The 144,179-nt window shown below is 34.0% G+C and overlaps 2 long non-coding RNA genes across 2 annotated transcripts; one reads left to right on the top strand and one right to left on the bottom strand.

Annotated features, from left to right (window-relative positions):
• Window positions 1-1,071: 1,071 nt before the first annotated feature.
• Window positions 1,072-53,513, bottom strand: LOC149567758 (uncharacterized). Its single transcript, XR_016362478.1, has 2 exons — window positions 53,263-53,513; window positions 1,072-1,505 (listed from the first exon to the last, which is right to left on the bottom strand). It is a non-coding gene; the product is annotated as an uncharacterized LOC149567758 (long non-coding RNA).
• On the top strand, window positions 48,746-53,263 carry LOC149567759 (uncharacterized). Its single transcript, XR_016362479.1, has 2 exons — window positions 48,746-49,003; window positions 52,990-53,263. It is a non-coding gene; the product is annotated as an uncharacterized LOC149567759 (long non-coding RNA).
• Window positions 53,514-144,179: the final 90,666 nt, after the last annotated feature.

Raw genomic sequence — 144,179 nt, forward strand, 5'->3', positions numbered from 1 at the left:
TTTCTTCTTTTGCCCTTTTCCTAATGATGTCTAGAGTCTTTTTGGCTTCTCTTATGATGGAAACTTCAGTATCCATAATATCCTTTCTAGGAAGATCTGCAATAATAAGTTGTTCAATCTACTTTGGTCTATTTTATATTCTTATATCCTCTGGCTAAATTGGAAATTTAGGAATAACAATGTATTTTAGGGAAAAGCTAGATTTCTTACTAAGTCTCAAAAGAGACTCATAATTATTGAATTATTTTTTTATAGGTAACAACAGTCTTCAAATTGAAAGAGGTTGATTTCTTGAAGATCCTACTAAAAGGTAAAGGGACTATGGCAAAAAAAAAGATCTGGCTCATGGCTATACTTCATTAAAAAAGGTTAAAGAAGTAAACATTCCCTTGGCGCAATTAGTAAATAAGATGGAGGAAGAAGGTAATTGGAAGCTAAAGAATCTAAATTCTTCATCACTTGGCTCCTCTCATCCCTTCTCCGATCAGATATGCCATTACAGATTTCAATAACAAGGAGGAGGATTAAACTATTATCTACTACTATTTGGATATATAATTTTATATGTAGTAGCTAAAACTCTTCGAAAGCATTTTATCTCTTGTAATTGGTTTTTTGGTTCTCTTTATTGGGGGCTAGAATTTGGATGTCATCCTAATAGCTATTGGGTGATAGAAAACTAATACTATTTTCGTTGTTCTTTTTTGTCTTTTTGATATGTAATATTCTAAATTAAATTAAACACATGTTTCACAACAAACACCATCATACACATGTACACTTGTACTCATAAATTACAAATTCTAGATCAAACATTTAATTTCATCATCTAAATATCACTTACATAGAACAAAATTAATCACATATGCATACATCAATCATCAAATATACATTTATATACTAAAACGTAATCCAACATAATCTAACATGTAAAAGAAATATCTAGAACATGTATATGTGTCTATTAATGATCGAATGTATATAAGCCCATGAACATAAACACATGTCGAACACCATTCTCAAGACCATAATATACATCAATCACGAGAACAAATAACAAAAACACATATCTACACAAATCTCAGAAGATAATATAAAATTATAAATAGTGTGCATGTATACATATGTATCTATATCAAATAAAATATAAATAACATGCATATAAAGTGTCTACCTAATCTATGAATGTCTCTCTAGACAAAACTGTAGATCAAATCATGTATAAAATAACCATATATCATCAGGTGCAGGAGTCTCATCGTAATGTCTCCTTACATCGCAGTCTAAAAAATTGACTATTAGGATGCTCTAAAGGATTTGTTGGACCCTATATATATTAAAGAGAAAGTGATATCAAGATACATAATAATATTAAATTAGATCTCTTAAATTTACAACTTGTGCAATTTATATCTATGTATGCATGTGTACATGTCTAATGAAACATTTAAAACGCACATGTCCACTCCTGATATCATCCAACGAGTCTCGACAACGTACACGACCTGGCATCAAAGATAGAAAAACAAGAGGCATGCCCCCTATAATACATGAGTGTGCAATAAAACAAATTCAAAAATGTATAATTACACATGCACGATATGTACATATACATAAATTATTAGTTTGAAATAATTGAAATTTTAATTAACAAAAAGAATAAGATTTACCTGTGTAAATGTTCGCATCTGATAATACTCAGATTGTCTAGCATTGATCATGTCTGCCAATATATACAGATTTTGTTGGGCCTCATCTAGCTCCATCTCTACATCTACGCTGCCATGACTAGTGACTAGCACACGTCCTAATAATTATGAGCCAAGTGGACTAACTAGATGAGATGACATAGAAGTAGAATCATCTTGTGTCAAGAAGTTCATTCATCCCGTGGTCGACAAGCTAAAGTCAACATCATCAAGGCCCACATCTAAACTCTAAGCATGCCTTATACTAGTTGAAGGGTTTGTAGTATGTATATGTCCCTCTACAGAAAAAGAGCGGTCAGTAGCTGGATCATGATGTGCACTACCACCATGACCACTACCTAAGCAATGAGAGGAATGTGGCTAGGGATGTGACCTAATACTACTCTGGACACAAGATTGAACATCAGATATGGGTATGCCAAGATAGTTTGATATGAATCTATATGAATCTCCTCAACCAGACCAGACATGGTATCTCGTGCCAACACTCCAGTGATGCCTTTTTAAGCTAGCCAGTGAAGGAATGCTTGTTGTATTGTACAAGTCTCTAGAAGATGAAGTAGCAGACGATGATCTAGAACGACAAAGAGACATAAAATACTAGCCAACCTCATCACTCTATATGGATTTTATAGCTATAGAAATCTATCCAACACCCTGAATCAATCCTGCAACTGGGTGCTACGTATGGCCTCATCAATCGAGGGACCTAATATAGGGGAAATGGCAGGTGCTCTCTCTGATAATCAACCTATGTGTCTGTGGTGGATGACCTGGTTGTGTCTATGGTGGATGACCTCGTAGCTTATCAACCATTCCACCATGCCCTATCCTAAATGCCTTGGTAAATCAGTGTAGTTCACTACCCTGCGTAAGCAAACCTCAACATAAATTTGTCATGCAAAATAGAGTATAATTTCATCGTTATTTGGATAACAACATTGAGCAGCAAGGAAGTGTGGGTATATCACTGCATCTGTTTGTGGATCTATAAACTTAAGGGGAGAATACCCCTTCACAAACTTATGTGGAACATAATGAGGGAAACATTCCCTCTTCAAGACATATTTGGGTACTAAGCCATGTGGTTGCTACAATGAAAGACCTAAAGAGGCCTCTCATCTCTTACTATCAAGGACAGTCTGTATAGTTTGTGTTGAATACAGAGCAGCACCATGAATCTCATCTTGAATATATCTCAGGCTACGTAAGATGCTCTGGCATGTACTATATACACTAGAGCATGTGCTACTAGCGAAGGATTCTTGGAGTCTCTGAATCTCCTAGTTAGTGTGACCATAGAGCTCATGAGGTGGGATAGGTTGTTGATCTAAGGGGATAGGTCAATGCTCGGGGGACAGGTTGTTGCTCTGGGGGTATAGGAAGTCATTGATATGGCATGTGTCAATGTATGTAGTATGTGTATGTGTAATTTGAAATAAAAATAAAAATATGACATTTAATAAAATTGAAATTTATCATACAATGACATTTAAGAAACTAGAAATCGTAAACATGAAATTATACATGTACACTACATGCGAAATGACTTCTGCGTACACATATATATGTGAGGTAAACATGAAATGAACATATAATACACATGTATCAAATTCACTTTTAATATATAAGTCCTAAAACATAAATGAACATACTCAGGTATGAAATTTACTTTTGAACATGAAATAAGCATGCATGCATGCCCTAAACATGAAACATGAACATATATATACACGTGTTTTATTTCATAAACTTCAAATTTGAACATGTACATGCATATATTTAAGTCATAAATATGTACATAGTACTCTTAAGTCCCAAACATAAATTGAACATGTACTAATATCATGTGTACATGCACATCATAAAGGGGTGCTAATGTGATGTCTTAAAAAAATAATCTAAGATGATGACTTACTTGGGGAAAATCTAAAATTAAACATATGAAATCTAGGATCTATCTTAAGAGGGTTATCTTTAAGTCAATATATATTGAGTGCGTTTAGCAACTTCATAATTGTTGATTAAGTCAATGTATCATGTGTGTGTGACAACTTCATAATTGTTGATTAAGTCAATATATCATGTGTGTGCGACGTTATAATTGTTGATTAAGTCTACTCTAGATCACATGGGTGGACTAAGACACATAATTAGGTTATATGGAACTAGACCTTAATACGATGACTTAAAAAGAGAGAATCTAATAGGATATATTTGAAGGGACCATAATGGAATAATTGAAGGGGTTTTAATTTAGGATGACTTAAAAAGAGAAAATCTAAAATTAAACATGTATCAAGCTAGATCATAATAAATTAAGGGGTCCTAATATATAAATGTCAAACTTGGGTCCTAGTTTAGGATGTTCATTTAAAGCCTAGAGAGGAGAATCTATAATCTAATGTATTGAATTCTCTATATATGAAAATATAGAAAGTGATCTTAAAATGATGGCTTAAGGGGAGTATATCAAAATCTATATGTATCACATGAATTTCCAAATTACAAACTTGTCATGATCTCTAGTTTATATATGCATACATTTAAAGGGGTCCTAGGGACCTAGGTACATGTTATTTGTTATGGTCTAACACAATGTTTTTAATGGGTTTTAAGTTATGTGCAAGTTGTGATATTGCTATCAGGATTTAACTATGTAGTTTTTGAGTCAAACTCATTGACTCATGTTTCATGAGTAGAGATTCACACATGAATCCATCTCTCATGAGAATAAATGGAACATTTATCTCTCATTAGATCTAGGTGATGCTCACAAAGGTGAACTTCATATTTCTAGGGAACTTTATCTAATTTTGTATTCACTTTGTTAATTCAGAGTTATCATACAAAGATTTTAGTTTAAGTCAAATGTAATTTAGGTGAAGTATTAAAACAAAAATTGTGTACATTAAATTTCAAATTTTCCAATGTATAATTTGAGTCTTGAGTATTAATAAGATATTTTTAATGTTGCATTAAACACACACACATATAATGCATAAATATAATATGTGAATATATTACAAACACATGCATACATATAATAGGTGTACATTAAAAATATTTATATACATGTAATACATTAAAAAAAATGCATTTAAACATTAAAAATTTAAAAGTATGTATATCCACAAAACACACACACACACACGTGAATGTACATAAATACATGCATAACTTTATATATATATACACGTGCATGTATATATGCATATACACACACATATATGTATATATATATACATGTATATGTATGTATATATATATGTGTGTGTATATATACACATCTATGTATATATACACACACACACACACGTATATATATATATATATATATGTATATATATTTATACATGTATATATATATATATACATGTGTATATACATATACATGTCTATATACACACACACATATATATGCATATGTATATGTATATGTATATACATATATGTATATATACACATGTATATGTATGTGTGTATAAACATATGATATGTATATATACATATATATAATATTACATATCACATGTGTGTATGTAAACACATGTATATATACATATATGTGCATATACACATGATATATATACATATATGAATATTCACACATATGTATGTATATATGTATATATACACATGATATGTATATATACATATATATACATATCATATATGTGTATATGCATATATACAAATAAATATATATAATTTAACTAAAAATATTAGAGGGTCAAAAAAAAAAATGCATACCTGTTTCGAAGTTTGATGAGTTAGATCCCTATCATCTTCCCACTTCTGATCGAAACTGTAGATTCCACTGTGGAAAATGACATATGGGGTCAAATGTTGGGTTTTTTTAACTCCACCCAACATTAAATAGTTTCGATTGAAACTCTGTAGGTAAGTTTCGATCAAAACTAATCAGCCTAGGAGCAGAGTTTAACCACCCCGCCAGGGCATTCAAGCTTTGATCTAAACTTTAAAGAAATTTTCGATTGAAACTTTCTATACAATAGTTTCTATCGAAACTAATGAAGTCGAAAATTGGTCCCTACGCTTTTTTAGAAGAATTCCTTCGTCCAAAAAAGTGTGACCCACTATTGTGGGTTCACCTCACACAAAATGATGGATAAACAATCTCGGTCAATAATACAAAAAAATTCAAGAACCATACTAGAAGAGTACAGAGATATTTCAAAGAAAGGATGGGTTTGGTGGATCTTCAATTTCTGTAAATTCTAAGAAATGGTAAAATAATTAGATATGCATAAAACATTAGTTTTTACACTTAATAAGTCTATGTCTTAAAAGGAGGCTATGAGCATCTTGTAGTGTGAATCAATAAGATGTGAGAAAGCACATCATTCTAATTACTAATATTTTTATCGCAAGGAAAAATATAATCTTAGAATGGAGAATTGCCTTAGACCATTGTTCTAGGTAACAATCCACAGTACATATATCTTATTTTTACTGAGAATGAACTGAATAGTATATGAAATGGAACATATTTTGTGTAAATTTCTTTATTTAAGTATAAAACTAATTTTTCTGTAATTTTTTTAATTTAAGTATAACTAACATTGTAGACCATAGAAATTTGATGATTGTAAGTAATGATAGTTAAGACACGGTAATATCGACAGATAATTGAGCATTTTAAATCCATACTATGAGAAAATAATTACATGCTCAGCCAAGACATGATCTTTTTCTTCTACTTGTGGAATAACAACGGATCTGCCAATTGGGCAGGTAGTTTGATGATAATCTATCCACTTATCCAAACATGGCCTCATGAACTGTGGTGAATTGCACAATAACTCTCTACAAATACTAAAATATTGTCACACGTAATTGAAGGAAACATGGGAGCAGCAGAAAGTAGAAATAATTGAAGGAAAAAATGAGAACTATATAAATCAGACTATAATATTACATCTTATGATTATTGAGGTTCAACTCTAACATTCAGAAACACCATTAATCAGCAGCGTTTAACATTTCACTTTCCCTTACAGCACAGAGCTGGACTCTGTGGAGAGAATGATTAGCAAAATATACTCAGCAATATATAGAAAACTTGTCAACTATGGAAGAGTATAACATAATATAAAATTATTTGCCATATTGTGCAGACAGTGTGAGAACATTCTAGATGGGACAGTGACAGGTTGAAGAATATGTTCAAAACTTAAGCAAGATCTTCCTACAAGACTTGTTATTAATGCTCGAGATGTGTTTACATTGCAAAGAATATGAGCAGGGATAGTTGGGAAGAGCATTTAATTGAAGAAGAGAAATAGTCACTTGGAACACAAAATCGATTGCCGAATTATGTTGTAAACACTAAGACCTCAATGCCAAACTTGGTAAATATTGAAACAAAGATGGCTAACAATATGTAAAATCCTAAAACATCGATTTCTAATACAAAAAGCAAGTTAAATAGAGAAACCAGAGATGAATGAGTAGAGAGAATCTTGGAGGAGAAAGGGGAGGAATTGTAGCCTCAAGATTTTGAAATGATTGGAGAATAGGAAGTCAAAGAATAAGATTGTTTTTCATCCATTGTGCATTGAAGCAAGTTCAAGATGGCAGAGAATAAAATGTTGAAGCCATTTCTTTATGGTAATATAGAAATAGAAACCCATATCCCCAATGTTGATAAAACATGGAAAAGCCACACAGGTAGATTGCGGAGAGTCCTAGAATTACACGTTGTGGTGCATTGCCACCAGTTGCCATGACTCACTGTGATGTTCTTTTTTCTGTAGATTTTTGGATAAAGAAAATGAAAAGACCACTAGGAAAAATAGGAGCATCCAATGAAAATCTCTAAAGCAACACATCTGCTCCTGCATAAGAAATGCATTATGGAACTGCGACGATTCATGAATACAAGGGAAGCCCTTTCACTGTGTATATCATTCAAATATGAAGAGCTATAGGGATTTTTTATGATTGCAAATTGCATACATAGAGTTGCCTATCTATTTATTTATAATCAGTTCCTGTGGCATCTAACAATCGTAGAAGCTTAAAAATATGAATGGGGTTGCACTCAACTTGTGTCATATTCTTTGCAGGGATGTTCTCCTTATGAAGATGAAAAAGAACATATTTTGTATCTCTGTAAAGGAGAAATGAAAAAGGGCGCAATAGAGTAGCAGGAATTTTAGTTGAAGCCAATACCATTAGCAAGAGAGTCTGAATGGGTGGTAAATGAGAATAAACCCTCACGAACAAGTAGATGAGTCACACTAGATAAATGAATCACCAGTCAGCGAATTTGAAGATGGATGAAAGAAGGCAAAGAAAGAGAGCCCTTAAGATTTCTTCACACACTACTAGAAGTAGACCGGTTTGTTAAGTATGGTACTTACATGGTTAATTCACCCCCATTAAAAAATAAACACAGGTTTCTCAAACTATCCGAACTAGATATATTCCATAAACTTCCTCATCTTTTGCTTTAGACACTATTCATTGATCTTCCATTGGCTAGGAGTCGTACAAGAGAACACAAAATCAATACAAGCTATAATTTTTCTAAGCAAAAAATTACAAGGAGATGATCAGTTTTGGGCGAGGGAAATCAAAATAAGATAATGGGTATGGAGCAGTCTAGGAAGAGTGTAAATATTTTAAACATGTGCATGCCCTCTTTGATCAAGCTGCTATTTGCACTCACGTAAAAGAATGCAAATCAACAACCCTATAATCCTTTAAAGCACCATTACTGAGAAAATGGCTACGGTATAGTCAGAATAGTCGCAGAACAAAACCAAATGTCATAGAATATATATGTCAACAAGAACTGTGTACAGAGGACAGAGAATGCTCCATTTTAGGAGCAGGAAAAACAAGTTTTATTACAGCGTATATGTCTCTATATATTTCAATACATATAAAATAAAGTACCATTAAAGGAGAAAGTTAAAGTGCCTACCTGATGATGTACAGCTGAAAGGAAGAGGAATTCTGTGCACTGCGAAAGAGAAGTCATCTGTCACAATAAAGCAACCCCATGAACAACACCCACTTCAAGCAAACAGGTAAAGACCACAAAAATAAGGAGACAAGTTGATACAGCATGAAAGAGACACCGTACTATGGCTATCCAGAGGACAAGTGGAATGCAGATTTTTTTTTTGATTGAATTTTTATGCCAAACAAAAATAAAAGACTAGAGGGAAAATGCACTCAGACCAATAGAAATGCAAGGAAATGTGAAGGAAAATTAACGATAAATCAAAATGAACAAAGGAGGTGTAATATGTGATGGAGCTCAAAAATTTGGGTCTCCATTCTTGATTATACAAAGAAACACATCCAATTATTGTGGAATTGTCCACTTAATTTAATTTCAATCAACACATACAGGATGTAGTAAGCAATGATGGAAGCATTTTGATTGCTTTATGGGCCTCTAGAATCTGTTATAAAGCAAGGATTGTTAAAATTGAAACAGGGTGAGATCTGCAGCTATATATATATATATATATATATACACACACTGCCAGAGGATGCTATCACTGTTACTATCACTGTTACTACCATGGACAGTAGAAGTATTGGAGATGGTCTATGGTTGACTCATTGTGCACTGCAAGTAAAATGGCACATAAGGCTTTGAAGGTTCAAACTTGTATTGTATTATCAGAAGTTGAGACTGCAATTCATGGGGATCATTGAGGTGAATTTGGACAGGCCTGCAGACATGAATATAGATAAAACTGAGAATTGCCATGAATGTTTCATAGAGTAAATGTTTTTACTTAGTTGAGCCATGGTGGTAGTGCCCTGTTACTCAAATTGGGTTATTGTTATGAATGCGCTTAATGTAGTCATGGATTTGAGGTTTTTCAGGGATAAGGAGACACTCTACAGCTATGGAAATCCAGATTACTAACAAAACCCAAAACGTTAATGAAATATCAAATGGTGTAAGTTTCATAGCAGATCCGACAATGAAGCTCTGTGATTTCTTAATGCCAGGACACATATGTCAAATGGTGAGATGTGTTTTAAATAGTGGGATCTGTACAGCAAATGAAACCAAGCAAAGAGACAGTGATGGTATACTGAAAGCCACCAAGACAAAGGCATCTTAGATTTCAACGATATCGTGCAGCAATAAAATTCTATGGAGAAGCACGTGAATATCATTCGTGGAGAAGTTAAATGCTGTGAGCAATTAAAAAGAATGAGCCTGTACGGCCATGGAGCACACGATGATGTGTCCTCATACCATGTTGATTAGATTGGAAGCCGCAGATGTAAGAAGATATGCTACACTACACCCAGTCTGGTCCCCTAATTTAGCGATCATCATATACAGACGCCCTGGATATGGATGCACGAATGATAATAGCTTCACCTATTATGGGATTGATCATTTGTTTAGAAATCCCGATACATAAGTCGAAGTATGTGAATGTTGAATCAGGATTGCTAGCAAGGAATTCTCAGAAATTATCATGTTTTAATTGTGCCCGGCCAATGAATCTTAGACAAACTTATGACAGTCATACGCCAAAACGTGAACAAACTTCAACCAATGGAATCGTTGCTTGCAAGAATAATTCACCCGGAACTATATTACTTGTATAGTATCGTTGAAATATTAATTTCAACTACAAAACCCATATGCCAACAAAAAAATAAAAGGCATAAGATGTCCTTCAATAATATTAAGTGATTAAACTTACTAAAGGTCTTTTATTAAGGATATCAAACATCAATTATTTTAAATGTAAAAAGGATTTAAATGAAGAGGTGTGATTGTAATTGAATTGAAAATATTATTTTTAAAGGGGAGGTACCCCTTCATATTTAAAAGTCATGTCTCTTTATATCTAAGATATAAATAAGGGACAACTTATTTGTAACAAATGATATTCCCACATTCACATCCATATTCTCAAGAGAAAGCATCTTATTATTGTATGGAGGGATAAGAAGCAACATTATGACTTTGTAATATAAATTCTATTATTTTATTTTTATAATAAAATAAAATGTTCTTTGTTTATTTTAAAGGCACGGAGATTTAAACTGCAGACGAATCGTCTTTTGTAATAATTTTTTGGAATTCTAGATACAAATTAAATATCAGATAGGTAGACACGATCATTTAGCATCTTGAATGTGATCATCATAGATATAGTGAAATATCGAATTGTGTCTGTATCTGTGTCCAATTTGTCTCCCAGCCAGAGAAGTTAAAATTCAATTTGGACTCATTTAAGATTGCATAATATTTGGTCTGTCGCATCTTGATTATTTAATTGTTGGCAATATAAGTGCATAAGAACTTTATGAAGTTGTACGTGAAAATTCACTGAAGTTGACTCTATTGCCCGAATGAGCAGAGGCACTGGTCTTTTTATTATTGAAGTCAAAAAATCTATAACTTCCTTCCTACAAGCATCAAATCCATTATTAACATACCTTATACAAAACATTGAAACACTCGACATCCAGTTTTCATTTTAATTGAGTTTGAGGACCTTGCTAGTCGGAGAACTCCTAAGTTTAATTTTGCTTTAGAAAACCTCTAAACTAGGTGATCAAGTTCGAGGAGAAGGTCTACCCGCCTAGGTGTAGCGGACCCTGAAGTGCGGAGAAATCAAGAAGTATTCCCGTTCGTTGGCCAGAACTGATTGAGAAGTCCTATCAAAAAAGTGGCAAGCTCTTGGATTTCCAATCTACGGTATTGCGAACCAACAATTTGATGGGATTGTTTTAACATTTTCTCAACTCCCAAGATACTTATTTATATAGAAGTTATGTGAAACCATTAGTTCCCGCCTATGGCAAAAGGGACTAACAATTAATATTTTAATGCCAAAAATGTAAAAGACTTCAAGAACAATAAAATAGACTTCAAACAAAATGAAAGAGTTAAAATGAATAGTAACCTTATATATAAGGTAATGCATGGACTAAATGATTGTAACAATTCTCAAAACATAACATCCACATTCATATTTTGTACATTGTATTAAGTAAAAAAATTGATGAATTTCCACTGTACCTACCAATTTTTCACCTAAGTTGATAGAGCAACATACCTATTGGAGAATCCGATCAATTTCTCTAAGTATTATCTAACTTGATACATTCAATCAAGCGGGGAAAGTATATATTGACTATTTTTGTTTCTATGGCCTCAATTTCCCTTGTCTTTTCTTATGGCCCATTGTAATACTTTTTTGAAAGTCTAACTATTTAATACTCCTATTGAGCAACAATAGACCCAATAAAATCATGTGTGGATGAATCATTTCCTTATAATAATCAAAGGGAAAATGTACTTCCTATCAAGCATGAATACAAGCCTGGTAAAAAGAATAAATTAAGATTCCATTTCAAATGCCACTAGTACTTTGGGGGTGAAGTGAACAAAATGCTTCGTACAAACACAAACAAATTAGATAAAAAAGGAGATTAAAATTTCTAGGCTATGGTCGCTACATTGAGATCCTCGCTCTATATTTGAGCTAGTCGAGGTTAATTTCTCAGGGTTTTCTCAAATAACAGTTTTACTCTGCCTTTTTTGCAAGATACCACATTTAATCATCTAGACACAAATTGATCATATGGATAACTATGTTCAAGATGTTTAGAAAATGTTTTATCCCACCTTCCACATTGCAAAATAAGGACAAAGCTTAATATTTCCACATTCTAGCACAATTTTTATTAGTACTGGATTTCTTGCCCTAGTGGAAAAAGATTTGATCAAAGGTAAAAATAGGAAAAGAAAGAGTTTAGCAGTGTCATTAGGATAGATCAAACTTATGTTCCATCTTCACAAACTTTTTGTATGTTCAGATACTCACAATATAGTGAATTGGTTGTTTGGACTTATAGATAAGAAATTTTCACAATATAGTGAATTTCTTGTTTAACCTCCTCTTTCTAAAACTTTACCTTTAAGTCCACCTAGATTAGGTGTTTTTTAATGTAAAGTGATAAAAAAATTTAAGATATTTTCAATTAAATAATAATAAACTCAAAAGAGTGCAGCGTGCTCTGGGGTTGTTTGCAGTCCACATTGGCTTTGTGAACTGCCCTATTTTAAGTAGTTTTTACCTGCATGTCCAACTAACTATTCCAATGGAAGAAGATAATAAAATTATTCAAGTGAAGAATGGGGAAAAAAGTTCAGATCGTTCAGTCCATTCGGTTGATGAATATACTCAGGATGGCTTAGTCCATTCAATTGATGAATATACTCAGATGGCTCTATGGATCTTCGTGAGTGCCCAAGACTAAAAAAAAAGAAACAAGAAAGTTTGCCTATTTATTTAGGGCAATGAAATGTGTGAAATATGGCATGCCATTGGATCAATGCAAATATGGTGAATTGTTTAATAAAGGGTTTCCATCAGGACAACTCTATTATAGCCAAAACTATCAATAATTGGGAATTTTCTTGCTGATTCATATTTGGCATCATAGAAGACCATTTCCATTTTATCTACCATCTATTTCATTGGAATGGTGTCTTTGACTCTATCTACATTTGTGCCTACCCTAAATCATCCCTTTATTAATTCAAAGGTTGACTGCCATGTATCAAATTCACAAACTGGTGTTTTCTTCTTGCACTTTACGTCAATGCATTAGGAATAGTGAAGTTCACTGAAAGTGCAAAGTGAAAGAACAGAACAATGAGAAAGAAGAAAAACACAAACACACAAATTTATTGTGGTTCACCACAAATTGTGGCTACGTCCACACTACAGGGAAGATCTCTTATTAATATTAAAGTCTGGTCTTTACATCACAACTGTAGCTTCAACTCTTCGAATACAATAATAAATAATTAGAATAAGCCCCCAATAACAAATATATAGAGAGACTCGAAAGAATTGAAAAGTCAATACAAGTTTGAGGGAAACAATAATAAAAGAAGAAAATAAATGGAAGACCATTAGGCTTCACATATACACCCAAAAGGCCCTTACTTGAAGTCCAACTACTATAATGTATGAGACTCCCCTGAATACTGTTATTTCTTTACAATGCTAAGAGAAGCTCAGCAAAACTTAAACTTCTCTCGTGGAACAACTTTTGTAAGTGCATTAGCTAGATTCTCCTTGGTGTTAATATTCATGACTTGAATTTTTCCCTCCTCAAGTGTGCTTCGAATGAAATGATAATAACTTCAATATGCTTAGTTTTGCTATGAAACACTACATTTTTGGCTAATTCAATGGCACTTTTACTATCACAATATAAGGTTGATCCTTGTTGAGGACAATCAAAATCACCACACAAACGTTGCAACCAAATCAACTCTTTTGCTCCTTCAGTGAGAGCAATGTATCCAGCCTCAGTAGTAGAAAGTGAGACCACTTGTTGCAACTTCAATGCCTAACTGATCATTGCTCCAACAAAAGTAAAAACATAACTAGTAGCAGATCTTCTATTATCTAAATTTTCAGCCATATCCGAATCAGTATAACCTCTAAGTGAGGTATCTTTGCCACCAAAAACAAATACAAAATCAAAAGTGCCCTTAAGATCCACTTAATCACCCCCCAATGTTGTTTACCTAGATTGCTCATAAATCTACTGGCAACCCCCACTACTTGGGCGATATCTAAACGAGTACAAACCATTGCATACATAAGACTACCCACTACTGAAGAATATGGGATGTTCTTCATGTAGTTTTGTTCTTCTTGTGTCTTAAGACACATGGCTGAAGATAATCACAAATTATCAGCAAGAGGAGTGTTGACCGGTTTTTCATGCACCATGCCAAATCTTTCTAATACCTTGAGAACATAGTGTTCTTGAGAAAGCTTTATTTCCTTCTTGTGTCTATTGCAGATAATGTTCATGCCAAGTATCTGTCTCACTGCCCCTAAGTCCTTCATAGAAAACCTTTGTGATAACTTCTCTTTCAATTCTAAAATCAGCTTCATAGATGAACTAATAACAAGCATGTCATCAACATAGAGCAATAAAATATCAAAGGAACCATTAGGTAACTTCTTTTAGTAGACACACAGATCAAATTCACACTAAATAAAGTTATTTTCGGTCATGAATCAATCAAAATTGAGGTACCATTGCCTCAGAGCTTGCTTGAGACCATAAAAACTCTTCTTCAATTTGCAATATAAGTTTTCCTTGCCATGTTTAATGAATCCCTCGAGCTACATCATGTAGATTTCTTCATTCAAGTCACCATGGAGGAATGTCATTTTGACATCTAGCTATTCATGTTCAAGATCATGAACAACTAAACCAAGAATGACCAAGATTGTAGTCATCTTGACTATAGGTGAGAAGATTCTATTGAAATCTATACCTTTTTGCTGATCGAAACCTATAACAACCAGCCTGGCTTTGTAATGCTTTTGACTTTTGCCTTCATCTTTCAACCAATAAATCCATCAAATTTTGAGTGCTTTCTGATTTGGTGGCAAAAGAACCAAATCCCAAGTTTTATTTTGCAATAGAGAATCCATCTCTTCCTACATCGCTACCTCCCATTTGTGAGAATCTGATGCTTTGCAAGCTTTTTCAAAGATTGTTGGTTCAAATTGGTCTTAAAGCAATAGTTTTGGCTCTGCTTCTTCATAATACAAGCGTTCATAGTCAAAGAATATAGCAAGAAGCCTTCTCTATCTTGTGGATTTTCTAAGTCCCTAAATATTATCCCCATTTTGTATATCTAGATTTATGTTGTTATCAGCATGTCCACTATTGGTATTTGCCTGAAAATTTATTTTTTGTAATTCATAAGGACTACCCCTTGGCAAAATGTGAATGTTAATTGTATTCCTATTTCTAATATCCATGTGAGAGTTTTGTAAATTTGAATTGAACTCTCTGTTTCCATTACCAAAATTCATTTGGCTATGCGTGACCACATCATGTTCTTGTACATGTTGAACAATGTTATCCCACCAAAGACACTCCCTCTACGATTTCTAGTATATAAATCAAGTTGCTTGTATTGATTACCGGGCTCTGCTATTTGATCCATGTCTTGGTTGCCCTTGGTGTATGAATTGATATGACCAAGCTAAGTGTGGTCAACGTTGTCAAATGTGTGCCTTGTATTATGCACTAAACCTAAGAGAAAAGTGTGAGAAGGAGATTTCGAGTTATGCAACTCACCTACGGGTCTGTTGGTATTGACAACAATATCACCCAATTTATGCCTAATTAGAGTTGTGTGGCAATAATGAACCTGCGACTGAGTATTAGAAGGACCTTGATTAAAGAGACCACAGTGTATGGAGCTGATACCATGGCATTCACCCTTGTCTCTATGTGAATCACATGAATTTGAATCACTATTTTGAGCACGCTGTGAATTGTGCGAGGAGTTTGGCATCCTATCTCCAAATGACACTGCTCTAATGTCTTGTCTGATGGTGTTGGGGTATTCAATACCATTTTGATCTCCTGTGTTTGAGTCTATAGAGAGGGACGGGTTGGAGAAGTTACCTTCCATAGGAGTATGAATATCCATATTATTATAGTTGCAAGCATGCTCTTCACCATGTGTAACAACTTGCCGAATGTGATTGGCAATTTGCATACTGTCATGCGTAGTTTCAAAAATCTATGTGCCTCCATACTAAAATAGAGAGTTATTATTTGTGCTCTTATTTAAATTTGAGATTGCAGTTTCATGACTATGATTACCTAATTCATCAATACTATGTTCACCATTAGTATTGGAGTAACTCCACATGCTGGTAGATGAAGATGGAGGAGTTGGTGCTAAGACAGAAGTAGGTGAAAGAATATTTGGAGAAGTATTGTTCTGAATTCTAATAGCATTAATATTGTTATTGTCAAAAATAGAGAAAGGGGCATATTCACATACTAGTTTTTCTTCCATATTAAAGGCTGGAAATACCTTTTCATTAAAGACTACATCTCTACTCCGGTTTATCTTCTTTTCAATCAAATCCCAAATTCTGAAACTGAATTGATCTTCTCCATAACCCATGAAGATCCCTCTTTTTTATTTTGGATCAAGCTTTTTTCTTTTCTCCTTCAAAACATGTGCATAAGCTTCCCACCCAAACACATGGATGTGAGAATATGAGATTCTCTTTCCAACCACTCTTCCTCTAGTATGCCAAAGTCCAACTGAGATGATGGACTTCAATTGATCAAATAGACTGTTGTGTTTCAAGCCTCTGCCCAAACCAGCATTAGAGAGCATACATTGAGCTCTCTCAAGGATTGTTCCATTCATCCTCTCCGTTGCTCCATTTTCTTGTGGGGTGAAAGGAACAATCTTGATTCTACGAATGCCATTATCCGCACAAAATGAATCAAATTCCAATGAGCAAAACTCTTAGCCATTATTTGTTTGCAAGCACTTTATTTTGTGGTCAATCTGATTCTCAACTAAAGCCTTAAAAACTTTAAACTTGCTGAAAACATCAGATTTCTTATGCAACATGTAAATCCATACCTTTCTTGTGCAATCATCAAGGAAAGTGAGAAAGTAGTTTGCTCCTCCAATGGATCTTTCCTCAGTGAGTCAAAACACATCGGAATAGACTAGTGCCAAAGGAGTGACTTTCTTTCATGTCCGGCCCTCAAGAAGCTGACCTGCTTCTATTTTCCATAGAGACAATGTTGACAAAATTGTAAGTCAACTAATTTCAGACCTAGTAATTGCTCCCTTTTATGCATAATAGCAAGGCCGTTTTTACTCATGTGGTTGAGCCTTTGATGCCACAATTCTGAATTACTATCTTCAACTGTCATGGCAGCCCCACTTCACCGATATTTTATACAATATATAAACTCCCAATCTTGTCTCCTTTTGCAACTAACATGGATCCTTTTGTGACTTTCCATGAATTGGTTAGAGAAGTGAGAAAACCTTGTGCATATAGCTGACTTATGGAAATCAAATTTCTCTTTAGTTGTGGAACATGACTCACATCTTTTAATAGCCATTTAACACCTCCTTTCAAGGATAATAAAATATCTCCTTTGCCTACTATTTCACATCATATTATCACCTAAATATTCTTCACCGAACTTACCCTATTGATAATTCGAGAAGTATTCCGCACATGGAGAGGCATGAAATGACATGCCAGTATCCAAAATCCATGAGGTTGAAGTAGTCTCGATTATAGATAAAATCAATACACCATCATCTTTGTCATAGACTATGTTGGCTTCACTTTCTTGCCCTCATTCTTGTGCTCTTTTATAACCTCTACAATCTTTCTTCATGTGGCCATTTTTGCCACAAAACCACCAGTCTCCTTCTTTCATTTCCTTTGACTTCAAGCGCCTAGCTGATTTTGATCTTCTATGATGGTTGTTTCTTCCCCTATTTTGGCTTCTTCCTCTAGTTTCAACACTGACCGCAGTCAAGGCTTCACCGGATGAGGATTCCTTGTTGCTTCTTTGCATATCCTCACTAAGTAGAGTGCCACTACTTCATCATAGACTAGCTTGCTCTTTCAGGAGATTGAAGTACTAACTGATATAACTACAGGATCCCAATTGTCAAGTAAGGAACACAACAAGATGATAGCTTTAGATTCGTCATCTTGAGTCGTGCCAACCGAGGTTGCTTGACATAATAAAGTGTTCAAATCATTTATATGATTTGACATCGCAGTCCCTTCCTTCATTTTCAGCTTGTAGAGCTTCTTCATAATGAATATCTTATTTGCAACCAATGTCATTTTGTACATACTTTGAAGTTTATCCCAAACTTCCTTGGTGGTTGATTTGTTCGATACATTGAACAAAATATTCTATGATAATGAAAGAAAGATTGTCACCATCGCCTTCTCATCAGTCTTTTCCCTGTCTTCATCCTTCTTAAGAAAAAAACATGCTATAAAATATATTTTCTTAAAGGACTTTTCAACATAATGGATTATTGTTTCTCTAAGCCCATTAAATCTTTCTTAAATATTCATCAACTTTTCATGTTGAAGTTTCCAGTGCTGCTTAATTATTAGATTAGACTTTAGTACATTGATAAAAATACACTAATAATAGTAAGATATACAAATGATCGGCAAATATGATTGTAAATATAATTTGATCAATGTATGTAATAAGAATAATTAGATTTCTACAATCCACGAAATAAATTTCTATTATTTATGGATTTGATTGTTTAACTTTTTATTTAATTAAAATCAAATCTAGAAATAACAACATTGTATGTAATACTTTCACATTAGTATTTTTATTTGCTTTAGAAATGACTATTATATCCATACATTGACTCAATAATGATAAAAGACAATAGGGATAATAGCTCACTCATATATAATTACTTTTCCTTATTTTTTCATGGGTTATACCTTAAGTAGTAATTATTCACTCTGAAATTTGCAGAGGGATTGTACTAGATATAATAGATATAATCTAAGTTACAGATTTGGCCTCCTATAGGCTGGATGTGGAAGCAGATAGGGATAGGTGCTAGAGGCGGATGGCTACACTAGTGCTTGTGAGTGGCATTCAGGTGGCACCCACAAGGCACCCAAGAGAATCCACTAGCTTCCTTGCCTAGAAAAGAAAGACAGACATTTTTAAATATTTTTTCACATGTGGCATAGTTTTATTAGGCTTAAATCATGAGTAAAATGAGTATGTAACGAAAGATAAGAGCGATACGATAGATTTGAACATCAATGAGACATTGCTGCCTCAGAGAAACTCTTTGTGGGTGAAAACTTCAACCAAATAAGACTATATGTTGAGTGCTTAAAATGGCTTACAAAACTGATTCCACAGCTCCTTTTGAATTGCAATAGGTTTCTTTGCAAGGGTTTCTTTTGGCCTACTGTCTAGTTGAGCTTATATGGAAACGCATTTTGCAAATCTTTCCAAGTTTGAGAGCATTTTTAACTTGTCATTTTTGTGACAAATAGTTATAGGAAATTCTCTCTTCAAATTGTAGGGCTGATTTTTTTTTTTAAAATTAATCTATGCCTAAAAACTGAAACATGTAAACAAATTGCAGATTATGTAACTTGTACAAATAACTATGTAGGGGTTTTGCATTTAAATAAAATACTTGAAAGTAATAATGTAGATCATCTTTTGATCTTGAAGGTAAGAATACAAGACTGAAATTTCTTATCTCATCTCTTTGCATATATATATATATATATATATATATATATATATATATATATATATCTGCTTTGGAATCCGCATCAAAATCGGTAAACTTAGGATATAATCAATAAGAAGTGAGTTTCAAGTACTTCACATATCCTTTTAATACCTTTTCTTACTTAGATCCCACTTGGATTGTAAAAATTCATTTTCCTCCAATTTCAATAGTGTCATGTATATCAAATAGGATATAACTTTTAATTATCCAAAAAACATATTCACCTCAACTACTAGCATTAGATGTCATGCGTCATGTTTAATAGTGGACTTATTGTTACATCCCAAATTTTGAGCTAGTTTTAAATTTTCTCATAGCCATTGGATTTAAAAGATTTTTCTTTCATGATCATGTGAAATAGGTAGTTATTTATATTCATTGTATTAACTGTTAATGAAGATGGTCGTTAACCATTATTGTTATATGATGTTTAGCAATTGCTTGATTTTGGAATTATGGTTAATAATTTAAAGTCTTTTAAATGTTTGAATGAAAATTATTATGGAACTATTATTATGGTGGAAGTGTTTCATGGGTGATTGCAGGAGAAGATGAAGGGGGGAAGCATTGCTAAATGGGATCAATAGAATGGGATACTTGCTTAGTCTAGTCAACAGGATTGACAGGTATGACCTTAAACTTCTTTGGTAAGGACCTAACGACTTGAACCCAAGATACATTTGTAGGACCTGCATGAGCTATTAAATAAATAATTCTAGAAACATAAAATAATTTAATTAAAATATAACACGTACCTCAAAGGATTTTAAATGATTTTTCACCATGTTATTATAATATATATCTATGTGCATACACATAGATATAAAAATGAAGTGACACCATCATATTATTCTCTTATAATAAAATGATGCCACCTTACCAATATATTTACATGTACGTATACAAATATGAACCATAATAATTTTTAAATTATAACCTTCAAATTTTTCCCATCCTTTTTATTTTTCTTTCTTGTTTGAAATCAATTTAACACTTGTCGTTTTTAATTGCCAAGATAATTCTTATGTTACAAAAGCCAAGGAGTCACGTCTTTTCCTTTTTAATGGAGTCGTGAGTGAGAAACAAAGACATCTCTTTTATTTTTGAAACTCCCGACTTCTATTTCCCAAGTATCCATCCTTGATATTATTTCCAGACACCCGACTTCTATCATACAAGCATCCAACTTCCATCCATTCCATAGAATCCCTACATTACCATCTGATATACCTCCATTCAATTTAGCATTGCCAATCTCTTTTCTGATCAAATACTATATACCTTTTCGACTGAGAAACGTGAATGAAAATCACCTTGTGGGTTTCGCCTGAAGATCGTTCAGGAAGAGAATTGAATAATTAGCACTTGGTAGGGCTCCAAACCTTTCCAAAAATATATCAAGTTAAGTGGTCGATCAACCTCAAGAAATTTATGAATTTATTTATCAACCACTCCTGTAAACCGAACTTCTTAGCAGTAGGCAATGGTAATATATCCATCATGTTTAAGTATCGTTATATGAATCACTTAAGGAGTTGTTATCGATTGACAATAATAATAAAGTATCCATGACATAGAATCATATTTCTTATGCCTTTGATAATCAAAACCAAATGTTATTTGCTACAAGATTTAAAGAACATGCTCTTCTAAATCACAAATTGTGATAAGCTGGAAAATATATATAATTCATGATTCAGTTGAGAATCGTCAATCAGAGTTGATTGCTCTAAGAATCTGAGCACCTAGGACTCACTGGCTGAATAGCCATGAAAAGGTGAGGAGGTGAGATGGTATCTGCAAAGACATGAAAAAGTCTAAGCTTTGATACAATAAAACTAAATACATTTACTTAATAGCTCATGCACGTCCTTATTAATGTTTTCCTATTGTCAAGTCAAGTGGTGGTGATCGGGTCATTGAACCCATTAGAAAAACTTGGCCAAGGTAGTTTAAAGGCATATTTTTCATCTTTTGATCACTTTTGATATCAATGGTACCAGTTATGTAGACATGTCCGTCCATAACTATGCGGACATTCTAAACACCAGAATGATCAAGTAGCTGGACTAAGAGTATCCTAAGCCCAATCCTCGGATAGGAAGGGTCTTTCTAAATCAATAGATTGGGTGGAGATAAATATGGTCCAAGGTTGGGAGGTTAAGCCTAAGTCAATGCTTCTCCTCTTATCGGAAGTTAAGGCTTGGACAACTAGCTAAAGACTCATCAGATGATACTCATATATTTTTTTTCTTCTTCCATGATAAGCATTTTACTTTACTTGCATATAGAAAAGATAGTTGATCATTAATCTAGTTATTTCAGTTGATCATTGATTCTGTTATTTTCAGTTAATCATTAATCTAGTTATTTCAGTTGATCATTAATATAGTTATTTTCAGTTAATCATTAATCTAGATATTTCGGATGATCATGGATACAATTATTTATAGTTAATCATTAAACTAATTATTTTCAGACGATCATTGATATGGTTATTTCAATTGAACATGGTTATTTCAGTTATTTGCTAATAGTTAAAACAATTAATGTCATATAAAAAGGATTTCAGTTATCTATTCAATGAATGTTGGAAAATCTCTCTATAAACTATCTTTGTTTTTGTTATAAAAAACCATTTGTTACATATGGTATCAAAGTGTTGGATTCAACAGTAAACCTAGGGCACACTACCTTCCATGTAAACCTGAAAATTTTTTAAAATAATTGTACAAAATGCAAGTACATAAAACACCCTGCAAGAAGGCTCCACATCCCATCTTCTCATATTTAATTAAAAACATGTCAAAACTCGACTACACTTGCTGCTCCATGCCCCAAGACAATGAAACCCTGAACTAGGCCTTGCAACGAATGAAGAAAGAAAGAGTCAAGTGGACTCCTACTAGTAAAGCAACATATAGGAATAAACTAATTCAAAATTGGAACACTCATCAGGGCAACTCTCTTCTGCATTTCCACAAATCCTGGATGGTGCGAGATATGTACAAATCTGAATGAGAATTGAATGCTGAAGAGAAAAATTAGATTCCATAATGTTTTGTAAATAAGGCTGCCATGAATAAAGCAGCAAAGTATTTAAGTTAATTAAATGAATTGGTTTATTAATGTGATATATGCACTCGCAAAACTCTTTTAACTCTTGTAGGTACACTTTATAATATATTTACAATAAATTGACACAAATTTTGTAAATTCACAGGTTAAACCAGTAAACAAACAAAATTAGCAGCAAGGAGAACGTTGCATATCATGACATGGTCTGTGAAAACACACAATCATCCATTGATTTGTTACTTCAGATTTGGCAAGAAACGCAATTCAAATTTTGCAAGAAATGTAATTGAAGTTGGATAATATGCAAAAGAGAATGAATGAGATGGCAGCCCAGATGGGGCATAACCATGAGGAAGCACAAACATCACCTCCTCTTAGAACAAAGACAAAATTCTCTGGATATAATAAGAAAACCTCTTCACCTACTCAAATTGAAAAACAAAAGAAACAAGAAATGGTCACTAATCTATCAGCCGATATTAAAAAAATCAAACCACCCAAATTTGTTGATTCTAAATCCAGAGAGGATGCAAAGGCTTGGTTAATTGAAATGGAATGGTATTTTGAAATTAGAAACTTTTTAGAAACCTCAAAGGCAGTTTGGGGAATATACCACTTTACTGGAGAAGCTGCTACATGGTGAGGAAACACCAAAGTTGAGCAAAACATTAAAACCACTAAAATTACCTGGAAAAAATTTGTAACCATTTTTAGGAATCGTTGGTTACCCCAAACCTTTTATGACCAAAAATTACTGGAATTCCAAAACTCGAAGCAAGGAATCATAACTGTACATAAGTACTAGGAGAAATTTATCTGACTACTAAAGTATGTACCACCATATCAGCAAGATAGAAAACTGAAGGTGAGGAAATTCATTGAGTCTGAATAACAGAATAGGAGGAGAAGTTGATGTTCTCACTCCTTGAATTATGGAAGAAGCTTTAGAGAAGGTTGTCCAACACGAATACAAAATAAAGAGGGATAACTCCATTCAAGATAATAAAAGGAAAACAAACTAGAATACGGAAGTTGCAAATACTTGATCTCAAAAAAAACAATTTAAATATTTCAAGTATAGCAAGCCAAAATCAAAAGGAAATGGAATCAAGGATTTTTAAAGTAATTTCAATACAAGTAAAAATAATAAGAGCAATAAAAAGAAGGGACCACCTTCAAGTTGTTACAATTGTGGGGGAGATCATTATGCTAGTAAATGCCCCATCAAACTCAACACCAATCAGCCACACCGACCACCTCTTCCACAACAGCAGCATGTTTATCAGCAAAGAATCCACACAACCCTAGACAATAGACAAGCAGAACAATAGATATGCCCCATTGAAACTCCGATTAAGATCTATGGGAACCCTGTCTTTATTTTAATTGATACTGGAGCTTTTGAATGTTTTATATTGCCTAAACTATTAAGTAGATTTCCAAAGAGATCTAGTTTTATAGCAAAACCATGGACAATTGAGTATGCAAACCAATCAAGGGCTAAGGTAGAGCACTGTCTGTTTGAAGCTCATGTTGATTTTCCAAAATTTTCCACTAAATTTAATTTGTATGTAGCACCTTTTGGGTTTTACGATATTATTATAGGTATTAATTGGCTCAATAAGCATAAGGCCAAGGTAGATTGTCTTGCCAAAATTGTAGATTGTTTGGATGACCAAGGAAAACCTACAAGCATTATAGGGATTAAACATGAAATTTAATCAAAATAGATATCTGCTATGCAACTTAAGAAATATGGAAGAAATGCTGTGAGATTTTTGCAATAAGAGTTGAAGACATGAGAGATCATATAAACACCACTTATGGAGATGACTACATTTTTTAAGATGGGGAAATCTGAGAAAAGTTAAAAGTATCTTTCAAAGAAAAATATCCCTATCTAAAGAATTATTAAGATGTGTTTACCGAACAACTTCCCAGTCTACCACTATCCTGAGTCTTTGATTTCACCATAGATTTGATACCAAGAGAAAAACCCATCTCTCGAGCACCATATCGAATGACTACCACAGAATTAATGAAGTTGCAAATACAATTACAGGATATGTTAAACAAGAAACTGATTCGGCCTAGTGTTTGACCACAGGGAGCCCTAGTATTGTTTGTTAGGAAGAAGGACAGAACAATGAGATTATGCATAGATTATAGAATGCTCAATAAGGTTACCATCAAGAACCAGTATCCACTTCCCAAAATTGATGACCTTTTTAATCAAATGAAAGGCACAACAGTATTTTCAAAAATTGATTTGAAGTCAGGATATCACCAATTTTGTATAAGGACAAAAATATTCACAAAATTGCATTTAGAACCAAGCATGGGCATTATGAATTCACAGTGTTACCTTTCATGTTAACCAATGCTCCAGCAACCTTTATGAACTTAATGAATAGAATATTCCAAGATTGCCTAGATAAGTTTATAATGGTCTTTATAGATGATATTCTAATCTATTCAAAGAACGAGAAAGAACATCAAAAACATCTGAAAAAAGTTTTACAAAGGTTAAGAGAATATTAATTATATGGAAAATTGTCTAAATGTGCTTTCTATCAAAAGGAAATTCAATATTTAGGGCACATTATATCAGCTCAAGGAATAGTTGTAGATCTATCAAAAATCAAAGCAATTAAAGAATGGCCTAGACCTAAAAATGTGATAGAAGTTAGAAGTTTCATGGGATTGGTAGGGTTCTATAGAAAGTTTATCACGAATTTCTCCAAAATAGCTTACCTAATTACATCACTTCAGAGAAAGGGAGGGAAATTTGTATGGATAGAAAAATGTCAGTCAACTTTTGAATACTTGAAAGAAAAGTTAACCACAGCACCCATACTAAGAGTACTTGACCCACAAAAGAAATTCGTTGTCATAACTGATGCATCGAGAGAAGTAGGAGGTGTGCTAATGCAGGATGAGCAAATAATTGCATATAAATGTAGAAAATTGACGAATTATGAGCAGAATTACACCCCTCATGATCTGAAATTAGCAACTATTGTTCATGCTCTTGAAATGTGGAGACATTACTTGATTGGAAAACCTTTTGATCTACGATCCAACCATCACGACCTAAAATATATTTTCACTCAACCAAATCTAAATGCTTGACAAAGAAGATGGCTGGAATTTTTAACAGACTATGAATTTGACATAAGCTACATCAAAGGCAAGGAAAACAAAATGGCAGATGCCTTAAGCAGGAGGAGACACATTTCTGCACTGGCTACTATAAATTTCAGATTAAAAGATTAGAAATTTTATGCAAAGATCAACCTAGCTCTCATTAGGGACCCACAGGGTCCCAAGTATTTAAAATTTAGGCTAGAAGAGGATGGATTGTTAAGATATCATAACAGGATTTATGTACCCAACAAAACTAAACTTTGAAGAATGATTCTGGAAGAATCTCATTCAGCTCCATATTCAAGACATCCTGGAGTAACTAAAAATGTTGTCAGATATAAAACCTCTATATTTTTGGAAAGGAATGAAAAGGGAGATAATATAATTTGTGGCAGGATGTTTAGAATGCCAAAGAGTAAAAGCAGAACATCGATACCCAGCAGGTCTTTTGCACCCAAATGAGGTACCAAAATGGAAATGACAGATAATTTCTATGGATTTTGTACAAGGATGTAATGACCCCTACCAATAGGCCACTAAAAACCTCTAATGTTGAACTGAGAAATTTTGTCAAACACTTCACATACAAGGGTCGTATGACTGATATAGTATTTCAGTTTGCTTTAATGACTCTTTCTTCAATGAGAATTTTTTGCAAGAAGACTCAAAATTGACTAAACAATGACCTAACATGAATATGCAACTTATTTTGACAATATTCAATGCAAATATGTAACTAAAACTACTTGCAACATGCTACTACAACAAATAGTAATTATGACAAACACTTTGGATGCAACCTATGATGGTGTTAATGCACTTATAACCAAATGGCAGTAATACAAACACTTGGTATGCAAAATTATAACAGTATTTATGCCAAAAAAAGAACCTAGAGCCAATTGACATTTTGTCAAACAATTGACATGCAAACTAATAAGCTGATCAAGAATGATAAATACATATTCACTTACAACTATATCAGACCAACAACTTATGTCTCCTTTATTGCATATATAATGTCAACTACAATGCTAGTATGAAATGGCCAAGACTCTTGCCTTACATCCACAAGAATAATGCTTAAATCTGATACAAACTTTCACCTACAGCCTTACCTTCTAATATGCATCTAAATGATAAGAAAAATGCATGAAATATCCAGAGGAACCTGATTGTAGATGGCTGTAATAATTTTTACTAATGTTGTCTTTTCACTTTGTTTTTTCGAATCTACTTTTTCGCTTTTCTTTTTCGGATCTGCTTTTCGCTTTGCTTTTTGGAATCTTCTTTTTCGGATCTGCTTTTTTTTCCTCTTGCAACCAAAAACTCAAACCCTCAAGTTTGAATATACAAATTAAGCTCAACTTGCAATGGTTGAGTGCCACTTCCAAAGGGCAACCCTTCAAAGGATCTTTCACCTCCTCAATTATGCAATCACTTGGGAGGTATCGTTCCCAATGATTAAGCTAAATCCTTGCAGGCCTTCAAGCTACACAATAGATCAAATAAACTTGGATGATAGATAATGAGCCCTCCATGCCTATATATTCTTTTTCTCCACTTTCTCCAGAAACTTCTAGAACATTATTTTATTTTATCTATTAAGTGACTTTATAAAATATTTTATAATTCAAGTCACTTTATTAAATTAATTAAATATAAAATTATCTTTTAATATTTATTTATTTGATAACTTTATAAATAATTAACTTAATACCACTTATTTATTTAATTAAAATAATTAATTAGTCATCCTCATAAAATATTCATTATTTTGGACAACTTAATTAATTAAATTAATTAAATCAAATTACCTCCAAAATGGGGACATGACAATCCGCCCTTCCTGAAATTGCTTGTCCCCAAGCAATGGCTGACAATAAACCAATCAATCCACCTGGATCCCAAATGTAGTCATGAACTATACTGTTGTCAATCAACGCAAGCTCCTGCAATATCCTCTACAATATAACCAAGAAGAATCCATGAATGAAGGGTGAATCACTGCTCAACTGAACTTCAAATCCACTACTGCCATAGTCAAGAACCCATGAGACACAAACTCCCAAAATATCAGAACCCAAGTAGAGTGGACATCCCAAATTGCCAACACAGTAAATACCATCAACGCATCCCACTGACCTATGCAGGATGTGCAATCCAACTCTGTCACAATGGTGAACACTCCCGAATGAAACTGCACCAAGTACGAAGAATCCACACTGTACACCTACTGCAATCAACACAACTCTGCAAATCATCGGCCACTGTCTCATAACCATAACTCCCATGCACCGCTAATGGTGAGTATATATCACAAGATAAACAGCAAGAAATAGAACCCAAACCAAGTTGGTCTGCCATCAACTCTTCAACACATGGATCAAATGCAAACTGGTGAACATAACCTGTAGTATAATGCTAATTAAAAGAACCAGCCTCAGGCGATAGCTCGCCATGCACAGGTGATGCAACCCACTGCAACTAATCACTAGCTAAGTCAGGAGATGACATAGCCAAAGGAGTAGAATCAATAAAAAATGCCGAAGCATCACTCCCAAACTCCTGCTCTAAGTCATGTACTATCAAGCTGTCAACCACTGAACCTATCGCCATGTCATGCCCATCACAACTCTCATCCCGTGGTGTCAAACCATCCCATGACTGATGACAAGCACTAGGAACCAAAGTACATCTCTATATCATCATCTCATCAAAATGGTCATCAAAGGTAAATTGATGAGCATACCTCACAGTGTAATGCTGATAGAATGTGCCAATCCCAATCAGTGGCTCAGACTACAATCCAGATGAAACTAGCTGCAACCGATCACTAACCAAGCCTGAACTGACTACTACCTCCGAAGACACCACCAAAGGAGAAGTATCACTAGCAGGAACCATGCCAACTGCTGGCTCACCAACATCACACATGATCTCTGATACAACATCACCAGTCTCCATGCCATCAATAGTAGAGACCACCACCATGTCAGGCATACCACAACAATCTGCTACAACACCCTATTCAATTGAACCTGAACCCTATGGAAGAGAACCTGACATGCCAATGCTAGTATTAAGGATGGATGCATCCCCATCTCCACTATCTCTGACAATCTCAACCATGGACATCCTCAAATCGCCAGACATCACAACTTGTGACTGTAAGGAATCTGGTAAAGATTGCAGTCGCTCTAACTCCATGGTCACCTCATCGAAATGAAACTGTGACTCCTCGAGAGCCAACTATGTACTCTTAAGAATATCAAAAGTCACGACGAGCTGCTAAGTAAGCTCGCTCACCTCATCTTCCTTGACCAACAATGCATCATATGCTGTACTGCCCCACTCCATAAGATAATCTTTGTCGGCTACCAACTGCATATAATTCTGTCTTAGAATCCGGATAGCCTCCCATAAAGAGTGGATCTCTGTCAAGAAAAGATAACTGCCTCCCTACTCATCACTAGTAGGAGAACCCCATCCATAAACTACTAACAATCGACAAGCAACATCGAAATATTGGCAAGCGATAGCAATGTCTCACTCACTAACTCTCAACTAACTAGACACATGATGGCGCTGGCTAGACTGTCTCCTACAATCCTCCTCTGTCGCATTGTCCAAAGGAGTATCCTCAAAGTTATTGGTCTCTAGAGTATTACCATCCATATCATGCGAATCAACTCCAAAGCTCATAGCAACATATGGAGTATCAAAAACTGTAGCACTGCTGTCCAACTCCTCTGTACCAAAAGAAATTGCCGAGAAAACTAAGTCCTCAAAACTGCCCACTGCATCCTCCTAGATGTCATCAATGCCAGTATAATCCTTGGACTCATCTGTACATACTGCCAAATATGAAAGATCATCAACACATTCCAACAAGAATGGTCAACTGAACAAAGCCCAACACCGGTGTATAAAAATTAATACCAACATCGGAGAAGCTGCTGGCACAAGAAAAAACAACACCGTGCAATCTGCTAATCAAATCCATGATAGCACCCAAACAATCACTGCTACCAAAAAGTGATAAAGATCTCCAGTCAACTGAATCCCAAACGCCAATATAACAATCTCGAGTCCATATTCATAAACTAGAATCAGATGGTAACTCAAGAAAACTCCTCACCTGAGTAATATGACTAATACCAACTAACTCCGCATACTGTCTGATACTGTCCTTGTATCCTGGATGTGAATGCAAGATGAACTCACAACATTATCAACGACTACATATGATCCATCCGCTGCAGAAAGCTGAGTATCAAGTGTGCAAGATGAAACTAAACTCAACTCCATGCCATGCTCATCACCATGCCTCTCCAAGTCCTGTAATGCCAATGGAGTATTCACCAAAGAAGCTCGAGTGTCCTCAAGCTCACGAGAAACCCTGTCAACTTCCTCCTCCTTCCTCCTCAAGGCATCTGAATAGTCTCCGGCAAGGCTAAGAAGATGGTCACGATCTGATAGAAGATGTAAATAACTCAACTTCATCATTCCCATTCCTTCCCTAATTGCCTGTAAGTCAACACAAAAAAACTCTTCCTGAACTCCCTTATGTCTGCCCTGTAACTAAATCACCCGGATGTGATCCTCTATCATATCTCGCATCTTGTCATGATGAGATAATGAAGTCACAATACTATCTTTGCTCACCTTCAGCTAGCTGGACAAATCATGTAAAGTACTACCAGTCTCAACCTCATGTGACAAAGCATCCAAATGTGCCTGGTACTCCCTCTCAGCAAAGTCATGAATACTCAATGTTTGCTCATCTCTACCAGGTATCTCACCATCCTGCACAACAACATCCTCAAAATCATCATATGAACCCTCTATGCTGTAGTCACTGCCTGTCATAACCAAACCATCTTGAGTACCTGTGACATCACCCTCTGGTGACCTGTATACAACTGTCTCTACTTGAGTATCAAGTTGACAATTATTATCAATTTGTGTAATATCCTTCACCACTTCCTCTTGTGGCGGAGTAGAATCTGAGACCTCAGCCTGGTTGTAAGCTAAATTCTCGAACTCCTCATGCAAGTTCCTAGTAATTGTGTCATCTGCCTTGTGAGAAGATCTACCAAATAGAAATCCAATCAACTTGTTGGTGACTTGTTGCAACTCATTGTGTCTATTTGCCTGCTTCTGCATGGCAGCTCTATAGTTCAGGTACCTATCAAATGTCCATCCATCCTGTACATATGTGGGTTATGAATTCCACTCTTTCCTCACTTGTCGGAGTTCAACTGCAATATCTGTTACCATAGCATCAGGTGTGAGTGTTGGAGTTTCTTCCCTGAATGTAGGACGTGTGGGTCTATCAGCTGTCCTAGACCATGTCCTTTGCCCATGTTGTGATCCTGCTATGCTCCTGTCATCTTGGTCATTATTATGAGTATTTCTCCTGTTTTCCCCAATCAAATGTTGCATCATAGCCATCATTGCCTATGTACTTGCCTCTATTGACTATAGAAGCCTATCCTGATATTGTAAAGCCTCATCATCTCTCATAGTTCTGGGTGAGCTTTTAGAATGTCTTTCAGCCATGTTCTCAGCTGTGTTGGTTCCTTGTGTAAATAGAGTCTTTTTGTTTTTGCTCTCGTTAACTAAATTGAATGGTGGCTACATAAACCCTGTCAGGCTGGCAAGAAAACCACTCTGATACCACTGTAATGACCCCTACCAATAGGCCACTAAAAATCTCTAATGCTAAACTGAGAAATTTTGTCAAACACTTCACATACAAGGGTCATATGACTGATATAGTATTTCAATTTGCTTTAATGACTCTTTCTTCAATGAGAATTGTTTGCAAGAAGACTCAAAATTGACTAAACAATGACCTAACATGAATGTGCAACTTATTTTGATAATATTCAATGCAAATATGTAACTAAAACTGCTTCCAATATGCTGCTACAACAAATAGTAATTATGACAAACACTTTGGATGCAACCTATGATGGCGTTAATGCACTTATAGCCAAGTGGCAGTAATACAAACACTTGGTATGCAAAATTATAACATTATTTATGCCAAAAAGAGAACTTAGAGCCAATTGACATTTTGTCAAACAATTGGCATGCAAACTAATAAGCTGATCATGAATGATAAATACATTTTCAATTACAACTATATTAGACCAGCAACTTATGTCTCTTTTATTGCACATATAATGTCAACTACAATGCTAGTATAAAATGGCCAAGACTCTCGACTTACATCCACAAGAATAATGCTTAAATCTGATACAAACTTTCAACTACAGCCTTACCTTCTAATATGCATCTAAATAATAAGAAAAATGCATAAAATATCCAAAGGAACCTGATTGTAGATGGTTGTAATAATTTTTACTAATGCTGTTTTTTCGCTTTGCTTTTTCGAATCTACTTTTTCGCTTTGTTTTTTCAGATCTGCTTTTTCGGATCTGCTTTTTCAGACTACTTTTTCGGATCTGCTTTTTCAGACTACTTTTTCGGATCTGCTTTTTTTTTTCTCTTGCAACCAAAAACTCAAACCCTTAAGTAAGTCTGAGTATACAAATTAAGCTCAACTTGCAATGGCTGAGTGCCACTTCCAAAGGGCAACACTTCAGAGGATGTAATAACCCCAATAGGTTATAACTTCGTCAATCACAAAAAATCCTTATACTTCAGTTGTTTGACATTTCGTCAAACACTTTGCAAGCAAGGGTCATCTGACTGATATAACTTTTCAGATTGCTGCAATGACTCTTGTTTCGATTTGCATCAAAGAGAATGCTTACAAAAAAAACTCTAGATTGTCTAAACAATGACCTAACATGAATGTGCATCTAATTTTGACAATATTCAATACAAATATGAGACTTAACTACTTGCAATATGCAGCTACAGCAACTAGTGGTTATGACAAATACTTTGGATGCAACCTAAGATGGCATTAATGCACTTACAACCAAGCGGCATTAATATAAACACTTAGTATGCAAAATTATAACATTATTTATGCCAAAAAAGAGAACTTACAGCTAATTGACATTTTGTCAAACAATTGGCATGCAAACTAATAAGTTGATCATCAAACTCTAGGTTTGCAATATAGATAGTCTAAAAATTACAATGCTCTTTCAATTGCAAAATCCTAGCCTTCCTTTGATACCAATAATGCCAAATGGCAAATAAAGACAAGTACAAGGTGAAATAATGAAGTGCTGAAGCTATATTTTGTACTCAGCTGAAAACCTATATTTCTCAGAAAATATGCCAAATGAGAAGTGAAGAACCTGATTGTGGATGGCTGTAATATTTTCCTTCAATGCTGCCCCTTTTGCTTGCTTTATTTTTCAGTTTTTCCTTTTCGGCCTGCTTTTTTCAGACTGCTTTTTTTTTGGTTTTTCTTTTTCGGCCTGCTTTTTTTGAACTGCTTTTTCAGCCTGCGGACCTACTAGAAATGACCTCCAATAAGTTCGGCCCTGCTAAAAAAAACCTCCTGAAATGCTGAAAATGGCCTTAGGCCCAATGATGCCCTAGCTAAAGTGACTGAAGTATCACCTCCAAATGTGCAACCCTTCAGAAGATATTTCACTTCCTCAGTTATGCAAATCCAATGGAGTTTTTGTTCCCAAAGATCAACTGACTATCTGAAACCACTTGGCTCCACAATAGACTATGTGACTAAATCACAATTTGATGTCAAGAGAGAAATAAACAACTGGATGATTAGAATGAAGCCCGGGGTGCCTATTTATTCTTTTTTCTCCACTTTCTCCAGAAACTTCTAGAACATTATTTTATTTTATCTATTAAGTGACTTTATAACATATTTTATAATTCAAGTCACTTTATTAAATTAATTAAATATAAAGTTACCTTTTAATATTTATTTATTTGATAACTTTATAAATAATTAACTTAATACCACTTATTTATTTAATTAAAATAATTAATTAGTCATCCTCATAAAATATTCATTATTTTGGACAACCTAATTAATTAAATTAATTAAATCAAATTGCCTCCAAAATGGGGACATGATAGAGGATCTTTCACCTCTTCAGTTATGCAATCACTTGGGAGGTATCGTTCCCAATGATTAAGCTAAATACTTGCAGGCCTTCAAGCTCCACAAATGCTCAAGTAGACACAATAGAGAAAATAAACTTGGATGATAGACAATGAGACCTCCATGCCTATATATTCTTTTTCTCCACTTTTTCTAGAAACTTCTAGAACATTATTTTATTTTATCTATTAAGTGACTTTATAAAATATTTTATAATTCAAGTCACTTTATTAAATTAATTAAATATAAAGTTATCTTTTAATATTTATTTATTTGATAACTTTATAAATAATTAACTTAATACCACTTATTTATTTAATTAAAATAATTAATTAGTCATCCTCATAAAATATTCATTATTTTGGACAACTTAATTAATTAAATTAATTAAATCAAATTAACTCCAAAATGGGGACATCACAAAGGATTACCCATGATACAAAATAAACACAATACCATTTTGGTAGTAATAGATAAATTGACAAAAGTTACTCATTTTATACTAGGAAATCTAACTAATGAAGCACTAGAAATTGCTCATAAATTCATAAAGAAATTTTCAGATTGCATGGAGTTCCAGAGAAAACTATTTTAGACAAGGATGCTAGGATAACTTCCAAATTTTGGCAAACATTATTTTCAGCACTAGGTACTAAACTCAACATCAGTTCAACTTATCAACCTAAGACAGATGGTCAAACAGAAAGAATAAACTAGGTATTAGAAAATCTTTTGAGAGTTTATTGTATGGATCAGCAATATAAGTGGGAAATATATTTACCTTTGATAGAAGTTGTTTATAACAATTCCTATCAATCCACCATTAAAATGGCCCCCTTTGAGGCTCTATATGGCCGCAAATGTAGAACTTTTGTGAGTTGAATCGATTAGAAGATAGAATTATTGTTCGACCTGAAATGTTTAAGGAAATGGAAGAACAGATAATCCAGAATCATCAAAGATTGAAGGAAGCTAATGACTAACAGAAAAGTTATGCAAATGCAAAAAGAACACCTAGGGAATTTTTGGTGGGAGAAAAAGTGTTATTAAGAGTAAAACCTCAGAAGAGTACTATCAAGTTTGGTGAGAATGCCAAGTTAGCCCCAAGATATGTGGGACCTTTTGAAATATTGGAAGTTGTGAACCTAGTAGCTTATAGAATTGCCTTACCACTAACCCTTGCAAGGATGCATGACATCTTCCATGTGTCATACCTTACGAAGTACATTATTCATCATGATTATATAATTGATTGGAACCTATTACAGATGTGAGAACCTGGGGTGGTGGAAATAAAACCACTCAAAATACTCAAGGTGCATAACCTACACTCACAAAATCAAGAGGTAACTCAATACAAGGTCCAGTGGAATCAGTATGCAGAGCATAATGCCACTTGGGAAGATTATTATGAAATCTTTCAAAAATACCCTCCTCTTTTCTACAAGGCTAGAACCTGAACATTTCTTTCTTGAAATAATCTGAATAGATATTGTTTAAAGTTTTGTCATGATATTCATCGGGGACGATGAAAAATTTAAAGGGGAGGGTATGTTACATCTCAAATTTTGACCTAGTTTTAAAATTGCTTATAGTCGTTGGATTTAATGGGTTTTTCTTTCATCATCATGTGAAGTAGCTAGTTATTTATATCCATTGTATTAATTGTTAATAAAGATGGTTGTTAACCATTATTGTTCTATAATGTTTAGCAGTTGCTTGATTTTGGAATTATGGTTTAATAATTTAAAGTCTTTTTAAATGTTTACATGATAATTATCATGGAACTGTTATTATGGTGGAAGTGTTTCACAGGTGATTGTAGGAGAAGATGCAAAGGGGAAGCATTGCTAAATGGGATCAACAAAATGGGATACTTGCTTAGTCTAGTCAACAGGATTAGCAGGTATGACCTTATTCTTCTTTGATAAGGACCTAACGACTTGAACTCAGGATACATCTGTAGGACCTACATAAGCTATTAAATAAATAATTCTAGAAACATAAAATAATTTAATAAAAATATAATACGTACCTCAAAAGATTTTAAATTAGTTTTCACCATATTATTATAATATATATCTATGTACGTACACATAAATATAAAAATGAAGTGACACCATCATATTATTCTCTTATAATAAAATGATGCCATCTCACCAATATATTTACATGTACGTATATAAATATAAATCATAATAATTTTCAAATTATAACCTCCAAACTTCCCATCCTTTTTATTTTTCTTTCTTGTTTGAAATCAATTTAACACTTGTCATTTTTAATTGCCAAGATAATTCTTATGTTACGGAAGCCAAGGAGTCACATCTTTTCCTTTCTAATGAGTCGTCAGTAAGAAACGGAGACATCTCTTTTATTTTTCAGACTCTACACTTCAATTTCCCAAGTATCCATCCTTGATATTATTTCCATACACCCAACTTCTATCATACAAGCATCCGACCTCCATCTATTCCACAGAATCCCTACATCACCATCTAATATACCTCCATTCAGTTTAGGCATTGCCAATCTTTTTTCTGATCGAGTACTATATACCTTTTCGACTGAGAAATGTGACTGAAAATCACCTTGTGGGTTTCAGCTAAGGATCGTTCAAGAAGAGAATTGAATCATTAGCACTTGGCAGGGCTCCAAACCTTTCCAGAAATATACCAAGTTAAGTGGTCCATCAACCTCAAGCAATTTATTTATCAGCTACTCTTGTAAACTGAACTTCTTAGCAGGAGGCAATGGTAATATATCCATCATGTTTAAGTATCATTAATTGACTCACTTAAGGAGTTGTTATCGATAGTAATAAAGTATCCATGACACAGAGTCGTATTATTTATGCCTTTGATAATCATAACCAAATGTTATTTGCTACAAGATTTAAAGAACGTGCTCTTCTAAATCACAGATTGTGATAAGTTGGAAAATATATAAAATTCATGATTCAGTTGAGAATCATCTATTAAAGTTGATTGCTCTAAGAATCTGAGCGCCTAGGACTCACCAACTGAATAGCCATGAAAAAGGTGAAGAGGTGAGCTGGTATCTGCAAAGACATGAAAAGAATCAGATATGATACAATAAAACTAAATATATTTACTTAATAGCTCATGCACGTCCTTATTAATGTTTTCTTGTTATCAAGTCAAGCAGTGGTGATCGAGTCATTGAAGCCATCAGAAAACCTTGGCCAAGGTAGTTTAAAGGCATGTTTGCCATCTTTTGATCACTTGATGCCAGTGGTGTTGTAATCACCTAAAAATGGTCATCTAGACTATTAGCCCCCTTCTCAACATTTTGGCTAAATTAATTTAATCACTTACCTAAGCCAAATTGTTAATAATCAATTTATTTGATTATAACCTATAGTTTGACTATGCTATCCTAAGTTCATTATTTGATTAAAAGAACATGTCCCCTTTTAATTAAATAAAACACCCCATTCTTCTAACCCAGTTAAAGTGCACACATAAAGTCTTTTTTCTATTTTACAATTAAAAGAAAAGGCTTGTGAGACTTTTGTCTTATGTGACAAGTCAACTTATATTCTATTGGTTGACTTGTGTGTGCACATGGATCACTCCTATTTTCGAATTCCACCGTTGATCATCCACCATCTTCATCTTGATCTCTACCGTCCGTACGAATTTAAAAGGGAGAGAGCTTTCCCCCTCAAAGCATCCAATCCCTCATTTGAATATTGTTATGCTGCAGGTTTTTCTAACAGGTTTCTTTGGAGCTTTGTGGAGAACTTCTATTTCTTGTCTACATTCTCTCATCCATGGCATCATAGCATTCTAGCTTATCTTAGCTTTCATTTTTACATGTAGTTTAATCTCACATAGCTTAATAATGGTATTGTAACACTCTCATACATGTTTTAGCATAGCTCCACTTTGCATCTCATTCTAGCTTAATCTTCATTTGCATTGCATTCTTGAGGAACTCTTTGGGACATTTGCATTCTTGCATCTTGTCTTTGGAACCTCCCATTGCATGGTTTACTAGCAAGAAGAGTATCTCTAAAGCTCATATGAGAGCCTTCTTATTCTTGAAATATATTCTCTTGCACTTCTTGGATAGGGAGCTCTAAGCCGGCATCCAAGCATTTCGAACTCATGGAATCGTTTGGATAGAAGGGTTTAGAGTGGGACACTTTCGAGTGTATATTTTTGGCGCCCACCGTGGGGCTTGAACTAAGTTTTTAGCTCCATTTGCTTTTATTTTTCATCTCTATTTTTTTATGGCAACATATTGGATCTAATCAAGTGCTTTTGTAGAATTATCACTTGGGTTTTAAGGCCAACCCATATGTAGATTGGTTTGAAGGCCAAAAATCTAGTTGGTTTAAAGATTTGATCATATCTTTTAAACCGCTTCGATTTTGGTTCTTAAATTTGTTTTACAAGTTGGTTATGTATTCAAAATGTCTCACTCCAATTTTCAGATCATTTTCATGTGATTTACAGGAGTTATGATTTTTTCTTTATTTTTTATAAAAAGCCATTTTTTATCGCAAATCAGTGAATTTTTTGAAAAAACTTATATTTTTAGAAATAATTTTGAATTTTAAGAGGGGTACTCTCTTTGTGTTTTTACTTTTGAGATCGTATTAGGGATCAAAAACTTAATTTGATAAATTTGGCCTGTTTTGACAAAATCGACCTCTAGAGCACAAATGAAGAGATTTTTTTAAATTTCTTGCATTTTTGGAAAGCTCTCTGATTTTTAATAGGGGTATCTTCTTTTCATTTTTATTTTTGGATACGAAATCATAGCAAACAAGTCCAATCTTATTGACTAGGTCAAAATCAAAGAGAAAATGAGAGCATTTGTGATTAACTTGCACTTTCTTTGCATGCACTTGGTTGGAAGATAAATTGAATTTTTGAGGCAAATAACTATTTTTTATTGCATATTTTTATGTTATTTCACACTAACTTTTGGTGCTAACAAGTTGTGATTATAGGTTTCCATCCTTATGAAAAAAATTGAAACATTGCATAAAATGAACGCATGTCAAAGCTTCAAATGCGCAAGGGCTACTAACATTGTTTGCAGGGCTGCCCAAAGCATAAAAACCCAAAATTTCTTGCTTTTTTATTTTTATGTGTGGCATTGACTAATTGTTCATTTTTTATAGGCACATAAAACTTGTGATTGGAGTCTTTTGGTAATAGGAGAGTATGCTCTTCACCCTTGTGGTGAATCAGAAATCTTGTCTTGCCATTTGGTTTCAAAAGCAAGGGGTAACTGAATCTTCTTGGCGTGTTTGGGAGAAAACGATTGGAATAGGAGAGTATGCTCTTCACCCTTGTGGTGAACCATAAATCTTGACTTCCAAAAGTTGATCCACTTTGTGTAGTTAGAATCTTTTAGAGGGTCTGCTCTCGGACAACCTGAGAGGAACGACCCAAGTGGGGACAAGTTGATTACTTGGCTCTTCCAACCCACTATAAACTCAAGGCTACCAAGGACACAAAACTTTGGTAGACGTAGTATTTATCTTTGCCTAGTGTGATCGCTTATGGGATTTCGACCATAGGGAGATCACTAGGAAAGAATGCTTAAGGTACTCTTGTGATCGCGAGATCGGTTACTCATCGCAAGGTGAGGTGTCCCGTAATTGGGAGCAAGAGGAACACTATGAACGGAAGCCCTATCCAAACACCCTAAGTTAGTAACTACCCTTTTTTAGCCGCTCAACTTCTTGGTGCAAGGATCGATCCTAGTGGACTACCCGAATCACCCCAAGATTTACACTCACCATATGTGTTCCCTTGGTTGTGCTTATGGAACTTCTATTACAGCCAATATCTCTTGTGGGTAACCACTTGGTGTGAGGAAAAGGAGCATCAAGCGTGGGCCAAGTTGTTGAGTAATGAACCATGTCCTTAAGGTAGATATTGCTTGATGTGTTCTCGAATGTGATATACCTGTAAAAATCTTTTGAACATACACATGCCGATAATTCTAGGAATTTCTTTTGAGACCTCAGATATGCTTGTATCATGCAAGGTTGCTTTGTCCCTTGGTTGATTGTTTGAAGACTACTCCATGTGTTACTATCTTGCTTGGAAAGAAATTTCTTTTGAACATCAAACTTGCTATGCTATCAACTATTGTGAAACTTTGTCAACCAAGTCAAAATGTCAAGTTTTAACATTTTTCTTGTGTTGCTTTCTAAGGGGAGTTTCATCATTTCGTTGTGATTTGTTATGTCTCTAGTGCTTAAACATGCTTAAAGTGGCTCGTTGGTCTTAGCGCTCTTGGTATTTCTATCTTCATGGTCTATGCATGCTTGCTAGTTATCCTTTTGCTAAAATGGTTACCTTGATTTCTTGACTACACTCTTGGGTTGGAAAAGTTGTTCACTTGTCACCCTACTTGCTCTATTTATTTGGCTATTTGGGCACCCTGCCTAGCTATTGACTTGAGTCATTCATGTCGTAAGTTTTTTGGACATATTGTTTGACAAGTCGCTTTAATCTCTCTCTACTATCTTGGCAAGTGAACATTCTACCTCCTATAGTTTCAGCATCAAGTTATCTTCTAGGCTCTTTTACGCTTGGCTTTGCATCTAAAACTATGGGATCTAAACCTTGTGCTACCAAAATTCAACCGAATCTAGATGATCATGATATCCTCCATGTCACTAAAGAGTTTCAAGATCTATATGCACAATACAAAGAACTAGAAGAGACAAATGATCTTTCTTACCTTCATCTCTCTAAGCGCATGATGGAAATGAAGTCTAAACTTGAGAAAAGGTTAGAGGAGAAGATTGCATCATTACATGAATCTTCCTTAAGGTCTTTACATGCATGTGAGTCACCTTCTTTAAGGTTATCCTCTTCTTCTAGGTCTGCATATTCTACTCCAAGCCATCAAATGTCTTCATCTTCTAGATCTAAAGACCTCTTTAGAGAACAAGCAAGTGATACCTCCTTTGAGCCTATGCTAAAATTTCATGATGGACCTATCTTTGACCAAGGTAATGATGAAGACATGAATGCATTCTATTCACTTGAGAAACAACAAGAAGATCCTAGACATAGTTCTAATAAGACTTTTGCTCCCTTGGAAGATTCTTATGATGACACTTTGCAAAAACTTCTTAGCAATAAGATCATCATGTTACCTAAGTCTAGCTCATATGGAAACCCATTCTTGGATATCTATTGTGCTTATCATCAACATAATGAGCATAGTACTTCAGATTGCATTGAGCTAAAACATAAAATCCAAGATCTTATTGATAATGGAATTATTGATACCTCTAATGATTCATGCGATGAGGATACTTCTCTTGAGCAAGATTACATTAATGAACCTATGTCTAGTAGCAGCTCTATTACATCTTCCACTTCTTCCAACACTCATGCATCTCCCAACACTTCAAATCTTTCCAACATGCCTCCATCAAATAAAGAACCTAATGCTTTCCACATTGACTATGTGTATCCTCAAGGGCTATCTCTAAAAGAAACTCAAGCTAACCTTCACTTGGTTGCAAACCTTTTCCATGCTACTAATCCTAAACATCCTCAACCTTCATGCACTACTATGCCTAATCCAAGCACTACTCCATTTGCTCTTCATTCTCCCTTGTCCTTAGAAGTGGCTCCATGTCAAGAGGACTCTCAAAAAGAAAAAGCTATAAATGTCAAGAAAGATCAAGATCAAGCACCCTTTCATCTCTTTCAAGATTTTTCCCCTCCATATCCTATATCTTGTCCACCTCCTAAGTATGACGAAGATACCACTTCCATTATCTCCCTTGAGCTTACTGAAAATTATGAGAAAAGTTCTCTTCATATGCTATCCAAAGCTACTTGTCAAGATCAAAGTCTCCCCTCATGTTCTACTTCTCCATATCCACTTCAAAATTGTGCTCAAGCTTCAAGTGCTCCTATTAAAAATGTTGTTCCTATCAAAGCTACTCATGAGTCTATTGATGGCTTTGACCATGTTACTCACTCTAAAGATGTTGATATCCCTTTCCAATATCCCTTTGCATCTTCTAAATCTATCATTGGTCCTTATCCATCTAAGCTAAAGCATTCAAACCTTCCATCCATTTTGGGGTCTTATGTTCCTCCATCTCCTACATTCACTCTGAGCTCATTCCCTAGCTCTCCCATCATACCTCAAGATCAACAAAGACACTCATCCTTGATGACTTTTCACCCATCTATACATCTAAACCAGTCATATCATCCTTATTCATCCACAAATCCCAAGTCCTTTGGAAGTGAGAATAAACATAAGAATCCATTGAAAAATGAAGATCACAATGTGAATGCTAAGAAGGAAAATGCACAAAAGAGACTACAAAGGTCCACTATTAAGAGAGCTAAATCAAAGAAAATGTGGGTTCCTAAATCCATCATTGAAGAAATGCAATCTCAAGCACCCAAAGAAAAAAGAAAATCTAAAGCTATATGGATTCCCAAGTCTCTTTTAAAAGACTTGAAGATTGAAAATACTTCAAAGTTGACATTCAAACATCCAAAGGCTTTCATTCCATCTTCTTCCAAAAATATTTTTAAAAATATTCCAAAGCCTTCCACTCCACTTTTTTCCAAATCTCTCCTACCACCTCATAAATCTAAACCTCAAGCTATTTCATCCACAATTCTTCCATCATTCCAATACCCTTCAAGGTGTGTGTCAATGTTGATCTTGTCCAATATTTCAGCTACCGTCATGAAATCCTCTAAAGCTTACACTTACTTTCTATACATGAACTATTATCCTCCATATACTCTTCCTACTACCATTTCTCTTTCATCACCTTATCAACATCTTTGAGCATACTTATCTATGGTCTTGGCTTATCATGACTTATCTTTTCTATCAGAGCACTATCTACATTCAAAAAGCTTGAGCTCTTCCTATTAAATTTTTTTTAAAAAATTTAAAAAAACAAATAAAAATAAAAATGAAAATGTGCCTTGGTGAAAACTACTTCTTGTGGCACCTTGGTAGCAAAAGTAAAGAGAAATAAATGCGTCCTATGGTGAAAATTACATCTTGTGGTACCTTGGATAAGTACCATGATGAAAACTTGGCAAACAGGCATCATGTGTAATTCTTCCACCATCCATCTATCCCCTCTTCTCTCTTTGATCTTGACAATGTTGAGCTATCTTTGCATATTGGCTATCTTATCCACCAGATTTTCTATTGTGCTCTCCCATTCACTCATAGCCTCTATCTTGAGCTTTATTCTTATTACTCTATCCCATCGCTATCCTATCTAGTTGAATCCTTGGTCTTGATCATAATAAATGAAAATGGTTCTCATAGGTCTCTTGACATGGCTACTCTTTTGGACTACACATTTCATGCTATCTCACTTGTTGGCTTCATTGCTTATCCTACACACCATCTTTCTCATTACTTTCATTGCTTATCCAAAACATGCTTCATATGACTATTTCACCTCTTTCCCTAGCTTGGGTACTCTTGAGGAGTCAGTTCTTGAGGATCACTTTCACTTGCTTCATACTCTTTTTTCATCCATCTTTGCTTATCCACTGGCTCGTTGCTCCATCATATCCTATACCTTGCTAGACATTGGGAGAAAATGATGTGATCTTGCTTGAGAACTAGTGATCTCTAAATTATTCTAAAAAATCCAAAAAATCATATATGATGCTGAAAAAATCCTTAAAATCAGAAAATGTCCTGAAAAAATGATCATCTTAGTGAAAACCTAGCAATAGGCACTTTGATGTATCACCAAAAAAATATAAAATACAAAAATATAAAAAAAATTGAAAAAAGTCCTAAAAAAATTTGTCAAGTGGTGAAAACCTAGAAACAGGCGCTACTTGAAACCCTCGCACCTATGTCTATCAGTCTCAATCATCCACTTCGCTACACATTTCCTGGCTTGGAATTGTTTCTTGTCCTCATCTCGAGGGCATAGCTACTTAGCCTATTGATGTATTCTTGTGCATTAGGGTTTCTTTGACAACTCACAAAACAATGTTTCTCAACACTTCCCCCACTTTGACATCAAGTGTTTTTCAACACTTTACAGATAGTTTACTTACGGTCTCCGATGTCGCGATACTTCTCACTATCAGAATCAAGTCTTAAAAAAATGGCCAAGTGACTTGCACACACGCACTTTAACACTTAAACAACTGAGCTATGTTGATCTTTATCTACTTTGTGTGATGTCTATGATGATTTATTTGCCATGTGTTCCCTCCCTAATAGTCTTTCGAGGATGTCATTGACTAGAAGACTGGGGGCATGGGACATATTTTCTTGATTTCTGCCTATGGGTATACTTTTTTTTTTCTATAGTGTTGTAAGCATTTATGTTGGTCCTATTCAACACGTTGACTTACAAATGTATCATCCTTGACTATCTTGCAAGATCACACTCAGGGTTTATCCTGGCGCTTATGCCTTGATACAGGTGTAATCTTGCTAAATTAAACTTAGGGAATCTAATCGCGTAGTTATCTTGACTTACATGTCTCTGATGCTTAGATTGGATTTCCACATACCTATCTAATATCGATCATATTCATATCCTCATAGTTATACTAGTGATGGTTGTATGATCTTACAATGTCCCTAATAAATGCTCAATGATGAAATTAAGAGTCTAAATGTTATGCACTTCTTGCTAGTAAACCACTTTGCATATTAGCTTGCATTTTAGGTTCATTTTCTAGATTACTCTTGCATTGTTGCATATGGGGAGAGCTCTCTCTTCATCTTTTTATGGACATATCAGCTAACTCCTTTCATATATTTCTTTACTTTCTTCTTGTTCATGTCTTTTCACCTTCTTAATCTTTCACTTCATCTCTTTTCTATCTTATCATCACATTATATAAAGTTTTGACCTCTTAAATAATTTCAACGTCCTAGATTCATTTTCGAGATCGAAATCCAAATTTGAGTTCATCTTGATGGTCAAAATTATCTTTTAAAATTCTACTTTCTTCTTAGCAGTTAGCTGACCTTTTAAGGTCTAATCTTTGAATTATCGTTGGGGCATCTTCATTTCTTCATGTCTTCATCATTTCTATGCTTCATATCTACTTCTAGTCACCTTTTTCACATCTAAAGCATCTCTCTACTAGATTTGACCTAATTTTTATGCTATATCCTTCAAGGTCAACTCTAGTCAAACTGGGGCATTTTATCAATTTCTTATAGTCATTCTTGGGTTCTAATCATTTATCTGTCATATCAGACATTGCTATATCTCAATTTTCTCATATCTAGCTAGTTTTTGCTTCCTCTTACCTCATTTCGATTTCGATCCCGAGGGGGCAGAAATACTCTATTGTTGATTGTTACAGCTATCTATTTCTTAAGAGCATTTGTTTGACCTTATCACTTGCTCTTGATCTATTCGCTTTACTAGGTGTTAGAATTCTTTTCGGATCTTAACATCATCTTCCTAGTGTTCAATACTACCGCTATTAGGCTGTGCATTCAGGACTTGCCATCTATTTCTGCATTTCATTCTTTGAAATTAGATATCTATATCTATCACCGCTTACTTGACTTTTTATTTTCTTTGACATAATGTGTTCCTAGATTGATCACGCATTAGTCAAAGAGGGGCAAATGTAATCACCTAAAAATGGTCATCTAGACTATTAGCCCCCTTCTCATCATTTTGGCTAAATTAATTTAATCACTTACCTAAGGCAAATTGTTAATAATCAATTTATTTAATTATAATATATAGTTTGACTATGCTATCCTAAGTTCATTATTTGATTAAAAGAACATGTCCCCTTTTAATTAAATAAAACACCCCATTCTTCTAACCCACTTAAAGTGCACACATAAAGTCCTTTTTCTATTTTACAATTAAAAGAAAAGGCTTGTGAGACTTTTGTCTTATGTGACAAGTCAACTTATATTCTATTGGTTGACTTGTGTGTGCACATGGATCACTCCTATTTTCGAATTCCACCGTTGATCATCCACCATCTTCATCTTGATCTCTACTGTCCGTACGACTTTAAAAGGGAGAGAGCTTTCCCCCTCAAAACATCCAATCCCTCATTTGAATATTGTTATGCTGCAGTTTTTTCTAACAGGTTTCTTTGGAGCTTTGTGGAAAACTTCTATTTCTTGTCTACATTCTCTCATCCATGGCATCATGGCATTCTAGCTTATCTTAGCTTTCATTTTTACATGTAATTTAATCTCACATAGCTTAATAATGGTATTGTAACACTCTCATACATGTTTTAGCATAGCTCCACTTTGCATCTCATTCTAGCTTAATCTTCATTTGCATTGCATTCTTGAGGAACTCTTTGGGACATTTGCATTCTTGCATCTTGTCTTTGGAATCTCCCATTGCATGGTTTACTAGCAAGAAGAGCATCTCTAAAGCTCATCTGAGAGCCTTCTTATTCTTGAAATATACTCTCTTGCACTTCGTGGATAGGGAGCTCTAAGCCGGCATCCAAGCATTCCGAACTCATGGAATCGTTTGGATAGAAGGGTTTAGAGTGGGACACTTTCGAGTGTACAGGTGTCAGTTATTCAGACATGTCTGTCTATAACTATGCAGACATTCTAAACCCCAGTATGCTCAGGTGGTTGGACTAAGAATATCCCAAGCCCGATCCTAAGGTAAGGAGGGCCTTTCTAAGTCAATAGATTGTGTGGGGATAAGTATGGTCCGAGGTTGGGAGGTTAAGCCAAAGTCAATGCTTCTCCTCTTACCGAAAGTTGAGTCTTGCACAACCAGCTAAAGACTCACCAGATGATACTCGTATTTTTATTTTTTTTCTTCCATGATAAGCATTTACTTTACTTGCATATAGAAAAGATAGTTAATCGTTAATCTTGTTATCTCAGTTGATCATTGATACAGTTATTTTCAGTTAATCGTTAATCTAATTATTTCAGTTGATCATTAATACAATTATTTTTAGTTAATCATTAATCTAGTTATTTTGAATGATCATGGATACAAATATTTTCAATTAATCGTTAAACTAGTTATTTTCAGATGATCATTGATATGGTTATTTCAATTGAACATGGTTATTTCAGTTAATTGTTGATAGCTAAAATAGGTTAATGTCATATGAAAAAGATTTAAGTTATCTGATCAATCAATGTTGGAAAATCTCTTTATAAACTGTCTTTGTTTTTGTTATGAAAAAACATTTGTTACACTTACTATTGCATTAATTTTATAAGGCTAATTTTCCAATAGACCTTGTTTATGTAAACATAAATTTGATTTAAACCCACCCCTTAGAAAAAATGATGGACAAACTAATGGTTTTAATTGGTAAATGTTCCATATAATCTCATGAGAGATGGGTTCTTATAAATAACTACTCACAAAACATGGGCCAATGAATTTGACTTAAAAAACTACACAGTTAACTCTTGATTGAAATATAATAACTAATAACATTATGATATTGATAAGTGTCACAACCCAATTTGTGCGACTCCTACTATGTCGGATGAGGTTGAGAGTTTTTGACTTAGTCAATTAGGTTGGTTGAACTCAACTAGAGAATTTTATCTTTGCATCAATTTGTGTGAGCCAGACGTTAAGTCATTATGTGTTTGACTTAAAATTATAGTTGATATGTTTTTCGTCGATATGTGTTTCGACTATATAAATTGTGGTTTTGGTTTCTTTATTTTATATGATGAAGACCTTGTTTAATTTTGAATTTTGATTTACTATGATGACAATATGCTAGCTATTGTACATGTTTGGATCAATTATGATGTTTAAAACTAAGGTTAACATTGAGTTGATAATGTGTAATATTGATTTAGTGATGGATATTGTATGGTTATATTTACAAGTTGCTATCTTTTTATTTAAATATGTAAAATGGATGATTTAAACTCATGTTATGAATTCGAGTGTATAAGGTAGTTAAATGTTTAGAATTCATATTATTTAAATGTAAATAATGTTTTAAATTTCGATGAGAGATATCGCACTGAAGATGTTATTTTATTTATCATTATGTTGGTAATATTGATGCTTTGGTCTCTGCGAGTTTGCGAGTGTGCAGGTACTGAAGGCGGAAGGGTGGTCGAGGCAGAGGAGTTTAGCTCCTCGACAGGGTTGGTTTGGATGATATGGTGTAGTTACGCACGCACGCACACTTAGTTTGTTTTTATTTGAATTTAAATTATTTTATTGTATTTTATTTAATCTAGATGGATTAAACATTTTGTTAGATATATATAAAGGACAAAAAGAGAAGATTTAATTATTATTTATTTTGACATGTTATAATTTTGAATCTTAAATAGTTAGTTGAGAAATTTAAGTGGTAATTAACAATTTCTTTCAATTTGAAAATTTTGGTCATGAATTAGTAAATGATGAATTTAATAGAACTATGAGTTTTTAAAAGTTTTTAAAACTTCTTGCCCAAGTGGTAGTCGAATTTCATATTAGTTGGCCAGTGGGAGTTTGAAATAATGAACTTTCATTTATAAACCATGATGTCAATTGCTATTAATGGGAGAAAAGAGTCGTTCAAGAGGAAGGAGGAAGGTAGCGTTTGAGGAGGGAAGAAAAGGAGACGTGCTGGGAAAGGAAGATAATCGGTGGTAGGTATAGAGGAGTGAAATCGGTGGGAGGGAGAGTGGAAGCAAAGATAAGGGGGTTCTGATCTGCACAACTCTGAGTGTTATTGGGAGGCTGACATTCAATCAGATTGCCTGATTTGGAGGCTGACGTTTGATATCTTCCTTTGCTTGCTGGTTAGCAATGACTGGAACAAGAGGAACAGTCGAAAGTTAAGTGAGGAGGAAGAAGTCTTTTATTTACGGGTATGTGTTGTTAAACAAGTTTTTCTCTCCATTACTTGGCTATATATATTCACGTTGATAGTTTAGGAAAACATTTACCATTGTTCTTTCAGATTTGTTGATAAGATTAAGTTTTTACTTGTTTTCCTTGGCCACTTGAGTGAGCCATTAACTTGGCACAAGTCTTTTTCATATTTAATAAAAGTGGATTCCATTGCTATTGGATCGTTTTCGCAGATTTAACAAGTGAATCTTATATCTACCTTTCTTACTCTCACCTAGCCGTGATTTATCACAATGCTGAGTTCTATTATAATTATTTATTTCATTGCCTTTTAAATTATGTCATCTTAGGAAATTGCAGCCACATGGAAGGTAATTGAAACCATCCAAGTCAATATTGAAACCATCCTCGTTTTTCTTCTCCCTAACGGTATGTCAATATGTTATTTCTCTCTTGCTTGAACCCACTTGGCATTTTTTTTCTTCGGGGAATTCATTTGAATCTACAAAATGAGTGAGTTAGATAATTAGGGATTGCTTTGATTTGATAGTGGTTTGTGGCACAGTTCGCGTTGGGTGAAATTGAACCAAGTCTAGTTTTTTTTTCTTGCTTGTCCATGTCAGTCTCTTGTCTCGTCTGTCCTGTTTAACGAAAAGTATTGAAACCGTCAAAGTCATCAATTCAATTCCCACCCATACCATAAATTTGTTTTCAGAGTACAATAGGTCTGACTATGACTCACGATTAGAATCATTACTATAACTTTTATTTTGTGTAAATCGGTAACATTATTCTTTCTTTTTCCAATATCAATAGAGAGGAAAGTGTAAAATTAAACTTGTTGATTTGCTCATTTTTGACATCTTAGGAAAAATTGTTTTCCTCTAATCTGATTGTGAGTTTGAAATTTTTAATTATTTGTTTGTGTTAAAAGTTAAGTGAGTTTTAAAATAGTAAAATTTTAACTCTCTCTCTTGACGATCTTGTATACTCATTTACCTATTATGTTACAAATTTGTATTTGGAAGTAAACTTTGAATTTTAGGAAGGGTGACTGTGGGTTCAAAGAGGAGGGTAATTGATAAAAAATGTGTATTTTTATTCTTAAGAAATTACCTATCAGTCTTTTACATTTATGTTGGTTCAATAAGCTTGGCCAAGCTGGGTAAAATAATTATGCATATGTTTAAAATGCAAGTTTGAATATTTGTTTTCGCTCTTCTACATCCATGTGTATGTTTTTTACTAAGCATATGTGTAAAGTAGAATTAGGCACTTGGCTACACCAGATCCTTTCAATCCAATTGTGCCGAGTTGCTAGCCTTCTCACACCAAGGTCGGGTAGTTCTTCTTCACCGAAGAACCTCGAGGCGCTAACCACTCCATGGTTGGGCAGTCAAAATGCTTGGACCACTCTTTTGTCTCATGATAGCAGATGGATGATGGCTTGGAGACAAGATTATATGTGGATGGGCTCACAAGTCCGATGGCATGTTATTTTGTGTGTTTTATGTTATTGTACATTTATTTCATTTGACGTACTCATGATTCTTTATGTTCGATGTACAGGTCAGCATACTCATGACAGATGTTTGATGTGTAGACTTTATGACTTTTATTAGTTTATGATATCGACATGTGGTCGACTTTGTACTATCAGATGTATAGAAGATTAAGGTGTTTATGTAATGATGATATATGATATCAGTTTCAACTTGATTAAATGTCGTCATGTAATTTCCAACTTTAAATTAAAATTGGAACAAGTAATTATGATTATGAAGTCAACATTTGACTTTTCAACTTTTTCATAACCTAAGTTGAAAAGTCAAATGTCAACTTCATAAGCATAATTACTTATTCAAATTTAAGATATAAATTATACATAACGACATTTAGTCAAGTTGAAACTGATGTCACAAATGATCAAATTACATAAGCACCAAAATCTTTCTATACATTTGATATTACATTGTCGACCACATGTCGATATCATAAACTAACCAAAATCATAAATTCTACACTTCAAACAACTGTCATAAGTATGCCGACCTGCATGTCGAACATAAGAATCATGAGTACATTAAATGAGATAAATGTACAATAACATAAAAACACATAATATGTCATGTTATCGGACATGTGAGTCCATCTGCATGTAGTCTTATCTCCAAGCCATTGAAACATTGTCCATCTGCTATCATGAGACGGAAGAGTGGTCCAGGCAATTTTATTGCTTAACCATTGAGTGGTTAACTCTCTAAGGTTCTCCAGTTAAGAAGAACTTCATGACCCTGGCATGAGAAGGCTAGCAATTCGGCACAATTAGATCAAAAGGATCTGGTGCAGCCAAGTGCCTAATTCTACTTTACATATATGCCTAGTATAAAACATGCACATGGATGTAGAAGAGGGAAAACAATGTAAAATAACTAATGCAATTTCAATCATATGCATAAATGTTTTACCGAGCTTGGTCAAGCATCATAAACCAACATAATGTAAAAGACTGGCAGGTAATATATAAGGAACAATAACACAAATTTTCCAATAATCACCCTCCTCTTTTATCCCACATTCAGCATCCATTCCTTCTATTGACGTCACTTTAGGAAATATATAATTAAATTTCCTAAATTTCCTTAATGATAAAAGCATGGTCAAGTTAAAACATAATAATTCTAAAAGTATTTATTTTCCCAAACAAAAGGATCACATTCTGCGGATAATAGAAATACTTAACTGGTCATTTATTTATTAGATTAACTTCAGATACTCCTACATGATCTCATGAATCCAAATGTAATTATACAAGTGCCTAATGCTCCTCGACAAAGAGGTCACTTATGAATACTTCCACTGTTTTTTTTATAGCACAAAAGGAGATATTAAATCATTTTGTATGTTGTGGCATCCCATTCGACAGCAAATCGGTGTAATTAGATAAAACAAAAAAAATGATGAACTTTCCTCTAATCTATCTGTCTGGGTTTATCAGCGTTAAAGCAAAAAGGTAATGCGATAACCATCTGTCTATGTTATCTAATGAAAGACAAGACAAATTATTTCGTCTCCACACAAATTTGAAACGGTTTTCCCATCTCCACATTATTGTTTAGATAGATCTGGAGCTAAAATTTTGGGCTGCGAAACACTCTAAAACTCACTTTCTCCTCCAACAGAGTCGTTACAAGGAATACAAACGGAAACTCTACACTTACCCATATGAGTTCCTCAGGTCAAACATTCTATCGTCATCCTCTGTCCTAAACCGCTGGACAGCAGATCATACAGAGCCGTCCCTTTGGATTACTCTAAATCTTCCCTATGGTCTGCTGTGAATAACATCAAAATACTAAAAAAAAACGGCTCCCTCTCAAATCGATTCGCTAGATCTGGGAATGAATCCCGTCATGATTCATAGGCGTAAATCAGAGCCTCTCCAACTAACCCAAGAAATATCCATGGTATAAACGGCTAAATCCTATCACTATTACTAAAACTATCCAAGAGCATCTGGTTACATATTCAGTTAATGCCCAATCTGTCGCCTAGGTAGACGCTTCCCTTTAATCATAGAAGAAGATGGCATTTTGCTAATGAGTATAAGGAATACTATAGTGAGTTAAAACAACCTGAGATTAATGCAGACTGTTAGGACCACAAATACACGTGACAAAGTAATTGGTTTGCAACTATACAGATCGTCTTTTCTTCGCACTTTGACGTCAATTATAAATGTAGAGAGGTCGGCCATGAGTTCACGATCCATCTGCATATGGATAGCGTAAGCTTAAGGAAAAGCTACATTTTCTTGTTGCTGATAGTTGTTTAATGACAGCAGCTATAAACCCACAATTTATTGTCGTGTGACGGTTTGTGCAGTCCATCTGCATATGGATAGCGTAAGCTTAAGGAAAAGCTAAATTTTCTTGTTGCTGATAGTTGTTTAATGACAGCAGCTATAAACCCACAATTTATTGTCGTGTGACGGTTTGTGCAGAAGGCGTTGGAATGGAGGTTGAAAGCGTTTCATTTTCCTCTAAAGTTGCACCGCTTGGATCAACCAAGCAACTTACAATGGGAGGAGCAGGGATGCGTTCTCTGCTTAAGAAATTGCTCATTCATTGTGTTTAACCTCTTCAAGTTATATGCTCACTTGGGGTGCCCCCTCAAACTTGGTTACATATTCAGAACTATTTCTCTAGAGAGTACGTAATAGCATTCAAACAATCGTGATAAATTGAAGTTGCAGCAATAAAATAAAATAAGGAACCTGGTTGTGTTGTTTTCTCTATCACCCGTGGTTGCTCCTTTCCACTACAGCACCCTATGCTCCAAACAGAAGCACCACTACTGCTGTCCACCAGCTCCTGCGTTTTTCTTCTGTTCCCCAATTTTTAAAATCTTTCCCTGCCTCTGAATCATTCCTCCCTACTTCTCCATTAAATTTCCCCCTTCCTTACCACCGATTTTCTCTTCTCCCAACGTCTCCTTTGCTTCCCTTTGATCGCTACTCCCACTTCCCCACTTCCCCTCTTATTAACGGCTCTCCACTTTCCCCCCCTTTATGCAACAAAGGGGATGGTTCATAAAAGAAAATTTACACTTGGCTTAAGAAGGTCATAAAACTTAACGTTCTTAACTAATTCAACACCACTTCAATCTCCTCCTCTTAATTTTTGAAAACTATTAATTCCTAATGATCAATGAGGACCTTTTTTTTCACATAATTATACATATAAAATTTAATGTTTTGACTAAATTAGAAAATACACAAATCTACACTTTTATTCATCTTTTTTATTTCAAAATCAAATTAACTTTGACATAAAAAGATAACAGAATTAATAAGAATAAAATAACTACGTGTGTGGCTGAGTAGCTAAACTCCTCTACTTCAACCACCTTTATGCCTTCAGTACCGCACACTCACAAACTCACGCACATGCCAAAACATCAGTATTGACAACATAATGATAAATAAATAACATCTTCAATACAATATCTCTCATCAAAATTCAAAACATTGTTTACATTTAAATAATATGAATTCTAAATATTTAACTACCTCGTACACTCTAGTTCATAACATGATTTTAAATCATCCATTTTACATATTCAAATAAAATGATAGCAACTTGTAAATATAACCATACAATATCCATCACTAAATCAATATTACACATTATCAACTAAATGTTAAGCTTAGTTTTAAACATCATATTTAATCCAAACATGTACAATAGCTAGCATATTGTCATCATAATAAATCAACACTCAAAATCGAACAAGGTCTTCATCATATAAAATAAAGAAATCAAAACTATAATTTATATAGTTGGAACACCTATTGACTAAAAACATATCATCTATAGTTTTAAGTTGAACACATTACGACTTAATGTCTAGCTCACACAAATTGATGCAAAGATAAAATTCTCTAGTCAAGGTCAACCAACCTGATCAACTAAGTCAAAAACTATCAACATCATCCTACATAGTAGGAATCACACAAAGTGAGTCATGACACACGAGAGATGGGTTCTTATAAAAAACTAATCACAAAACATGGACCAATGAGTTTGACTCAAGAAACTACATAATTAAATCTTGATTGAAATATAACAATTCTTTCATCTATTTTTTTAGTGAAGAGAACATATTTGTATGAATATAATTACAAACATTATTGTTTTTCTATAGCCAATGAACTTCCCTTAATTTTATTGGTAGAGAGAACATGTTTGTATGAATGCAACTCCAAAAAAATTATAGTTCTACAAACTCATAGAATGGAAGGACAAGTGGACAATAGTACAAATATATGATACTTGAAATTTTTTTTTATTAAAAATTAATACCTATTAGATCAAACTAAACTTGATGTGTATTAGATTAAATTAGACTCAATTTCCATCATAATAAATTATTTTAATATCCATCAATTAAAATATTTTGAATTTCTATTAATTAAACTTAGATTTAATACCCACCTATAAAAAAAATTGAATATCCACCATATTAAACTTTTTTCTTTTTTTTTTATGAATAGTCTTTTTTTGGTAATAAAAATATACCAAGATTACAATTCACAAAAAAGGGGTTGAGGGATACAAGATCACCCCGCAAGAGTTCACACGATTGAAGCTGGAACCAAAAATTATTCATCAAAAAAAAAAAAAAAAAAGCAACCCCTCAGGTAGCTAAAGTAGTGCCAACTGAGGGGGGCAGTTCATCTCGATCATGAATCCCCAGTCATCCTTGGGGTTGGCAGGTAGGTTGGGAACAATCCAGTCGTCAACGACATCATCAGGGGCCTAGTCAACATCCTTCATATCATGTCGCAAAGTAGAGATGGCCAATTCTAGGTGAAAAGGCCACTTTCCAAAAAACCATCTACTAAGGACCAAGAGGAGGAGCTAGGGACTAGTCAATGCCACCACGGGACGGAAAAATTGAGCGGTGCCTCCGCCCACCATCACCATTGCTAGGAGAGTGGTGGCAAGAAGTCTGGGAACATGGCGTGTGCGAGCGGTGGCCCGAAGAAGTGCATCTTTGATGGAGGCCTTTGGGTGTCGAGGTATCAATTGAAGCATCTAGAGGTACCCTAGCAAAAGTACAAGGGGCATTGCCCCATTGATTAAGAAGCTCTTGAAGGTGGGCCACCTCTAGAGCCACCTTGTTTGCTTGAACTTGAATCTACATTATTACATTATTACAAATGCATGCCTTAGTGTACATAGCAATATTTATATCAAGAAAATTGTAAGTGAAAAGAACAACATTTTTATCTTTCCATAAAGTGAACAAAATCTCCATCCTGAAGGTATGCCAAATCTGGATAAATTTTCTAGGGATCCTAGTGGAATCTCCCAAAATAACCACATGCCAAAAAAATGGTTCAGGCTGAAACGGCTTTAAAAAATCATGAATCCAGTGTTAATAATTTTGAGCAAGTCTACAAAACTAGAAAATATGTAGGAAAGACTCTAGTTGACCACAAAATGGACACCTAGAATCTAGAACCCCAATATGCTTGAGTTGAGGCCCAAGGGGAAGACCTTGAAAAGCCAGGCACCAAGCAAAATGGGCAATCTTGGGCTCTATAATGCCACTCCAAATAATGTCAAAGAATTTTCTCCATTGAGAAAGGGAAGATTGCAAATGTCATCTCTGATTAAGTGTATCCACCATCAGTAGATGGGTAAAAAGCCATCTATAACCCAACCTTGGTTTTTAACTGGTGAAAGGAGTGGAAGGATATCACTTCCAATTAGTCCACCAAGGTCGAACTAACTGGATACCCACTTTGGAATTGTAAAAAGTAATAAGTCAAAAGTCTGTCAATTTGAACGAGCAAGATAGTACTAGACTTGCAGCATATCTTCCCAAGATCTAAGACTCATGGAGACCCTAGAGAAAATATCTTTAGGAGTCTTGATGCCTCATTTGAAAAAACACAAAGCACTACCACCTTGAGTCTTGGCTAAGGGAATTACCTAGATGGCAAACAAGGGAGACCACCAAATGTTCAGCTAGTTCAAAGAGAGCCCATCATAGAACTCATCACCAGACTAGTGAAGCCAAGGCTTAACTGCTTCCCAAGCTTTTTGTATGCTCTTGATAACAAAAGAGCCCTGAATGTGCACGGGTTCTCACATGATGCGAAGGGTTTGAAAGCCAATACCCTTCCATGCAGGTTTGTTGATAGGAAACCTGGAGGAAATGCAATGTCAAACTAAAATCTTCCAAGCTTCATCCCTAGTGATGGCATGAATAATCCATTTGACACATGGAGCAAGGCCTTGCTTCTAAGTGGAGAGAAGGCCAAGGCCTCTAGAATCTTTGGGGAGGCAACAAAAATCCCAAGCAACTTTGTGAAAGCGATAATGACTGGAACCAGAAGCCCAAAGAAAATCATGGAGCAATCGCTCTAACTTCTAATAAGAGGCTTTTGAAGGAGCCCAACAAGAAGAAGTAATAGATATGTGTAGCAACAAGAACTTTAGAGCAAATATGGAATTATTTCACAAGAGAAAGCGATTTCATAAGCGGTTTCATAAGCCAATAATTCAGCTTCTTAGTGATCTTGGCAAGAACAACATTCCACAGATCCACTGACAACATTTGAAAGGCAAAATGAATGCCTGAAAAGCAAAAAATCTCCCCATGAGTGACTCATTTCCATTCAAACTTGTTAAGCCAATGAGGAGTTGGCAAAAAGGATTGGTGATAGTAGAGCTTGTTATGCTATTGAATAGCAGAACTAGAGGCTTGATAAAAAGTGTTAAGGAAATTCAAGGCATTATTGATGTTTTCTTCATCCTTCAAAAGAGTGAGAAAGGAATCATCAACAAAAATATTAATCTAAATTGAATATCCATTATTTTAAACAAAATTAAATGCCCATCACATTGAATATACACTATATTAAAAAATGTCCATCAAATGAAATTATATTAATTGTCTATGAATTAACTAAAAATTAATAACTATTATATTCCAATTGTTATCATATTAAATGAAATTCAATACCCAACAAATTGAATTGAAAAACCATTGGATTAAACTTCATTAAATATCTACTTGATTAAAATAACTTCAATACCTATCAGGATATGCTAATTTGAATATTCAATAGATTAAACTAAAATGAATAGCAGGTCAATACAATTAAGGCACTAGATCACAAGATGATCTACGTAGACTTTAGGATACCAATAAGATAAAATATATAGAAGTAGTCCACTTGGCAAGCTATACGGAATTGAATAAGGCTGAAAATTAAATGGGATATGAATACATTTTAATTACCAGAAGTTTTGCATGCAAATTTTTTATTGCAATCAATACAGTGTAGAAGAAATGGGTGTCTTTACATTCACTCCATATTGAGAAAATGTTGACCACATCATCTTTATGGTTAAAGCCACTATAGAAATTGCTTCATTTAATCATGAATGTCCAACTCTAAGAATACTTTATATTCTTAATCATGTGAGAGATTTGCAGGCCATTGGACAAATAAATTATAGTCTATAAAATGGTGATCAAATAACTTTTCTAGATATTGTGTGAAAATTATTGAGTTTTCTAATCTTGGATAATAATTAGCTCATAGAAATGAGATGTAAACTTTATCATCATATAATAATTCTCTCATTGATCTCCCAATGAATTTGGGTTTTTAAAAGTCCCATGTTAATGAACATTTAGTTTTTCTATGGTCCTCGCTACATCTTTGACTATGTTATCTAATGGTATGTTCTTTAAAAATGATAATTTAGTGAGAACTAATTGAGTGCACACAAAGAGAAAATTATTAAGAAATGAGAGATAGATATGTGTTTATTTTCTTATGAAATAAGTCATATTAATTGTTTACAAAGATGTAATTTGTTAATTTTTTTTGCAAGTAAACTTGTTGTTTATTTGTGATATGTTAGTGTATATTATGCCTCAAGGAGTGCTCTAGGTTCTCAACAATTGACAAATAGCGAATTATATTTGGAGATGATTATTCTATGGATTTAGATATCTGAGACAAGATACACAGATTGAAATCTGCAATGATATTGTTCCTGTGAGATAAAGGCAAGTAAGACTCACATTCAAACTCCCATTTCCTATTACATCCAATGCCTAGCCTAGAATAGGGGACATCCTAGTTTTTTTGACCATTTGTGCACCTCTTCTCTCACTTTCTATTCAATTGATAAAAAATCATTATTCTCCTCTTTCATTTGACCTCCATTATTCCAGCTTAATATTCCAACCAAACATAACAAAGGAAGGCATCAACACATCTTTAGCATGATAGACCAAATTTTCCTCTCCTCTCAAGAGTCAATACTATCTGTATTCATTGAACATAATATGTCTCAATGAATTTAGTTCCCCTTAATCTACCTAAATTTCACATTCAAACATTGAGTATTAACTGACACAGTACGAGAATGGGGACAAGAATTAGTGGGAAAAGAAATTTAAGCACTATCTCTTCTAATCTTATAGGAAATCTTGATATGCTTTCCCAAATTCTTACAAATTTTGTGGCATATCTAGTCTTTGAAGACCATAAGTTTATTAAAAATATATGTTCTAGCCTCCCTTTTAGTTGGATGATTTAAGTGTAAAATTACGCATGGAAGTCTATTTTTATAGAATTATTAACAAAATGGGATTAACTCTTATACATTCCATGGTGTCCGAAAAAAAGATAACTGTAAGAAATCTAAAATAATATGAATTACAATTATAATAACATGGGAATTTAATATGTCTTGGGAAATTTAACTCATAGGAAAAATCTCGAGTACTATACTGAATATTTGTGACTCAAATATTGGCCTTTGAAAATAAATTTTCCTTCCTCGATATTGTTTGAGATTTTGTATTTGCCAAAAAAGATGCCCTAGTTTTCTACCTTTCACCTGAGATTCAAGCCTGACTGGAGTTCAAATTTATTTTTTGTCTAATTGAATTGAAGAGATTACCCTCTTTAACATTATTCTCAACTTGATTATACTTTAAGACTTTCCTATGCCTTTCTCACTTCAAACCCTATTTTCATAAATTTAAAGTTTGGAAACCTAGTTCCACAAATTTTTATTTTGAAATTCCCTATTTTATGAAACAAAATTAAAAAACATTTTTTTGTTTTTCCTTTAATTCTATCACAATGGGATTTCCATGTTTCATTGATTATTGAAATCAGTTGTTCATGTTGGTGTCTCTAACTATTATCGTGTATTAGTGTTAAACACTTAGTCATTTACAAGGCAGAGTCAGATGATCATCACTGCAACCAAACTAATCTACATAGGTCGAGTCACGTACATAAGTATATATGTACCAAGCTCTATAGGAGCCGAGTAAGTGTATGGTCACTGATAATTTTCTATACAAGATGAGCTCAACACCTGCCAAGCATTTCAAAGAATACATGTGTCAAGTTACATAGTACATACCAAGCACAATATAGACCAAGCATCAACAATGATGAGTATCATAAAATAGTAAAGGTCAAGCAATGTAGAGTATACATAAAAGTCAAAAATGGTAAAAATTTTGAGATAAATCATTTTTGAGTCGACATGGAAGGAATGTTTAATACATGTAGAGGTTGTTATAAAGAGTTTTACGTGTTTATGACATGGATCATAGATCCCTATGTTTTGTGATCAATGATTTAGATGAAGAGGCAAATTATGGAAGTATCTAGAAAAGTCTTTAAATAGAGAGTATTTTAGCCTAGAGCATGTGGCAATGATGGGATGGGATGAGAAGAGAAGAGAGTGTATACAAACAAGGAAATATACATGAATAGTGAAGTGAAAGATCGAGATCAGATTAGAAGTCGGTAAAAGTGTTTTGTTATCTCTTTATAGAATAAGTGACTCAAAATTAGCTTACAAAGAGAAGAATCAAAATTAGGTTATAGAGCATACTGAGAGTCAAGTACTGAATTAGTTCTAACCAACTTGACTCAAGGTAAATCTCTTAACATAGTGGTCTTAATAGATCTTTATAAATCTCCTAACATAACCCTTACTTTATTGTAAGTGTTAAATCCTTTAACAAGATGAGACCTAGCAGTCTCAAATGCTTTTAATAGGGTAGACCCCTCATAGGGTAGATCATATATTATGATCAAACATTGTAACCCTAACAAGTTAACTTTATTACAATAGTAGTGAAGATTTATGGATCTCATCCCCACCCCAATTTTGCTTTCACCTTGGAGGGTTTCTAGGTAACAAATATTGTCTTATGTGTTTATTTTCATGCATGTGATAGATCATATTTATATGTTACAACAAGTTTATTATTACAACTTTTACATGCACAAGATAACTGGTGAATGTGTGAATGAATAGTAAAAAAGTAAAAGTGATTAAGATTCTTATTCACCTCCCCCCCCCCCCAGTTTCTTGGTATCCTGTTTATACTTACATCAATCAATAATTGGTATCAGAGCATTGGTTTTGTGAGAGAAGCTTAATTTCTTGGAGATAGAGGCTTTTAAACTGGACAAGGTTATTGACAATTTGATAATTAACATCAAACTCACATTGCAGAAACTTAAGAAAGCAAGACAAGAACTAAAGAAATCCTTAAAAAGAAGAAAGGAAATGGCTATCCAAGATATAAAAAAAATTCCTACGAAGAAGTTGAGACTGAAGGACTTTTTGAATCAATCAATCCAAATGACAATGCATCTATAGATGTACTTGAAAAGTACAAGCTACTGAATGAAGAAATAAAAGGACTGAAAAGAGAACATGAAGTTCAATCAGTAAGATTATGTGAAGTGACTGAACAAAATAAGAAAGTTGAAGAAGATAGGACTATGGCTAAGGAAGACAAAAGAGTAATAGCTACTAGACTTGAAGAAATAATATCAGATGTACAAATCTCACAAACACACAAGTAGACATGATGAATCAACTGATGCTTGCGAATCAAGAATTAAATCATAAGGATGTGGAAATATAAAATCTCAAATCATAGAAGGACATACTAGAGAATGAACTAAAAAGTGAGAGTCTATGGAGAGATTCAACAAACCAAAAGAAGCAACGAAGTACTTTGAAGAACTTATGAAGTCATCTAGTAGTACTAATGGCTCGAGACATTCATACATTGAGCAAGGAGAATCATCCAAGAATGGAAAGATGGGGAATGCAAAATCAAAGGACAAATCAACATGCTATCATTATGGAAAAGTTGGTCACATTGCAAACATTTGTCAAATCAAACATGGTATGCAAAATCCTAAGCCTAAGCTTAATGGAACTGTTTTTACTACAAGAAACAAGGACATCAAATACATGAGTGTAGGTCAAGAATGAGTAATGCATCTAGTACACCTAGATTTGAAGGCAACTGCTATAACTATCAAAAGTATGGGCATAGATCATATGAATGCAGATCTTAGACAAAACCTTATTGGACAAATCAAAGGCAAAATTATGCACCTAACAATGCATGTTCCAAGTGTCACAAATTTTGACATATAAACAAGAATTGCAGGACTCAAGTGCATTCAGCAATCAAACAAAAGACAAAAGTAAAGGTAAAGTAGATATTGAACAAATAAAGAAGGAGATGAATCAAAAATAGAAAAGAAAGCAGAGAATGGAAAGTGGAGCAAATGGAGTTGAGGTCACCCAATCTAATAGAGAAGGTGATCATGTCATCTCAAACTAAGAAAGAAAGGTATCTATAGAATTATATATTTAATTGATATATCATACATCAGTTCCTTATATGAAATGTTCCAAAGTTCATATTTGCATATTTGAAGATGCATGAGAAAAGATTTATGAAGGGTTGCTGAACATCAATAAAAAATGTTTATGTTGACCAAGCATTGCAACATGGATTGAGCACTTCAGAAGTGAAATGGTACAGACCAAGTGAAATGGTAGAGATCAAGTGATATGGAAAAGATTGAGCTATAAAGAAAAGACCTAATTCAAAGCCACTAATGTCAACTGAGGTAACTAGCTTCCACTTGTACACTAGAAACCTGTCACTCTCTAAACTTTTCTATCCAAGTGATTCCATGAGTTTGGAATGCTTGGATCTCAGCTTAGAGCTCCCTATCCACAGAGTGCAAGAGTGTATGATTCAAATACAAGGGCTCTCAGTTGAGCCTGAGGAATGCTCTTCTTGCTAGTAAACCATGCAATGGGAGGTTCTCTTAGAGACAAGATGCAAGAGTGCAAATGTCTATGAAGGATGCCTCAATAATGCAATGCAAATGGAGACTAAGCTAGAATGAGATGTAAAGTGCAACTATGTTAACAAGATGAAAGTATTACAATATCCAAGCTAATTATGCTATGTGAGCTAGACTATTACAACAAAAGAACTAAGCTACCATGCAAGATGCTTTTAAACTAGTATGCAATGGTGATGAGACAAGATATGAGAAGTTCTCCACAAAGCTCCGAAGAAACCTGTTTAAAAACCTACAACATAACAATATTCAAAAAATGGATGGATCCTTTGAGGGTTAAAGCTCTCTCTCTTTTAAAGTCATATGGACGGGTAGAGATCAAGGTCAAGATGATGGAAGATCAACGGTGGAGTTTGAAATTAGGAGTTGATCCATGTGCACACACAAGTCAACCAAATAAAATAGAAGTTGAATTCTCATATAAGACAAAAATCACAAAGCCTTTTCTTTTAATTTGTATATTAGAAAAAGGACTTTATGTGTGCACTTTAAGTGGGTTAGAAGAATGGAATCTTTATTTAATTAAAAGGGGACATGTTCTTTTAATCAAATAATGAAATTAGGATGGCATAGTCAAACTATAGATTATAATCAAATTAATTGATTATTAGCAATTTGGTCTAGGTAAATGATTAATTAATTTAGCAAAAATGCTGAGAAGGGGGTTAATAGTCTAGATGACCATTTTTAGGTGATTACATTTGCCCCTCTCTGACTAATGCATGATCGATTTGGGAACACATTATGTCAAAAAAAACAAAAGCCAAGTAGGCATCAATAGATAAAGATATCTTATTCTGAAAAATAAAATATAGAAAGAGATAGCAAATCCTAAATGTACAACCTGATAGCAATAGTACTTGTATGCACCCTAAAATGGTCGCCTAGACTATGAGCCCCCATTATTCAATTTATCAATTTATCAATTTCCTGAATCAATAGTTTGCAATATTTTATTAAATCAATTTAAATCAATTTCTAAGGTTGATCATTTTATCCTAAGTCTTATTTAATTAAAAGAAAATCTTTCTTTTAATTAAATTCATCCACATTTAATTAATTAAGAGAAAAATCCCTCTTTTAATTTAATTCAATATTTCATATTTAATTAAAAGAACTTGCTCCCTTTTAATTAAATAAATCCCACGTGAAAAAGGAAATAAAATAAATCTTTTATTTATTTATTTTCTCTACACTTAAATGCACATATCTCTAAGTGGGAGTCCTCTTTTTCCTCTTTCTACTTTCTTCACAAACACTCCTCTTTTCTCATTGGTGGAATTTTGTCTCACATGGATCAAACTCTATTATCCCATATTGGTGGTGAGAAGTCTCTCACCTCCATATTTTCCTTTATAAGGAGAGCCCTCTCTTCATTTTAGACATCCATGTTTTCCAATCACACACATAGTCCTAGAAAAGATAATTTGGCAGTATTATGTTTCTTAGTAATGTTCAACTCTATAGCTTTTGCAATCTAGAGTGGGCGAGTCCAATCCCAATGCACCAGGGTTTTGACATATTTAAAAAAATTTATCAATTGGCGATACTGAGGAGATCTGACAGCCCAAAAAAAGACTACACTTGTGAGGATTTCCCCCACAAGGACATTTATATAATGGTTGCTACTACCATGTCAAAAATGGCTATTACTACTTGAGGTACCGTCTCCATGGTTGACCCAATAAAAGAAATATCGACTATAGTTTAACCCTTTCAAATCAAGGAAGACTCACAAAGTTGTACCACATGGGGACTTGGTTTGGATTCAAGGGTTCCAAGTTTCTGATGTGCCCAAAAAAGAATAAAGCATACTCCTCTAGCCTCTTCACCTTACCCAAACATAGCAAACAAGATTTTTTGACATGCTAATTTGAAATCACCTCACCAAATTTTTGATAAATCTAACAACAAACACCACAATCTCAAAAGGGAAAGTACTAATGAATGTTGAGGAGAAATCCAAGCGAAATAGTGAGATAATAACAAATATCCTTCCCCACCTACAAGGGGATATGTCTTTAAGAGGAGCTTCACATGCAAAGCAAGAAAATGAAGCTTAGTCTCTCAAGATCTCCCAAATAGTGCTCATAGAGCCTAATTACCATGTAAAACACAGATGTGTGAAAGTAAATCTAGATCGAATTTTAGAGCACCAAATGAAGTGTGAATCTATGAAAGCATGTAAAAGCACTCAAGCCAAACATATGAGAGGGTTCATTTTACTTCCAAATCCAAATGTTATAGAGATCCAACAAAATACTTGGTAATCCTCGCAACATGTCTTTTCTCTATTATACCTTTCATTTGCGCTTTAATGCTCGCTCACAACGAACAAAGTGACAAACAAAACAAGTAAACAAAAGATATATAATATATATCCAACTTATGCAAAACTAGGATTAGATTTAAAAATCTAATTTTTAAGAGTGATAATAATCAACAAATAACCCAAATTAAAACTCACATCATGCATTGATCCATTGTAAAATTTAAATGCAAGCTATTCATTAAATGCCCTTTTTTTATTGATTTTTGACCTAGTCATAAAGATTGGACCTATATGATATGAATTCGGATCCAAAAACCTAAATGCAAAAAAGTGACCCTTGTCAAATCAAATAGATCTCCAAAAATGTTAGAATTTTGAAAATATATTTTTTATTTGTGCCCTAGGGAGCCATTTTGTCAAAATAGACCAGTTTTTGCAAATCAAATTATTGAGCCCTAATATAATCTCTAAAATCAAAACACAAAGAACCAACTCTATTTAGAATTCAGAAAGCTTTCCAAAAATGGAGACTTTTCGAAAAAAATTCTTAATTTTTTCCTTTAAATGATTTTTCATTATAAATAAATAAAAAATTATAAAAAATTAAAATTTTTGAAAAAATTGAAAATGTGCCTTGGTGAAAACTTGGTAATCAGGCACCTTGGTAGCAAAGTAAAGAGAAAAAAAATTATCCAATGGTGAAAACCACTCCCTTGTGGTGCCTTGGATAAGTACCATGATGAAAACCTGACAATCAGGCATCATGCGTAGTTCTTCTACATCTTTCATCCATTCTGTCCATTCTCTTTTGATTTTGACAATGTTAACCTATGCATAAACATTTGGCCATCTTGTGAGCTATCTTATGATCTTGTTTTCATTCCTTTTATGTTTAGCCTTCATATCTATTTTCCTCCTTTCATTCTAGTCTTTCGCTATCCTTTTCCCATTTACCCCTTTGGTTTTGATCTAATAAAAAAGAGTAAAATAAAATGCTATGAAGCCTCTTAACATGTCTACTCCTTTGGACTGCATCTTTCCCACTTTTGCATTATGCTTTCATGAATTATCCTATGCTAGCCTTTCGTTTCTTGTCCAAATGTGCTTTACATGACAATTTTTTCCCTTGCTTGGGTACTATTGAGGAGTTTTCCCTTGAGGATTTATTTCTTCTATTCTACTTTATTCTCTTATCTTTCATTTCTTCCACTAGCTTGCTAATCACTCTTGTCCTCCACCTTACTAGATATTGGGACTACACGATGTGATCTTGCTTAAGAGTTTGGTCCTTGTTTTGTTTGGGGGCATTGCATATTATTTTTATATATTTATTGATCTTGAAAAAATACAAAAAAAATCATATATTTCAAAAAATACGAAAAAATGATATATTTCAAAAATCCAAAAAAAATGATATATTGTGAAAATTCTAAAAATTTAGAAATGTCCTGAAAAAATGATCATCTTAGTAATAAGCGCTTTGATGTATCTCCAAAAAAATTATATATTCCAAAAATATCAAAAAAAATCAATTTTTTTTTTTTTAAAAATAGAAAAAGTGCCTTGGTGAAAACTCGAAAATAAGTGCCTTGGTAGCAAAAATACAATTTTTTAAATAAAAGTCCTTAAAAAAATTCAAGTGGTGAAAACTTGGAAATGGGTGCTACTTGAGGCCTTTGCACCCTTGTTTCTTAGCACGTGTCCTCAACACTTAGCCTTTCTCCATCATGCCTTGTCCTTGTTGCCTTGGTTTGGAATTGGTCTTTGTCTAGGGGGCATAACTATGTTAGCTTTGGTCTCTTGGTTGTGTTAGTCTTTAGGACATCTCACAACCAGTGTTTTTCAACACCATCCCAATTGTATTTTTCAATACAACCCTTGACATCGAGTGTTTTTAACACTTATCAATTTGGTCTTACCTAGTTTCATCATGCGATCTTACCTACTTGCAGGCATTTGATCCTTATCCTTAGAACTCAGTATCAATTAACACACTTAAATTTTTAAACACAAACACTTAATGCTTGATTTATGTCATGATCTTTTCTTTGTGTGATGCTTGTTATTGATTTTTGTTGAGTGTCCTTGTCTGATAAGTCTCTCTAGGATGCATAGCTAGAGGACTTGGGGCATGGGGCATGTTTTTATTTATTTTTTTGCTTGTGGGTGTGGTCTTGAAACTCTAGAGTGTCTCTTGTTGTCCCCTTGAACCACTTAGGAGATTTGAGGCATCATCCTTGACTATTTTTGCACAACCGTTCTTATGGTCATCCTGGCATCTATGCCTTGAGCGAGCATAGTTTTGCCACATTAAATTGGGTAAGGATAATATCATAGTCATCTTGACCTTTATGTCTTTGATGCTTATGTTAGAATCTTTTCACATTCCATTCATAGTTGCGCTTGTGACTAGTGATGATCATGTGATTTTTCTGATGTCCATTAATAATGGCTCAATGATGAAAATTAGTTCCTTTACATTCTCTAATGAATGATGAACACAAAATCCTATGTTATAGTTGCTCTTTTGCAAGTACACCATTGCTTTTTCATGTAACTTGCATTATTAGACTTCATGTTAATTTGCATTTTTAGGCTGCATTCTAAGTTTGAGAGGGTTCTCCCTTCATCTTTCTTGTGGACTTTTGATCAATTGTGATCATGTTTTGATCTTCATTTCCTTATCTTCTTTTGTGATCTCAATCAAAATGTATATCTTAAACAGTTGATTGATTTTGGAGCATTCTATTTCTTCTAAAAAAAATATTTTCATCTTTCTATTTCTTTTCATTGCTTCCAAACTTCTATCTTCCATTTTATTTTACCCCACTTCTTTTCTTCTAATTCAACTTTGGGGCATCATATTTCATGCTTGATGATCTACCTTGGCTTTGTGATTCTTATATCTTTCGTCTTACATTAAGAACTTAATCTTTTGTTCAATTTGATCAAATTTATCAATTTGTTGTTTCTTCTCTATCTCATTTCAATTTTGATCATGAGGGGGCAATACCTATCAACTTCAATCTTTGATTCAGTTTTATTAATTTTATCTTTGACTTTTTTAAGTCAAAATTTATTTGTATTCTTTGTCCTAATGTGTGCCCAAATCGACCACACATCTAGGTTGTTCACACTTCAATTTCTTTCTTTAACTACATGTGTTCCCAAATCGATCATAGATTACTCAAAGAAAGGCAAATGTATGCACCCTAGAATGGTCACCTAGACTATGGGCCCTCGTTATTCAATTTATCAACATTTTATTAAATCAATTTAAATCAATTTTCTTGATCAAATTTGATTATTTATTTTTCTAAGGTTGATCATTTTATCCTAAGTCATATTTAATTAAAAGAAAATTTTCCTTTTAATTAAATTCATCTGCATTTAATTAATTAAGAAAAAAACCCTTTTTTTAATTTAATTCAATATTTCCTATTTAATTAAAAGAACTTGCTCCCTTTTAATTAAATAAATCACAGGTGAAAAAAGAAATAAAATAAATAAAAATTAAATAAATCTTTTATTTATTTATTTTCTCTACACTTAATTGCACATATCTCTAAGTGGGAGTCCTCTTTTTCCTCTTTGCACTTTCTTCTCAAACACTCCTCTTTTCTCATTGGTGAAATTTTGTCTCACATGGATCAAACTCTATTATCCCATATTGGTTGTGAGAAGCCTCTCACCTCTATATTTTCCTTTATAAGGGAGATCCCTCTCCTCATTTTGGACATCCACAATTATACATCCATTATTATGCTATTGTTATGTTGCAGGTTTGGAGAGCAAATTTTGAAGGAGGAGTTTGAATACTAAAGCTTTTTGTTGAGAACTTCTATCTTCTTGTATTATTCTCTCTTGCATCCATGGCTTCTATCATGAGGTTTCATCTTTGCATTTTCATATTAGCTTAGATCCATATTTGTTTTCATAGATTAATATAGCATTGTTATTTCTTTTCATAGATTATATTTCTTTTCTTGCATTGTTTTGCATTGTTATCATATAGATTAGTCTTCATCTCCATTTGCATGCATATTTTTATCATTGAATCTCTTGTTTCATGGTGTACTTGCATGGGCACAAACTAGGTCAAACTAAGGGCCTCCATTACAAACCCTTGCACTCCATGGATAGAGAGCTATGAGCTGCCATTCGAGACCTCATTTTTTAGCAATCTTGGATATAATGACTCATAGAAGTGTGTCGACATTTTAGGCATATAGTACTAAACACTAGGAAAGAGACGATGTTAGAATTCAAGAAGAATGTTAACACCTAGCAAAGAAGATAGATCAAGAGAAAATTAAAAGACCAAACATATGCTCTTGAGAAATAGATAGCTATAGCAAGCAATGATAGAGTATTTCTGCCCCCTCACGATTGAAATTGAAATAAGGTAAAGGGGATATAAAATTGAAATAGATATGAGAAAATTAGGATATATAAAATTCCATGATGATAGATATATGATTAGAATCAAAGAGTGACCATAAGGAAATGATAGAATGCCCTAGTTTGACCAGTGTTGACCACAAAGGATAAGGCATGAAAATTAGGTCAAATCGAGTAGAAATGTGATTTAGACATGAAAATGTGTTTTGAAGAAGATATGTAGTGTAGAAATAATGAAGACATGAAGAAATGAAGATGCCCCAACAAAGATTCAAAGATTAGACCTCAAGGGGTTAGCTAACTGCATAGAAGAAGACATAATTTTAAAATGTAATTTTGACTATCAAGATGAACTAGGATTTCAATTTCAATCTTGAAAAATGAATCCAAGATGTCGAGATTATGTAAGAGGTCAAAATTTTATATAGATGTGATGATATGATAGCAAAGAGATGAAGCAAAAGATCAAGAAGGTGAAAAACCATGATCAAGAAGAAAGAAAGAAAGATATGAAAGTAGTTAGCCAACAATGTCCAAGAAAAAATGAAGAGAGAGTTCTCCCCATATGCAAGAATGCAAGAATGAAACTATAATGCAAACTAATATGCAAAGTGGTTTACCAACAAAAAACACATAACATTTAGACTCTTATTTTATCATTGAGTGTTTATTAAAGACATTATTAGATCATACAATCATCACTAGTATAACTATGAGGATATGAATATGATTGATATCAAATAGGTATGTGGAAATCCAATCTAAGCATCAAAGACATGTAAGTCAAGATGACTATGCGATTAGATTCCCTAAGTTTAGTATAGAAAGATTACACCTATATCAAAGCATAAGTGCCAGGATAACCCTGGAGTCTGGTCTTGCGAAGATAATCAAGGATGATATGTTTGTGAGTCAAAGTGTCAAATAGGATAAGCATGAATGCTCAAAAATACCTTAGACAAACAAATTATACCCACAAGTAGAAATCAAGAAAACATGCTCTGTGCCCCCATTCTTCTAGTCAATGACATCCTTGAAAGAATATTAAAGAGGGAACATATAGGAAAGAAATCATCATAGACAACACACAAAGAAGATAAATGAAAATGAGAGCATCCTGGTAATCGCATTATCCCTCTGATTCTATTGGTTTATGTCAAGTTATAGTGATTGTCGAGTGCTAGTAATTTTGTAGTGTAAGCCAAGTTGAGGTTATCCCATGTCATGTTAACACTTAGGTTAGTGTGTTATCCCATCTCACTCTATAGTGTGTGCCAAGTTCCACAATGTGTGATGAGTTATTCTTCATGTGTCGAGCGATTCTTCATGTGTTGAGTGATCCTTCATTTGTCGAGTTTTCCTATTAATGTCAAGTGTCAACATTTTGGACGTGTTTTATGCATTTTTGGTGTGAGCCAACTTGCAGGATTTATTTCGACTGTGATGTTTATGATAAGATCTTGCCTTGGGATGTATCTAGACCATTTTTGGGCCAGCCTTCCTATTTTTTAATGTTATAGAATGTTTTGTAAGCCATTTTGACCACCATAAATAGGGGGTCTTGTGAAGTCTTTTGGGGATTATTTTTGGAGGGAACAATATTCCAGCTTGAGAAGGGAATGAAGTATAGATGAAAATTTTGTAGAGCTAGGGCTACGACTTAGAAACTAGAGGATTTCTTGGTGGACTTGAGGGTACAAGTGTGGATTCTTCTTGATATTCTTATCCAGTTGTGTATCTAGACTAGCTAAGATTGGGTTTGCAAGTTGGATCCCGTTGGATCTTATAGAACTAATTTTGTAATTGTTGTTTGTATTTGGCCCTAATCCGAAAGGCCTTATAGTCTAGCATATTGCATGTAATCAGTTATATCTATGAATAAAGAGTTTTGATTTGGTATCAGATCTTCCATTATTGCTTCTTGTTGTTGTGTAGTTATTTGTTGGGGGCTAAGACATCTCCTTTGGGGATTCTCCTACCTTGCACTATGTCAATAAAGATTAGCATAGCTCAATCATTTAAGTGTTAAGTGCATGCATGTAAGTCACTTGGTCAATTTTTCAAGATTGGATTTTAATAGTCAGAAATATTGCGACATCACACTATAGATAAACTATCTGAAAAGTGTTGAGAAACACTTGATGTCAAGTTGGGGGTAGTGTTGAGAAACACTATTGTGTGAGCTGCCAAAGAAACCCTAATGCATAAGGACACCTCAAAATAGGCTAAGCAGTTGTACCCCTAAAACGAGGACAAGAAACAATTCCAAGCTAGGAAATGTGTTGTGAAGTGAGTGATTGAGACTAATAGACATAGGTGCAAGGGTCTCAAGTAGCAAACTTGACAGATTTTTCAGGACTTTTTTCAAATTTTTTGTATTTTTTTGAAATTTTTTATTTTTTTGGTGATATATCAAAGTGCCTATTGCTAGTTTTTTACTAAGATGATCATTTTTTGAGGACATTTTCTGATTTTTAGGATTTTTTCAGTATCATATATAGTTTTTGGGATTTTCTCAAGACTTTTAGAAATAACTAATTCTCAAGCAAGATCACATTATTTGTCCCAATGTCTAGCAAGGTGTAGAATATGGAGTAGAAAGCTAGTGGATAAGCAGAGATGGATAAGAAAGGAGTATGGAGTGAAAGTGATCCTCAAGGACTAGCTCCTTAAGAGTACACAAGCTAGTGAAAGATAGCCATATAAAGCAAGTTTTGGATAAGCAATGGAAGTATTGAGAAAGATAACATGTAGGATAAGAAATGAAGATAAAAAGTGAGATAGCATATGGAATAAGCGATGGAAGCCAATAGCATGAAAATGTGTAGTTCAAAAGGAGTAGACATGTCAAGAGACCTATGAGAACCATGTTTTATTTATTCTGATTAAGACCAAGGGGTCAACTAGATAGGATAGAGAAAAAGGAATGAAAATAGAGATGAAGGTTATGAATGAATGAGTAAGCACAATAGGGAAGATGATGGATAGGATAGCCAATATGCAATGATAGCTCAAAATTGTCAAGATCAAAGAGAGAGGAAAGAGGATAGATGGATGATGGAAGAATTACACATGATGCCTGTTTACCAGGTTTTCATCATGGTACTTATTCAAGGCATCAAAAGAAGTGGTTTTCACCATAGGATGCATTTATTTATTTATACTTTTGCTAGCAAGGTGCCACAAGAAGTGGTTTTCACCAACGCACATTTTCTTTTAATTTTTTCTTCTTTATTTTTTCTATTTTCTCCTTTTCTATTTTTTTTGAATTTTAGAAAGAGCTCAAGCTTTGTCAATTTAGATAGTTCTACTATAGGAAGAATAAGTCATGAGAAGCCAATACCATGGATAATTATGCTCAAAGATGCTGATAGTGTGAAGGAAGAGAGATGGTAGTAGGAAGAGTGTATGGAGGATAAGAGTTTATGTATAGAAAGTAAGTCTAAGCTTTAGAGGATTTCATGAGGGTAGCTAAAATATTGGGCAAGATCAACATCGACACACACCTTGAAGGGTGTTGGAATGATGGATGAAATAACTTGAGGGTTAGATGTAGGAGGTGGTAGGATAATTTTAGAAGAAGATAGAGTGGAAGCCTTTGGAAAATTTTGAGGAATATATTTGAAAGAAAGTGGAGTGGAAACCTTTCGAAGCCTGAATGTCAACTTTGATGTATTTTCAATATTCAAGTCTTTCAAAATAGACTTGGGAATCCATGTAGCTTTAGACTTTTCCTTTTCTCTAGATCCTTGAGAGCGCATTTCTTCAATGATGGATTTAGGAACCCATATTTTCTTTGGTTTAGCTCTATCAGTAGTGGACCTTTGTATTGTCTTTTTCACATTTTCCTTCTTAGCATTTACATGTCATTTAGATGGGACATAGTGATCTTCATTTTTCAATGGATTCTTATGTTTATTCTCACTCCCAAAAGACTTAGGATTTGTAGATGAATAAGGCTGATATGACTGGTTTAGATGGATAGATGGATAAAAATTCATCAAGGACGAGAGTCTTTGTTGATCTTGAGGTATGATAGGAGAGCTAGGAGTGGAAAATGTAGGAGATGAAGGAACATAAGGTCACAATATAGATGGAAGGTTTGAAGGATTTAGCTTTGATGGATAAGGACCAAGTATAGACTTAGGAGATGCAAAGGGATAGTGGAAAGGGATATCAACGTCTTTAGACTAAGTAACATGGTCAAAGCCATCAATACACTCATGAGTAGCTTTGATAGGAGAAACATTTTTAATAGGAGCACTTGAAGCTTGAGCGTAATTTTGAAGTAGATATGGAGAAGTGATAAGTAGCTTGGGATAGCATAGGAAGAGAACTTTTCTCATAAGTTTTAGTAAGCTCAAGGAAAATGGTGAAGTGGTTTCTTCATCATATTTAGGAGGCGGATAAGACATAGGATATGGAGGAGTGATATTTTGAAGTAGATGAAAGGGTGCTTGATCTTTATCTTTCTTGACATACATATCTTTTTTTTTGGAGAGTCCTCTTGACATGGAGCCACTTCTAAGGACAAGGGAGAAAGTATGGATTGCATGATAGGACCTTGAAGAGGTAACAAAGGACTAGCTAGAGTAGGAATAGTAAGCATAGAATTGTATGAAGGTTGAGGATTGTTAGTTGTAGTAGCATGCAACATTTTTGTAGTCAAGTGAAGGTTAGCTTGAGTTTCTTTTAGAGGTAGCCCTTAAGGGTAAGCATAGTCAATGTGGAAAGCATTAGGTTCTTTTTTTTTTTATAGAGGCATATTGGAAAGCTTTGAAGTGTTGGAAGATGCATGAGTGTTAGAAGAAATGGAAGATGTAATGGAGCCACTAATAGACATAACATCATCAACATAATCTTGCTCAAGAGAATTATCTTCACCACATGAGTCACTAGGGTTTCCAAGATGAACAATCTCATCATCAATGAGATCTTGTACTTTATGTTTCAGCTCTATACAATCAAGACTAGCATGGTCATTAGATTGATGATAAGCATAATAATCACCCAAGAAAGGATTTCCATAGGAGTCAGACTTAGGCAACATGATGACCTTGGTGCCAAGAAGTGTTCTCAAAATGTCATCAGAAGAATTTTCTATGGGAGTAAAAGTTCTCTAAAAAACATGTCTAGAATCATTTTTTATTTCTCAAGAAAATAACAAGTTGTCATGTCTTCATCATATTAGTCAAAGTGTAAGAATTTGGCTTAGGCCAGAATTCACCCAAGAACTAAAGAACTCAACACAAGCACATAGTAGACCAAAATAGGCATAGTATGATCAGAATGATGATATCAATTTAATAATTGGATGCAAGAGTACACTAGGAGTGCCTGATTATAAAGGCCTCAAGAGAGCTTCTAGAATGCATAGAAGTCAGCACCATGCAATGTCATACAACCAGGCACATGTCCACCAGATATGGATTATCCTCTATTAAGCACAGGATTAAGTGCGATGATGTGAGGATAAGACTACAATGGTGTAGCACACAAATATGTGGAGTAGACAACATGTGCTAAATAAGGAGTGCAGAAAACTGTGTTGTCATCACAACAACTTAGTGAATGATGCATACTCCTATGTTGTAGACACCATGTGCCTAATTAGAGTTGCATAACTCAATGAGAGTTCACAAACTCCTAAGTGTCTCACATAAAATAATAATTAAATAATGCAAAATAATTAAATAATGCATTAACCTAAGTAAAACTTAAGTAAGTGTAATAAGTAAATACTTATTTACACCAACACCCCCCCTTAAGTGCAAGTTAGGGGAATGCCCTTAAGCTTATGCAATCTAGGATGAAATGCAATATGGGTCCCGACTATGAGGCCATGTTAGGTACCCATGTACATAATGATATGCAATCTCTCATAAAGTGGGGAAAGAGGGAAAGCCTCATGGGAAAAACCCTCCCCCAAAAAGAGAGATAAAGAAGGATGCATTGATGGATGGAGTAATCAAGACCCCCCATTATGACATACATCCAATATATACATAAGAGAATGATGAGAAGAGGTAGAGAGACAGGATGGGCTCCCCCCCCCCCCCAAAGAAGAATGCCAAATAGTGAATGTTCCAATGAAGAAGCTGATCCAAGATTACAGAATGGTGTTCCTCCCCTTAGGAAGAAACAAAGCCAAAGGTAAAAATGAGACGCTTCCATTGTGTGTGGAAAGAATCCCATGAATGAGTGATGTCTCTAAAACCTACTCAACTAGCTGAAGAACCTATCCCAAAGAACTGTCTGTCCCTACAACTGATGAAGAACCCTGTTGCAACTGTTGATCATAAGTATCCACAATCACTTCAACTTGTAACAATTGATCATGTAGAGGATGAACAAGAGAGTCTGGAACCCTCGTGACAACTGAAGAAGGAAATTCTGCATCAAGAAGAGGAGGTAGATCATCAATATTGTCTCCCAAATCTATCACTAAACCTGTATCTCGAAGACTAGATGTACCCTATTGTTCTAGACCTATCACTGTGGCTATATATGCATGCGGACTAAACTAATGAAGTGACCTCTCACTATATCTATCGACAAAACTCCACATATTTGAATCTGTTGAAGCACTATCGTTGGTGTCACTTTTAGTATCCATACTGTATGATCTGAGAAGAGGAGTAGAGGACAAGCTCGGAGAACTTTCCTCAAAATGTACATCCTTCTCCACAAAAATCTAATGTGTCTCAAGATCTAGAAGTCTATATGCCTTCACACTGTCTTCATAACCAATGAAGGTAGAAGGCCAAGATGTCTGTGCCTTGCGACCCCTAGAAGATCTATTTGCCCATGCAAGACAACCAAAGAATTTGAAGTGTGTCACAATAGGTTTTCTGCCGCACCATGCCTCAAAAGGTGTTTTGCCATCTAAGGCTGGATGAGGAGAACAATTAAGAATGTGAGTGGCACTGGAGATTACTTCAACTTCTAATGATGGATCTAGAGACTTGGCATGAATCATGCAACTTGCCATAGACTTTAGAGTTCGGATCCTCAAAGCTACAACATCTATCTTATGTGGATTGAATGTTGAAGGAGTCTAAAGATCAATGCCCTCATGTCTACAAAAATCCTTAAGTCTTCTATTCACATCCATGTTTCCATTGTCCATGCGGAGTACTTTGATGGCCTTTTTGGATTTTCATTCTACAAGAGCCTTGAAGTCTAGAAATGCATCCAAAACTTCACCTTTACTATGCAGAAAGTAGACCCAAGTGAACCTTGAAAAGTCATCAACTAAGGTAAGTATGTAGCGACCCTAGCTAAATGCAAAAGGAACTGCTAATACCATGTGAACCATTTGAAGAACACTTGTTGCTCTAGAAGACCTCCCTCTTTGTAACTTCCCCTCTGGATGCATATCCACTAAATCTGATGAACATTTACCCTTAGAAAAGTTGATTTGAGGTAGACCTTTGACCATCTAGTATGTGTAAAGTTGTTGAAGATAGCGATAGTCAAGATGACAATATCGCTCATGCCATAATTGCATGCTTGAATCTGATTGAGTTAACAAGGCCTTTGAAGGAGACTTGGGTATAAAATGTGAGAAAGATTACAACCTCTTGTGATCATTCACTTTCCCTACTACAACCAAGGAATTATCTTTAAGACTGTGCACTTGAACTGAGTTAGGAAGGAACTCAACTCTATGTCCATCTCCGAAGTGAGTGACTTGGTAGATTGAGAGGAGATTTGAACTTAGGTTTGGAACATAGAGAACCTCTTGAAACTCTCTATTTTCCATTTCCACATTTCCTTTTCCTTCAACTTCCATTTTTCTATCATTCCCCATGAAGATGTGCGGTACCCTTGAGTGATTCAATGAAGAAAAATCCTCCTTTGAAGAACCCATATGATATGAGGCACCTGAGTCAAATATCCATTCCTTTGAAGAGTTCGCATTAGCCATGAGTGCTTGCCCTTTGTTCTTTGATTCTAAAGAAGATCCTTTCTCCTTATAAGCATTAGGCAATGGAACATTATGTTTTTTCATGATGTTGGTCAACTCATCAATCTGTTTAAGATAACACTCATGCTCTTCATGACCCGATTTTTTGCAATAAGCACACTTCTTCTCCTTATTGTTGTCCCCTTTTTTGTTGGAATTTGAGGACTTGCCTTGTTGATTGGATTGAGGTGTTGTCTTTTCTACATCCTCAGATTTGCTCTTCCATTTCTTCTTACCCTTTCCTTTGTTCGAAGATTGTCTAGCTGAATGTTGAGAGCCCTCGTTGGCCACCAATTCTTTGGACTTAGGTGATTTGAGAATCCCCATTGTTTTCAACTTCTTTTCTTCATCATCCAACAGTTTAGCATATTCATCAAAAGTGACTTTCTTGTGGGCAGACCCTAAGGTAGTCTTTGAGGTGTTAAAAGAAGATACAAATGTGGAATATTTAGATGGAAGCTTGTTATGAATGAGATGGATCAATCTGTCATCTTTGATAGAATTCCCACAATCAGTAAGCTTTGTCCTTAATTCATTCACCTTAATGATGAAGTCCTCTATTGAGTCAGACGACTTAGGATCTAAGGAAACTAGCTCATCTTCTATCTTAAACACATCTTCTTCAGACACTTTACCATAAAGGCTTTCGAGGGTATCCCAAGCTTCATTGGATGTAGTACATTTCTTGATTTGATACATGATTTTATCATCTACCCCCAAACATATATCACCTAGGGCTTTTCTATCCATAGCTACCCATTCTAAAATTTTGCTTGTAAATACATTATCACCTGTTGGTCTAGGAAGAGTACCATCTACATATTGTGAAACTCCATTATGCATTAAGTGATACAACATTTTGATAGACCATGTAGCATAGTTATGAGGAGTTAACTTAGCAAACTTAAAGTTGCCCATAATGTAGAAAAATGAAAGAAAATTGCAGAAAAGAGAGAACACAACACCAAGAATACCCCCCCTTTTTACTAAATCAAGAAACACCCCAAAATAGATGCTTTGGGCACTTTATCAGTAGTGCAATTACAATGGGCCACTTGCCAATTTTTTCCTTCATGGACTTCTAATTTTGCTTGTTACAACTTCTTGATAGAGTAAAAATCTAAAACTTTACAATGTGCTACAATGCTGAAGCATTACAAGGCAAAGAAAGGCCCTATTGTTGAAAGTGACAATTTTGTCCACACAACACTACAATCTGATGCTAGATCTGGAAAGTAAATGAAAAAATACGCACTTTCCAAAAAAAAGGAACTTATTTTCGACTCCAGATGTGCCCATATGGAGCGTTTGAAGTTGCAAAATATAGGATTATCCAGGTACGATTGCCAAAAAATACAATTTCTAAAAAATCCTTGCACCAAAGCCAAACAATAGCTGCACCACAAAAAAATTTGAAAATTTTTACCCAATTTCAAAAAAAATTGCACCTGATTTGGAGTCTGAATGTGCGAGATATGGCCTCTTGAAGTCGGACTGCCAAAACTAAAATCAATGTGGTGAGGGGTTGCACCAACAAAAGAAGGGGTTAAATTTGATGGTCACATGACTATCGCAATAGTACAATTGGGCCCGAGAATGATGGTCATATGACTATTTAGGCTCATGCACTGGATGATGTTAGCAAAAATTCAGCCCTTTGATGACGTGGATTGTCTGTACCGTACAAAAAACTATAGAATGTATGAGAAAATGATGCAGCCAGGTGATGTGTCATACAGCTACTGAGTCATTGCTGATAGGGCTTTGCTGATGTGTACACAGTCAGATCTGATTGGGCACTGACTGGGCATTGCGCTGTTTGCTGACTGTACAGGATAGTCACCGATGACGGGGCGATGAGGTGAATCTTTCTTGTCAACATTTCAGATCGTAGCAATAGACAAAGTGACTAATTTAGATCTGACGTGGTCTGTAGATGGTGGCAGAACTTGTGCTGGGTGGGAATGGCAAACGTGGTCGATGAAAGTTTGTGTCACCAGAGACTTGGTTTGCATCACCGAAGAGTTGGGAATATTAATCCCACATTGATGGGATTTGTAATCTGTGCACTGTTTAAATAGTGAATGCCACAGAGATGGAAACTAGAGTGTGGCGCCCATGAAAATGCCTGTTGTGTTTCACCAAAATTGAGACAGAATTCGCTACGTCGGTTGGATGGATATGACGTTGGAAGTGAGAGTCTCCGCTGGATTCGTTGCCACTGAGTAAATAAATGCGGGCCGTCAGTCGGTGGTGGGTATATGGCCATGCCCGTAGAATAATAAACCCTATGATAACATAAAATATATCCACCAAATATAATATACCGAGCCAGGGTGTCACTGCCTGGCTCGGGAAAAAAATTTCTCTGCCTGGTTCTGAAAAAACTCCTGTCTAATTTCAGAAAAGTAGATACAGGAAATAAATTCCAGAGAACAAATAATGTTCAGATCTGAAAAATAAATGCAATAGATCGGAAAATAATCATACCAAAATTTGCAAATTGGTGCCTTCGGGTGTCAATTTGCAAAAAAAAATTGCCTCTTGATCAACTTTCACCCAATATAGGTGAATTTATAATCAATCTTCACCGAATCAGCGCCCCGAATGCAACGAAGAGGTTAGATCTAGCTCTAGACGCTCCCAATTTCTGTGAATCTTCTAGAATCAAGGTGCTGAAGCATGAACGGTCTCGAACGGCTACATGGTGAGAATCCTCCTCAGCTCTGATACCATGTAAGAATTTGGCTTAGACCAAAATTCACCCAAGAACTAAAGAACTCAACAAAAGCACACAGTAGACCAAAATAGGTAGAGTATGATCAGAATGACGATATTCATTCAATAATTGGATGCAAGAGTACACTAGGAGTGCCTGATTATAAAGGCCTCAAGAGAGCTTCTAGAATGCATAGAAGTCAGCACCATGACATGTCATACAACTAGGCACATGTCCACCAAATATGGATTATCCTCCATTAAGCACGGGATTAAGTGCGATGATGTGAGGATAAGACTACAATGGTGTAGCACGCAAATCTATGGAGTAGACAACATGTGCTAAATAAGGAGTGCAAAAAACTATGTTGTCATCACAACAACTCAGTGAATGATGCATACTCCTATGTTTTAGACACCATGTGCCTAATTAGAGTTGCGTAACTCAATGAAAGTTCACAAACTCCTAAGTGTCTCACATAAAATAATAATTAAATAATGCAAAATAATTAAATAATGCATTAACCTAAGTAAAACTTAAGTAAGTGTAATAAGTAAATACTTATTTACACCAACACAAAGATAGGCTTTTTGTGAAATTTTGGCATATGCTCCAAGGATGTATCATTTTCTAGCTCTCTAAAAATGCCTTTAGATCTAGTAGGTGAAGACAATTGGTGTCTTGAAGTAGAGCATGTAGACCTAGAAGAAGAGGATGACCTTAAAGAGGGTGACTTGTGTACATATAAAGAACTAAAAAGAGAATCATCTGATGATTTTTTTTGTTCCTCGACCATTTTTTCAAATCTAGCATATGTTTTTATCATACCCTTAGTAAGAGTAGTGCAAGTAGGGTCTGGGGCCTCTTCAAGTTTATTGTATCGAGTGTGTAAGATTTACAATTCTCTAAAGAGATCAAACAACTTAGGATCATCTAGACTTGGTTGAGATCTGATAGCACAATTGGGATTTGATAGCACAAAATTTAGATCCCATAGTTGTAGATGCAAAGCCAAGCATAAAAGAGCCTAGAAGATGATGTTCAAACTATAGGAGGTAGAGTGTTCACTTGTCAAATAGAGGGTAGCAATGAGAGAATGACTTGTCAAACAATGTGTCTAGGAAACTTATGACATGAATGACTCAAGTCAAGAGTTAGGCAAGAATCCAAATATCCAAGTAGCCAAATAGATAGATAGATAAAGAAAAGTGAATGAATTTCCCAATCAAGCAAGACAATCAAGAGGTCAAGGTAGTTATTTTAGCAAAACATACTCTAACATGTAGCTTCCAAACCCAAGGAAGCATGGTAAACCAAGTATAGATACTTTAAACAACCTAAGAACTAGTTCAAAGTAAGAGAAATCTAGTTTAGCAACTAGGCGAGACAATATAGTAACAAAGGCAACAGTTTGAATATCCTACGATATTGTTCACAGTAACAGGATGACACTTTTTCTTGGTATGAAATTTTTTCTTCAGCAATGCAACATAATTTAGTATAAGTGGAAGATGTTAGTCAAAGTAATTAGGCGATACTTTTTTTGGACAAAAAGTATCATACGATATTTCTCCAAAAAGGATGCAACAGTTTGCCAATGAATTGTAAAAAAAAGATAGTGTTGACCCAAAAGTTTATGATTCAGTTCAAAAATCAGGTAGTTTTCATATTAGATAGTGTGAGATTTTAGTTTGTGTCAATAAAAAATATGGACTGTAGATAGTAAAGGTGTTTTGCATGTCTCAATCAGTTGAATAAGGGACAAAGCAACCTTGCCAACACACATATCATATGATATCAGAACAACTTTCTATAATAATGATGAGATGTTTGATGTGAAAGAGTGTTTACACAAGTCAGTACATTCAAGAACACTTGTCAAGCGTATCTACCTAGAAGTCGCATTCATTACTCAACAACTTGGCCCATGCTAAGTGCTCATTTTCCTCACACCAAGTGGTTTCCCACAAGAGATATTGGCTTTGTCATGGAAGTGCCATAAGTACAATCGAGAGAACATAGATGGCGAGTGTAAAATCTTGGGGTGATTCGGGTAATCCACTAGGATCCATCCTTGCACCAAGAAGTTGAGCAAAAAAATAAGGTAGCTACTAACCTAGGGTGTTTAGAAAGGATTTCCATTCACAGCACTCCTCTTGCTTTTGATATAGGACACCTCACCTTGTGGTGAGTAACTAGTCTCGCAACCACAAGAGTACCTTAAGCATTCCTCCCTAGTGATGTCCTCATGGTTGTAATCCCACAAGCAATCACACTATGTAAGATAACTGCTATGTCTGCCGAGGTTTTGTGTCCTTGATAACCTTGAGATTATAGTGGGTTGGAATAGCATGGTTCTCTTGTCCCCACTTGGGTTGTTCCTCTTGGTTTCCCAAGAGTATGCCATCTAAAGGTTTCTAGACTAAACAAGAAGCTGATCAAATTTTGAAAGTCAAGATTTTTGATTCACCACAAGGGTGAAGAGCATGCTCTCCTATTCCAATCATTTCACCTAAACACATGAAGAAGCTTCAATTATCCCCTTGATTTCAAAATCCAAAGGCAAGTCAATATTTTTTATTCACCATAAGGGTGAAGAGCATACTTTCCTATCATGAAAGAACCCCAATTACAAGTTTAATGTGCCTACAAAAATGAAACAACTAGTAGATGTTGCATATGGAATAAAAGGAAAAAGAAAGCAAGTTTGTTTTTTAGGCATTTGGCAGGCTTGCAACAAAATGTTAGTATCCCTTGTGCATTTGAAGCTTTGACATGCATTCTTTTTTGCTAAGTTTTTTTTTTTTTGTCTTTGACATGCATTCCCTACAAAACCACAATTTAGAGTGTATGAAAGTAGATAAAAAACATAAGTTATGAAAATGTTAACACCTTAGCATGAGTTATGATGTCTACCATCCTACATGAAAGCTTGACTATGGGAAAAAAAAATTAACTTTTTTTTTTTTGTCATTTTTTATTCACGTAAAACAACTTAGAAAAGGCCAAATCCTACAAAACCTTTATTAGATAGTCATAGACCTATAAGAACCACTAAGTAGCAAGAAACAACTAAAAAACTGACAAAATCATCCAAATAACAAGCAAATTCAAGCTAGGCAACAATTTTTGCTAGATGAATATTGTACAATACTTTGCAGTATACCTGTGTGACAATTTTCCTTTTTGCAATATATCTTCTTAAGTTGGGCGAAGAAACTTACGATACCAAGGTGATAAAGTTCAATATTGTGATACTTTTATAGGAAATGTGCAACACTATTGTACTAACAAACATCACACAATAGTGGAAAAATATCACCTAAAATCTATGACTATAAAAAAAGAAAATTTTTGAATCGAATGTAGAAAATGTGGAAACACAGCAAGATGAAGAGCAAAAATAAGACATTCTGCCCCACGATGGGCATAAAAAATGTACACTAAGAAAGTGTTACACTCTAAACTATTCTATCCAAGGGATTCCATAAGTTTGGAATGCTTGGATACCGACTTAGAGCTCCCTATTGACAAAGTTCAAGAGAGTATGATTCGAATATAAGGGCTCTTAGCTAAGCCTTAGGAATGCTCTTCTTGCTAGTAAACCATGCAATGAAAGGTTCTCTTAGAGACGATATGCAAGAGTGCAAATGTCTACAAAGGATGCCTTGATGATACAATGCAAAAGGAGACTAAGCTAGAATGAGTATGCAAAATATAGCTATGTTGAGCATGAAAGTATTACAACCAACCTAGTTAAGCTATGTGAGATAAATCATTGCAAAAGAGAAACTAAACTAACATGCAACATGATATTAAGCTGGAATGAGAGAATGAAGACAAGAAAATGGAAGTTCTCCATAAAGCTCCATAGAAACCTATTAGAAAACCTGCAACATAACAATATTCAAAAGATGGATGGATCCTTTGAGGGCTAAAGCTCTCTCTCTCTTTTAAAGTTGCATGAATGGTAGAGATTAAGGTCAACATGATGGAAGATCAACGGTGGAGTTCAAAAATAGGAGTTGATCCATGTGCACACACAAGTCAACCAATAAAATAGAAGTTGACTTCCCATATAAGACAAAAGTCACAAAGCCTTTTCTTTTAATTTGTATATTAGAAAAAGGACTTTATGTGTGCACTTTAAGTGAGTTAGAAGAATGAGGTCTTTTATTTAATTAAAAGGGGACATGTTATTTTAATCAAATAATGAACTTAGGATAGCATAGTCAAACTATATATTATAATGAAATTAATTGATTATTAGCAATTTAGTCTAGGTAAATGATTAATTAATTTAGCCAAAATGTTGAGAAGGGGGCTAATAGTCTACATGACCATTTTTAGGTGGTTACACCACCTACCTGAGTAAATAGCATTAATGGAGACCCTAAATCAATCAAAATAAGGTATATATTAAGTTTTGAAGACATTATCTCACACCTTGCACATAGATTCCAAGAGCACATAACAATTTGGGATTTGAGTGACTAGCAAAAGATTTCAAGAGATATTTGGATGAGAAGAGTGAACAAGTGAAGATCTAAACTATACTGAGTAATTAAAGGAAAAGGAAATACTTCAAACCCTAACAAAGAGAATGTTAGCTTCATCTACCACAGGAATGAGCTAAGAGTTTATTAAAATCCAACTGGTGAAAAGTGACGCTTGTCCTCCACCAAACTTTCATGCTATTTCAGAAATTACAATGAAAGGAGATTTAATAGGTGTGCTATCCTCGATACTATCCAAAGTTATTATAATCCATGATGTTAGGAGCTACTATATGTGTAAGTAAGATCAGAGAAGTGGGAGATTATGAGATAAGAGAATCATATGAGAAGTTATGTAATAAAAGAATCTTGAAGGATGAATTCAAAGTTGTTGAAAGGAAAGGGTTAACTTGTGCCCTAGAATTTCCAAGAAAATTTCAAGATTGAATGGGTTATAATTGTTTTGAGAAGAATCTATAATATGAATTTTTGGTTATAGAATGGACCACAAAGAAAATGATTCATAAAGTTATAGGCCATCCAACCCTAGATAAGAAGAAAACTATGTGATGCCTGAGTCGAGAGGAAATTGAGGAAAATGTAGATGCTGAGTGGAATGGACAAGGTTTGTCCATTACAAAAAAATTTGATCCAGTATTCAATTTTTTTGTGAGGGTTCCAGTCACACATATTGAACAATGTGTCATCTATGGTAGTGGATCAAGCATGGAAGATAGTGATGAAAGATCATGAATATGATCTTCTCGAGCCCCAAAGACTGCAATTAACAAAGAATCTATCAACTACCAGAAAAGTAAAGAACTCAATGTGTAAGTTTGGATCCCTTGATGTATGTATTTTCTTTTACATCTAGAAATATTTTCATGGTGTTGGTGATAATTTTGGGAAAAAAACAAAGCAGTGACATGACAAATAAGAGAATATATTACTCAATTAGGGGCAAATTTTGAGAATGTCACGGATGCTTATTTTGAGGAATTTGAGCAAAGAATGAAGATGAGGATAATAATACCCAAAGAATTGGTTACAAATTATTATAATAACATATGTTTTCTTATAGATATGGATAATACATTTGTACAGGCAGTAAAGCCAAGGAAAGCTTGGTTACAAGGTTTTGATTATGAAATTGATAGTGATTTAGTGAGTGTAAACATTTTTGCATTATTGAAAGAAGAAATAGACACTGAGGCTAAATCTCTTGGAAAATATGAGGAAGCTAAGGCTAGAATAATTTTGGATATCAAGATAGCTTGTAAGGAGAAGAAAGGAAAAGAATGATTAAAGACCTAGAAGCAAAACTAGGCACCCAATGCAAGGGAAAAGAACCATTGCAAATTACACAAGGTCTTGGAGAGGATGAAGAAGACAGTAGTGATAAGGAAGAGGAAGAAGAAGAAGGAGACAAGAGTAAATCTCTAGTTGTTGTCACTCCATCGAATAAGAAGGCTAAAAGAACTAACAAGAAGCCAGTAGTGACACACCTCTCCCCTCCACCACCAAATAAGCCAAGAACTAGGGTAGTTGCTAGTGTCACACATGTTGCAAAGCATAAAGTAGTAGAGACTATTGAGCCCAATGCATCTAAACCAAAGATAAGGAGATTGGTCAAAGGACCACCCATAAGGAAAATAAAGTCTATTGATGCTCGGTATGTGCAGATCTTAGAAGATCTATAGGATTATCCAATTTTAGATTTGTAAAATATGATACATTGGATAATACTAACAGAACCACAACTAAGGAGGCTATGGTAGATATGATTGCAAATCATAAGCTAGCTCCTAGTGAAATTGAGAAAAAAATACCCAAGGACTTATATGATAGACTAGAAAGAAGATGGTAGAAGGTAGAAGAAGAGGAGAAAAAGATAAGGACTGACACTTTGGTCAAAGTTATACCTGATCTATCCCAAGATCAATAGGAAACATTTTTGGAAAATTACACGAACAGATTTTTTCCTAACTATATAATGTTATTGAGTTTACAAAGTAAAATAGAAGCTATTGCACATCAAGATTAATTGCTTTGGAAAAGAATTTTTGGATAATCAAAAAAGAAAGAAACTAAAACTATGACCATTGAAGATGATCACAACAGTGGAGAAAGTTTAGGTGTGTCAAGTCTACAAGGCAACATGTCAATAGTATATGCCAACACCCCTCACACTACAGAGGTTGAGCAATCAAAGATCTTAGGTACAAAGAGAAAGTGAGTTAAAAGACACAAGTGTAGATAGTCAAATTATTTCAACACCTGATAATGAGGAAAATAAATAGATAAGTAAATTTGAACCAAGTGAAACTATGGTTGTCTTGAGCACTGATGCACTAGCATGATCAAGTGGTGAAACTCCATCACTAACTCCCAAAGAAGTGTCAAGTAGCAACACTCCTTTGTTGATAGAGGAAAATCAGTAAAGGACTTTTCACTAGATATTGAAGTGAGTCTAGATGAAGTAATTGAGATGCCACAACTAGATTTGTTGAATCTCACCTTGGAACAAACAATTTTTTTACAAGAAATTTTGTCGAAAAAGAAAAGGCAAGAAGCGCTAAGAAAAGAGCACAAACAAAAGAAGGTACTATATGATGTTAAAAAAAAATTGTTGATGATTTTGATATTCAAAATTTTGATGAAGATATCCCAATTATTACCTAGCTTGTAAATATTGTTGAACAAGTAAATGGAAATATGGAATCTAACAAGAAAATAATGGATTGGTCATGAAGAAGATTAGAGAATAAGGTTATGGATAAAGTTTCCATAATAATTGTTGAGTAGATAGTTCAATTGCAAGAGCATGTACAAGTTATGAAAAAACTTATATAGAAAGTACAACATTTGTACAACATTTTGTCAGATGTGCCAAGATTCACAAATGATATTCAAGCACAAATACACCAGATTCATGCTGAGATGAAGAAATCCAATAATATTATTTCACAGCTAGTAGGATCTAGCATTGACCACTTCAATAAGTTATTGAATGCTCAATGTACATTGGTCGAACTTCAAACAACTAACAACAACACATGATCTAAATTGATCTCTATTCATGTTGGAAACTTACAATTGGAACAATTAGCATTTTGTTATTGATGTCAAATCTACTGATAAGACATATGGCTACCTAATCTAAATGGCATATCTATTTGATTAATGAAGAGGATTTGAGAAATTGCTCATAACAATAGCACCTAGAGGAAAGGTTGAGTTATGAAAAGGAAGCTACAAATAAACATTTGATTAGATAGACTTTTATGAGACAAAGTGAGTGTTTATATCAAGAAAGAAAAGCCAAGCTGAACAATAGAGTAAAAAGTTAAGGAATGTCTAGTGATGGTAGTATCAACCAAGCCACAATAAGTGCTGAGAAAATCCAATGTTGACTGAGCATCAATATCAACCGAGCTTGAGATAGATGATGTTGATCCAAAATTTTTACATGATTGAGTAATTTAGTAATGATCAAGTGTCAGAATTTAGTGATTGTTGAGTAATAATGTTGAGAATAAATTTGAGAAAATCGTGATTCCCAACTGACTCAGTTGATTACTTGGGAGATGTAAACCATGTTGAAGATAAGATTGATGAGTTGGATCATCAAATTCAAGGTAAGGATTAGGTAAAGATGTAATAGACAGATTCTAGAGAAATTTCTAGATGATGATTAAGAAGATAGATATATACAATGAATCATGTTGAACCTAACTGTAAACCCTAAGATCTACGGTGATCATGGAAAATGATAAAGTAAGAATTTCCTATTTAAAGAGGTAAAGAGCCAAACTTATGATCTATGAGAGGAAAAGACACAGAGAGAAAGGTGGATCAAAATCACACAAGGGTGAACACAAGTGTGTGAGAGTGAATGCAAAGCTAAAGGAGATTGCTCGAGCAGATGTTGCTGATATTGATAAGTGAATCTGAGTCGATGGCTTAAGTTTTGAGGAGAAGATTGTTTGATTGAAGGGTTTCTAAGAAAATCAAGAATAGAGATGACAATGGGAAGCTTATCAATAAATCAACATATGGACCGAACAGTGATCTAAACTTGCAAAGTGAATTGTAATCATGTAGATCAAAACCTACTAGTTTCTTTCCAATTATTGTAAACAATTTGTATTGAAATTCATTTGATAGAGGTTGACTTAATAGTCATTTAAAATATTTAATAGTCTATGTAAATCCTTTAACAAAGTGACATTCTAAATGGAATAATCGAAGTCCTCTGACAAGGCAACTCCTAACAAGGTGATTAAATCCTCTAACTAGGTCACATTTAATAGTGTGTATTGTAAACCTTTAATAGGGTTAGCTCCTAATAGAGCTCACTTCAAAAGAGTGAAAAAGTGGTGACATGTTGCTGGTAGTTTTTTTCAAATTGGGTTTCCACATAAAATCCTAGTGTCAAATGTGTGTTGAATGCTTTATTTGTTTTACATTTGATAAAGTTTACATTCAATAAAGTATGCTATGTTTGAGATAGTAATTTTATCAGTAGAGTAGAGACCAAGCAATAATAGGATAAGCATAATATAATGTTTTATGTTTAATTGTTCAAATGATACTTATAGACCTTGAGTAATTGATTCACCCACCTCTCAGTTATTCTAAAAATTTCTAACAATTGGTATCAAAGCACAGTGCTTGCAGAGAAAAGTTTGAAGGTACTTAAAGCTAAAGATCATGACTCATAAGAAAGATGTACCAAAGATGAACAAGGAGAAATTTCCTACATGGAAGACCTTGATGAGGTTGCATATATCTAGTATTAGTGACACTGCTATCAACTTTGTGGAAAATTCAAATATGTGAAGATAATAACTACTCCTTTGACAGTTGAACAACTGAAGTAAAAGAAAGAACATGATCAAGTAATGTTGGAGATTGCCTAAGCCCTAAGCTATGCCAAGTTTGATGAATTAAAAGATTGCGATAGTATAAAGAAGATGTGGGACAAATTGAAAACCATATATGGAGGTGATGACAATGTCTTGAGACCCAAATTAGAGAGCTTGAGAGGTAAATTTGAAGACATGGAAATGATGGAAGGTGAGAACATAGTGCAATAATACACAAGAGTCAAAGAAGTTGTAAATGCTATTTGTGGTACAAATGGAGAAATATCAAAGATGAAATAATTATAAGCAAGGTATTGAAGACTCTACTCCCTATGTATGTCATTAGATATTCAAGAATTGAGATGCACAATAGGTAATACTTTGACCTTAGAAGGTGTAATTGGTAGAACTGTTACTTTTGAGATGTCTAACTTGATAACTACACACCTGTTATTATTAAATCTGCCTTTAAGTCACAATTAGTTCTTAGCAAAAGAAAAAAAATATATATGAAGAGTGATAGTGACAATTCTGATGACAAGATTGATGAACTTGAAGCTCTTATTGCAAAAATATTTAGAAGATGAAGAGGTATATACAAAGGTGAACTACCTATTATTTGTTTTTCATGTAACAAGGTTGGTCGTATCACTACTAGGTGTACTGACAGAGAGGATAAGGATGAAAGGAAGGAAAGAAAGTATAAAGGAAGAAGAAATGATAGAGGCTATAAGAGAAATAAGGATGGAAAAGGTAAGAAATCTTGTTATGTTGCTAAATAAGAAACTAATAATGAATCTAAAAGTAATGATGATGAAGTTGTTTATGTTTCTATTAAAGAAGATTCTGATGAAGATGAGAAAACTACATTAATATCATATATAAATAAAAGTGATAGATAGATAATTGATAGTGGATCCTCCAATCATATGTCTAGTGATAAAGACAAATTTAAGAATATCGGTCCATACAAAGGTGGATGTGTTAAATTTGGTAATGATATCCTATGTGTTGTAAAATGTAAAGGTACTATTCAACTGACTAATAAGATGAAATGTAACCATTTTTATTGGGTTGAAGGACTTAAATATAATTTGTTGAGTGTTTCACAACTGAATAAATCAGGTTATAGAATTAAATTGCATAATAGGAAGGCCAAGATATATGATGTTGATTGTAAACTGATTGAAAGTGGTGATTAGACAAGAGATAACTTGTTCTATCTAGATTTATCTAATGATACATGTTTGTTTGCACAACAAGAAGATGTTTGGTTATGACATAAGAGGTTATGTCGTGTGAACTTTGACAATTTGGTGAATATCAATAACATGAAGAAAGTAAGAGGGTTGCCTAAACTAAAGAAGTTTGATAATGTTATATGTAAATAAAATCAATTGGGAAAAATACTCAAGCCTAGTTTTAAGAGAAAAACATACACTTCTAGTGATATTTTGGAATTGGTTCATACTGACCTATGTGGACCTACTAATGTTCAAAGCTATTGTGGAGATAAGTTTTTCATTCTATTTGTTGATGATTACTCTAGGATGATGACTTTGATGTTCTATAAAGCCAAATCCAATGCTTTTCAATTATTTAAGTGGTATTTAGCCAGAGATGAAAAAGAAATAGGGAGAGTCTAAAGTGCTTGAGATCTAACAAAGGTGGTGAGTTCATTTCAACTGAGTTCAATACATTTTGTAATGGTAGAGGAATTAAAAGACAAATGTTAGCACCAAGGGTCCCTCCTCAGAATGGGATAGTTGAAAGGAGAAATTGTTCAATAATAGACTATGCACGAATATTGATGATGGAGAAGAGTGTATCAAAGAAGTATCAGAGAGAAGTTGTTAGTAATGTTGTCTATACCCTGAATAGAGTACAAGTTAAGAAATGTACAAATGCTACACCTTTTGAACTATAGTATGGATATGCTCCTATATCAAATATTTCAAAATCTTTGGAAGAAAATGCTATATACTTAAAGATAATAGGAATAGAAAACTTGATACGAAGAGTGATGAAGGTATATTCCTAGGATATTCCACCAAGAGTAAAGCTTACAAGTTTTTGAAATCTAACACCAACAATGTAATGCCCCACTCGAAGATCCTTGGAACAAGGATAAATAAAAGCCAATACTTTTTTTAAAAAGGTATTAAGCATGGATACAAACAACATCAACAAGAAACTAATCACCAAGATCACAAAGATCACAATAGAAGACATAACCAACAATCTAAGAAACCAACAATCTCCAAGCATCACTACTTACCAATGCATTTAAAACCAACTAAGAAAGTCATATTAAAAAGGAACACTTAATTCTTGAACTAGCATGACCTAGGAAGGTGTGCAACCCAATAGGGTAACCAAACCACCCTTCAAAACTTAGCCGACAATTCTAACGATAATTGTTGTTTGCCCTAGTAGGATTTTTGCACAAAACCCGTATGATACTTTTCACTACTTCCAGGCAATACTTTTCCAGTATCCCATGATACTTCTTACAACTATTGTGATACTTTCTAGTATCACATGATACTTCTTAATATTATCATGTGATACTTTACCAATGTTGCATGATGGAACTTTCTATTGCCATGTGATACTTTCTACTATCGCATGATATTTCTCCCTATAGTCGTGCAATACTTTTCCACTATTGCCCAATGTTGAACCAATGTCACCCATGATTACAAGGAAAATATTGACAAAAATTCAAGAAGATAAGGTTAGAACCTCCACACCGGTGAGTATCGAAACCACTTTCATCGAGGTGTGAATACTCGAAAGCATAAGGGAGATCAAATATCTCTAACACCTAATCCAAAACATCTAATCTAGAGCATCTAATATAATCATGCAAAAAACAACATCTTAATGAACATACATGACCATAAATCAAATATCATAAGAAGGAAAGCACAAGAAATGAAGCACTAAACTAAAAACAGTCGTGCTCATTTCCTCCCAACCATAATAGCATCAAGAGACCTCGAAGGCCCTAGCCATCCCCCAAGCATAAATTTTCAAATTTTCAAGTAGATAGGTGGAGTTGTGTCATGAGATCATTCTTACCAATAATCATTAAATAACATCATAAGAACAAGTACACCCAATTTGCTAATCTACCAATAACATCACTATTCCAAAGCAGTGGTAAGAAACATCATCTAACAATATGATACAATATCATGATCAAGGAATGCATCAAGTAACATACTAATCATCATCTAAACATGATAGAAAATGCATCCAAGTAAAACATAAATCACTAGAGAACATACTTTAGATACAATAAGTACCAAGTGAATATCCAACATCGGCCTCAAACTAGAAATAGACCATCTCTATACATCGGTCCCCATCTATGGTATAGATAGCTATGCCTCCCAACCTCGTGGTACTCATAGGCCGACTCTTGATGTGCTAATGGAGATAATAATCTGACCACAAACACACAACACAATCATCCATCCATGGCTAGTTCTTATGCCAAGAAGTACAAAGGACTGAAACCAAAACCATGAGACAATGTAGTACAACAAGGCTTGGTCAGACACTCTATGGGTCTACTATGTAGGGACTCTAGTGGAGAGTAGACTTCTTGGCATCACAGAGCCCAAGCTAAATACCCAATGGAAATGCTCCCTTAGGAGGCCATAGTTCTATGTTGTTGGATGAACCAGACAAACATTAGGCTCTTGAATAAACCAATGAGCACATATATTTGGATGAGTTGTATAGGTACTTAGTATTTTCTTATCTTAGTTAATTACCCATGAATTTATTTAGTTGTCACTTATTAGAAACTTCTTTAGGTATACCTCATCGGGAACATGACCAAGAGTTGCGAGAGAAGCCCCTCCATTGGTCTACCCTACATACTCATGTTCATCACACGATGAGTGCCCATAGGCAATTTAGTTTCCCAAACCAACCCCAATGAACATAACTCAGCTAACAATAATTGAGAGCTCAAGACTTGTAAGACCCTGACAAGTGCATGCTTACATGCTTGTGTGTGGGCACACCACCTACACGATGAACATAAAGAAAAAGAGATGGATGAGAAATAATAAAAAACCAAGTATAAAAAGATCACTCAATCGACCTATATCTAGGAATATGAATTCTACACAAATCCCAATGAACAATAAATCACCAAGCATCATGAACTCACTCAACTGGTCTAAATCTAGGAGTATCGACTCTACAAAAATTTCAATGTCCATGAAGGGGAAACATAACATGCAAGGAAACATGGAATATAATCCATTTCCACCATCTAAGGAAACAATGCCAAAATCCCAACAAAATATGGGCAGCACACAAATCAAGGCATGGATAAAAAGCTTAAATCTTAAAGTTCTCAAATAACAATGAAACTGGATCCTCAATTCAAGAATAGGATCACAAGACCAATGGTCCAATAAAATTCACCAAAATAGGCTTAGATTCCCAATGTGAAAAATCTGGCAAAAGACACAAGTCCACAAAATCCACTATGGAAACATGAGTTTGGATTGTGAAATAAAATACTTCAGAATGTCCTATAACCATTATGATTCCACAATCTTGATCGTGAAGGCAAGGGCTACAAGATCAAAACTCTATATAAGCCAAACAAAGAAATGGGTGAAATCCCTGATGGCATGCAAAATGAGACATTACCAAAACACGCAAAACTAAAACATCTTAGAATTCAATAGAACCAAAAACCCACTAATTAAATCTACCCAACATCACATTTTTCAAATAAAATCATGGACCTGGACACTTCAAAGAAATCTAGCAACATAACAATGTTTAAACTTACATTTTTAATTTCCTACAAAATAGAAATGCTCACCCTCATCCACCCGAGTGATATGAATGCATAAAAATGGAGGGAAACATTAGTTCACCACTCCCCAACATTTAGAAACAAGAAATAGAATTTGAAACATAGTAAAACCAATTAAACTCAAAAGCCCTACCTCGTTGCCAAGAGGGTAAAATGATAAATACCACCGTAAATAATAGGGATGTTGAATCAAACGAAACCATCGGCATAGTAGAGCAATCCTGATACAAATCCAACAAGACTGACCTTGCAACGATCCACCAAGCCAAACTCCTACAATGAGAAAAACTCTAATTTCTCACAAGAGAGTTTAGAGGAATTTTCTCCAAAATCCTTAAATTACAAAGGGAGAAGTAACAATAAACTCACTTTTAGTCAATACATGCACTTTTTCAAAGTGACATATTAATTAGATTATTTCAATTAAATAATATAATTGGCTTCCTTAACCCAAATTAAATTAGGTGATCACAATCAAATTGGAATCTAACTACAAAAAATTAGCTGGCAATAAAATAAAGATTAAATCAAATAACTAAAATCCCTCTAACCCATTAAACATCATTTAATTTAATCTTTTCCACTACCATTGTGGAATCCTAACTACATAGACATACTCACAGGTCTAATCACATAATGCACTATGAATTTGAATTTACCAATTACCATATAGGGACAATATTGACTCAACGTGAAAGGTCTAATCAATAACTCCATGTGCCACTAATGAGGATATATGTCTTGCACAATAAATGAACACCATCAAGTGTAGATGCAAAATAATAATAGCTAAATTGACAATTACATAAAATCATGTAATTAAAGCATCTAATTAATTTCATTTGAATAATCATTTAAGTAGCCCATTTTGCATAAATTATCGAAATGAACAAGGTAAATATTTGTAGCACATAACCAAGGAATCCAGCATGGGAAATTCATTTCTAATTATTTAAGCATTTAATAATGGATTTAATATTAGTTGTTAAACAACATAAAAAGGCACTTAAAACACATAAGTGAACATGGTCAAATACATGACTAACTACCACTACAAGAACCTAGTCAAGTGTAGTAGGATAAAAATACACAACACAATCTCTGCACATATCTTAGGGTAATCATGGAACAACCTCATGATACCACATCTATCCTGTAACCACAGGTAGAAACCTCAATGAAACCATCTAACACATCATAATCTCATAAATCAACCATAAGCATAACCAATATAAATGATAAAATTGTTGAAAATATAAGAGAAGTAATTGAGAGGGGAGGGGTGAATTAGTTACCACAAAAAAATTCCAAGACCCCTTAAAGATGTCAATTCAATACAAAACCAAAACTACGTTGAAACTGAAATAATGTTGTAACTCAGTTAACATAGGAATACTCAGTTTATACTAAGAATTATTGTCACTTAGTAAAAATTGAAATAATCACTTCTTAAGATGTTTAGTGTTTTAACCTTAATTAACTTAGTTGCAGAAACATAAAGCAACTAACATGAACACAAGAGACACCAAGATTTAATGTGGAAACCCAATTTGGGAAAATCACCAGTTGCAACTAGGTATTATTTTTCACTCTTCTGAAGTGAGCCCTATCAGGATTCAACTATGTTAAAGGTTGCAAAACACATTTTTAGGTGTGACCCTATTGGAGGATTTAGATCACCCTGTTACAAGTGGCCTTGTTAGAGGTCTTCATATACTTCAATCTAGAAATGGCACCTTGTTAGAGGATTTACAAAATAGCTATTTGGCTAACTCTATTAAGAAATTTGGTTCATTTCTATAATTATTAGAGATTAACAATGATTTAACCTGATTGCTGATGCAACTGAATTTGATGATTTTAGATCTCAGTTCAGGTTTGAATACTTGATTGATGTCATAGGTGTTACAATTGTTTTAGAATCCTCCATTCCAAAAAAAATCAATATCTCCTTGGTGTACTTTGATTGAGTAATGTAGATACCCTCCTTCATTTGTTGAATTTGCAAGCCAACAAAGAATTTAATCTCTCCAAACATTGACATTTCAAATTATTTACTCATTTCTATAGAAAAAGATTTGCACAAGTCATCATGTCCAGTAAATAATTTTTCATCCACAAAGATTTCAGCCAACACTATCATCTTTACTAGTTCTTCCTTAATATATAGACTGTTGTTAACATTAGTCCTTTGAAAACTAGTCTTTATGAGATAATTATGTAATCTTTAATACTAGGCTTTGGGGGCTTGTTTGAGACCATACAAAGCTTTATGTAATCTACAAACCATATCACTTTTGTTAGGATCTATGAAACCTTTTGGTTGCTCAATGAAGACTTCCTCTTCTAAGATTCCCTTCAAGAATGTTGACTTCACATCAATTTGATATACTTTGAATCATTTGTGTGCTGCATATGCAAGTAGTGTTCTAACACATTCTAGTATTGCAATAGGAGAAAAAGTCTCTCCATAATCAATACCTTCTTCTTGAGCATAGCCCTTGCATACTAAAATTGCTTTGTTTCTTGAAACTTCTCCATTTTCATTTAGCTTATTTCTAAACACCCATTTTGTGCAATTTACATTTTTGTCCTTGGGTCTAGGAACAAGAGTCCAAGTTTTGTTCCTTTCAATTTTCTAAATCTCTTCATTCATTGCCTTAATCCAACTTTCATTTTCTACTGCATCTTTAACAGTTCTAGTTTCAAATTCAGTAAATAAACATGTACCATTTAATTTGTTCCTTGTCATTGTGCCTTCTAACTAATCTCCAATAATTTTCTTGCATGATGCCTTCTGACGTATACATCAAGTCTAGGATCCTTTTTTTTGGATTTTGGACTTGTTTCACTCGATCCACCATGCTCAAAATGATCTTCTAAATCATGATCGGGTCCCACTGTCTATGACTTGGGTCCATCAGATGAATTGGTTTGCACTAGTTGAGACTTGGGTCCTTCTAACTATGACTTGGGCCCTTCTAACTATGACTTAGGTCGTACTATCTGCAACTTGGGTTGAGCTAGGGATTTTGGGTACTCAAGTGGTGAAGGCTGCTGATTTCCAATGTTTGCTAGAACATCTAGTAAAGTATCAGGTTTACAATAGACAATTTTTTTGTAATTTCCAAGTTCTTTTATGCTTTTCTCTTCACTCTTTTATGAAAACTCATCAATTTTTACATGTGTACTTTCTATAATTTTGTGATTAGATAGATTCAGACATTTGTATGCTTTTCTCTTATTGGAGTACCCTAGGAATATGCCTTCATCACTTTTCACATCAAATTTTCCTTTTCTTGACTCCTTCAAGATATAACATTTGCTTCCAAATACTTTGAAATAACAAACATTAGGTTTATATCCATACCATAATTCATAAGGTGTTTAATCTGAGTCTTTCTTCAGCTGAACTTAGTTCAAGGTATGAATTGTTGTGCTGATTGCTTCCTTCTAGTATTTGATAGCAACATTCTTCTCTATCATTAGTTTCCTTGCACAATCCATAATTGATCCATTCCTTCTTTCTACTATGTCATTCCGTTGAGGTGTACCAGTTACAGATATCTATCTTTTGATTCCTCTTTCATTGCAAAATTCATTGAATTCATTTGAGATGAATTCACCTCCTCTATTTGACCTTAAACATTTTAGTTTCTTTTCTATTTCTTTCTCAACTCTAGCCAGATACCACTTGAACTTTTAGAAAGCTTCTGATTTATCCTTTAAATACACAATTTTCATCATCCTAGAATAATCGTCAACAAACAAAATAAAGTACTTATCTCCATAGTAGCTTTGTATGCCAATAGGTCCACAAAGGTCTATTTGAACTAGCTCCAAAACTTCTTCAGAATAATAATTCTTGCTTTTGAAACTTTTCTTTCCCATCTTTCCAATTTGACAATTTTTGCACATGCCCATATTAGATTTCTTTAGGCTTGGAATGCTTCTAACCCTTTTATTCTTGTTTATGCTGACTAGGTCATCAAAATTCACATGACACAACCATTTATGCCATAACCAACTTTCTTCTACTTGACCTACAACACATGAATTTTTAGTTAGATCTAGGAATAGATTACCTCTTGTTTGATTGTTAGTCCCAACTAGATTTCATTTTCCATCTAGCAACTTGGTTTTCCTATTAATGAATTGTACCTTGAATCCAATGTTGTTCAACTGTGCCACACTAAGTAGATTATGTTTTAGTCCTTCAACCCAATAAGAATTGTCACATCTGAGTTCATTGGTTAGTGTTCTACAACCTTTTCCTTTCACATAATAAGATTCATCATTTCCAAATTTGACACTTCCACCATCATGGTGTTCTAAGTGCTCAAATTTAGATTTATCACTAGTCATGTCGTGAGAACAACCACTACCAATAATCCATGTATCATTCTTTCTAACATGAGAAATGAGGGTCATCTTATTATTTTCATCATCTAAGTCATCATTAACAACAATGTAAACCATTTCATCTTCATTACTACTGTCATAATCTTTAGCCATGTAACAAGATTTCTTACCTTTATTTTTGTAGTCTTTGTAGCTTTTGATTTCTTTCTTGCCTTTGTACTTGTCGTACTTCTTTTCTTCTTTGCCTTCTTTGTTTGGACACCTTGCAATACCAACTTCTTCATAAGAAAAATAGATCACATGTATTTTGCCTTTGTATTTTCCTTTGCCTTTGGGGAATCTTCTTGAAAGAAATGCTTAAATGAATTCAAGATCATCAACTAGACCATATTCATCTTCACTATTAGATCTTTTGCTTTTATATTTTGCATCTTTCTTTATGAATGATAGTTTAGCTTGAAATGCAAACTTAATATTACCAGAGTTAGGAACATAGTTATCAAGGTTATCTAACTCAAAGGTTGTCAACCTTCCCACTAGTGCATCCAAAGTTATATCATTTTTAGGATCACATCTCATTTCTTGAATAGATGAAATTTTAATTGCATAAATAGGAAGAAGAGTTCTAAGTACCTTGCTGGCCACTATTACATCATCAATTTTCCCACTTGAGGCTCTGATTGAACTCACACTAGCGTTGATTATTTCATTGTATTGTGCAATGTTCTCATCTTCTTTCATCTTCATTTGATCAAACTAACATCTAAGTCTTTCTACCTTAGCTCTCCTCACATTACCATCACCTCCATAGATATATTTTAGTTTGTTCCACATTTCATGAGTAGTAGCACAATCTTTGATTTCATCAAATTCAACATAATTAAGAGTAGAAGCAATGTCAGTCATCATTATGTTATGATTCTTCTTTTCTACAATCTGATCCATAGAAAAAGGTCCAACAAGTGCCACATATTTTTTCTCCAAATATTTCAAGCGTATGTCCCCAATAATTTCCAAATAGAGCTTCATGATTTCCTATCATGCTTCGAAGTTATCTTTGTTCAACTTAGGAATCTCCCTTCTATAAGACATCTTGATATTTAGCTTAGGTCCTTGAAACCTTCTCTGCAAGCACCAAAAGCTTTGATACCAATTGTTGGACATATAAGAGGAGTAACTGAGAGGGAAGGGGTGAATTGGTTACCACAAAAACAAATCCAAGATCCTTTAAGATGTTAATACAATACAAAACCAAAACTTTGTTCAAACTGAAATACTGTTGTAACTCGGTTAACATAGGAAAACTCAGTTTACACTAAGAATTATTGTCACTCCATAAAAATTGAAATAATCACTTCTTAAGATGTTTAGTGTGTCTAAACTTAATTAACTTTGTTGTATAAACATAAAGCAAATAACATGAACACATGAGACACCAAGATTTAATGTGGAAATCCAATTTGGGAAAACACCCAATTGCAACTACTTACTATCTTTTCACTCTTATGAAGTGAGCCCTATTAGGATCCAACCCTGTTAAAGGTTAAAAAACACATTGTAAGGTGTGATCCTATTAGAGGATTTAGATCACCATGTTAGGAGTGACCTTGTTAAAGGTCTTTAGACACTTCAATCTAGAAATGCCACCTTGTTGGAGTATTTACAAAATCGTTGTTAGCCTAAGAGATTTGGTTTATTGCTACAATTATTAGAGAGTAACAATGATTTGACCTAATTGCTAATGCAACTAACTTTGTTGATTTCAGATCTTTTTTTTGACTTGAATACTTGATCCTCCTTGATCACAATTATCTTTATAACTCGATCAACTCTGGATACTTTGTTATCCGTCAAATTTGCTTCCTTTATTCATCTTCTTCTCTTCCACATGCTCGACACATTCAATTCTTAACTTAACATTATATCTATATGATTTACCTTATCAAATCGGCTTGAATACACTTTTAAACAAATAATATTCATCCCTTGAGTTAGCTAGAACTAACCAACAAAATTGTTAGATCCAATATGATGATACAGAAAAATCCTTTATTAGTCGACCAAACTCAGTCAACACTAACTCAGAAAAGACTTTCCTTCAAACTTCCTTTGGTAATTGAGTGAGCTTGATTATCATTGGTTCCATAGCAACTTTTCTTTGGTAACCAAGTGACCTTGGTTGATACTATCTTTCAACAAACCTTTCTTTGCTAACTGAGTAAACTTGATTAACACTGTTTACGTACAAAACTTTCTTGGAATGCTCAACATACACAAGAAACTTCCTTCGATGCCCGAGTGAGCTCAGTTGACACTTATTTCTTGGTAAAGGCTTGATAATTGTGTAAAATCAAAGAAAATATACAATTGAATGATTGTATCCAACAATAATAACATAAATCTAATTACCCCAAGGGTGTAGACCACTCGTGGTCCCAATCATGATTACTCACAAAGAAAGATCACCAAGTTTGCATCCATCAGGATAATTTAAAGAAATCAAATGGGAGAGGCACTACATCATCCCCTCCCCCAATGATTACGTTACTATTGGAATCTTGCAATCCAAGAATAGAGACCAAACATACCAAGTGCAAAATCAAAACTGAACAATAGGAATGATTCATCAAATTTTTCACAAGTTGAACCCAAATCACTCCCAACATTCACAAAACATCTTTTCAACCCCCAAAAAGGTTAACCACAAGAGAACATGTGACATACTGACACAAGGTCCTTCAACAAGGAACTTCTTGTGTGTTAGGAAAACCCATCTAGCCATAAACTCAACACTACAAGGTAAGGAAAATCCACTCTACCTCATCAAAAGGTGCTCAACTACAACATGCACCTATCAAGTGACTAGAAAACAAGGTCAAAACACAAAACACTTCCAAAAGAGTTGGAATTATGGGGAACAACCATCCCAAAATTCCCAAGAACACTATCATGCAACACAAAGGATGACGATTCACTACCAAAGTTGGACATTTCGAAAGGATACTCACCACCACTAACCACCACGCATAGGAGAACTTAGCCTTCATGATATAAAAAGCTCAACTATCATGGGGAACAATGATTACTTCACCCAACCAGACAAGCTATTTTTCCACAAGGTCACAAAGAATTGCCTTAAATATGTAATAACTTCATACCAACTCACAAGATGGTAACATGTGTCCAATGATACCATGCTCCTCTAGAAACATGTTAGGAATACTACACCCAACCTATTTCTAAACTCAATCTCCAACCCTTAAGTTGACCCTAAAAGAATAACTTGATCAAGATAACATCCAGAGGAGACAAGCTTAGAGAGAAAGAAAGTATAGAGTATTAGGACTGAGAGGGAGTCTCTCTCAACCTTTGCACCAAATCAGCCCAAGATGTGTTAGGGAAAACTCACAATTCCACCAACAACCTAGAAATTCATCCAACCCTAATTGAGCTAGTGGCATAACCATGCAAGCCTACTTTCTCTAGAGAGGCAAGGATAAGGAGATGCACCAAATTTAACATCCAAAAGGAGGATCTAGACTCACCAAAAGGACTAAGTCACTCCCAAAAAAAAAGGAAACATCTACCCCAAGAAAGGAAAAACTCATGGTCTACACTTCACCTAAAAAAAGTGGATTGGTGTTATAAGAAACACACAAATCCAATCAAAATCAGACAATCTTAGTTAACAAGACAAGCAATAGACAAAAAATCCAAAACAACCAAAGAGCAGACATGCCCAAATTAATATAAGACATGAAATGAAAGATAATTCACACATTGAAACCATCATTACTCTTCTTTTATAATTTCATTAATTAACCATATTACAAACATTAATGTGCAATGAAATTGAAAGGTTTTCAATGCAAGGGTTCAAGAGTTATTTGCCATAAAACAAGTACATATCTTTTCAAATTTCTTTCAAGAATAATATTATATTTAATTTTCATTTAAATAATTTTGTTTTTAGTAACACGTTTACCTCTATTCACAAACACACTAGTATGTCCTCTATGATATTATCCCTTGTACATACTACTAGAGGTTCGAGATGAACATGATAGAGTCATAATACACAACTGGGAAGTAGTAAAACACATTTAGAATGGTCATCATGAACCAAAAAAAAATCCCAATAGGGGGAATTTTCAACTCCAATAGTAAATCACCAAAGAGCTCATTTCAACAATAAGTCAAGTGTGACAATAGGCACAAAGAGAGTGATAAAGAAATTTGATGACTAGTCCAAGAAAGGAAAATATTGAAAACCAATGCTAGCCCAAAAACATGAGGAAAGTACCTCTAGACAAGTATATAAGGCATCAATAAAATCACATTACATGTGATTACTAAGAAAAATCACACAAGAGGGATAAATAACCACACAATACCAATGAATACATCATCCTAGCAGCGTTAGATAACACACTCACACACATCAAGTAGTATGTCATTAATAACCTCATGCATATGCATACTATATTTCCTCAATTATTTTCCATGTAATGTAACATTTAGATATAAAATAATTTTACTACAATTTCCATAAGCTTAAGAAGTAAGTGAATTGGGGACATAATTCATTAACCCAGAGGATCGAATATAACACCTACTTCTTTGCAATGATTCACAATATACACTTATTTCTCAATGAAAGGAAATATTTCATTACTATGTTGACATAACACATAATCACAAATAAGATACATTTATTTACTTACAAAAGAAGAATACGAGGAAATAAATGCACCATACTCCACAAGAAGAAACAAAAGAGGCACTTAAAGCCAACACATGGACACCAATCAGTGGCTCCATTCACGAGGGTCTCACAAACAACCAACTATGCTAAGGCACATCAAATCCATTTGCATAACAAGGAAAGACTCACTTCCTTCTCCTCACATTCTCTAGTAATGTATACTAGATAAGCAAGTTCATCCCAAGTAGGTACCTAAGCAACAAGAAATCATGAGCTCTTAAAGAGAATCAAACTCACACAATAGCAACATCAACCATATGGGGAACATATACATAGAGATCCCAATGTGTGAACATAAGCTCTGATGCCAGATGTAATGCCCTACCCAGAGATCCTTGGAACAAGGATAAATAAAAGCCAATAATTTTTTAAAAAAAGCATTAAGCATGGATACATACAACATCAACAAGAAACTAATCACAAAGATCACAACAGAAGACTTAACCAACAATCAAGCAACCAACAATCTCTAAGAGTCACTACTTACCAACATGTTTAAAACCAACTAAGAAGGTTGAACCAACAAGGAACACTTAATTCCTAAACTAGCATGACCTAGGAAGGTGCACAACCAATAGTGTAATCAAAACACACTTCAAAACTCAGTTGACAAGTCCAATGATACTTGTTATTTGCCCAAACAAGTTTTTGCACAAAACTGGTATGATACTTTTCACTACTGTCAAGCGATACTTTTCTAGTGTCACATAATACTTCTTACAACTACCATGTGATACTTTTTAGTATCATAGGATACTTCTTACTATTATCATGGGATACTTTACCAGTTTCAAATGATAGAAATTTCTACTACCATGCGATACTTTCTAGTATCGCACAATATTTCTCCCTATAGTCATGTGATACTTTTCTAGTATCGCCCAATGCTAAACCAATGTTGCCCAGGATTACAAGGAAATAGCTTAATGACAATTCAAGAAGGAAGACAAGGTTAGAATCTCCACACCATGGAGTACCAGAACCACTTTGGTCGTGGTGTGAACACTCAAAAGCATAAAGGAGATCAAACATCTCTAACATCTAATCCATAGCATCTAATGTAATCATGTGGAAAGCAACATCAAAATCAACATACATAAACATAAATAAAATATCATAGGAAGGAAAGCACAAGAAATGAAGCACCAAACTAAAAATAACCGTGTTAATTTCCTCACAACCATAATAGCATCATGAGACCTCAAAGGCCCTAGCCATCCCCCGAGCATGAATCTCAAATTTCCAACAAGATAGTTGGAGCTATGTCATGAGATCATTATTACCAATAATCATCAAATAACATCATAAGAACAAGTACATCCAACATGGTAATCTATCTATATCATCACTAGTCCAAAACAGTGGTAAGAAACATCATCTATCAATATGATACAATATCATGATAAAGGAATGCATCAAGTAACATACCAATTATCATCTAAACATGATAGAAAATGCATCCAAAGTAAAACATAAATCACTAGAGAACATACTCTAGATACAATAAGTACCAAGTGAATATCCAACATTGACCTCAAACTAGAAATAGACCATCTTTGTACACTAGTCCCCAATAGTGGTATAGGTAGCTATGCATCCCAAGCACGTGGTACTCATAGGCCCACTCCCACTGTGTTGATGGAGATAATGACCTAACCATAAACACACAACACAATCATCCATCCATGGCTAACACTCACACCAAGAAGTACAAAGGACTGAAACCAAGATCATGAGACAATGCAATACAACAAGTCTTGGTCAAACACTCTATGGGTGTACTATGTAGGGACTCTAGTGGAGAGTAGATTACTTGGCATTACATAGCCCAAGCTAAAAACCCAATGGAAATACTCCCTTGGGAGGCCATAGTGCTATGTCATCAGAAGAACCACATAGCTATTAGGCCCTCAGATAAATCGATGAGTGCATACCTTCGGATGAGCTATAAAGGTACACAGTATTTTCTTATCTTAGTTAATTACCCATGAATTTATTTAGTTATAACTTATTAGAAACTTCTTCACATATACCTTGTTTGAAACATGATCTGGGTTACGAGAGAAGCCCCTCCACCAGCCTACCCTACATACCCATGCTCATCACACAATTAGTGCCCATAGGCAATATAGTTTCCCAATCCAACCCCAATGAACATAACTCAACTGACAATAATTGGTAGCTTGGGACTCATAACGCCCCAACAAGTGCACACTTATGTGCTCATGGGGGCACACCAACTACAAAATGATTATAAACAACAAGGGCTATATGAGAAACAATAAAAAATAAAATATAACAAGATCATTCAACTGGCCTATATCCAGGAGTATGGATTCTACATGAATCCCAATCAACAATAAATCACCAAGCATCATGAACTCACTCAACATGTCTAAATCTGGGAGTGTGAAATCTACATGAATCCCAATATCCATGAAGGGAAAGCATAACATGCAAGTCAACATGGAATATAATCTATTTCCACCATCCAAGGAAACAATGCAAAAATTCCAACAAAATATGGGTGGCGCACAACTTGAGGCAAAAATAAAAAGCCTGAAACTCAAAGTTCATGGATAACAATGCAACTGAAACCTTAATTCAGGAATATGATCACAAGAGCAAGGGTCCAATAAAGTTCACCTGAAAAGGCTTAGATTCCTAATCTGGAAAATCTAGCAAAATATACAAGTCCACAAAATCCACTATGGAAACATGAGTTTAGATCGAGAAATAAAATAGTCTAGAATGTCCTATAACCATTTCAATTCCACTATCCTAATCGTTAAGGCAAGGGCTACAAGATCAAAACTCTAAATAAGCCAAACAAAGAAATTGGTGAAAACCAAATGATGGCATGTAAAATGAGATATTGCCAAAACACCCAAAACCAAAATATCTTAGAATTTGACAGAATTGAAAACCCACTAATTAAATCTACCCAACATCACATTTTTCAAATAAAATCATGTACCCAGACACTTCATAGAAATCCAATAGCATAACAACTCTTAAACTTGCATTTCTAATTTCCTACAAAATATAAATTCTCAACCCCATCCAACCAGGTGATTTGAATGAATAAAAATGGAGGGGAACACTAGTTTAGCACTCTCTAAAATTTAGCAACAAGAATTTTATTTTGAAATAGATTAAAACCAATTAAACGCAAAAGCCCTACCTTGCAGCCAAGAGGGAAAAATGAGAAATACCACCATAAAATAATGGGGATGTTGAATTGGATGAAACCATCAGCATAATAGAGTAATCTTGATATGAATCCAATGAGATTGACCTCGCATTGATTTTCCAAGCCAAACTCTTGCAATAAGTGAAACTTTGATTTCTCACAAGAGGGTTTGGAGGAATTTTCTCTAAAATCCTCAAATAACAAAGTGAGAAGCGAGAATAAACTCACTTTTAGTCAATATGTCCACTTTTTCAAAGTGACATTAATTAGATTATTTCAATTAAATAATTTAATTGGCCCCCTTAACCCAAATTAAATTAGGCGATCCCAATCCAATTGAAATTCAACTACTACAAATTAGCTAGCAATAAAATATAGATTAGATCAAATGATTTGAATCCCTCTAACCCATTAAACATCTTTTAAATTAATCTTTTCCACAACCATTACAAAATCCTAAATGCATAGACATGCTCATGGGTCTAATCACATAATGCATTATGAATATGGATTTACCAATTAACAGAGGATTAAAATAGCAATAAAGATACATCGCCTGTATAGGGACGATATTGGCTCAACATAAAAAATTTGATCAATAACTCTATGTGCCACTATCGACGATATAAGTCCTACAAAATAAATGAACACCATCAACTGTAGATGCACAATAATGATAGCCAAAGCGACAATAATGTAAAATCACATAATTAAAGTATCTAATTAATTTCATTCAAATAATCATTTAAATAGCCCATTTGCATAAATTACTAAAATGAACAAGGTAAATATCTATAGCACATAACCAACAAATCCAACATGGACAATTCATTTATAATTATTTAAGTATTTAATAATGGATTTAATACTAGTTGTTAAACAACATAAAAAGGCACTTAAAACATATAAGTGAACATGGTCAAATACATGACTAACCACTACTACAAGAACCTAATCAAGTGTAGCAAGATAAAAATTACACAATGCAATCTTTGCATACATCTCAGGATAATCATGAAACAACCTCATGATACCACATCAATCTTAGTAACAACTAGCATAAACCTCAGTGAAACTATCTAACATATCATAAGCTCATAAATTAACCATAAGCATAATCATTCTAACTAATACAATAACATAAATCCAATCACCCCAAGGGTGTAGACCACTCATGGTCCCAATCATGATCACTCACAAAGAAAGATCATCAAGGTTGCATTCATCAGGATGAGCTACAAAAATCAAATGGGAGAGGCACTACAAACAAAGTTGTGGAAAGTGCAAATGTGGAAGTTGATGAGTTTGCAGAAAGAAGTGACATTTTACGTAAAGAAGAACCTGAAGGTTATAGTACATTCATCTATATGGATGATGGTGCTCCTAACACTCCAAATGAACAAACGAATCAAGCTATTGTTTCCCAACATACATGAAATGATGTAGTGCAACAATAAATTGCCAAGTAGCAGAGATTGGGTGCCAAGCAACAAACTGAAATTGATGATTCACAAATAGGCAATGTTGACCATCAGATAGACAATGTCGAGCATACATAAACGAGACCTAAACCTAAAAAAGGAAGAGAAAATGAGCTTGAGATTACTTTTCAAGATGAACCTGTACAAGAAAAAAGAAAGAAACCACCTATGCTAGCAAAATTTGTAAGAAGACATCACAAACCTGACCAAATTATTGGTGATGTTGAATCAAGTGTTATGACAAGGAAAAGACTCAAAGATGACACATGCTTACTTTGTGAATTTGAGCCCAAATCAATAAAAGATGCTTTAGAAAATGAAGATTGGATTCAAGCAATGAATGAAGAAATTGACCAAATTGACAAGAACAATACTTGGACTTTAGTGCCAAGACCTAAAGACAAAAATATTATTGGAACAAAATGGGTTTTTACAAAAAAACTCAATGAAAATGGAGAAGTAACAAGAAACAAGGCAAGACTAGTATGCAAAGGATATGCTCAAGAAAAAAGGAGTTGATCATGGAGAAAATTTTGCTCATGTGGCAAGATTTAAAGGAGTCAAAACTCTACTTGCATATACAGCCTACAAAAATTTCAAGGTATATCAAATGGATGTCAAATCTACATTTTTGAATGGTATACTTGAGGAAAAAGTATACATTAAACAATCTAAAGTATTTGTAGATCCAAACAAGAAGAAAATGGTATGTAAACTGCACAAATATCTTTACAGTTTGAAACAAGCCCCAAGAGCAAGGTATGAAAGATTGCATAATTATTTGGTGAATATTGGTTTTGAAAGGATAAATGATAACAATAATCTATATTTGAAGAATGGTAAGAGCAATATAATACTACTATCTAAAATATTTTTTGATGATATTATATTTGGAGGAAGAAAAACATTATGCAAATCATTTGTTGATGAAATGAAGACGAAATTTGAAATGTCTATGTTTGGTGAAATCAAATTCATTGTTGGATTACAAGTATGTCAAATGAAGTTTGGCATTTTCATTACTCAATCCAAATACATCAAAGAGATACTAAAGACTTTTAGTATGGAAGAATCAAGGCTAGTGAGAACACCTATGTCTAATGGACATAAGCTATCTAAGAATGATGATTCTACTCATGTGAAACAAACATTATACAAATCTATGATTGGAAAATTGCAATATGTTGTTCACAACAGACCTGATATTGCATTAGTAGTTGGGATAGTTGTTACAATTTTAGTAAATCCTAAGGAGAATCACATGATGGAAATGAAAATAATAATGAGATATATAAAAGGTACATAAGACTATGGATTATGTTACAAGAGAAGTGATAGATTTGAACTGAAGGTATTCATTGACTCAGATTAGGAAGGAAATATTGATGACAAAAAAAGCACTGGTTGGTGCAGGGGGGCCTACAATAACCTATTAAGGGAGGGCCCATAGCCCATAAAATTCTAGTCCCTTAACCTTAAAATAGTGGGATCCATAGCCCATTTCTAGGAAAGAGATTAGTGTCATGAATAAGCAAGAAACATAATTGCATTTTCAATCAATAGCCAAAGCTGAGCATGTGGTAGCTGCATTGAATTGTTCAAATATCATGTGGATAAAGCAATTACTGAAAGGTATGATAGAAGAAATTGTAGATCCAATAGTTATCTATTGTTATAATATAGGTATTATTAACATTTCAAAAAATCCAGTGATGCACACTAAGACAAAGCACATTGCTATCAAGTATCACTACTTTTAAGGAAACAGTTCAAGAAAAATAAGTGAAGTTAGAATATGTGCACACCAAAGAACATATTTTTGACATATTCAATAAAGCTTTACCCAAAGATGCTCATGAATATCTTAGAGGTAAATTAGGGGTGATTCCCCTAACTAGATCTATTTAAGGAGACAAGGTGCATTGGATCAAATGTGCTAATAAGAATATCTTACACATTCATTCAAACCAACTCTACTTTGGGAAATGTCTAAGGTAGATAGTCAAGTACAACATAACAAATTAGTCATAAACATATGATAGAAATCAGCCATACATGCAATATCTACATAATTCAGATGTATGAAGAGATTGAAGCTTTGAAAACTAAATGTCTTTGGAATTGTTGTCAAAGAGGGAGAGATACACAAAGAGGGAGAGATATACAAAGAGGGAGATGCACAAAGAGATATATATACAAAAGTTAGAGAGGGAATATATGAACAAGAAGAGATATATCCAAGAGGGAGATCTATTATTTCAAAAGTAGAAAATCAATAAAGAGAACCAAAGAATCAGAATGAAACTAAGGATATTGATCACTCATGATAGTGAAATCTTTTGGATTGTATAGTGATAAAGTATTGCTAATATTGAGATGTTTCCATTAATTCCAAAGAGGGAGATTTTTGGAAACTTATAATTGGAACAATTATTGCTTTTTCATTGATGTTAAATCTACTGAGAGGACATATTGCTACCTAATCCAAATGTCATATCTATTTGATTGATGAAGAAGATTTGAGAAATTGCTCATAAAAATAACACCTAGAGGAAAGGTTGAGTTATGAAAAGGAATCTACAAATGGATATTTTATTAGATATCCTTTGATGAGTCAAAGACATTGTCTATATCAAGAAAGAAAAGATGAGCCAAGTAATAGGGTAAAAGGTTAAGGAATTCTGAGTGATGCTAGTGTCAATCGAGCCACAGTAACTGTCGAGAAAATCTAGTGTTGACTGAGCATTAGTATCGACCAAGAAAGATAGTTGATGTCAAGCGAAAAAATTTATAGCGACCAAGTAATTTAGTGGTGATTGAGTGTTAGAATTTAGTGATTGCCAAATGATAGTGTTGAGAATGAATTTGAGTAAATTGTGATTCCCAACTGACTTAATTGATTTCTTCAGACATGTAAACCATGTTGAAGATAAGATTAATGATTTGGATCATTAAATTCAATGTGAGGATTAGGTAACTACCTAATAGATGGATTCCAGAGAAATTTCTAGAGGATAATTAAGAAGATGGACAAATATGGTGAATCATATTGAACCTGATAGTAAACCCTAAGATCTATAGTAGTCATGGAATGTGGTAAAGAAAGAATTTCCTATTTAAAGAGGTAAAGAGAAAAAATTATGAGGAATGAGAGGAAGAGGCACATAGAGAAAGGTAGATTAGAATCATGCAAGTGTGTGGGAGCGAAAGAAAAGCTAAAGGAGATTGCTTGAGCAGATAGTGTTGATATTGATAAATGAATTTGAGCAGGTGGCTTAAGCTTTGAGAAGAAAACTGATTTCTTGAAGGGTTTCTAAGAGAATAAAGAACAAATATGACAATGGGAAGATTATCATTAAATCAAAATGTGGACCAAACAATGATCTGAACTTGCAAAGTGAGTTGTAATCATGTAGATCAAAACCTATTGTTTTCTTTCTTATCGTTGCAAACAATTTGTATTGAAATCTTTTTAACAGAGGTTGACCTAATAGTCATTTAAAAGACTCAAAAATTCATGTAAATCCTTTAACAAGGTGAAATTCTAAATGGAATGATCAAAGTCCTATGACAAGGCCACTCCTAATAGGGTAATTAAATCCTCTAAATAGGTCACATTTAACAATGTGTATTGTAAATGGTGTAGGAGCACCTAGGATAGGTCATTAGGAAGAAATAAGAGTCTTGATAAGAACTAGGAATAATAAAGAGGTCCTTGGAATAGGGGTCATCATGCATGTTAAGCACCAATGTAGTGTATGATAGGCTATTAGATCTAAAGTTGCATTGGTGTTAATTAGGGGCAAAAGTGCAAAAAGTTGTTTTAGAGGGCTAGATAAGAATAGAAGGGTAGTTAGGAATGGAATAGACCTAAACATGGTCTAATTAACTTCCATGGTTTATTTTAAGTCATAATGTATGTTCCTAACAAGTCTAAGGTGCAAAAATGCAAAAATTGTGAATTTTGCAAAAATTGCACATTGAAAATTTTGCAAAAATTGCAATTTTTCTTGTAAAAGTTGCAAAATGTGATCAGAAGTAAAAAGGTGGTCAGTAATGATAAGGAGTTGGATTAGTTAGTTGGGAAATGATTTTTTAAATCCTTTCAAGTCACTATTATATGGTTGGAAGTTTTGGAGTTGTACAGAGGCATACAATAGACAAGGAAATCAATGATAGTTTGAAGGAAAGAATGAGATTTTGTTTGACATGAGAGTGAAATAGTTATTTTTCCTTAGAATATAGATTCTAAATTTTATATACTTGTTTCTTGTTTTTTTTAGGAATTCTTAGCAATCATTTTGTGTTCACAATAAATGTTTTAGGAACTGCCTATTTGCTGGCTTGTACTGGGGCAGACTTGACAAAATGGTGTCTACTAGCATTCCCCATGGTTGAAAATCCATGAAACTTGAGGAATGCTAGAAAAAACCTTGTACATTTTTTATTAAAAAGGATGGAGCAATAATTAAAGGGCCAACCCATTTTCTTGGAAGCCCTAGTCGAGATAGAGTTGTATTCGCATAGGAATTGAGCCAAGGAACGAAGATTTCTTGCAAGGGTGACGTGATTTCAATAGGAAGGGTGTTATGGAAGATTAAAGAATAATGTGAAGACACTCTAACTATAAGGAGAATCTTTGGAAGTTTGGGAAGGGCATATTTTCTCTTGACTAGTCCAATTGTTGTTAAACCTTAGTAAACCCCCAAAAATAGGGTTAGGGCATGTGGTAGATGATAACTTGAGACCTCAAGAATCTTGAAGTCCTTTGAAAAGGGTATTTAAATATGAATTTTTTGGGACCTTATTAAGTAAATATTTGCACAAATCAAAATTATGTCCATTAGGAGGGCTAATTGAGGGCTAAACGGCCTAATAGAAGTTTTTTATTGGTTTGAAGAGATCGTATAGAAATCTAATGGATGGTTTGTGGGAGATGGATGGACAGAAGTCCAAGACACCCTAAGAAGAGCCTCCAATCCTTACAAGAATATATAAGTCATCAAGGAGGTGTAAAATAAAGTTTCAAGCTAGTAAGCAAGCCTAAATTAGTAGGTTAATCTAAGGAAATGTTGTCCTAATTGATTAGGGTTAAACTTGTGTAAGTAGGGGATACCAAGGAGTGAATATAAAATATCTACACTACCATAGGATATTCCTATCAAATTGGTATTAGAGAAATTTTATTTTGGGATAAATAAGTGCATGTCTAACTGTGAATGGGAATCCTCCATATGATCCAACATGGTGACAAATGTAGAGTTGGCTAAGAAGGTTCAAGAGAAGGATGAGGAAAACTTAGAGTTGAAGGCTAAGATAACAACATTGGAGACAACACTTGAGAGAGAATCTCTCAAGATTGAAGTAGTGACCAATAAGGTCAACCAGTAGGAGGAATATAGTAGGCAAAAACATTAGACATTTGATGAAGAGGAGGCACCCACACCTGATCTTGAAATAGCAGAGGAACCAATTCTTAGAGAAATCAAGGCATTGAATCAAAAAGCCTTCAAAGGAGTGTGTTGGATATAGACCATGTCTTAGAATGGTTGGATGGCATGGAGAATTACTTTGAGAGTGAAAATGTGACTGAAGCCCCAAAGGTAATAGTAGAAAAGGCAAGGATGAGAGAAGCAACTCTCACATGGTGGAAGTTCACTCAAGATGAAAGAGTGAAAGAGGGAAAGAAACCCTATGCAAATTGGAAGAGTATGATAATACAAATTCAACAAACCTACCTTCTTATAGATGTTGAAGTACAATTACATACCAAGAGGTAGAATCTCAAACAAAGGGATAATGATGTGGCAAGTTATACTAAAAGAAACTTTGCCTAAGGTCCAAAGTACAAGAGGCTAAAAACATTAAAATAACAAGGTATGTTAATGGCTTGAGGTGGAACATTCAAGAGGAGATTCAATTATGGACTCCTAACACATTGAAAAAGTTCTATCAGCTAGCACTTAAGGTAGAGGAGAAGTTGAAGAAGCGAGACTATAGCAATAGAAGTAGAGGCAAAAGAAGAGAGCAAAGCAATCAGCGAGGTAACTTTGGTGTTGGAAGAGGCCAAGCAACTAGACCCAAAGGGGATAGTAAACCAAGTAAACCAAGTGATTCAAATAGTCCAAGAGGTGGATTTAACTAAAGAGGCATAGGTAATAATAGCTTTAGGGGAAAAAGTAATAGTCAAGGCAAAGGACCTTCATACTTTGCCACCATGAAATGTTATAATTGTAACCAATTAGGGCATCCCTCTTATGAGTGTCTAGAAAAGGCTTCTACCTTAGGAGAAAGAAAGGTGGCTTATGCACAAGAAGATGGTGGTACCAAAAAGGCAACTAATCTCCCACTTAATTTAGAAGAAGGTGAGAATCTGATGTTCAGAAGAACACTCATTAGGGAGCTCGTGAAGGAGGATCCAAGCCAAAGAAGATGCCTATTTAGGGTCAAATGCAAGGTGCAAAAAAAGGTAAGTAAAGTTATCATTGACTCTGGGTATACTAATAACACAGTGTCAAAAGAAGTAGTAGAGAAATTTAAACTTAAGAAGCTTCCTCATAATACTCCTTATAGAGTCACATGGTTAAATATGGGCTAGCATGTAGAGGAAAAAAAATGTGGACTTTAACATTTGTAGGTATAAGGACATCGTTCTATGTGATATATTACCAATAGATGCATGTCATGTCCTTCTAGGAAGGCCATGGAAATATGATAGAGAAGCCCAATATGATGGTAGGAAGAATGTGTACAAGTTTAGAAAAGGAGAGGAGTCTTATGCCATTCAGTCTTTATTAGAAGGATAAGGCACACAATTGGTGGAACTTAATGGACTCATGGTAGGAGAAAAATAATTCCTACACCTCATAAAAGAAGGAGAGGGTACAAGGTATACCATCATTTTCAAACCTTAGAGTACAAGCAACACAATCAAATCACAGTTGCCTAAGAAAGTACAAAATTTGCTAGATCAATTTAAGGACATTATAAGTGATGGGAAGGCTACATTTCCACCTAAGAGAGTCATCAATAATCATATAGATTTCACCCCTAGAGCAGCTTTTCTTAATAAGGAAGCCTATAAGATAACACCCAGTCAACATGAGGAGACAGCCAAACAAGTGCAAGAATTGTTGGACCATGGCTTGGCAAGGGAAAGTGTGAGACCATGTGTAGTGCCAACTATTTTGGTGCCAAAGAAGGGAGGCATTTGGAGGATGTGTACATATTCAAGGGAAATTAATAAGATAAAAATTATATACAAATTCCCAATCCCAAGAATTGAAGATCTACTTGATTGTTTGGGTAATGCAAAGTACTTCACCAAAATTGACTTAAAGAGTGGATATCATCAAATAAGGATTAAGGAGGGGAATGAGTTGAAGACAACTTTTTAAGAGTACTGAAGGGTTATATGAGTGGCTAGTGATGCCCTTTGGTTTGTCAAATTCCCCCTCCACATTTATGAGGCTCATGAATGAATTTTTTTCTGATTACTTGGGTGATTTATTTGTTATTTACCTTGATGATATCTTGATTTTTAGTAGCACAAAAGAAGAATATTTAAGGCATTTAAGTCTAGTTTTGAAAGGGTTGTCTAATGCTAATCTCGAAATCAAATTGGAAAAGTGTGATTTTATGAAGGAAGAATTGGTCTACTTGGGTTTTGTTATCTCTCAAGGTAGCTCAAGATGGATCCTAGCAAGGTGGAGGCTATACTTAGGTGGCCCACACCCACAACTGCTTTGGAGGTAAGGAGCTTCCATGGCTTAGCAAAATTTTATAGAAATTTCATTAAGTAGTTTAGTCATATTTTTGCACCCTTGTTGGAGACCATTAAAGGTGGAATTAGAGCCAAGTTCAAGTGGATTGAACAAGCCACTAGGAACTTTGAATTATTGAAACAACAAATTTCCACTCAACCTATTTTGGTCTTACCTAGCTTTAAGAAGTTATTTATTGTTGAATGTGATGCCAATAACCTTGCCATTAGAGAATTCCTTAGCTAAGAGGTTAAAATAGTTACATTTCATAGTGAAAATTTAAATGAAGCCAAGGGGAACTATTCTTCCTATGACATTGAGATTTATGCCTTGGTCTAAGCCTTGAGGAAATGGAGGCATTATCTATTGCCTAAAGAGTTTGTGGTATATTTAGATGATTAGGCCTTGAAATTTCTAAATTCCCAAGATAAGTCACAAGCACATGAAGTGGGTGGAGTATATTTAGGCCTATACCTTCACCATCAAGCATAAAAAAGGCATTACAAACAAAGTTGTAGATGAACTTAGCCATATGTTTCATACTATACAAGAAGTGCAGATTAGGAGTGTAAGCATTGAGAACTCCAAGGTGTTATAGCCTAATGATCCAGAATTTTCCAAGCCCTATGAAATGTATATTTATTATACTACCCATTTTCATCATGAGTTTTTTTTATTTCATCTTGCAGTAAGGCCTCTTGTTCAAAGACAATCAACTATGTGTCCCAAGGGGATCCATCAAAGAAAACCTAATTTAAGAGAAGCACTATGGTGCTTTGAGTGGGAATTTTGGAGTACATAAGACAACATATTTGGTCTAAAGGTTCTACTATTGACCTACCTTGAGCATGGATGTGAAGAGGTATGTTGCATGTTGCTTGGTTTGTCAAAAATCCAAGGTAGTTGCCACCAATGCAAGGCTATACCAGTCATTTCCTATTCCTCAAAGACCTTGGGAGATGTTTGAGCATGGAATTTGTGGTGGGGCTACCTAAAATCAAGCAGGGTTTTGATAGTGTTTTTGTCATTGTGGACAGGTTCAACAAAATGGCTTGCTTTCTGCCATGTAAAGCCACACATGATGCATATTCTATTGCTAATTTGTTCTTAAAGAAAGTAGTAAGGATACATGGTCTACCTCTTAGCATTGTATCTAATAGGGATACTAAGTTTATGAGTCATTTTTGGAAGACTCTATGGTACAAGTTGGTAACAAACCTCTCCTTTGGATCTGCCTATCATCCTCAAATGGATGGGCAAATAGAGGTGGTTAACAAGAGCCTAGGAAACCTCTTAATATGTTTAGCCAAGAAATATGGTCAAATTTGGGACCACATTATTGCACAAGTAGAGTATGCTTACAATGACACTATAAACAGGTCTATTGGAAAAAGTCCCTTTCAAGTGGTCTATGGAGTTCATCCTAGAGGCATTCTTGAACTAAGGGACATGAAAATAGGTGCAAAGGTTAGTTGAGTGGCTGAAGACTTTTCCCTTTCCATGAAAGAGGCACATGATATGGTAAAGCAAAACTTGGAGCAAAATATAACAAAGATGAAGCAATGGGAAAGGAAAAGAGATGTTCAATTTGCATTTTGAGACTATGTCATGGTACACATTAACAAGCATAGGTTATCCAAAGGAGAATCTAACAAACTGTAGATGAGGAACGTGGGCCCATGCAAGATTCTGGCCAAGTATGGAGCCAATGCATATCAAGTTGATCTACCAGTAGATATGGGCTTGTACACTACATTTAATGTTGCATATTTGGTATCCTACAAGGGTCCTATTCCATCTTTGATTCCAATAGAGGACAAATACCTTCAAGGTATTGTAGCTACCTTTCCAAAGCCATCTACAACCAAGTTGCAAGATGAGAAGATTTTGAGTTCTAAGGTGAACAAGGTGACTAGAAACAAAACATACATGAAGCATCTTGTGAAATGGCACAAGAAACCAGATAGTGTAGCCACTTGGGTTGTAGAAGGAGATTTCAAGAAACATGGCATCAATTTTTCTCTTATTCCCTCTTAAAGTCCTAGAAGGACTTTCAACTCATTAGGGGAGTGTGGTGCAGGAGCACCTAGGATATGTCATTAGGAAGAAATAAGAGTTTAGATAAGACCTAGGAGGAATACAGAGGTCCTTGGAATAGGGGTCCTCATACATGTGAAGCACCAATGTAGTGCATGATAGGCAACTAGATGTAAAGTTGCATTTGTGTCCTTGGAATAGGGGTCCTCATGCATGTGAAGCACCAATGTAGTGCATGATAGGCAACTATATGTAAAGTTGCATTTGTGTCAATTAGGGGCAAAAGAGAAAAAAGTTGTTTTAGAGGGCTAGATAAGAATATAAGGGTAGTTAGGAATTGAATTCACCTAAACATGGTCTAATTAACTTCCATGGTTTATTTGGATTCATAATGTATAGTCCTAACAAGTCTAAGGTGAAAAAATTGCACATTGACAATTTTGCAAAAATTACAAGTTTTTCTTGTAAAAGTTACAAATGTGGTTAGAAGTCACAAAGTGGTTAATAAAGAGAAGGATTTGGTTCATTTATTTGGGAAATGAGTTTTTAAAGCCCTCCAATTTGCTATTGTATGGAAGCACACAACAGACAAGGAAATCAATGACAATTTGAAGGAAAGAATGAGATTTTATTGACATGAGATTGAAATACTTCTTTTGCCTTAGAATCTAGTTTCTGTATTTTATATACTTATTTCTTGTTTTGTATAGAAATTATTAGCAATCATTTTATGTTCATAATAAATGTTTTAGGAACTTGCTTATTTTCTGGCTAGTACTATGACAAGGAAATCAATGACAATTTGGAGTTGTATGGAAGCACACAACAGACAAGGAAATCAATGACAATTTGAAGGAAAGAATGAGATTTTATTGACATGAGATTGAAATACTTCTTTTGCCTTGGAATCTAGTTTCTGTATTTTATATACTTATTTCTTGTTTTGTTTAGAAATTCTTAGCAATCATTTTATTTTCATAATAAATGTTTTAGGAACTTGCTTATTTTCTGGCTAGTACTACGACAAACTTTGCAAAATAGTGTCTACCACCATTCCCCATGGTTGAAACTGCATTAAACCTTTAGGAATGATAGAATAAACCTTTTATATTATGTAGTAAGAAGGTTGGGGCAAGAAGTAAAGGGCCAAGCCATTTCCTTGGAAGCCCTAGGTGAGACAAAGTTGTATTCAACTAGGAATTGAGCCAAGGAAAGAATATTTCTTGCAAGGGTGATGTGATTTGAATAGTAAGGGTGTTATGGAAGGTTAAAGAATAGTTTTAAGACACTCTAACTATAGGGAGAAGCTTTGGAAGGATAGATTTTATCTTGACTAGTCCAAATTATTATTAAACCCTAGAAAACCCTAAAAAATAGGGTTAGGGCACGTGGTAGATTTTGAGGCATGAGACCTAAAGAATCTCAAAGGCCTTTGAAAATATTATTTAAATCTAAAGTTTTTTTGGGACTTTCTTAAGGAAAGATTTGCACAAATCCAAATTTAGTCCATTAGGAGGGCTAATTGAGGGCTAAAAAGCCTAAAAGGAGTTTTTCATTAGTTTGAAGATATTGTATAGAAATATAATGGATGGAAAGAAGTCCAAGACACCCTAGGAAGAGCCTCCAACCCTTGCAAAAACAAATAAGTCATCAAGGAGGCCTAAAATGAAGTTTCAAGCTAGTAAGCAAGCTTGAATAGATTGGTTAGTCTAAGGAAAAGTTGTCCTAATTGATTAGGGTTAAACTTGTGTAAGTAGGGGATATCAAAGAGTGCATATTAACTATCTACACTACCCTAGACTATTTTTACCACTAAACCTTTAACAGGGTTGGCTCCTAATAGAGTTCACTTCAAAAGAGTGAAAAAGTGGTGACATCTTGCTGGTGGTTTTTTTGCCAAATTGGGTTTGTACACAAAATCCTAGTGTCAAATGCATGTTTAATGCTTTATATGTTTTACATTTGATAAAGTTTATATTTAGTAAATTATTTTATGTTTTAGATAGTAATTTTATTAGTACAATAGATACCAAGCAACAACAAGATAACAAGAACAACATATTTTATGTTTAATTGTTCAAATGGTACTTTTGGACCTTGAGTAACTGATTCACCCCCTCCGTAGTGCATACCCAAGTTTACATTTTTTTATCATTACCAAACTCTTTTAGGCCAGTTTTATGCTTGATGTTTAGTAGCATTACTTTCATATTATCAGATATTGTTTTAGATTTAGTTGATTTATGATGAGATTACTTGGTACTCTATACTTCATGTATGCATGATGATTATTACAGTGTTTTTAGTTATTGACGATGATTAGTTAGATGGATTATTTATGTGTTTTCTTATGGATACTTACCCCATACTACATGTGTATGGTGTGCATGTTTGTTTTCTTTATGTATGGAATTTCTAATGTGGTTAAGGAAAGGAGTTGTAGTCACCTTCTAGTCGAGATCTACACGATGCACCACTTCCTGCCATTGCCTATTTAGCTTAGAATATTGTGTTTGTACGTGCATAGATTTTATGCAAGTTGCAAGTACCAGGTATTAACTTCCCTGAATTGCCAGGATGAGCATACCTTGTCGCATTATCTCAATGGTAAGAGAGGGGAGATAAATTCTTAAGTCCAAATCCCAAATCTTTAAGCCATTTGTCCTATATAATTAAAACAAGTATTAGAGTAGAGTACGCTCTGAATGCATCAAATGACATTAATTTGTGATTATAACCCTTTAGTTTGATTTTGTGTGTGCTTTTCTTTTATGGGTTTTCGTATGTTGTTTTATGAGTCTTTGGTAAATTTTCTATTAATTAAGTCTAATTAAAAAGATTAAATTTAATGAGAAATTATTATGATATTTAATATTTAATTAATTGGGAAATGAATTAAATAAAAAGAATTAAATTTGAAGATAAAAGTTATAAGAATAAATTTAGAACATGATAATATTTTCTTAATTTAATAATAATATATTTAGAGTTCATTTTTAAATAAATGCTAAATATTATTATTATTTAAGTTAATAAATATTTTATCAATTAAGTTTTGAAAATGAATTAAAAAGTGAAAATATATTAAAAGTTTTAAGTTTGCATGATGTGTGCATGAGATGAGAATGTAAGAAATTAATTTAAAAAGATAAAACAAGTGGATTTAATAAAGATATTTTAATTGCATTAAGTGTGCATGAGATTAAAGTTAATAAATTAATTAAAAGGCTAAGTCAAGTAAAAAAAGTAAAAAAAGTAATTTTATAATTTAATAAACGTGCATGGAAAAGATAAAGGAAAGATAAAGACAAGTTAATAGGAGTTGAAGTTTGGTGAGCACGGAGTTCTCCTGGGTGAATGCAATATTAGTGCCCCGATTTAAGGAGAGAATTCCTTATCATCAATTGAGGGTTCATTTTCAAGGCGTGCGAAATTTGAGAGTGAATTTTGGAGAAGGAAGAAATTTTTGGAAAGGAGAAGGTTCTGAGAGGAGGAATTTCTCTACAAACGTCTTAAGCATAGCGATTAGCATTAGAGTCCAAGTAGATGCTTGTGATTGTTTGCTCAGTTTATTATGCTCTTTCCTTTCCTGTCTTCATCGTGTCTATTAATTGGTTGTCTAAATAATTCTCTATGACGAATCTTTCAATATTGTAAATTGGAATTTGGGTATGCATGTTGTTTTTCGTCTGGTTATGGGAGATTAAAATATCATTGCAATCCTCCCTTAGTAGAATCAAAATTTGGAAATTAAATGAGGATTTGGGTTTGAATTAGAATGAAATTGAGAAATTAATCAGGGAAGGGTTTGAATTTAAAATAGGATTTTTAAACTAAAAATTTGATGGGTCTGCTATATTTCTCCACCAGATTAATGTTGCGATTGTTTTAATTTTTTTTTTGAAAATACATATATATTTATATATGGTATTGTTTTATAAAATTTTGGACAAAATAAAAATTTAAAACAAAATATAATAAATAAATATAAATTATAAATTATATAATAAAAAAATTTGATTAGGAGGTGGGGGCCACCAACCCCCACACCCCCTTCTTACCTTCCATGCGATGCACGTGTATATGTTGCACGACAGCTGCGACTACTACCATAGTAGCAGGTATTGCCTTTATGATAGTACATTGCTACCATGGTAGTTGCCTTTTAAGGCTAGCTGACAGTTTCAAAGTCGTGCTTTGTAATAAAGTTTTATTAATATATTTTTTATTATTTTAAAAAAGTTAAATTTAAATTATATTAAAATTAAATTATTAATTATAAATTTTATTAATGATTTAAGTTGAATTGTTAACTATATATATATATATATATTTATTAATAAATTTTATTAATTTATATAAATTTAATTTAATAAATTATTAATGTTTGAATAAAATAGTTTTATGTATATAATTATTAATTAATTTAATTAAATAAATTTTAATTAAAGTTTAATTAATATTAGAAGTTATTTAATAAAGATCTAGATTATTTAGCTATTATTATGATATTGATTTTAATAAAGTTATAGTTTATTCAAAAATCAATATGTATTATTTTAGTGATTTAATCATACATATACCCTTAATTCATTTGGTATAATTGACTTAAAAATCAAATTTGGATAATCGTGCAAATCATTTAAAAATGAAATAGGTTAATGGCCAGGGTTAACTGTGATACTTATTGCTTGGAAACATATATAAAAACTAGAAAACTTAAACCTTACTATTTATCTCAACTGCGTGTTTCAAATCAAATTGAACTGTGAGACTATTTTTCTTTCTATGTCTTGTCTATGTTTTCAGGTTTTGGGGTTTGTTCTAGCCTTGACCAATCTTAGGATGTTGCCAGAGGCTTGAGAGTTTTGTGAGTGTGAATTGTATGCTGACTCGATATGATTATTTTTACTCATCCATGGTAATGTGATGGCATGCTCTATGGTATGTTTGTATTTACTATTTGTTATTTCTTTCCAATGTTTTGTGTGACACTGAGGTGAATGTATGACCTACTTGACTTAACCATTTTTGAGTCCTCGATTAGTTATACTTGGGTTACTTTCCAGTCATCTTGATGGGACTGAAGTGTTTGCTTTGATCTTGGTGATATCATGTTGTGACATGTTTGACTTAACCATTTGAGTTGTTGATTAGTATTATTGGGATACTTTTCGGTTGCTCGTTGACAACTAATGGGTATTGTGATTTATCTTGGGATGCTTTCCAATTGCTCATAGAGAACTGATGTGATCATTGTGAATTATCTTTTGATGCTTTCCAGTCACTTGTATAGGACTGAGGTGATTTTATATAATTTTTTGATTTGTGATTTTATGAGCCTAGGGTAGGTAATCTATATGTAGTATCAAGAAGTGGCTTGCAATGGGGGCTAGGGCACTAAGTGGCTGCTTGGGTAACTCTTTTAAGTTTTTTAATAAGTGAAAACATTACACTAAATAAGAGTAAAATGAACCTAATAAGAGTCTTTTTATGTTTTCGCCTATGCATCGAGTGCTAGTACAAACTAGGATAGGAGTAGAGAAAATGCTTGGTTGCGACCTTGCATTTTGTAGTATGCCTTGTCAGTACGAGAGGATACTAGTGGCCGCATAGGGGTCACTAGGGACCCGAGGGGTCCTAAGAGACTGCCAAGGTAACTCCAATGTGATTTGTGTGATGACACTTGCCCACTTACATAGTAGGTTTCCCATGTGTCTTGTGTGCCTCTAAGAATTAGATGTTGATCTATCTTAGAAGCTTTGAGTTAGATAGCTTTTAGGCTTTCCTAGACTTAGAGAGTATTTTGATATTTGGATTGATATCTTGTTTGGGACTTGAGACTATCTCCTTAGCGTGGTGGGAGTGGGCCATTTAGGTTCCATGCAGTTGGGTGGTAGAGCTTTTTTACTCTTACCATTGAGATCTATCTGTAGTCACTATGGCTGGAGTTTCCTTGTCTGCATTTCCTTTCTTTCTATCTATGTATCATTATGATGGATGGTTATATCTTACAATGGATGGATATATCATGTATGGTGGACGGTTTCATTTATTTTTATTGTACTTTGTATCATGGATCCAAGGAGGATGATGTATTTCTATTTCTACATATGTATATTCTTTTAGCCTTTCATAACCTATGACATGTACAGTGGATGATTGAGCATTCTAAATTTCATTTGCCAAGAGGCATTTAGAACAAATGTATATTATTTAAATGGACTTTGGACTTTATAATTATTCTTTCATGTGGATGTGGTAGTTGTTAGACTTAGTATTAATTAAATTTAAATGTGATTCATCATCACGGGATCCTTAAGGAATGTAACCTGTTATGTATGCTTATGGATGATTGCATGTTATTGCTTCTACTACTATGTGTTTGATGTGTATGTTATTCTTCTTGTTCAAAAATACATGTGTGGCAACCTTAGTAAAACTTTAGGTGATTTCTTTTGGATCCCTTTGTGGGGCATTACACCCCCTGTCCCTTAGTTATTCTAAAAATTTCTAATAATTCAAGAAATGTTGATACCTCACTTAGAGGTCATGCAATCAACCAAGGATCTTATCAAGGAAGATCACAACCTTTTAGTGGCTAACAACTTAATTAACTTAAATGAAGATTATAGTTGCAAAATCACATTTTGGAAGCAACAAGAACCACATGGGATCATGCACTCACCATAATTACCCAAGTTTATCAAAAATTTATTGATAAATATGGTATTCTTCCACCTATTCAATCTCAAAATCCGTGACATACATGTTCAAAAATAAGGGGCAAATGAATTTTTTGAAGGGGAAATGACTTATTTTCATAGAGCAGAGTATGTGGATATTGTTCATTCATTATTTATTTTTGGCATAAGTCATAAGACTTAGGGGGAGAGCTCATATTAGATTGTATTTGTAATGATGTAAATATGACAAAGTGTTTTTTCCACTAATGTCAAAGGGGGATATTGTTGTTATATCTAACTATTGTTGTCTATTAGTGTTAAACACTCAGTAATTTCCAAGGCATAGTTAGATAGTCATCACTACGACTGATGTTAGGATTAAACCATGAACAAAAATAATAACCAATAATAGAAAATAATAGATCACATAGAAATGAACACAAGGCACCAAGATTTAACGTGGTTCACCCAATCTCTGGGCTACGTCCACCAAACAAAAAGTCCTATCTTATTACAATCCAATGATTACAACTTGATTACAATCCGTAATCCCTTACAACTCAATGTCATCACAAGAACCAATTTTGCATCACATCATAATGAAAAATACCTAACCCTAAACCCTTTTATACAAGTATTTTATGTCGTTTTAGGGTTATAATTAATAATTACATGTTGGCTCGAAATCTTGATAAAATAGGGCCCAAATTTATTTTTTCTCGAGGCAATGCCCCGAACCCCAAAGAATTATGGAGTATGTACAGTACTTTCCTGATCAGTCACTGCAATCTAACAATTGAGCTACTCTATATAGGTAGAGTCATGTCCATAAGTATATATGTATCGAGCTCTATAGAAGCTAAGTCAATGTATGGTCACCAAGTTTTTTCTATAGAGCTCAAGCATTTAAAAGCATACAAGTGTCGAGTTACATAGTACATGCTGAGCACAATATAGACCAAGCATTAGCAATGTCAAGTATTAGATAAAAGTAAAGGCTGAGCAATGTAGAGTATAGATAAAAGTAAAAAATGGTAGATATTTTAAGGTAAATCAATTTTGAGTTGACATGGAAGGAACATTTCATATATGTAGAGTTTTTTATAGAGAGGTTTACATGTTTATGATGTGGATCATAGATCCCTGTGTTTTGTGATCAATGATTTAGATGAGGAGGCAAATTATGGAAGTATCTAGAAAACACTTTATGTAAGTCTTTAAATAGAGAATATTTTAACCTAGATCATGTGGCAATGATGGGATGAGATGAGAAGAGAAGAGAAGAGAGTGTATGCAAACAAGGAGAAATACATGAATGGTGAAGTGAAAGATTGAGATCAGATCATAAGTAAGTAGAAGTGTTATGTTATCTCTTAATAAAGAAGGTGACTTATTTAGAGTAGTGAGGGAAAGAAAAGTTTTATCAGATCATAAGAGAGGAATAGTTTATAAGGAGAAGACTCAAAATTATCTTATAGTGCATACTGAGAGTCAAGTACTGAATCGGTTCTAACCAACTTGAATTAGGGTTAATCTCTTAATAGAGTAGTCTTAATAGATCTTTATAAATCTCTTAACATATTCCTTACTTTATTATAAGTGTTAAATCCTCAAACAAGGTGAGACCTAGTAGTCTCAAGTACTTTTAATGGGGAAGAGCCTTCACAGGGTAGATCATATATTATGATTAGACATTGTAACCCTAACAGGTTAACTTTATTATTGCAGTAGTAAAGATTTGTATGTGTCATCCCTATCCCAATTTTACCTTCACCTTGGAGGATTTTTGGGTAATAAATATTGTGTTATGTGTTTATTTTCATGCATGTGATAGATCAAATTTACATGTTACAACAGGTTTATTATTGTAAGTTATACATGTACAAAATAAATGGTGAATGTGTGAATGAATGGTTGAAAAGTGAAAGCACTTAAGGTTCTGATTCACCCCTCCCACCCCCCCTCAATATCTTGCTATCCTTTTTATACTTCCATCAATGAATAGGTCATACCTCCCTGACGGAAATCATTGGGTTATAACATTCTCTCCAAATCTCCGCTTCAAAATGTTTAATGTTTAGTCACCTTTGAATATTTTAGGCCCTTCTAAATCTCATATTTTTTATGCTCAATTTATAATTTTACATTTAAAAAATAAATGAGACTTTATAATAGATCCAAATAAATCAAATAATTGTTAGAGTCATCTACTATATATGTTTGTGCATACATACACACAAAAATAAAACATATAAAAATTAAATAAAGAAAATTATATATATATATATATATATATATATATATATAGATGTAGCTATGTTTAATTTTTTTTAAATTTATATGTTTATTTTTCTATATTCATTTAATTATGTATCTATTAACTTTTTTATTTGTTTACCTAAGTATATGTATTTATATTTGACAGGATAATATAATAGATAAATCAAACTTATATCAGATTATACTTAAAAATACTAATAATTTAACATAAAAATATTTGTCTAGACCTTAAGAGACAATTCTTCCATGCAATATAAATTTTTGGATTTTCATTATACTCAAAATAAAAACCAATAAAGGGGTAAAAGTTCATTTATTTAGGCATTTTTAATTGGGATGTCTAATTATTTCATTTTCATTTTCATTTTACCCAATGACCACAATAGTCATTTATTTAGTCATGTATACTTGTTAATTACAAAAAATAGAAGAACTTGATCATTTTTAGTTATGTAGTCATTTATTTAACAAAATTCTACTAGTACTAAGATGTTACCTCCTCCTCTCCTTTCCTACATCTAACCAAGATTCTTATATAACCAGTTAAGCTACAAGTTGGCTAGTAAAGCATTTAATTACATTATAGGTCTAGTCTTGGAAGAGTAAACTAAAACCCAAGATAAGGACAACATAAGATCACATATACTTAATGATAGGTCCAAATAGGAGTCAGGAGTCACCTCCCAACCACACAAGATGTCACGTTAGCATAGGAGACTATGCTAATAGAAACAACATACCTCGCTTGACCAAAACATGAAATAGCGACTGCAAAGAATGACACAAAACTCAAAGAATATGAAACATTAGAATACACACACACTTAGGACGAGGATCTAGCATAGGTCCTCAACATGATATCAATTGTGCATAACAAGAAACCAAAAGAAGAAACACCTACTTTGCGAACAAAAGACTGGTACATAAAATAAGATTTTTAATTTTAATTTTTTTGGTTAATGCAAGATTTATCAAAGACACAAGATGCTCTTGCATCAAATTGGGCAAAAAATTACCCCTTTTGCATGATATCCAAATGCCCTATATCTGTGAGTCATGGATTTTCTTTGTAAAAGCATGTTCTTTTAAGGGAAAATTTGTCACCCTTGTGCTTTGTAAACACACTTTTTGAAGGTGAAAGCACATTATTTCGGGTCTAAAATTGCCACCCTTATGCATTTAAACTCTAACATATGTAATTACGTACCTTTTGGGATGAAAAACACATATTTTGGAACCCAAAAAATCCCACTATATGCATAAAAATATTAAAAACCTCTCATAGAAGAAGTGATGACACATTTTTGAGGAGGAATAACACATTCTTTTGCAATTGCATGAGCTTTTGGGATCAAATTCTCCATCTACATACATTTTAAAACTAACTCAAGTTAATATAACACATTAAGAAACTTTAAAAACACAACAATACATGCTTTTAGGTTCAATTTCTCCACTTATGATCACTTAAATGATTAAATCAATGTTATTGTATTTGAATAACCCACTTATATATTTTTGGGACTTCAATTTATTGGCAGCGGGTTTTTAATAGGTATTTAACATGTTTTTATATGCTTTAGTGATGAAAACTTCATCATTATGCATTTTTTAGTGTCTCATGTAATTAAATTTAACAAAATAACTATAGTTTTTAATAAAGTAGCATTAAAATAGACTTTAAAAGGCTAATTTCATTTTTTTAAAACTATGGTCAAATCAACTCAAATTGAGCTGGATGTCAAAATCCACTTTAACTATTCATTTTCTAATGAAAATCCCTTTTGAATATTTTTTAATAAAAAAAGTGTTGTGAGCCTTAAAAACCCCACATTTTCTTTTATAACTTGAGCTAGGCAACTCTGTTTGAAGCCTAAGTTAGCTCAAAATGAGAAAGATTGCAAAGACTATTAACATAAGGCAAACACAAGAATAAAAAATACAAGAAGAAGAAAAACACATAGAATATTTGAATCCTAATAAAAAATCAAGCATCTACAATCAGAGAAGATAAACTCTTTCTTGCAAGCATTAGGGATTAAACTTTATACAAACCTTCAAAATAAATGCACTAATAAAGTTGTAAGTGCTAACTATTTTTACTACCTATGCAAATTTTTCCTATGTTTTACTAGTCTCATTGCCTAGGTGAAAATAAATTTAGATTGGGTACATTTTCATTGCAAGTTAAGTATACCAAATCAAGAAATAAAATGGTTGCATGCTGAGCTGAATCATTAAATGGGTTTGAACATGTTTTCAAAATGTTCAGAAGGTTTCGAGTTTGTAGAAAAATCAGAAAAGAATACATATACAAAAGATATTTTATTTCATTAAAGGAAAGTACATAGTATTAAGTCCACACAAGTTGTGGTAACTATTAAAAAAAGTTTTGTTTAAACTTGATGGAGACACAACCAAAGACTAGAATGAACACACAGAAAAAGGGAAATATTATTATCAATCAAAAATGCCCTATGGGCTTACAATAGTATGATTCTGGAGAAAGAAATCCTCCACATAGTACCTTCTCTCTAACTCCACTAAGAACTACCTTTACAATGCCAAAAATGTTCTTAAATAGACCCCAATTCATTTAGGGTTAGGAATACATTCTATAATATGCTAGTTGGCATCCACTACCAAAGCAGAAGGTTCCAAAAGTCATGTTAGAAATTGATTTAAAATTAGAAGAATCCAAAAATGGTAGTCCAACTTTTGGGAGGCATAACTTTTGAACTGGGATTCTGATTGATGAACCGTTTACATTTCTGGAAAGCTCTCAAAGCGCTCTACAACCCTATGGATAGATTTTCCTATCCCCCAATTTTTTCCCTCGTACAAGGCTATTTAGTGCCCCAACTCTAACTTTGAAGTGCTCTTAGGAGGTTTCTAGGAAACTTAAAACTATCATAACTTTCTAACCATAAAGTCTTTTGACATGATTATTTTTTTGGAGCATTTTAAATTACAATTATAATCATCCCTCCAAATTACACCCTCTAACTCATCATAATTTTGGCTCTATTACAAACTAACCCATTTTTTACATTTACACGTATCCCAAGGTGCTTAAAAACTCTTATTCAAAAAACTAATAGTGGAACTATGAGAGTTGGAACCTTCATTTGACCCAAATGGGTATCCAAAAATAAAAACACATTAAAAAGAAACTATCTCTAAGCATATTTTTCGGTGATACAAGATTGCCCTTACACCACCAAATGCTCCTGCATCAGACACCTAGGGTAGATTGAAAAGTGACCTTGTCACTTTATGGTAGAGGAAAACCCAAATAGGAAACCCCCACTGCTAATATCCAAGTTGAGTCCTCTATTGGTCATCCTTTCAACTTCACCAGGTACTCTTCATACTGCCTATTTCTGGTACTCCTACCCATATGACTATCCAGAATCTCTTCTATCTCCTTCTTCTTAGAAGTAGAAATTGGACATGGCACTGGCATCAACCCCTCATCTGCACCATCATCATGATATTCTATTAAGTTTGCAATGTTGAAGATAGGAGAAATGTGAATCCCATCTAGAAACTCCACCTCATATGCATTTCCTGAGTCATGCTTCTTCAAAATTTTACAAAGGCCAAATTTCTTCATCTTCAACTTGTTGTAAGTACCCACTGGAAACTGTTACTTTTGTAAGTTTACCATAACCAAATCCCCTAATTGGAACTCCTTATGTCTCCTCCTTTGATCTTCCCTGGCTTTATACTATTGATTCATCTTGGTGATATGTGTATGGACCTCCTCGTGTAGGCTCTTGACATGTTCAGCAAATTCTTCTACCTCAACACTTGTCCTCTCCCCTTGCTCCATTTTCCTTAATTCTAGTGTAGTCCTTGGGCTACTTCCATATACAATTAGGAATGGTGATCTACCAATACTCCTATTTACAGAATTATTGTAAGCAAATTTTGCTTGTGGCAGAATCAAATCCCATCCCTTGGGCTTATCTCCCACTAAACACCTCAGCGAATTGCCCAAACTTCTATTTACCACTTCGGTCTGTCCATCTAACTATGGATGATGTGTAGAACTAAACCTCAATTCTATCTTCAACTTCTTCCATAAATTCCTCTAGAAATACCCCACAAATTTAGTATCTCTATCAGAAACAATACTTTTTAGGAGACCATGTAGTCTCACCACCTCCCTAAAAAACAAATCTGCAATATGTATAACATCATGAGTCTTGTGGCATGGGATGAAATGTGCCATCTTGGAGAACCTATCAACCACCAAAAATACTGAGTCATTACCCCTTTGTGTCCTCAAAAATCCAAGAACAAAATCCATACTTATGTCCTCCCAAGGCTTTGATGGAACATGCAATGGCTGATAAAGTCTAGTATTGTGACTAAATCCTTTGGCTACTTGACATACTTAACAACTCAACATAAATTTCTTCACATCTTGTGACATTTGAGGCCAAAAATAATGTTCTCTAAGAATGGCAATGGTCTTATCTCAACCAAAATGTCCTGCCATTCCCCCATTGTGTTTCTCTTTGATCAATTTTTCCCTCATGGAACTCCTTGCAATGAATAATTGACTACCCTTGAACAACATACCATCCTGAATCAAATAATCTAGCCACCTAGTTTTGTCTACAGTAACAGATTCTTTACAAGTCTTCCATGCTTCAACAAAATCATGATCTTTTGGGTACAAATTCTTCAGTTCATCGAACCCAACCACTGCAACCTGCATTACTGTAAGCAACAACCGTCTCCTACTCAATGTATCTATAATCCTATTAGACCTTCCACTTCTATGTTTCAACACAAATGTATAGCTTTGCATGAACTCTACACACCTCATATGTCTCTTGTTCAATTTACCTTGGCTATTTAGGTACTGCAATGCCTGGTGATTAGTATACAAAAAAAATTCTTTTGGAAATAAATAATGTCTCCATTTCTTTAAGGCCTAAATGATTGCATAGAACTCTTGATCATAAACATAATACTTCTTCTTTGCATCATTCAATTTTTCACTAAAATATGCAATAGGCTTACCTTCTTGGCTCAATGCAGCCCTAATAGCACTGCCACTAGCATCACAACTTACTTGGAACACTTTATTGAAATTAGGAAGTGCCAACACAATTTGTTCTATCACCTTCTTCTTCAACAATTCAAAACTCCTTGCAGCTGTTGTAGTCTGCTGAACTCTTTCCTATCCCCCCTTATTGTTTCAGTTTTGGGTGTACATATGCCACTAAAATTCTTAATGAACTTCCTATAAAAACTAACTAGACCATGAAAAGATCTCACCTCAGTAGTAGACCTTGGAGTACACCATTCAAAGATGGCCTTTACCTTCTCTAGATCCATTTTGAGCCCTTCAGATGATACAAAAAACCCCAAGTAGACTAACTCTTTTTTTACAAAGCTACATTTCTTCAAATTAATCAACATTTTCTCTTCACTCAACCTTTCAAGGACACTACGAATGTGCAATAAATGTTCATCCAAATTCTTGCTGAAAATTAAAATATCATCCAAATAGACTAACAAATTTTCCCAAGAATTTCTTTAGTACCTCATTCATAAGTTGCATGAAGGTGCTTGGCATGTTGGTCAGTCCAAAGGGCATGACTAACCACTCATATAGAACCTCCTTGGTCTTGAATGCAATCTTCCACTCATCTCCCTCTCATATCCATATCTGGTGATAGCCACTCTTGAGATCTATCTTTGTGAAGTGCTGAGCTCCACTCAAGCAGTCCATAAGATCATCCATTCTTGGCAAAGGAAACTAATACTTGATGGTTATTTTGTTTATATCTCGAGAGTCTGTGCACATTATCCACTCTCCATCCTTCTTTGGTGCTAGTAATATAGGTACTACACATGGACTCAAGCTCTCTTGAATCAAACCCTTCCTCAATAGCTCTTGAACTTGTCTGTTTAGCTCCCTAGTTTCAGTAGGAGTCATCCTATGAGTAGCCTTGTTAGGAAAACTAGCTTTAGGGATTAAATCTATCTGATGACTGATCTACCTTACTGGTGGCAACCCTTCTAGAACATTATTAGAGATGACATCTCCATACTCACTTAATAGGCCTAAAACTTCAAGTGGAATTTCACAACTACCTTCCTTATCTCTTCTAGGAATCAAAGCATAACACATACATTGATGTTTCATACCATCCAAAAAATTTCTTCCATCAACAAGACATATTCTAGCACTATTGCATATCTTTTCTACTTCCTTTATCAAGAGCTTTAGTTTGTGGTGAACTCCATCCTTTGTCAGAGAGTATGTATTTGCATGAGCATCATGTATAACATGTCTATCAAATTGCCATGGTATTCCCAACAATAAATGGTAGACATCCATTGGACTTCATCATGGTAACTCCCAATCTTGAACTTCACCAAACACTATTCACTGACCAGGACCTTATGATCATCCTTCACCCAAGCAATCTGATAGGGTTGGGGGTGTTTCTCCCTCTTGAGCTTTAGCTTAGAGACCATCTCCTTAGACACAGAGTTGCCAGTGCTGCCACCATCAACAATCACATCAAAACACTTATCCTTGCACTTGCAGTTGGTACGAAACAAACTCCTCCTTTGTCCAGGTTCACTCTCATCGCATAGTAAGACCCTTTCATTTATGAGAACCTCTCCTCTTTCTGCATGCTTAGAATGTGATGACTGTGCATCCTCATCCATGTGAGCAACCCTTGCTTGACCATCAGCTCTTCCATTTGCCCTTCCTTGTCATTAAGGGCATTCAAATGGGCGATGACCTTCTTCATTACAATGAAAATAGGTACCACAAAAGCCTCTTTTTCCTGAACTTTTTTCATGTCCTCTACTTCTTCCTCTCTGATCTCCAAAGTTTTGATCATGGGAGTGGTTGAAACCCTCATACCTTTGGTTCCTACCACCCACATCTTCATTTTTCTTCTAGGTCTCATTTCAGCCTCCAAATGACCTACCACCACCCCTTCCTCCTTGTCTGCACCCTCTTTTCCTTCCATCAAACTTTTTTTTTATCTTTTCTTCAACTCGCAGGGCAAATTGGTATGCCTCTTTAATCCTAGTTATTCTAACAAGACTTAACTCCTCCTGAATACTAGGTCATAACCCACTAAGGTAATGGGAAACCTTCTCCTTATTAGCTTCTACATGCCCTACCCTAATAATAAGTCAATAAAATTCCTATGTATATTCCTAGACAGATTTTCCTACTTGCTTTAACCCCTGCATTATTTTGAACAAATCAAGCTCGTAATCAATAGGAATGAATTGCTTCTTTAGTTTGTCCACCATGCAATCCCACCTTATGATTTTCTCCTTGCCTCTTCTATTCCTTTCTAGCTGAATCTCTTGTCACCAAAGTTTGGCATGGCCTTTCATTTTGGCCTTCACAAACTTAACCCTCTTTGGGTTCCTAATATCCTCATAGTCAAAATACTCCTCTAGTTCATTGATCCAATCGAACAACTCATCCAGGTTTAGAGTTCCTAAAAACATACCCACATCAATTTTAGGTCTTTTTCCAAGCTTAGAAATGGCCCTAAAAAGCCTCTCCTCTGCCTGATTTAGGACTTCTTCTTCACCTTCCCCTTCCTGTCCAATATTTTCTTCTTCTTCATTTTCTTCCTCACTTTCATTGCCTACGAAAACATTCAGTCCTCTGTGGATCTCCTCCTGCAATGCTTGAACTTGTCTCTAGAGGGCTCTATCCTTAGGAGTAACAACTCTAGCCCTTCCACCATGTTCCCTTCATGGAGGCATCTTCTTGTCTGAACCTACAACCACACAGTATTGGTGCAAACTACCTCATAGTTGATGCTCTATCTATACACTCAAGAAAACCTACTCTAATACCACTTGATGGAGACACAACCAAAGACCAGAATGAACACATATGAAAAGAGAAATATTATTATCAATGAAAAATGCCCTATGGGCTTACAATAGTATGATTTTGGACAAAGAAATCTTCCACACAATACCTTCTCTCTAACTCCACTAAGAAATACCTTTACAATGCCATAAATGTTCTTAAATAGACCCCCTTTCATTTAGGGTTAGGAAAACATTCTAGAATACACCAGTTGGCATCCACCACCAAAGTAGAAGGTTCCAAAAGTCATTTTATAAGTCGGTGTAAAATTAGAAGAATCCAGAAACGGTAGTCCAACTTCTGGGATGAATAAATTTTGAACTGAGACTCTGATTGACGAACTGTTTACATTTTTGGAAAGCTCTTGAAGTGCTTTATAGCTCTATGGATAGCTTTTCTTCTCCCCCATTTTTTGGCCCTGTACGAGACCATTTAGTGCCCCAAATCTGACTTTGAAGCACTCTTAGGAGGTCTCCAGGAAACTTAAAACTATCATAACTTTCTAACTATAAAGTCTTTTGACCTGATTCTTTTTTTTTAAGCATTTAAAATTACAAGTATAATTATCCCTCCAAATTACACCCTCTAATTCATCATAGTTTTGGCTCTATTACAAAATAACCCATTTTCTTTATTTACACATATCCCAAGGTGCTTAAAAACTCTAACCCAAAAAACTAATAGTGGAATTGTGAGAATTAGAACCTTTATTTGACCCAAATGGGTATCTAGAAATAAAAACACATTAAAATGAAACTATCTCTAAGCATATTTTTGGGTAATACAGGGTTGCCCTTACACCATTGGATACTCCTGCATCAAAACTTTAAAATCTTTTTGAAAGAATTCTCAAGAATGTTAAAATATCTACATATGAGAAATGTACATTGATCATTCAACAAAGAATAGAATGCATTGAAAGATACCAATGGTTATGTCATTACCTAGTATGGAGGCAACCATATTGAACTTGATGGAGTTCTCGAGTTCCCATATCCTTGTTGTCACACCTATAGAGAAGAGAAAAATATCATGTTATTCACCTGCAATGACTGAGCTTGGGAAAAAAGAATATAAAAATCAATTGTATCTATTATCCTTAAAGAGAATAGTGTATATCAATAATATGCAGGAAGAAAAGAAAGAGAAAGAAAAGAAAGTTTTATATTAATAAGTTTACTTCATGTGTAGGTAAAGGTATTAAGATCAAATATTTTGGGAAGAGTATTGAGGGGGGACGTATTCATTATAGGTATGGGACCATATGATTGAGCCAAAGTGGTTGATTGAATACACTAAGGAGATCACAGAAGGGGTGTGCATAAACTATAAGCATGCAACCATTTGCTCAAATTAGGTAGGGGCAAAGATTGAAGATTAAGAGGAGACTATTAAAGGGACATACATAATTTTAGATATGAAACCTTTTCGTGAATCTTGGAGTGGTTAAAGACACATAATGGATGAGAGGTTGTTGAAGGGACATAATAGCTTTTGTCAGACCTTTCAACCACAAAGAGTATTAGGTTTGAGATGTATATAGATTAGATTTAAAGGCTACAAGTGCACAATTAGTTTTAGAAGTGGTTTATTTTTCTAAAATAATTACAGGTTATTGATAATGTACAATGATTTTTTTACACAAAGATCATCACATTAAAAGAAGGGGGAACCAGTGCAAATGTAGGTTTCAAATAGTTACATAAGGATTAGGCTTTGAGTTTTTCTTCTATGTTCATATAATTTTTATCCTTGGAAATTTCAAAAATTTCAAACAAAGGGATAGTTCAAGAAATCAGAGGGCTACACAGGCACAATAAAAAAGAAAGGTTTTGTTTTCAGTTAAAGGGAAAATGGTACACAACTCTACTCTTTAATATAGGTTTTTGTTTGAGTTTAAATGGATAGGATTGCATTCTCTCAAGGTTTTGTTATACAATTATTAGAATTAAAAGATGTGTTAGAATCTATAAGAGATGAGTAAATAGCAATAAAGAAACTATTATTCATTTAAAGGTATTAGAAAGGATAAGTTAATGCAATCAAATGAGTGGTTGGTCATACCAAAATTTTACGACATTAAGATACAAAAATTTCAGTTTGTTTGTTTACGATTCAAGTAGAGAATGGAGTTCTATTTATAAGTTTTCTATGATCAACACCATTGCAAAGCTTAAAAGATTAAAGAGTATTATATGAATCAAAAAGATATAATATTTTTAATAAGCTTTATGCACAAACATTATTATAGAAAAAACATAGCAAGAAGTGAAAATTTGGAAATAATTACATTCATTCAAAACATGGAGCCATAGGGCTAATATGATTATGTTGTTATCAATACATTGAATATTCTATTTGAACAACTATACATTTTTACTAAGCCATTATGCATTCAATTGATGTTTTCTTGTGAATGATCTACCAAAGTGTTTATGATATCTACTTATGAAGAAAATGAATGTTTCATAGATATATGGATTTGGTATCAACTAATTATAAACAAAATGCTATTATTTTTCAAATCAAATAGTCATATTGTGTTTATATTTTTAGGAGAATGAAGCAGAATCATGAAAAATGGAATCTGGGTTTTGTACATAATGGGATAATTTAGGTAGCATGGAGGGAAAAATCCTCAAAAAATTAAGGAGGAATAAAAGATCATCATTTTTATAGATGATAATTATAATACTTATATATGTAAAATCAAATATCTAATGATAAATTTCTATAGCAATCAATTTTTAGAATTTGCTTCTATGAGACAAAGGAAACAGAGTACTGAGCATGAAATGAATCTTATTTTTAGTATTTCTAGTGTTTGATTCATCTCAAGAGATTATCAAGGAAACTAGGCTATGGGAGTCAACATAAACTAAAATAGAGTATACTATAAAATCTATTACTATTTTAAAAAGAAAAGTGGGATTAAAACACAATTAAAAAATAGAGCTAGAAGTATTTGCTAAATATGTTTGAGGAATGAATAGATGCCTTGGTGCTAAAAAATAAAGTTATTTAAGAAAAGAGAAAGCATTTATCTCTTTCTAAGAGTTACAAAATATTACAATCTTTTCACAACTAAACCTACATATTAACAATGAATTCCCATATACCTTGAATGAAAACATTGTTAATCTGGGGGACTATTTGACCAATGCCGGTCTTGTGGGGAATGTGGAGTAGAGTACAGAGCACAGAACCAGCCGAGAAGATCCTCAGAAAGAGACTAGAATCTAGGAAAGTTAGGGGGACTAGATGCATTTCCTCCCCATGACCTAGGAGGAAGAGGCCAACCAGAAGGAAAGTGATGCTGCAGAAACCCTACATGCAATGGAAAAGAGGGGACACTAGTCTACCCGCCAGGCTCTATTCCTGGCCTTTGTTTCTCAGGCTTTGGGCGTTTTTGTTTCTGGCCTTTTGAGGCAACTTTTTTTTCTGTCTTTTCTGCTTTAAGTTGTTTTATGATGTAAAACTTTGGGTTTCAGGATCCTTGTAAAACCTATTTTCCTAATAAAAAACAATGAATGCCCATATGCACTGCATGAGATAGAGGATATTTATTTTATTTAAAATAATCATGGCTTGGTTGGTCAAAGAAAAATCAAAATAGAGAGTCTTCTTTTACATATTCAAAGTATTTGAAGCATAGAGTGTAGGATCAAATGTTGACAGATTTTTCAAATATTCAAGGATTGTGATTGGTTTCTTACATGACAAAAAATGACAAAGCCTAACTACATTGCACAAGGATGACTCATATTTTATCAAAAAAAAGGATTACCTATAGAAAAATGTTGAAAATATTTACAATACGTTTTCACAATAAATGGTTTTACATAGAATCAAAGTTGCTAAGAAGTGTGAGCATCATATTAACATGGTAAGATCAAAGTGTTGATGTTTGATAGGAAAAACAATTACAAAGTGGTAGAAAAGATGACTAGGGCACCCAACAAATAGATAAATTTAGAAAGAAGTGTATGGTGGAGCTCAATATTTTATAAATATTTTCCATCTTTTATTTGCTTTAATTATTATGCATCTTTTTAATTTACTACTAGTGTTGTAAATTACTTATGATTTATGTAGCTTAGATTGATTGTATGGTTGTGATCAAATAAAAGAATCACTTATTGCATTTTTTTGTGTTGGTAGAAAACTATAATTTATCATCTAAAATCAAAGGCTCCTATTTCAAATTGCATTTCTAGGGCTTTCTCATCACATGGAAATCCCTATCAATTGATCCTAAAACTTATTTTCTTGAAATTTTGTGAGAAAATTATTTTTTGCACATATCACTATAGCTACAATGACAAAGCATCAAGTATCACTATATTCTATAGTGTTAATAGTAGGGTTAGCTTCAAGGTTCAATGAGGCATTGCTATATCATATATCGATCAAAGTTCATATCTATGCAAAGAAGGCATAGTAGAGACATAACAATGAGCAATGAAAAGAAGCATATCGTAATGACCTTCAGTGATCATTAGATATCGAAGAAATAAGATTTGGGTTTGGCAATTAGCGATGAAATGGACAATATCAATATATCATAGAGTGATCAATATTTATGGTGATTGAAGGCATTTTGTGCTGTAGTGATCAACAATGAAGAAGGTGATTGCCATGTTCTACAATGATAAAATAATAAGATTTTCAAAGGGATCACTATGTACTATAGTGATAGATCGAGAATGATCACAGATTGCCCTTACAATAATAAAGACAATGATAAGTGATGAGATTTTGCATATAGCTAAGAGTTATAGTGAAAGGATATGAACCCCCATTGAAGACTAAAGTTCTTGATCTCTATACCCTATAGAGAGAAGATCCAACAAAGATCCTAGATAGAGGATTTTGGATATAGTGATGAGTAATGGAGTTATCACCATTTTCTATAGTAATAAAATGAAAATGAAACAAATCACTATTGTAAGGATTGGGATATAACGATTAGAGGTACACATGCATTTTTTGCCAAGAGTTACAATGATCAAATATTTGAAAAAATACTTTATGAAATAGAGAAGTAATGGCAAGAAGTGACTACTGACACTCTGTGTTGTATTACAATGATCAATAACTTTATGACTTTGATTCATGTGGGAAAATAAATGCACGAGCACAAGGTTTTTTCTATTAAAGAAGTAATCATTCCTTGTTCTAAACATAGAGAATTTTAGAAGAAGTTGTAAGCTTTTCCGTTAGTATGTAGTGATAATATTTAGAGATAATTGTTTAGAAGTATGAAGGGTTCTAGCTCAAAAAAAAAGAGGAAATTTGAGAAAGTGAAAAATAGTAAGGCAGAGAAGAAGCAGAAAATGGAGGATGAAGTCCCTCCTAGAAAGTAGAATGAAGATTTGATTGAGCAGATGGATTTTATCGGGCAAAAATCTAGAAAAATAAAGTTTTTCACTCCTAATAAATTAGAAGGTAGTTATTGTGAGGTAGTGGATATATGGATGAGGACAAGAGGATATGAGCTTTTTCTATACCACTATGTCAGCAAGAACCATAAATCACCTATATGTCATCCATGGGAGATGAATTTAAGAAAATTGACAATGTCTAATGTATTTGTGAAATTTGATTTGCTTAAGGTCATCATCAGTAAATACAATGCTAATGATAGATTTATCTATGATAATGTTGGGGAGAAGTTTATGGAGATATCAATTGATTCTTTGAATGAAGTTTTCAAATTAACAGATGGTCCCACCAATAAGTTATCATTCACTAAGTTGAAGAATGAATATGAAAGGTCAGATAGTTCCTATACGCAGTGGAAATTAATGTTACACAACACTGTCAAAGAGTCATTGACTGCAATAGATGGACCTCCATTCAATGTTAACATGTTCAACACTTACCTTGATATGACATGCCAATCTTGCAGGCAAGTGGGAGGAATGGAGTTCCCAATTTAATGGATACTGGACCTATGGTGTTAATATCAACCATTCAAATGTTGGAGCCCATGCCCTATGATAATGGAAAGTATATTGTTGACAACATTCATACTTATTTTTTTAATTTCAATGAAGTTGAATGTCCTACTTTTTTGCATTACTCTTTGCTTATGCATATGATTTTGTATTATGGTTAATTAAGATGTTTATGGCATGAAAATTTGAAATTAAATGTACAGGAAACTAATGGAGAAGAAAGGCCTATTCAAATGTGGACATCAGTATGGGACTATAGATACAATATGTCTTGCTACCTTACTTTTGAGGATCACTTCATCTAGCCCCTGTATACTTTATTTGGGCATCAAGCTTTTCCATCTATTATCCCTGTTATCAAGAGGTTTTTGAGACCTAAAGATAATGGAATAGGAGAAAATATTAACCACAATTGGGTGATTGGTATGCTTATGACTATTTCACTTGTTTTATAGTTTTAAGATTTGATTGTAAACCATACAATCTACTAGCCTTAGCACCTAAAATTATTTCATATCTAGAGATTGCAAGGCAAATGTTAGAGTCCAACAAATAAAACTTTGGAGGGAAGCAAAGAAAACAAACTTTTCTCCCCACTACTCCATCTTTTGGAGACTTTACAATCTATGCCACCAAGTCTTATGATAAGACTGCAGAAAAGTTGTAAAATGGGTATCAAATGTATACTATGGATCTATGGACCCATTATGATCTTGAAGGATATATTCATGCCTACATAATATCACAAAAATTGGGTGACTATATCCATCATGACATTGAAAATGAAGAAAGTTTCAAAAATATGGAATATTGAGAGGTTCAATAGAAGTTGCAAGATCAAAATAGAGAATTGGAAGAGAAGAGACATTAGGCATTGGAACAATTTAAAGATGACATTATAAATATATTGGACCCCCCTGTTCTAGTAACTAGGACCTTGGATAGGCCAACACTTCAAGAACTAGAACATGATGTTCAAACACTTGATCAAGTAAATGCTAAAAAGGATGAAAGATTCCTTGTGTCTAGAAAGTTTGTAAGTGATGATGACTTTGTTAAGACAAAGGAATTTTTTTCTATGTTGTACAATTTCAGAGGAAATAATTTGAGGCAAAGTGTCCAAAACATCACTCTAGAGAATGAATAGGAGTTAATGGCCAATTTAAAGGAAGATATTAAAAAGGAAGTAGAAAACATGACTCTGGCAAGAGGGAGACAATTACTCAATGAAACAAGAATCATGGCTCTACTAGGATTGGATTTAAGTACATCTTACATCTTTGATAGCCTGATCAAATTTGGAAAGAACGATACAAAGTTATATGTGTAGGGTGTGAAAGATGTAATCATTGGTTGCAAGTTTGTTTAAGATGAAAAATCTATGTTATTATGGGTTCTATACCCTCTACATAAAAGGCCAATGATCATTGATGTTGATGAGGCTTTTGGACATTTGATGGCATTAAAAGTAGGGGTGAGAGACCCTAATAAGTTAGCAAATATGTAGGTTTAGATGGCTTTATTTAACCAAGCTCAAATGAAATAGGTAACATTTGAAAGAGACAATTGGAAAGCAATCTTTGAAAGCTTTCTTAAAGAAGGAAAGCCACACGTGCAACCCATGATTCAATCATCAGATGATGCCTTGAGAAGTGAATCAAAGAAGCTACAGGAATAAAATAAAAGGCTAAAGGATGTTTCTATGATTCAAAGGGAGATATCTGGCTCCATACTAAGAAATCATTTCAAGATGTTATTGACCAAGTTAAGGAAAGTTTGGGATTTCTAGTCAAGGAAAAGAATGAAGTAGAAAAGGATGAAGACATCCAAGAGGAAAATAAGTTGATCCATGATCATAGCATATACACTCAGGAACTTAAGACCACTTAATAGTTGTTTGAAGAATTGGTATCAGAAGATGGAGTCTTATCTTGGCATGATGTAGTTGGAGAGACAATCAACTAGGAGACATGGATGGTGATGTGCCATGTGATGTAGGATCAAGCCCTAGAAATGGAAAATAACAATAACCTAGAGATGACAAGAATAAGAAAACAAATCGAGAAGATGATTGAGTTGGAGATCAAAGTTTGTGAGGTGACTGTTGATGCTAACTTGCTTAAAGATGACAAATATCAAGAACATATCAAACAATGCAACAAATTTATTGAGGAATCATCACCAGATTTAGTACAATGAATCTTTTTCTTTATAAATTTATTTTGCTTAATCAATAGTTACTATTAGTTGGTCAATTAGTTTAAATTTTTTAAACAAAGGGTCATACCCTTTCATTTTGTAACCAATTTGATGTCTATATTTATAAGGACCAAATTTGGAAATAGAGATCATAATAATTACCATATATTTCCTATATACATTTTATAGAGGTGGTCAATCCTTTTTTTTCAAACTTCAAATTATGCTATCTGTATGCACCAACAACACATGTATTTATGGTGAAAGCATTTCAAATTCAATACAAGAATTCATGTGCTCGATTGATCTTTTGGTGATATCATTTCTATCTCACATATTTTTTTCCTAAGATCAAAATTTCAATTTTGGTTTAATTGACTATTCAATTGATTGAATGCAGTAAGTTATTTTAGTGCTTGTAAAACAATAATATTGTATTCATAAATCAATCTTCATTATTGTCTTATTGGGCACTTTAGGGGAGTTAAATTTAGTAAGACTTAGTATTGAAATTTACTTAAGCATTCAATAGTTTGTACATCATTAAAAGGGATTTATTATTTGTCTTTGAGGGTTATTTTAAACATTGTGAGTGATTGATAGAATAATGATAAAGAATCCCTCAGTTATGGCACTATCTATTGATTATTGTTTTGAGTCTTCATGTTGATTGCAGTAAGGACATATATCCAAGTGACAAAGGTCATCAAATTCATTAAACATTTATATATTTCACCTACATGTATTTATCAATTTTGTAATCAATTTCTTGAATACCTAAGTCCCTCAAGTTATCTTCTCTAAAAAGCCTCTAGGGTGTGTGGTATAGGCCTACCATCCTTGGTTCTGCAGAGCCAAAATTGTAGAGGTTCACATTTAGTTAGAGTGGAACCTGTCAAATGGAAATTTTCTATTAGGAATTCCCATTATTGGATCATTATTCCATAAGAAACCTAATCTGTCAATTTGGGCACGAACAATGTATATTGATAGATACAAGTTTCAAAGAAACACTCCTCTCATGATATTATTTGAACCTTGTTAGAAGAAAACAACTCTAAGATAAAGTATAGTAGAATTGAAGGGGAACCATTCAAGAGCTTCAAGTTCAATGCAAAGGCTCCCATACTGATAGAATTACAAAATGTAAAGATATGTATCCTACGAAGAAAACTAGAACTCAAAAGTGTTTCATAAATCACAAAGATCAATGGAAACTCAATAGAAGAAGGCATGTTTTTTCTAAGCTTTGACT

Source organism: Cupressus sempervirens, chromosome 3, assembly GCF_028749045.1.
Source record: "Cupressus sempervirens isolate cs-2001-9-10 chromosome 3, ASM2874904v1, whole genome shotgun sequence".
In the NCBI taxonomy this organism is placed as follows: Eukaryota; Viridiplantae; Streptophyta; class Pinopsida; order Cupressales; family Cupressaceae; genus Cupressus; species Cupressus sempervirens.